A 144179-nucleotide genomic window follows, 5' to 3' on the forward strand; every position below is an offset into this window, starting at 1 on the left:
TGAGGTTTGATCTTGGGACCCTGAGATTATGACCTGAGCCAAAGGCAGACACTTAACCAACTGAGCCACCCGGACACACCGGAATGTAACAAATTTAGGACAACCCTTGAAAGATATAAAATGATTTTTCAAATAATATCACATCCGTGTCCATGGAAGATGCAACATTATAGTGTAAGGGCCTATTTAGCCAGAGCAATTCCATCCAGTTAAACGGTGATTTTGTTGTTTATGCAGTAAAACTTAAACTGACCCTGCCCACCCCCCCCACCCCCCCCCCACCCCCCCCCCACCCCCCCACCCCCCCCAAGGAAACTTACTTAAAAACAAGTCCGGGAAACCAGTCCCAAGTAACAAGGCCCAAATACAAGGGCAGATCAGGCCAGGTGGAGACATCCAATGAGTGGGGCATGCATACTGTCTCCCTAGCTACCAAGGAGTGTATTCTGACCAATGTGATAGGCTAGTTCAAATATCTACTAGAGTAAATTGTAATTCAATTGGCCACCCATGTGTGACCTAGCATGACTGTGCAGCTTTCTCTGTGTGTTGGAATCTCATTGGCCACCTATGTGTGGCCAGGCCCAACCACATGCTCTTTGCTTTATAAAGGTTAATCTGTAAGGCAGGGAGGGGTTGTCCTCTCTGTAAGAGGCAGCCCCCACCAGTCTGTTTGACGATTGGTTTGATTCTCAATGCTTGGCACGAAATAAAGCTTTGCTTGACCTTTGCTTTGTATCAGTCTCACTCCTTTGATTATGGACCTAACACATAGAAACTCTTCAGTACCCTACACACCACTTTTAGCACAAGGTAGAAGTCTACGGTGCACTGAAGGTAACAGAAGCTAACTAAGTAGCTTGACTCTTGCTCTTCCCTATACAATGACTGAACCAAAAAAAAAAAAAAAAAAAAAAAAAAGGTGTATCCATTTCTTATAATAAATTCCAATTACCTTGGTTTCTACTTTTCTGTATACAAATGAAAATGTGCCCTAAAAAAACAAGAGCAAAAATTGAAAAGGTAAAAGAGTAAACAGAGCCAGACCCAGAATGACACTTCTTTAAGGTATCTAGGACTTCAAAACAACTATGAATAAATCTAGGCAGCATGCACGAAACTATGTGTCACGTCAAAAGAGAGGTGGAAAGAAGCAAAATGAAAATGCAATATATAAAAACACAGCGTAAGATATAAAGAAACTATTTGATGGACTTACCAGTAAACTGAAATAGCTGAGGAGAGAGTCCCTAAAATTGAAAATAGGCCAATAAAAATTATTCAAACTAAAATAGGAAGAAAATATTTTAAAATAACAAACAAAAACCACTAGAACATCCAAGATCTGTGGGATAATATTCTAACTGTTAACATACAAGTAAGTGCACTTGCCATTAGGGGAAAGAGGATAAAGCAGAAGACATCTTTGAAGAAAAAGATGTCCAAGAATTTCCCAAAATTAATGAAAGACAAAAAAAAAAAAAATCATGGATGTAAGGAACACAGAAAACCTCAAGAGTGATAAATAATAAGAATATGAAAAAAAATCCCTAGATACATCGTAAACTGCCAAAAAAAAAAGGGGGGGGAGAGAGAAAATCCTGCAGGCACACAATGAAAAAGAGACATTACGTACAGAGCAATAAATATCAAAGTTACAGCAGAATTCTCATCAGCAGCGATATAATCCCAAAGAGAATTGAATGACACGTTTCCTGGACTGAAAAAGGAAATAAATATTTCAACCCAGAAATCCATGCTTTTCTAAGAAATAGGAAAAAAAAAAAAACCTGTATGGTAGTGATATAGAAAAGATGTTGGGGTTCAAAGCTGACAGCCAAGAAATAATTATTGACATGTCCTTGGTGCAAAAAGGTGGTTTCATTAAAACACAAGGATAGGACATGTGGGCAGAAAAAGGAGTCTTGAGGAGTGGCCCCTTAATATACTTTCAAGTTGGGAGGGGTTAGGGATAGTGTAAATCTCTAACTAATTTTGGAAGCAAGGTTTCTAGGACCTTGAGGGGGCTGGGTATTGTTGGGAAAAGGTCATTTCTTACTGTCTAATAAAACCTTAGTCTTGAGACCCTTCACATGTATATCAGTGGATTTTATGTTTGGGGATGACTGCCAACATGTGTCTTGGGGGATAGAGATAAAAGACATTTCTAAAGGAATTTTATATGGTAAAGTAAACTTTCAGGATCTTTATAGGCTAAGATTGCCTTTTGTTCTTAGCAGAGTATTAATACTGAGGCAGCTGAGCTCCTAGAGTCCCGTTTCAAGGACTTGTCAATGGACTGACTGTAAGAGGTGAGGAAATTTGATTTTTCTTTTGCTTTTGTTTCCCACATCACTAGAAAGGCAAATAGATTAGAATTTTGAAATATATATATGTGAAATATACCTTAAAGATACACAATAATTAATACTGATTGTCTCTCCAGAGGAGACTTCAATATTTGGGAGCAAATGGGAGACACATTTCACTCTACAGACTTTTGTCCCCTTTTATTTTTATTTATTTATTAATTTGTTTATTTACTTATTTTTAAGATTTTTATTCATTTGAGAGACAGAGAGCGAGTGCACACACCTGCTCCAGACAGAGAGCACAATGGGGGGGGGGGGTGGCAGAGGGAGAGGGAGAAGCAGACTTTACGCTGAGCAGGGAGTCCAATACGGGGCTTGATCCCAGGATCCTGGGACCAGGACCTGAGCTGAAGGCAGATGCTTAACCAACTGGGCTACCCTGGTGCCCATCCCTTTTATTTTTTAATTATGTGGACAAAAAGTAATAACATTTTGATCCTTGGAAGGGGCTAAATGATGTTTCTTTTGTAATATGACAAATCATTTTGAATTTTGTATACAAGAATTAATAGATAAGAAGAGGCAAGTAGTCTTTGATAACAATGAAGGAGAAGGTAGACATGCAATGTCATAATGCTACTCTTGTTCAAACAACTAGTTCATGAATAGTTATTCCACAAAATGAAAGTCAATGAACAACTTATGATTACTTGTAAAATCAGTTTATGACAAAAGTGATATTTTGATCAAGTAGAGACTATATTACTATTGTACTTTAGTAAATTTGCTAAATTGTCAAGAAATAAGTTGTTTTTCTAATACCACATACCAAGCACATCCTAGTGGAATTTTAACAACTAAAGTTAAAAATTAAAATAAGAAGAGAACAAGAACATGGGCATATATACCTGTTTACCAATAGATTTAACTTAAAAGTTGACATCTGTTGGAGCACCTGGGTGGCTCAGTTGCTTAAGCGTCTGCCTTTGGCTCCAGTCGTGATCTCAGCGTCCTGGGATCCAGCCCCACATTGGGCTCCCTGCTCAATGGGTAGTCTGCTCCTCCCCCTCTCTCTCTGCCCCTCCCCTGCTTGTGCTCTCTCACTCAAAAAATAAATAATATCTTTAAAAAATTGTCATATGTCAAAAAATGTAAGAAAAAATTAGATTGATCATAATTGAGATAATATAAAAAAAAACTGACAAAGGTCCCTCTTTGACCAAACTCTACACAAGTTTCTCTGAATTCTATTTAATCCTTCATTTGGGGGCTTCCATGTTTGTCTCTGGAATGCCCAATTTTAGCAAGAACCCTGCTAAGTCAGTTTAGCTAGAAATCCCCTAACCTCCATATCTGATCAGATTCCTCATTCCTCACCACCCCCCACGTGATGTCTGACCACCCTGCCTTCAGCAATGAATCCTGTTGGGCCAGTTACACCAAATCTCCTTTCGCCCCTGCTGTTTCCTCTGGGTAATTTTCCATCCACGGAGCCCTACAAGACTCCTTGGCGCTAATTCTTACTTTTCCTTGCTGTGTTTGCAGTAGAACCTCATCTCTCTCACCAGCACAAAACCTGATTGCAGGGGTCCCTACACTTCTTGCTATGGTCCCCTGAATAAAGGCTGCCTCACTATTCTTTATTAGCTGAATCATATTTTTTCTTTAACACATGTATGACAAAGTATTCATGTTTTTAGAACACAAAGCTTATTTATAAACAATTATTAAAATTTGGGTGTTGCAATAAAAAAATTAAAATGACATAAGCAGGGGTACCTGGGTGACTCAGAGGGTTAAACCTCTGCCTTCAGCTCAGGTCATGATCCTGGGGTCCTGGGATCCAGTCCCGCATTGGGTTCTCTGCTCAGTGGGAAGCCTGCTTCCCCTTTTCTTTCTGTCTACCTCTCTGCCTACTTGTGCGCTGTCAAATAAATAAATAACATCTTTAAAAAAAAAAATGACATAAGCAATTCACCGAAGAAACATAATTGACCTCAGAATAAATATCAAGAAACCCTTTATTAATAACCAAATAAATTTAAATTAAATCTCAAATTACATTCCCGTACTGAAGACAGTATGAAGAAACTGGCACTCTTCGGAGTAGCAAAACGTGCATAACATTTTGGAGGTCAATTCGGAAAAGTGCCACAAATGTTTTCCACATGTTCTTCACCTTTAGCTGGGAAATATTCCATTTTTATTTATGTAATTTAAAGAGATACCTACAAGTATGCTAAAGCATTTATATATATATATATATATATATTTTTACCAATCATGAAAAATCAAAATGTATTCCAATATAAGCAATTTTATTTTTACTTTATTTTATTTTTTAAGATTTTAAAATTATTTTAAGTAATATAATTAGATGAAGTAATTAAAAAATTATTTTTAGATATACCCAATGTGGGGCTCAAGCTCACAACCTCAAGATAAAAAAGTCACAATCTCCACTGACTGAGCCAGCCAGGCATCCCAATAAAAGTACTTTTAAATAAATTAGAATAGTGATATATGAATTTGTGCTATGTAGCATTAAAATATTGTGGAAAAAATCTTAAAGATCTGGCAAATTTTTATGGTACCTTTTTTAAAAGATTTTATTTACTTATTTACGTATTTACTAATTTATTTTTTCAAGAGAGTGTGATTTGGGGAGAGGGCAGTGAGAGAGAGAGAGAGCGAATCTCAAGCAGACTCCACACTGAGCATGGAGCCCAATGTGGTGGTCAACCCCAAGATCATGACCTGAGTTGAAATTAAGAGTCAGATGCTAAACCAGCTGAGCCACCCAGATGTCCCTTTCATGGTATCTTTTTTAAGCTAATAAAAAGTTTACAAAACATTGTGAAGTGTGTGTGTTTTATACTGTATACTTTAAAAAATTATGTAAACATGCATATAAGAAACTTTATATATAAATATCGGTCTATCCATCCATCTATAGATATGTATAGGTAGATAGGATATATATATATATGTGTGTGTGTGTGTATGTAGATATACATATATATATATAAAACTTCTAATGGGTGTGTGTATGCGTGTGTATGTGTGTATAAAATCAATTTTCTAGGTGATAAAATGATATACTTCCATTATAATGATAAGTAAATGTTACAGAAATACATAGAAAAATCTATAGAAAATGCAAAACCAAAAACAAAGAAATACAATAAAGAATGAAGGGAAAACCACATAGGCATGTCCCACATATTCCTTCCTCCGTAAATTTCCTAATTAACATACCTGTTTTACAAAAGTGTTTTGCTCCTTTGCTGCTTAAAACAATGCTTCCTACTCATGTGGCAGATAAAATTCACATTCCTTCCCATGACCCATGGCAATGCGTACAATCTCATCTCTCACAGGCCTCCTTGCCATTTGAATCCAAGGTAAACACTATTTGTAGTTTCCTGCACACACAATGCTGCTTTCTATCTCTGTACCTTTCTCTGTTCTATTTGACGCTCCTGAATTCCCAAACACCCTCTAGCCTCTTCTGAGCTGGAGAATTTTTGTTTACTTTCAATATGCTTCTATGACGACTCCATGGTGAAAAAATGCAGGATGATGCCAGTTCCTCCCCCACATCCAAAAAGACACACTGAGGTAATAACAAGCACCCTTCTTCTATTTTTGTTACTGTATCCATAGTTCTTTTGTTACTCTTTATATGTATCCAATTCTCCCACTGGAGGGTAAAGTCCTTTCCCTGCAACTAACTAACTTTCTTTCTTTCTTTCTTTCTTTCTTTCTTTCTTTCTTTCTTTCTTTAAAATTATAGACAGCCAACAAATGTTTCTTTCAGGTGAACTGAACTGAAAACTATTAAGACTAATATACAAATGATGCTTGCCCATGATGGGAGGCAAAGAGGGGGATATTTTAAATGAATTCTTTTATGATGAGGGAATTACTTGGGGCCAGATTTTTAAATGTTTTCCTTGATCTTTCACAATTTAAAACAACAGTTGTTAAGTTACTGTTCAATTGTTATAGACAAGAGCTCTTTACTTTTTTTATTTTTGAATTGTTGGTCTGTTCTTTTTTTTTTTTTTAAGTTTTTATTTAAACTGCCGTTGTGAACATACAGGGTAATATTAGTTTCAGGTGTTCAATATAGTGATTCAACATTTCCATACAACACCCAGTGCCTATCTCAGGTATGTTCCTCAATCCTCATCACCTATTTTTCCCTATCCCCAGCTCCCCCCTGGTGACCCTCAATTTTGACAAGACCTTTCTAATACAAGAGTTAATAACTGAGAGTTGGTGTGTCAATTTATAATATAGGATTTAAATGTGAACAGGATTTTATTTCTATTTCAGTCAGTGTTATGAACTAGATTGCCTTAAGACCCCTTCTGCTGAAAACAACTAAAGAGAGATGGAGGAAATATTAAAAATAAAATCTTTATGAATGCAACTGTGAATAGTTAAGAAAGTAAGGAATTCTTAGAAGTCAGGGAATGAACAGAGGAAAACAAACCCCTGTATCAGTTCCCCTTAAAGGAGCTTTCTGTATGGATAAAGTTTGTTTTCTGCAACTGTTTCGAAGTGGGCAACACAGCTAAACCCTAAGTATATACAAGATGGGATGCTCACAGGGAACTGCATCTCTATACACCATACCGTCACCTATTGAAAGAGGACAAGAAAATTAATTCCTTGAACTTTGATACTGTATGGAGAGGAATAAAATCTTTCTTTTCTACTTAGTAACCACAGCCAACTGACTTTAGTTTTACTGACTGAATTCATACTTCCTGGGTGGCCTCAATGTTGAACATACAAATATTCAGTGTACAGTGGTCCCCGATTAGCGTGGCTTTGGGACTGGTGGGACAAAAGCCTTCTCTCATTAAAAAACAAAAAACAAAAACATTTCAACTCAGGGCTCAAATAACATCTTCAGTAATATGAGCTCACAGTAAAAATAAAAACAATGCAAAGCAAAACAAAATAAAACAAACTAAGCAAACCATGTTAAGTGAGAACCAGCAGGGGAAAAAAAAAAACACAAAAAAACAAATCAAAACTAAAACAAAAACCAGACAAACAAATTACAGCATCAAACCTGCAAAAACATTAGATATTGGAATTAATAGATACAAAATACAAGTAAGGGTCCATAGAAATGCACATAAAATTTAAATAAAATGAGTTTATCAGTTTATTAGACAAAGATGAAGAGCAAATCTGTGAACTGGAGAGAAATAATGGGGAAATTTCCATGAATGTACGAAAGCCCATAGGGTAGAAAACAGAAGAATACAGCTTCAGAAGATCAGAAGATATAGTTTAAAAACCTCTGCCAGCAGGATAGACAGTAACCTTTAGAGTTAACCACAATTATTCTGAGACGATTTATTAACAGCAACAGTGAAAGAAAGTACAATAATATATTTAATATACTGAGAAAATGCAATAATGCATTAAATATACTGAAAAAAAAAAGCTATCAGTGCAGAATAGTGTACTAGATATATGACAAGAATGAGGCAAAATAGTGGCATTTTAAGATAAAACCTAAAAGAATTTGCCTGCAATAAACTCTAAGGAAAATCTAAAATATGTACATGAAAAAAGGCACATCATTCCAAATGGAATTTTTTTCTGGGGAGAGGGCACTGGGAGGCTCATCAACAACTTAAATGTGATTTGAGTATATACTAAGAGACAACATTCCAGCTCATTAAATAAGAATAGCGTATGTTTTAGACCAAAAGAGTGAATGAGGAAGATTTCAGGCTATCTTTCTGTGACAATGATGCAAAAATGTTTAGCCAAAATTAGCGAACCTGACTGAGCAATGTATAAAAAATAAGATAAATACTGTTTGCCCTGGTGTCCAAGTGCAATAGAAGTTTAATACAAGAAAACTAGTGAATGCAATTTACTACCATTAACAATTTGAAGGGGGAAGATGTGACAATTGTATTAAAAGATACAGGAAAATAGTGAGTATAACTTAGCATCAATTCACTGTAAATAAATTCATAGGAAACCAAGGATAGAAGGAAATTTTATGACCTAACCAAAGGTTTCTATAAAAATTCTATAGTAACAATTATACTTAATTCAGAAGATTTGGAAATATTACACATATGAACTGCTATAGCCATTTTTAATAAACATTCTTTTTGGAGAGTAAGAAAGATATCTTTACTCATAAATTATGTGATGGTCATTATAGAAGATCTAATAAAAATAATTTGTAGGCAATTGGATTTAACTAGAAAATATATAAAATTTTTGCATATAAGGTTAATATACAACACTAATTTGCATTTTGATACTAATAAACAGAATGAAATCAAATAAAATAAGCCATTTATAATTATATTGGAAACAAAATGTATGTAGGAGTAAATTTCATAAGAGATTCACAAGTCTGGGGACACCTGGATGCTCAGTCAGTTAAAGCAACCATCTCTTGGTTTCTGCTAGGGTCATGATCTAAAGGTCATAGGACCGAGCCCTTCATAAGGCTCTGTGCTACATGCTCAGCACAGATTTGTCTTGTACCTCTCTCTCTGTTCCTCCCCCTGCTTGCAATCTCTCTACCCCAATAAGTAAACAAACAAACAAACAAACAATTCTCCTACAAATATAAAATTTTAATGAAAGATGTTAAAGAAGACAAATGGACAGATATAATACATTTATGGATTGAAAAACATTATTTAAAGAAAATAATTGGCACTTGAATTGATCAATAAATGAAATGCAATTAAAATAAAAACCTCAAAAGTTTACTATTGGATTTGACAAACTGATTCTAAAATTTACAAGAAAGAAGAGAGGGACACATCACATGCCTGCAAAGGAAAATCTTATCTGATAAGAAAAATTAATATGGAGAGTTTCTGATGAGATACAGAAGGTAAGAGAAGACCATTGTTTCCATTGTACTAACCACAGAAACTGGATAAAAATTAAAATAAAATATTTTTTGAAACACATCTCCATGTTTTTATGCCTTAATTAAGAAGCATAAAATATATATGGATTGAAAATGAAGATCGGAAAAAGATACGTAATGAAAATTTTAAAAATATATACATACGTGTTAGGAATGTCTAGATGTCTAAGTCAGTTTAGCATTTGCCTTCAGCTCAGGTCATGATCCCAGGGTCCTGGGATAGAGTCCCGTATTGGATAGAGTCCCTTGCTCAACGGGGAGCCTGTTTCTTCCTCTGCCTGCCGCTCCCCTTACTTGTGCTCTCTCCCTCTCTCTCTGACAAATAAATAAATACAATCTTTAAAAAGCAATATATGTTTTATAAGTATCTTGTCCCAATCTGTTGGTAAATCTTTTGAAGTTCTAAATGGTGTCTTTAGAAAAATAGAAATTATAATTTGTTTAAAAGATTGTATGTATTTATTTGACAGAGAGGGAGCATGTACATGAGTACATGGGGGAGAGACAGAGAGAGAGAGAAGCAGACTCCTTGATGGGCAGAGAACAGAAGGGACTCAATCCCAAGACCCTGGGATCATGATCTGAGCTAAAGGCAGATGCTTAACTAGCTGAGCCACCCAAGCACTCATAATTTTATTGAAGTACTATTTATCAACTTTTGCTTTTATGTTTAGTGTTTTCTGAATCTTGTTTAAGAAATTTTGTCTAATCCTAGGTCATAAAGATTTTCTCCAACATTTTACTTACATGTTTTCTAACTTTGCCTTTTACGTTTAGAGTCATAATCCATTTCAAAATAATGTTTGAATATGTAAAATGAAATAGGAGACAACTTTTACATTTTTCCCCCTAAAACCTTTTTGGATCAGGAATTCTGGGAGGCCTTGGTAAGGTGGTTCATTTGTGATTTCTGTTATTAGCCAAGGCACCAGAGCTAAAGGATTTATTTCTAAAATGGCTTCTTTGCTCAAATGTGTGGTGATCAGTCTCCTTGACCGTTCTCTCTTGCTCTCTACCTCACATGGTGGCTCATCCTCAATGAGGGCTTCTTAATGTGCCTTGGGATTCTCATTGTCTCATTCTCATTCTCAGAGTTGTTGGCCTTCTTACATGGTAGCTCATGGCATCAAGAGAACAAGGTGAAAACTGCTAGCCCACTTAGGTCGAAGAATCGGTATAGTGTCAATTCCTTCAGACTCTTTTGGGGAGAAAAGTCACAAGAAGCTCAGATTCAAGGGAAGGGAGACGGACTGTCTCAGGGGAAGGGATATCTACAAATTTGTGGCCATCCTTTCTCCACCACGACATCACACTGATAAGAGCATTCTTCTCCCCATTGGATTACATTAACACCGTGTGAATAATTTAAATGAATATCACTGAACTCTTTATTCTTATAAATTTAAACATATACGTACCACATAACTCAACAATCTTTTTCCTCAGTATTTTCACATGATAAATAAAAGCCTATAGTAATAAAAACCTTCCCATGAATGTGGACAACAGCTTATTCTTTATTGCTCAAAACTAAAAACAACTCTGCTGTCCTTTAACCAATGAATGAAGACACTGTTGTGCAATCATAAAATAGAATATTTATTTAGCAATATAAGGGAAAGAGCTATCAATCTATTCAATATACATAAATCTTACATGTATTTTGCTAAGTAGAAGAAGCCAACTGCAAAAGACTATGTATTGCTTGATTCCATTTACATACTATTACGGAAAAAGCAAAATGATAGGGCTGGAAAACAGATCCATAGTTGCTAGGGTAAGAAGTGAAGGGAGATGTTCACAATAATCCTCTCAGAGGATTTGGGGTGAGTTGAAACTGTTTGGTGTCACAATGATAATGGTGGATACATGACTTTTTGCATTTTTTAAAAATCAATAGAACTATACACCACAAAAAATAAGTAGACAATCGAAATACAAAAAGAAATACAAATACAAAAAAATTACAAAATACAAAAAAAAGAGCATTACACAAATAATGCATTGTAGTGAGTAAATTTGTTTCTCATAGGGGTATGGGTTAGTAATTATGAAACCACTTTATGTAGTATGATTTATATTATGATTGAATAGATAAATATATTGTAGAAAATGGGAGCCCATTTTTTTTCTTATTGTCTGAGGAAAACCTTACAAACAGGCAAAGGGGAAAGGCAAGAGGGAACCCTGTGGTGTTGGATAGGAATTGGAAATATCTGTATCAACTTGTGATATATATATATTTGAATAAGCTTAATATTTTCAGTATTCTCAATGTGTATACTTACATCTCATCTTCTATCAAATTTTTACTTATGTTTTCAATACACAAATAAGTAGATACAAAAATAAATAGAATGTGTATGTATGCATGGGTTAGTACACATAAACATATCTTTGCATTTTATGTGCTAAGCAGGTCTAAAAGTAATGACAACCCACTAGAAATAAGCACACTTGGAGCCCAGATCTTGATTCCTAAATATTATTTTGCAATAGAAGAAACCAGGGATCCTTGTGAAGTGGTTGGCTAGGAAAGGGAAATATAAGATGTGCTTAGAATACCTTATGGTGGCAGAAAATATGATTGTCATAAAGAAAAAAGAAAAAACAAACAAAAAACCCCAAAAAGCCAAAACCTAAAACCCCACCATAAGATGGATTAGTTTATATAAATATAATTTCAATCAAACAAATATATTGTGGAATATATACAATATCATATATTGTGGAATATTGTGGATATTGTGGGATATCCCACAATATCCACAATATTGTGGAATATATACAGTATCATTCTATTTGTATGAAGTTTAGAAACACCCAGAAGTGGGCATATTGTTAAAGGATGGAAGCGTTGAGTGGTGGCAATCTAAAGAAAATCAAGGACATGGTAAACATGCTATTCTGCTAAAATTGCTATTTCACTTTATTTACTAAGACCAAAACACTGTTGAACTTTCAACAGTTTAATAACTTCCACAATCAGAAAGAGTTATTCTTTTATTATCTCACATACATCTTTCCATTGTTACAATTAATTCCATCTGTTATGGGTGAATTGGATGTAGTAATTGCGTCCTTTGGGTAGTAGCCAAGCTTCAAACTGAAGATTGATTTTAGCTTTCTTTCTTAAGAGTAAATAATTTCACGTCATAAAGATCGTGTTTTCTAATCATTTAACTGTATTTGCATGATTCCTCTGGTTTTTGAGTTTTTCTAAACTTTTTGGCTTGAAAACCTTGTTCGGTATAATTGACAACTCCTGAGTGCAATGGATTAATGACCTCATGATTCCTGCATGCTATACCCACTATGACATCAGTTACAAGTCCATAGGTAGTGGTTCTGAAAGACCCCTGCCCTGGAAAGTCCCCTCCCTTAAGAGATAGATAGGAGAACTAACCGCTTGTTTGCTTTTCTGTGAACCGCTGGCTTTTAGGTATAAGGTTAGATTATGAATTGTGTGATGAATTATATAATTAACTGCTCTTTTGCCTTTCTGTAACCGCTTGGCTTTTAGGGTGTGACACTTGTCGCCTGTTCAAACAAGATACCTTCTGCTAAGAGGCATAGTCACGTAGGCAGGGGGCCACATAGTCAAGTAGGCAAGATATTTTCCTGCTGAGTAATGAGGCCCAACCCCCCTCCTTGCTCCCCCTTCGCGCGCACAAGCTTTTTCAAATGTACTCCCCCTTCGCGCGCGCGGGCCCCGAAACCAATCCACTAACACCGAGGGTGCCTCTTTCAAAAGTTCAAATTGTCAGCCAATCAGCTCTACCCCACCCAAAACCTGTTTGTGCCAATCTATAAAAACCCCGCTTTCCCCTCGGTTGGTGTGCTCGGTTAGCTGGAGCTGCCGACCACCCGCCGGTACCTGCGTCCCAATAAACCTCTTGCTGTTTGCATCCAGTGGCAGTGTTGGATTCTTGGGTAAGGGGATCCGCGGGTCTTTCAGTTCCAGATTCAATTTCCAGAAAGTCTTTGTAAGAGCTCTCTATTCACAATTCCTTAGATATAGCCAAGCTATATGGCTAAGGTCTTTCTCTCTCTCCCTCTTTTTCTCTCTCCACTTTCTCAGATATGTCATCTACAATCTCTGTGTAAATCGTCCTTTTCCTAACCCAGATAGTTTGTGGTCATGGAAACCCATCTTTATTTCTTTAAATTTAATTTTATTTAAATACAATTAATTAACATATAATGTATTATTAGTTTCACAGGTAGAGTTCAGTGATGGATCAGCTGTAACACCCAGTGCGCATTCCATCATTTGCCCTCCTTAATGCCCATCACCCAGTTACCCTATCTTACTGCCTCCTTCTATATAGTGTGCAAATAACACCATAATAAACACGTGAAAATAAAAATTCCACTTTTTCAGAGCTTGTGAAATTATTATTTCAATATTTTTATATAATTTTATGCTTCTACAATAGACTCATGTAAATTAATAAAAACTGAGAGCAAATGAAAATAATAATTATACTAGAGGTACCAAAAGGACTAAAATCAGAGACATATTTTCAATTTTTTCTAAGTTTTATAAAACCTATTGGAGCCTGCTTAAGATTTGCCCCCTGCCTCTCCCTTTTCCCCTCCCCACTCTGTCCCTCACTCTCTAAAAACAAAACAAAACAAAAAAAAATCAAAAAACACTTAGAAATTTAGTTTCTAGGTACGTCATTTAATATTTAGGCTTTTATAGATTAGTGGTAGTTTTTAGTATTTTTCTATCATGTAAGCTTATTATATGTGGTATACAATAATGAATATAATGTTTAGTTTTAAACTAATATTTTAAACTGTGTTTCCTGAATATTGGATTGCATTTCATGTAATTTTATAATTAGAAGTCATATAACATAAATGTTCCTTATTTGAGCAATATAAAACATATAGTAGCCTATAGAAGATATAAATCCACATTAGAAAACATTTCTTTTAGATGAGTCCAGGTATAAATTTCAGATAAAGATCTCTAAGTTTCAACCAGATCTTCTGCTGGGAGTCAAATGGGCAGAACAGATAACTGTGGACATTCCTTAGGGTTTTAACATATACATATATAAAACACAAAAGCAACATTAAATTCATAAATTTCCTAGAGTTCAATGAGAAAGTCAGATTTGAATAAACTTGGTAAAAATCAAGTAATTTCTGAGGCTATATTTCCAGTTTGTAAAGAGGAACAATCAACATATTGAAATTCTAAAATATGAAGACACATCTATGGGTTGTGTGTAAACGTTATATGAGGATTCTACTTAAGTAAACAACAAACCAGCTGATTTGTAGAATCTATAAATAGAAGAGGAAATATTCCTTTATCACAGATGTTGTATTTCTTTCCTACTATTAGAAGCAATCGTTTCTTGATGTACTAATAAAGAGAAGACAATGAGATTTGCACGGGCTAATGTGTTTATTTATTTATTTTAAATATTTTATTTGGGGGTGCCTCGGTGGCTCAGTTGGTAAAGTGTCTGCCTTCAGCTAAGCTTATGATGGTCCTAGAATCAAGTCCCTTGTCAGTCTCCCTGCTCAGTGGGGAGCCTGCTTCTCCCTTTCCTCCCCACCATGCTCTCTCACTATCTCTGGCTCTTTCTCAAATAAATAAATTAAATCTTTAAAAAATAAAAAAAATCAAAAAATGGGCAGAAGATATGAACAGACACTTCTCCAATTAAGACATACAAACAGCTATAAGACACATGAAAAAATGTGCATCATCACTAGCCCTCAGGGAGATTCAAATTAAAAGCACATTGAGATATCACCTTACACCAGTTAGAATGGCCAGAATTAACAAGACAGGAAACAACATGTGTTGGAGGGGATGTGGAGAAAGGGGACCCTCTTACACTGTTGGTGGGAATGCAAGTTGGTGCAGCCACTTTGGAAAACAGTGTGTAGATTCCTCAAGAAATTAAAAATAGAACTTCCCTATGACCCTGCAATTGCACCCCTGGGTATTTACCCCAAAGATACAGATGTCGTGAAAAGAAGGGCCATCTGTACCCCAATGTTTATAGCAGCAATGGCCATGGTCGCCAAACTATGGAAAGAACCAAGATGCTCTTCAACGGATGAATGGATAAGGAAAATGTGGTTCATATACACTGTGGAGTATTATGCCTCCCTCAGAAAGGATGAATACCCAACTTTTGTAGCAACATGGACAGGACTGGAAGAGATTATGCTGAGTGAAATAAGTCAAGCAGAGAAAGTCAATTATCATATGGTTTCACTTATTTGTGGAGCATAACAAATAGCATGGAGGACAAGGGGAGTTAGAGAGGAGAAGGGAGTTGGGGTAAATTGGAAGGGGAGGTGAACCATGAGAGACTATGGACTCTGAAAAACAATCTGAGGGGTTTGAAGTGGTGGGGGGGTGGGAGGTCGGGGTACCAGGTGATGGGTATTATAGAGGGCACTGATTGCATGGAGCACCAGGTGTGGTGAAAAAATAATGAATACTGTTATGCTGAAAATAAATAAATTAATTTTAAAAATTCCTAAAAAAAAATTTATTTATTTATTTGAAAGAGGGGAGAGAGCACGAGCAAGGGGAGCAGCAGGCAGAGGGAGAGGGAGAAGCAGGCTCCCCTCTGAGCAGGGAGCCTGACCTGGGGCTTGATCCCAGGACCCTGAGATCCTGACCTCACTTAATGAACTGAGCCACCCAGGCACTCCTAATGTGTTTACTTTTAAATACTACACTGAATTTAAAGCAAATAAGAATCTGAAAAGTTGGGGCACCTGGGTGGCTTAGTGGGTTAAAGCCTCTGCATTCGGCTCAAGTCATAATCCCGGGGTCCTGGGATCAAACCCTCCTCTCTCTCTTTGCCTGCCTCTCTGCCTTCTTGTGATTTCTGTCTCTCCAATAAATTTAAAAATTCTTTAAAAAAAGAATCTGAAAATTTGTTTTTCCTATGTTTGTGGACACTTACATGGATTCCTAAACAATGTTCTTGTCCACTCTAGAGTATAGCACATAGTTGATTGGTTTTAATTTTGGTCAATGCACAAACCCAAAGTGGGCAAACTATGCTTCCTGAAGACAACGACTTCGAAGCAAATTTGTGCCTCATCATGCCCTGTGACATATGGAAACTAGATCCAAAGTTTAGAAAAACCAGTGAACATGATGCCATTCTGTACTCTTTCTTGCATCGATTATATTCATTTATACAATTCATTGATTTGTATTGTTCCTTTAACTTATTCCTCACTTCTCACACGGAGGCAGTGTTTTTTCAGAAGGGATGGGTCCAGGAGGGAAGCACTGGACCCTTTCTCAAGTGTTACCTCGACCTCTGCAGTTCATCATGAAGTAAACACTCGACTACCACGGTGTTGCTTCTGCTACGACACCCTGACTTCTCATTGGTAATTGAACTCTTGCTAACCCAGCTTTTTGTTCAGACTCAGGGGGCTTCATAAGCCTTCTCTTAAAAATCTTTAGCTCGGTTTAAACAGATTGCTAGTCTTTTTGCCTATCATCCCACTGTGTTGGGTGCATACCTCTCAGGTCCTTGCTTGCACTTGCTGTCATTTTCTTTCGGTTTACCTCTCCCTGGGCCATGATTATCCATGGCCTCAGCTAAGACCCACGAAGTCTAGGAAGGCTCAGGAGCGGCTGGCTCTTCCATGCTTCTCCTAAATGATGTTAAGCTCTGGTAACAACAACCTCCTTGCTGGAGTTGGATTCCTGAATTAACTCCTTCATTTTGGCACTTGAGTTACATCCGACAAGATTTAAGACAATTTCTAAAAGTAAACTTAGCATAAGGTAGAACAATTGGGAATGAAAACAAAACAGAACAAAGGTCAATGGCAAAGAGTGGAAAAGTACTTGAGACTATTTAGTTACCATAATCGGGCACAAAGTTTCATTCGCCTGGAGGCAAAGAGGTTTAGGCTAATTTTGTTTTAAAGTCATAATAATTTAAATGATACAAACTCACTTGCAACCGTTTTTTTTTTTTCCCCCCCAGGAGTCAAATGTAAAAGAAGTACTTGTATAAAGAATGTTAGACTTAAGTGGCAAACCACTATGGTTTTACAACACACTCTAAAATCACGTGTAAAGAGATCATGTTTTTACTGACCTGAAGGCTGTGAAAATCATATTATAAATCTGTGAAATATTTTCTAAGTCAACTAAGTTAACATTTTTTAGGGTTCTTATTTTTCAATGATCTAATTTGTCATAGGAGAGGACTCTGGGAGTCTAGATGAATGGGTGGTAATACAGCAAACAGACTCTTCCATGAACGACTTCGGGGAGTCAGTGGAAGGTACGGTTGGGTTGGTCAACAATGTTTCCCATTTCCAACTTAGAGCAAAGCAGTCTTTGTCATTGGCCAGATTCAGAACCGTAAAAATACCAGACGTCATCCAGCATTTCTGTTATTTGGTTTATGGAATTTTGAGAACAGTCTTCTCACCTTTCTTGGAGTTCAACCCACTCCACCAGGACAGGAGTACCAGAGGATGCATGTTAGAGTCATTATTTTCTTTGAAGTGGGTGAATGTGATGCATAGAAGTACAGTGATGGCCTTGGGTTTGATTTTATCTCCACCACCTGCAAATCATGAGGCACTAGAAAAGTCACTGAGTTTTTTCTGCCTCTGTCTGTCAATTGATGACACAGTGTTCCTCAGTGTCCACGGTTGTCCACTGAATTTTAAGTTTCCTACAGGGGGAAGAGTAGACATGGCTTGGATCAGAGTTTATATGGATGTAAGTGCTCGGGTTTGTTTTCAGGGATGGATGGGAATTGAACCCTTTCAGTCAGAAGGCTCTAAGGAAACCTTTCAGTTCCTGTTTCATTGCAGAATATAACGGAGCAGATATTCATTAAACTGCATATCTGCTTATACTGATAAACTGTACAGTTAATGGGAAAAAAAAGCGTAAACTTCATATGATAGAGTTTAATTAACACACGAATTTCTAGTTTTTTGATTTTGATGTTATGTAATAACAACCCCCCCCAAAAGGTGGCACTAAAAAACAGATAGTCATTACGTGACCTTCCAGTAAATGTAATTTAATGAGAGGGGAACAAAGAGAGAGATATGGTTGACAAACTTCAGTTATTTTTGTGTTTCAATGTATACGTTATCGTCTTAGCAGCTTGTAGACTGTACATACTAAAGAAATGACTTCTATTTTTAATCCAGCATGAGACATTGGAAGTTGATTTGAATTGTAGCTGTTTAATATCTTTTAAGACCAGTGGTTTTTTTTTTTTCTTTTTCCATCAGAAAACATTGACATTTGTTGGCTAATTTGATTTTCTCTGAAGTTTTGCTTCTACCATAAACTTCGAGTGAACATGCTCTTACCTGAATCCAAATGAATACATTATTACATGTCTATGGGTTATAGAAAATGCCAGTAAAAAATGTTATGTTAAAGTTGATTTATATTATTTGCTTCTCTTTTTTGTCTCTATATAAATAACCAAGTTATGATACAAGTAGATTAAGAATATAATGCGTGTATATTATAAATTAAATTTGCAAATATTTATTTCAAATATTATTCAATACTCAATGACAAATTTCTATGAAAAATTTATGGTAGCTGAACATTCTAATAACTGAAAAAGATGTGTCAGTATCGCTGAATGCTAAAGTAGTAGTTGTAGTATGTTAACAGTAGAAAAAAAACCTACTATAAATGTTTATGACAAATGTATTTAAGTAAATAATATAAAGCAATATGCTACCTTTAGAGGTTATTTGGGGGATGTAACAAATTTTAGCTTCCTTCCCACTTAAAGTCTTTATCGATTAATAAAAACAATAAATATAATACATGAGCCAACATATAGAGAACAAAAATATCATCCTTATTAAAGTTCAAACTGAAACTGGAGAATGTTGGGTTTTTTTGCATCCAAGAGGATGCAGGCTTCTGCTTATGGAGCTATATAGAGTTATATGTAGCCTTACTCACCTTACTCATGGGCATGCGTGATTGGGTACCACCTCCAAAAATATAGCTGACCCACAGAGAAGTAAAGTAGAACATACAACAGAAGAAGAGAAGATGCTGGTTTCACTAGCCTGGGCTCCTTTTCTGAAGTCCCCAGTTAGATAAGCTGTGTGGAAAGGAGTGTAAGTCAGGGGAGCTGGGAGTATTCTAACCATGGAAGCCTCTCCATACAGAAGAAGTAAAGAAACCTTTCTTGCCCCTCCTCAAGCGGTCTTTCTAATGGAGTGGTTCTTGTCCACTATGAAGCAGCCTTGAGTACTTCTTGATAATAGGGTACTGAAGCACAAGGTGGAATTTATCTTGAGAAATTCCTATGATCACAGAATTCTCTCTAAATACAGAGAATACATAGACACTTGAAACAGTAAAACAAAACAATTGCTAACTCCTATCTTTCATATATTTCTGGAAGTTGGAGGCCATTTGGCTGTATTACATCAGATATGCTCAAGACCATCTTTATTGGTCAGCATAACTCAACATCAGTAAGTGGCAGTCTTTTGTAAAGAGCTGCTTTGGCTAGGGAACTACTAACGTGCCTAGGCTGTTGGGTTTAAGATTTTAAGATTATGCTCCTACCCATGCTGCTTTCCATTTGGTCCCTGACAGCAGGAAACATACAGGGTCTGCTGGGAGAGGCAGTCATAGTCTTCAATTATTTTCCTGTAGATAGTAACGTTCCAATGTAAAATGTTGTGATGGTTGGGTTGAGACCTTCCCTTTTTACACAAGCTAAGCTGGTATTATTATTATTTTTTTTTTTAAAGATTTTATTTATTTGAGAGAGAGAGAGAGAGATCACAAGTAGGCAGAGAGGCAGGCAGAGAGAGAAAGGGGAGGAAGCAGGCTCCCTGCAGAGCAGAGAGCCCGATGCGGGGCTCGATCCCAGGATCCCGGGATCACAACCCGAGCCGAAGGCAGAGGCTTTAACCCACTGAGCCACCCAGGCACCCTAAGCTGGTATTATTAATATAAACATATTGGGACAGAAATAGCAGGGCTCACTAAGTATTCTGTTGTTCCTCTACATTTCATGGCCCACTTGAAGTTTGGTGACACCATGTGAGCTGAAATGAATTATGCCACTTCTGATCAGAGGCAAAGAAAATCCTCTACATCATTCTCTGGTTTCCTTCTTCCCTGCCATGGCAACTGAGGATATTAGAGTCTCTATTTGCTGGGATACCTGAGTGATCACACAGTAGAGCTTTCTGATGACTCACGTGGGATATACAGCATAAATAAGAAATAAACTTTTGTTAAGTTGCTGAAATTCAGGGATTTTTTTTTTTTGTTAGTACAGCATAAATGAGTTTATCTTGCCCAATAGAGTTATCCAAAACTTTATGTATAAGAATCCAAGTTAGTTTGCGTGGGTCACTGGAGGTACTATTATATTATCAGAAAGGATTTAATGGTGAACTTGTGCAAATCTTCATAAATTTGAGATTAGAGCAATTTTTTAAGAATTTTTTATTTGTTTTTTAAATATTTTATTTATTTATTTGACAGACAGAGATCACAAGTAGGCAGAGAGGCAGGCAGAGACAGAGGGAAGCAGGCTCCCTGCTGAGCAGAGAGCCCGATGCGGGGCTCAATCCCAGGATCCTGAGGTTATGACCTGAGCCAATGGCAGAGGCTTAACCCACTGAGCCACCAAGGCACCCCAAGCTTTTAGAAGACAGGTAGAATTGGGGATAAGTTGAGAGAGACATGGAGGTCTATTGAGAAAGGGAGTCTGACCAAAGGTGGGAAAGGAAATGTTTGTGATATAGTAAAATTGGCTTAGATAGAAGAAAAAGTTTATTTCTTAAAAAAGATTTTATTTATTTGAGAGAGAGAAAGCACAAGTAGGGGGGAGTGGGGCAGGGAAAAATAGTGTCCCAGCTGAGCAGGGAACCCAATGTGGGACTCAATCCCAGCACCTTGAGATCATGACTTGAGCCAAAAGCAGACACTTAACCAATGGAGCCACCCAGGTGACCCAAAGAAAGAATTTAAATTCTAACACTATACAAGATTAATTTCCATGGGTATGATGAATCTAGAGTTAGAAGACAGAGAAACCATAGAATGTCTTTGAGAAAGATGAGTGGAAGTGTAAAGAGGAAAGCAGTAGACAATTGTTCAGGGGCATTACTTTGTCAGTGAGACGATATGTAGATAAGATGATATTCCACTGAATTCTCTAGTATCAGAAAAATCTGGCATATAAGGGATATTTTACAACCACACAAATTGATTTTCTGGAGCATTCTATGATGGCAGCAGAGACAGAGACAGACACAGAGACACACACACAGAGGGAGAGAGAGGTCTGATACAAAGGAAGAAAAAGGAGTTGAGAATGGTATGGTATTGGAAGATTGGCAGTATCTTCAGAAATAGGTGATGGAATGAAGTGCTGACATTAGGTAAAAGATGACTGAATAAATTTTATTTGTGATAAGGGCCAACTTATCTGATAGTGGCATATAAAGGAAAGCTGTATATAAAATTGAATTAGAAGCTAGAGAAGGAATTACAAATTTGGGATTAATGCTGAGTGGTGGTCATTAACAGCTCAAGAGAGTAATTATAAGAAGAGAAAATCATCTTTGTGAAGGATGGGGCTGATGATGGAGACCTGTTCATGGTAGAAGAAGGAGGACAAGCTCTTTTTTTTTTTTTTTAAGATTTTATTTATTTGACAGAGATCACAAGGAGGCAGAGAGAGAGAGAGGAGGAAGCAGGCTCCCTGCCAAGCAGAGAGTCCAATGTAGGACTCGATCCCAGGACCCTGAGATCATGACCCGAGCTGAAGGCAGAGGCTTAACCCACTGAACCACCCAGGTGCCCCCAAAGGAGGACAAGCTCTTAAAGGACCGTAACAACTATCTTTTGTGACCAGTATACCTACATAGCCACATTTTACCATATGCATGTTGCCTTTATTTTTTATTGTTACAAATGCCTCTGAAACCATGTTTATGTTTTGTAGCTTTTAAAAAAAAAAAGATTTTCTTTATTTATTTGATAGAGAGAGAGCATAAGTAGGCAGAGAGGCAAGCAGAGAGAGAGAAGAAAGCAGGCTCCCTGCCAAGCAGAGAGCGCGATGCAGGACATGATCCCAGGACCCTGAGATCATGACCTGAGCTGAAAGCAGAGGCTTAACGCACTGAGCCACCCAGGCGCCCTGTTTTGTACCTTTTTTGACTTTATGCTAGGTGAGTATCTATCATAATAACAACTTTCTTGTTTCTTGTTTCTTGTGTAGCTCTCCACTCCATTTGTCTTGACTCATTTAATCAGAGAATATTGTCCAAAAAATTTTGCATATTTCCTCTTTGGCTGTAACAGATTGGCTAAGTTCATCCTTTTTCTTCTATAAAGCCAATCCTGCTGGACTGGCTTATACTTCCAAGTATGCGTGATGCATCAATGTATGAAATATTAAACCACAAAATCCAAAGCTTTATGAAAATTTATAGTTTTTAAAGATGTTTTTATAAGAGCTCAGGGAGCACTCAGTCTATGGGAAATTTGCATGAATCTAGAAAATTTATTTGTTTGTTGAGGTAATACATTTGTTATGATTCAGGGTTGGCATTTTTAGAGCGTCCTAAAAAAAAAATCTAGGTATTAGGATGTTTCCTGGGTTTATAAAGAGAATGCCTGAAAATGTATTCTATCCAGGTCTTCTCTGTTATGTGGGTTTATAAAAAAGGTTCTGCAGGCATTATTTCTGAAAACATCTTATGTGTATCTACTCAGTCAATGAAACATTTATTGAATGCTTTCACGTGTTAGATGTTCTATTAAGCACAGAGAATACAAAGATGAATCTGACAGTGTTTCCAAACTTGTAGAATAGAATCTGCCTTCTAAACGGAAAGGCATACAAAGGAATAGAACATAGTAATATAGAGCGCTAGTGTGTATATTATGATATAGGGAGCTGCGGTGTGTGGGAGGTGTCACAGAGTGACAAAGGGGGTAATGAAGGAAGGGTAGCTCTCCTAGGCTCAGAGGGTGGGAGAGTGGGAGTCAGTTAGGTGACATGAGGGCAGGGAGCAGGAAGGGCACTGCAGGTAGAGGAGTCGCAGGTGTTCAAGCCAGGAGATGACATGACTGTTCTGGGAAGACCTGTAAGTAGCTCCACATGCCTGTGGAACGGAGGGATAAGGGAGGAAGCTAGAAGGACAAGCAGAGCCAACGTCACGATAACCTTGCCTTTTCAATTGTTCAGTTCTAACTCCCTTTGTTCCAGGAGAGTTTTCAAGTGCCTTGAAGGGCTGTGAACAGCATACGAAGACGTTTGGAGCTTTTCCTAAGATGCTGGTAAGCTTTAGGAGAGCAACCTGATAAGATTTGCCCTTTAGGAAGAAAATGCTGTCTTTTTGGAAGAGAAGGAGCCGTAAAGAGAAAAGACAGAGATCAGAGGTGCTAGTTTGACAGTTGCTGGAGTTGGGTGAGAAACGCATCGTGAGGCGTTGAATTAAAGCAGAGGCTTTGTCCGTGGAAAGAAGTAGGAGACATCAAATCAGCACAGTCCGCATGGTTTGCTAATAAATATTTTCTCACTGAGTGAATTGTGACTAATTAGATGTGTGGGGTGAGGAGGAGGGAGAAGTCAAGGATGAGTTACAGGTTTAGGCTTGTGAAACTAAGTGGGTGACAAGAAAAGTCATTGCTCGGAACATGAACACATTCCTCCCGAGGTCTCTGTGCACCTGGGAACAGTAACTGTTGCATGGGGAGTAATCTTAACTCTATAGCAACCCCCCTCAGAATAAGTCAGCCTTCCTTTTCTTTTGCAGTTTTTCCAACACCAAGAACAGTACTGATTACACATAGCCCCGTGAATCCAGTATTTGTATTATCCATCTAAGAATGAGGGATAGGTCTTAACTGAGTGTTACTTGGGATTCACTGGTTACGGGCAGTGGAAACTGACTCTAATGTAAACCAGGAAAGAAGAAAAGCAGATGCAGAAAACCAAGCAAGGACCCCAGGAAGTGTTCTATAACATGAGGATCTAGTCAGGAAGCCAAGGTAGAAATAGATAAACTACAACTTTCTTTCTTTCTTTTTTTTTTTTTTTTAAAGATTTTATTTATTTGACAGAGATCACAAGCAGGCAGAGAGGCAGGCAGAGAGAAAGAGGGAAGCAGGCTCCCTGCTGAGCAGAGAGCCTGATTCGGGGCTTGATCCCAGGACCCTGGGACCATGACCTGAGCCAAAGGCAGAGACTTTAACCCACTGAGCACCCAGGTGCCCCTGAACTACAGCTTTCTGTTCCTATGTCTCTGTGTTCAAGATTCCAGTTCCAGAGGGCTCTAAATTATTGCCCACCTTGAGGAACATCTCCATTCCTTAACTACAAGAGGTTTGGGGCCCTAATTAGAATCCCACAAGAGAAGAAGTGGGGGATTCCTCTAACATTTGGGAATCCTGGTGTTCTTACGAAGAGAAGAAGGTGGCTAGCCAGGAAAATACAGACAATGCTGATTTTTGCCTTTATCGTCTTCTGTTTCAAAAATAAAAAAAAAAATTAAAAACAAAAATGAAGCTTGTGCAGTATGGGCATGAGTAATTCGTCTTCTGGCTAAGAGAGACTTGGATCTTTTTCAGTGTGGCCACGCTCTTTGACAAACAATTTAATCTCTTATTTCGTCTGTGGAAAGTAAAATGAACATTTAGAAAATAAAATACAAGCACTAAACTCATGAGACACAATAGGACATTCTGGACTTCAAAGGAAATGTATAGATTTTGCAGGAGAAAATTGAAATAGGGAGGGAGTTGCGGGGGAGTAGAAAACATGCAAGGGAAGGGAAGAACACCCACAGAAGAAAAAATCCAGCCTGATTTGGACTAACTTCAGAACAACATTCAAACCAAATCTCTAACTCTTGAGTGTCTGGAGGAAACACCCGCCACTAATTACAGGACGCAGATATGGAAGAAGCCACTTCAGGCTTGCGGGGACCCGAACCATCAATCTGATGGCAGCTTTTAAGATGCCACTGTGGTTGTTTGTTTGGTGGTAGGAGAGAGTTTAAATTTGCTTCCACTGGCCTTGGGAGATGTTGATATTTCTTCCATCTCTAATCTCACTCCAGAACTAGGGAGATACCTGTGCCAACTATGACTTTGTTTGGGATGCCAGACGGTCCTGGTGCTGCCATTGAACCACCATGAAGGATGTTTATATAAAAGTGGGAAGCGAGACCATAGTCCTATTGGAAGTTTTGCTTGGAGATACGACAAAGTGCCTTACCCCATCTCTTTTGTTGATAGAGCTGCTTTTAGGGTTGATTCCAAAAACTGTGGAAGGACTTTAAGTTGGTCTGTATTTGAAACCACAATTTTGGTGATGTTTGTATTTTCTTTCATTTCTAATACATTCTTTTATTTATTTATTTTTAAAAAGATTTTATTTATTTATTTGACAGAGAGACATAGCGAGAAGGAACACAAGCAGGGAGAGTGGGGAGTGGGATAAGGAGAAGAAGTTGCCAGCAGGGAGCCTGATGCGGAGATTGATCCCAGGACCCCAGGATCATGACCTGAGCTGAAGGCAGGTACTTAATGACTGAGCCACCCAGGCGCCCCATCTAATCCATCCTTTTAGATATCAACAATTGTTCTCTTTCTGCAAAAGGAATGCTCTCAACCTTGAGAAAGCCTGAATTCCTTTATGGGGTAAAATGGAGAAGACACATGATTCATAATGTGCAAAAAATAATTTTGAAAACCTAATTAGCATTTTCTGGGACAAATGTGGTTGTATTAGACATGATATATAGATGGACTTAACTCATCTGCCCAGTTAATGTTATAACTCACTCTAACACTTTTCAGTTTTTTTCCCCCCACCAAGATACAGAGATGTCTTAGAAAATATATAATGAATGATAGTTCATTGACTTACATTTATTATTTCACTACTCATGTATGTGAGTTTTCCTTTCTTTCTTTTTTTTTAAAAAAGATTTTGTTTATTTGACAGAAAGAGATCACATAGGCAGAGAAGCAGGCAGAGAGAGAGGGGGAAGCAGGCTCCCTGCTGAGCAGAGAGCCCGAATGGGGCTCCATCCCAGGACCCTGGGATCATGACCTGAGCTGAAGGCAGAGGCTTAACCCACTGAGCCACCAGGTGCCCCTTTTCCTTTCTTTAAAAAAAAAAAATGATTATGGAACAGCAGATGGGAGGGATAATTCTTCAAAATTTGTAAATCAGAGAACAGAACTGCCTAAGGAATAGCTAGATTATTTTAATTTGTCACACAGGGGAAAAAGAAAAAAGGACTTTGACATACCCCTTCTGCTTCAGAAATGTTTTCCTATCCCTACTGCTAGGAGAATTATTAATACGCTGTCAGGGATGATATTGAACACATTAAACATTGATTTGTGAGTTGGACAAGGGAGACTCTTAAATTCCAAAGATGAATATTTATGTTGCTCTTGTGGTCAAGGATGTGATCCAGACTGCTTAGATCTGAATATCAGCTCTCAACTATGGAGTCAGATGCCATCCGTGAGTTACAAACACATGGTCTTTTGTAGAGCTCGAAGTATACATATTAGCTGATCCAAAAAAGTCCTGGAACTTTCACTTTATCAGTTGCTTTCAAATTTGATTGTTCTAGAGAGAGTTACGTAAGTGTGTGCCTGTGTGTTTTTGTTTACATACATATATGTATGATGATAAATGATGTATATATATGCATGTATGTGTACATATAAATATGTATTTAATGAATTTTATGTGTCACTGATAAAGAGCTGAGAGCTCTGATGAAGACAGCTCTTGATACCATCAAGCAATCCTAAGAGGGATACTTGACTGATCATTTTTTTTAAAGATTTTATTTATTGATATGACAGAGAGAGAGAGAGAGAGAGCGCACAAGGATGGAGAGAGAGAGAGAGGGGGGAGAAGTGGGCTCCACACTGAACAGGGAGCCCAATGAGGGGCTCAATCCTAGGACCCTGGGATCATGATCTGAACTGAAGGCAGAAGCTTAACCAACTTAGCCACCAATGACTGATTATTGTAATACTGCTTTTCCAACCCATTTCATGTGGAATAGGGTTATAGCAGGGTTAAATCCCTTGGCACTAGTTCCTTTGTCTAGCGCACTCTACTTTTTTATAATACAGGTGAGACAAGAAGGTAGGTGGAGATCAAACATAATTCAAGATAGATCCTTCTCCTTTTCAATCTGGAAGGGAGAGTATGATTGATGTGAATGTTCAAATATTGTCCCATAGGTGGCAATCAAGATAGCTTCTGATATGGAATATGGAGGGGCATGTTGGGGATGAAAACCCAGTAAATCTTGGTCAAATTTTTCCCAGAATTTCCTTGGTCATCTCTACATTCTTTTCAGGTCATCATTTATTGAGAGTGATGAAACATGTATGACAATTTGGAGAAATTCCTTGAAGTAAATTAATTTAGGCTACCATTGACGACAAAATTGTGAAACTGTTCACTGGGGGATTCTTTCAAGAGAGGTTTGAAATGGAAGTTACGGAGCAAAAGGCATTTTGAACTATCTATCAAAATAAAAAAAATTGTATTCCCTGAGAAATGTCTACAAAAATTACATTGTATTCATAATTATATTTCCTCATCATTTTTCATGGGTAGGGGGTGTGCTTGATTTTATAAGAATAAATTCCCAATTTGGAGTTTTCAAATCCAGTTGTGTTCCAGTGTGTAGTAAGTTGACTTTGCTTGATTCTCTCCTCCCTACCCTGGGAGTGGGAGAAGGAATGAGAGGGGAAGTGGGAGGAAGATCATAATAAGTTGTTATAAGAGAGTTTGGGGGGGTGACTGGGTGGCTCAGTCCGTTGAGTGTCCTACCTTTGGTTTCATCTCAGGTCATGATCTCATGGTTCATAAGATCCATCCCTGCCCTGTGTTGTGCTCCATGTTCAATGAGGGAGTCTGAATCTTTTCCTCTGCCTGTCCCCCTCCTCCATAAATAAATCTTTGGAAAAAAAGAGAAAGTTTTAATAGTTGGCCTTATTTTTAGAATGTATATTTCCTGTGTTGCTGTGTCTTGATTTGGGTAAGATAGTACTGACAATATTTATTTGGAGTCTGAGAAGCTTACATCAAAATTTTCAGTGATACTTACATCAGAACTATTTAGAATGCTACATTCCTCTCATGGGTTGATCACAGTGAGCACATGACCACTATACGGCAACACATTTGGAAACTGAGTGGAAAGACCAAGTTGAAGTCATGGATCATTTCAGAGAGCCCCAAGTTATAAATAAAAGCACATTTAACTCAGAATGCTCTTCAGTAAGTGATGATTGTTTTGGCTTTTATAGTAGCCTCACTGATAATCTGCCATTAAGAAGCTTTCAATAAGTTAATTTTCTAAAAATTTGCCCTCCTGAAAGAAGAGTAAGAATTTCACTGATATAAACAATAGATAAAATCATTAAATGCAGTGTTTTTCAGATAGTCTCAGATTGTCATTATATTTGTTTCTAGTCTGCTTTGTCCAATGTAATAGCTATTAGCTATAGTTAATCATTGAATACTTGAAATATAGCTAGTGAGATTTGAATTTTCAATTCAGTTGAATTGTTAAATTTCTTTAAATTTAAAAACTGAATATAAAATATGTCATTAATATTTTTATATTGCCTATGTGTAAAGATGGTAACCTTTTCATATATTGGGTTAAATACAGTATATTATGTATATTATTAATAATAATGTTACCCATTGCTTCATACTTTATTGTTAATGCAATTACCAAAAAAATTAAAATTACTTTATGACTTGCATTATATTTCTATTGGAGAGCACTTGTATTCGGTAGTGGCTCAAAGATGTCTAAATTACTTAATCTCACCCCCTGTTGTCCCCCGTAAAAAAGACAGCTATATATCTCTTTTTCATTAATTGATTGAATAACTGGTTTAGGGAGAAATGACTCTGATTCTTCCATGCAATTTCCCAGTTCCGTGGAGAGTAGCTTGTCTTTTTTTTCTGAGCACTGTTAACAGATAGGCAAAGTTACCTTTCTTCCTTGAGCCCCTTAATTCTCCAGGCTAACTTATGCCAACAGCCATGAACATGGCATTAAAAATATTTTGTGCTAATATTTTGGATTTGGGAATGCTTTCAGGTTCTCTTAATTCTATGTGCTTCAGTCCTGATAATGTGTTGATTCCTACAGATTTCGGAACTTGGCCTTAAACCTCTGCTCTCTCTCCTTGTCACATCCTAGAGGCACTTGTTAATCCTGATCTAAATGACTTCACTTGGCCTTCCTCAGAATGCTGCTTCCTAAGTAATATCTACCTACTTCCACACCCCAACTCTAGGGGCCCAGATCAGTGCCAGGCTGGGGACAAAAGGCATTGTTGCTGTTTTGCACCCTGCTCGGTATTGATACAGAACTGTTTGGGATGACCTGGTTTCTGACCTCCTGTGACCCACAGTCTAATGGGAGAGGCATAAAAACAAACACTTGTGGGTTTTGGGCCAGGCTGCTCGAACCCGCCTTGCCTGCAAGCACAGAGAGGGGAAATGCCTGCGAATTTTGTTTTCCTTAGAAACAGCTCTTAGCCATTGGCTGATGCATGAGGGAATATAAATACTCTGTCCCCTAAGGGGCCTACTCTGAGGTGAGACCTACAAGGAGGGCAGGGTGTCTTTGAATTCTTGAACTTAAGTTGTACTCTGTGGGGCTTTGCTGCTACCCCACTGTTTTTTGTCCTTCCTTTTCTGGTCTCACATCCTTACCCTTTTACTTACTTGCTAGACATATTTGAAATGCATCTCTTTCTCAAATATCCTTTTCTCAGTATTTGCTTCTGGGGAGTCCAACCCTCTGCCAGTAATCCTAGGTATGAAAGTGGTTCTAGGAAGCTGACTCAGAATGAGAGTCAAGAATTGGATCATGCAATGGCCAGATGGCAACAGAGTTCCTTGTTGTTCCAAACAACAGAGTTGTTTGTGATAAAGTGAAGGGGTGATAACCTCTGGCCTGCTGGTGAATTTTGTTGATGCTTTTATCTGTGGTGAATTGGGATGGGAAACAAATAGAAAGGGGTATACTGGATTGTATGAAATCTGTATAATTTGATAATTTGGATAATGAAAAGAAAGAAGGAGCTGTTTGGTTGCTGAGAATTGATGTACTATGGAAAGGAAATAGTATACCTTAGCCAATTACTGTTTTGTGGGAGAGAAGATTGAGGATTCTGTTTTCTGTTTTATAGATGTTGAGTGTGTATCCAAGGGACATTTCAAGGAGGTGTTAATGTGTCTGTAAATGAAATCAGAGCTAGACATATACAATTTCAAGTCATCATTATATACATGGTATTTGACACAATTTGTATTAATCAGAATTCTTAGTAGCAAACAAAAATGAACACTGACCATCTCAAGAAGAAAAGAATATTGAATGGCTGTCGGGTAACTCAACGGAATTCCCAGAAAGGCTAAGAACAAGGCACAGGAAATTGTCATGAGCAAAGGAAGCTGGGAGACAGCCGTAACAGCACAGACACGGATAGTGGCATAGAGGGTGTCTCAGCTTATACAGCCTCCACTTGCAGATCAGATTTTATAGGCACTACTTCTACTGGGGTCTAGAAAATATATGTGGTTGCAGCCAACATTACAAGGGATTCCCTACCATCTCTGTTTCTCTATCTTACAAGCTGCAAAACTGATGATTGGTGGATTTTTCTGAGCAGACAAGTGTAGGCTATATGTCCCTGTGTCATGCTCCAGTCACCAGTATGGTTTGTACCTTCTGAAACTTAGGAGAATATTTTTGACACTCAACGGTGTTGTTGTGTGCATCATATAAGTTCATTGCTTTCTGTTGCTGAGTCCATTGTATAGGTAAACAACAATTTGTTTCTATCTTAAAACATCCTTGTCTTCATCAAGTTTCTTAAAGGCTTTTTCCCAAGTTTTCCTTTGAAAGGTTGTAGTTTCAGATTTTACATTTAGGTTGATGATCCATTTCGAAATTGTCTCCATAGTTTTAAGTGTTGACATTCTTTTTTGCCACATAGATATCCAGTCGTTCTACCACCATTTGTTGAACGAACTCCTCTCCCCATTGTATTTCCTTAGCATAATACATTGAAAATCAAGTGATCATAGATGTGGGAAACTATTTCTAAGACTTTTATCATATTCCCTTGAGTGATTTATGCAAATGCATTTATGCATTTGGAAATACCACTTGATTTGGAAATACTGTCTTGATTACTACAGTTTTATGGAGAAATTGGCCATTATTTCTTTTCTTTTTTTTTTATTTTGCACTTTAATTTCTTTTTCTTTTTTCTGACAGTTAAGTTGTTCCACAGATAATGGAGGTTCTATTTATTTATTTTCAAGCTTTTTCTCCTTAGTACTTCTTTTGCATTCCCACTGCTATGTCTTCAAGTTCATTAATCTTTCACTGTCTAGTCTCTAATTTGCTATTAAGCCCATCCTGTTAATTTTTCCTCCCAGATATGCTTGTCAACTCCATAAATCACATTTAAAAAAAAATCTTCCCCATCTTTTGTCATTATGTTTTTATTTTCATTTAAATCTTTGAGAATATTTATGATAAATGTTTTAATATGCTTGTCTGCTAATTCCATCATCTGTCACTTCTCAGTTTATTTCTATTAATCAACTTTTCTTCTGATTATGAGTTATATTTTCCTGCTTCTTTTCCTGTTCAGTATTTTTTTTTAATTTTATTTATTTATTTGACAGAGTGAAAGAGCACAAGCAGCCTTCTTATTGAGCAGGGAACCCAACACAGGGCCTCCATCCCAGAATCTTGGGATCATGACTGAGCTGAAGGCAGATGCATAACTATCTGAGCCACCCCGATACCCACTGTTCAGTACTTTTTTTTTAATAATTATAGACATGACATGTGTTATGGTGATAGGTGTATGGGTTTTGCAGTCTTCAGTTCAAGAGTTTTGAAGTCTATTTTGGCAGGAAATGTAGATACCTATGGATTATTTTGAGCTTATATTTCAACTTGTTTGGGGTAGCATGGAGTAGCCCTGCCATAAAGACATTTTTCTGGGGTGTCTATTGAATGCCTCAGGCACTCAATAAACTTTCTCCAGATGGAGTGGTCAGACAAAATAGTCTCCCATCCCTGTGTGAGTTTGGGATTTATTCAGTTTATACTTCCTTTGTGTATTTTTATCTCTGCCAGTTTTATTGTGTTTTACTGTGCACCATGTTTAGTTTTACCCTCTGCACACATTACTTACTGTTCAGTTAAGGTCTCAAGGGGTCCCATACAGATTTCTAGAGCTATTTCTCTGAGCTTCCTCATCATCAGTACTCTGCCTTCACAATCACCTGCCTTCATCTCCAAATTCTAGTTCTAATCTAATCAACTCAAGGGACTGCCACACATTGCTTGGACTCCCCTTCCCTGTTTTGAAATTGAGCAAGTGCTTCCAGGAGGAAAGTTGCAGTGATCACATGGCTCACCTCATGTGTTTCCCTTCTCTCCATTAACATGATCCTAGACTGCCAGCTGTCTAATACCTGAAAATAGGTGTTTTGCATACTTTTTTCAGTTTTCTTGTTATTTATAATGGGAGGGTGACTCCAGTTCCTATGACTGGGTTACAGGCAGAAGAGACAGTCCTTTGTTAAAATTGTAATTTTTTTTTTTTAATTTTCATCTGTGTCAAAAAAATAATTTGTGATTGTATACTTTCAAAATCCACATTTGTCATACACACTTGTCTTAAGTGGAAGTAGTATTAGAAGATTTTATTATGGAATTTCTTAGATATTTCTGTCTGAATCATATGACTTAAATTTTGATGACAACATCCAAGACCAAAACCTTTTAACAAACCAATCCCCCAAAGCAGCAAAATGTGTTTGTTTCTTTCACTTTTGCATTTACAAGTTTCAAAGTAAAATTCATGTTTAGAATAAATTAGTGCTGCTGTAAGATTTTCATTCCTTTATCTTATTTTGCATATTAGAATCATATTCTTGCATTAATTTACAAAGCAAAGAAATAAAAAGACAAGAAAAAAAATTAGAATATCAGCATACACACACATAAAACCATGTATTGAACACAAACTTCTTTTTTCTTGTATCATTTTGCCATGCAAATAAACACTTCCAAAAGAGACAAGAAAACATTAGTAACCCCTGGAATATAATATATAAAGATGAGCTTTAGTGTTTCTCTTTGGAAGTTTAAATAGTATTCTGCCCCCAAACAGGACTTTAAAGAGACTCCTTTCTGTTCACAATCATGTCTACCCAATGCTTCCAACTCTGGTTACAATCTCACTTTGATCCCCTTATCTACTCTCCCTTCTTACATTCTGTCTGCTCTTGTTCTAAATCAGACTGACACATCACAGAGGCAGGATTTTAAGTGGGAGAACTCCAGATTCCTAGTGAGGACCAGAAGTCCTATGTACTTTCTGAATCCCTGAAGCTCAAAGAGATGTTGGTTTGGGTCAGTGTGGTAGAGCAGGGAACAATGAGAAAGCTTGGGCATGATACCATGCTTGCCACAGAAGAGCATCCTGATGTGACATGGAAATGTGAGGTGTTTGAGGACATGAATATGGACCTGATCCTTTTGAGACAGTAGATGAAAGGATGTTATTAAAAGTGTTGGCAGGTTATTTGAGTTCTAGTCATGAATTATTGATCTTTTCTGTAAAAATGCAAAAGGGCAAGTGACCACACATTTTCTAATTAGTTTTGGCATCATCAGCTTCTAGTCATCTCTCTGTGTACGTGTTTTCTTTCACAGGTAAATAAACTAACTCCAGCTGCACTGCTGTGTCAGCTCTTCCAATGAGGTTGGCCCCTAGCTCTGAGTTGGCTGTATACAAACCTAGTTCTGTCTCTAACCTAATATTTGCTTTGACTTTTCATTCCCAGGTCCATAATACTCTTGAATTCCTCTCACGATTTCTATATATTTTAATCCAATGAAACAAGCATTGAGTCAGCACCCATCTGGAATCAAAGTATGATGCAATATTTGGAAAGCAATTATAAAACAATACACAGTACCATCTTATGTATGAGGAATTATTATTATTTATCTAATAGCTGGAGGTTTTAGAAGGATCTTGGGGTATTTAGAAAGTGTTAGGTGTTAGCATGACTTAAGGTAAGGATGTAGATGTTGATGATCACCTTGGGTCTTCTCAGATCCTTGAAACAAATTTCAGTGAAATTAACAATACATGTTGTAGGTTGAGTCAAGATATGGAACTGTGATTTAAAGGATGGAAATGTGACCATTTTCAAGGTTTTCCACTTACAAGATGTTATTTCTTTGGTAGCTCTTTTTTTTTTCCTTCTCATTTTCCCATTGGTTTTAAATTATTCATCTTAGTTTGAAGCTGTACTTTGGTACATTTTGAAAGGTAATAAGAAAGTTGCGGAGAAATCAAATGAAAAAAAAAATAAATGAAAGTGTTTAACGTGGTACCCAATACTAAGGCAGTGAATATAGTTGTGGGGTGGAAACTTTTCAGACATAAGGAAGTTTAGATCCAGCTCCCCACCATTTTGTTTGATGTTCACGTGACTCTCTACTCACCTAGATTATGTCTCGTTAGTACTTAAAGTCAGTTAATTGTGATCTCATGCTCATTTTGTGACTTTTAACATTTACATTATCAGTAGGTTTATCAGTATTTTTATGTCATAGTCACAGAATAGATCTACATGAGAAGAAAATAAGGGTTTAGCTACTTAAATTAGTTCTCTCGGACATGTACATATTCATATTAAATGTAGGAAAAACTATATTTTTTTAAGTTTTTGTTACAGGAGTCCAGAGTGAGCATTCATTCTCTCTCCCAACTTTTCCTTCTCATATTCTTTCTCTTTCACTCAGTGTCTCTCTGCCTTTCTCTATTTTTACTCGTGGCTTGATTTTATTGGTATATCCAGTCTGTCATTCATTCATTAAATGTGACTGGAAGCAAAGTTCCAATAGAAGTCTAGCACAAACATGACTGGTTTATTTCAGTGTAAGCCCATCAACCAAAGGTGGAAAAAATTCCAAAAAACTCTATTTGCTGGAAAATTTGCTAATAAGCTTTTGGTTACTCAAAGGCTTGCTCACAATGTGGGAGCTGAGGGTGGGGGAGGGCTGGGTGGAGAGAAGACAAAATATAATAAACACAACAGAAATTCACTGGCATCAAACTGATTGGAGTGCTTTAGGAAAACAAGTTAAGAGAGAACTATGAAAACCGGCTTTGTACTTTGGAAAAGTGGACCGTTTCAGAGATGCCGATTAAAAAGATTGAAACTAATAGCAGTGCCCCAAAGCAAGGTTTCTGTTTCAGGCCTGTGTATGCACATTTTATTCTCCATTCATGAAGAAACCTTAGTTTGCAAACAGAATGTATACCAGACCCCGCAAGGATCTAAGAGTTTCATCTACATTGAGAATTAATGTAAACACAAACTCATCTTTTAGAGTGACAAAAAGTTAAGCTAAAGTGAAACAAATGGAGGTTTTTTTTTTTTTTTTTTCAGGCGTATTTGTTTTCTATTCCATTTGTTGACTCTACCATGAATTTAAATAAATTCTCGGTGTGTTCTTGGTTTATTTGACTTGATTTTAAAAGGCAAAGGGTGAATTTCAGTCTCTAAATTTGAAAGAATGCATTTGGAGTGAGGTTCTCCTAGCTTCCTGGAGGAAGTGGCAGTTAAATTGGCCCTTAGAAAAAGAGTACAATTTCAGCAACAAAATGATGGGGTCTTTGAATGTTAGGACAGGGTGAAGGACCAACTCTTATTAGATGAGTGAGAGTGACCTTATGGTGCAGGACAAAGGCAAATGGGGGGGGGGTGGAATTAGGCTTGCATTTGCCATAGACTGCCAGCACTAGGAGTTCTGTTTGAATAATTGATATTTGGAAGACACTGACGATTTTAAGAGGAGCCCCATGAAGTTAAAGTGCGTATGCTAGGAAGGAGAAATGAAGAACGACCGATGTTTATGGAGCTATTCCTCTGTGTTATGCATTACATAAGCATGCTAAATACTCCATTAGACGGATTGGGCAAGTAGGGCTGAGAGGTTGAAAACTTGCCTAGCACTGTAGATTTAATATTCAGAACCAGGTTTGTTGAATGAACAAAGCCTAAGCTTCCACAGGGACAAGGTGGAAAAATGCTTCAGGAGCAGAGATCTGGGCATAAGGCAAAGACACCAGGGTTAGAGGTCCTAGAAATTCACAGAGAGTTCCTAAATGGGTATGTAACGTTACACAATGTAGACCAAACACCAGAATTCTAGATTCATTTTTTTTTTCTGATTTTTAAAGTTTTAAAGATTTCTGGATTCGCACACTAGGCATGCTTAATAATATAGCTCTTTCCAACTTCCCATTCAAATATACATAATGATATACAGAGTAGCATGATCAGATATGAGAGTCAGATGTGTGGCTGGAAAAGTTGGTTGGGATTTAAATGCTCTGAGTACCCACCATCCATCATTTACTAGATTCCAGAGCCAGACCCTCTAGGGTGAAGAATGGACCTGTAAATACTCTTCAAAGTGTGGAATCCCCACGGATGAGAACCCACTGTGTTTCTGAATGCAACAGCACTATGGAAGTTTGTAGCTCTATCCTGGTAAATGTAGCCAAAAAGATTTAGTTAAATATCCAGGAAAACATGCTGCTTTCAGTATTTGGCTTTGAATTGACAAAGGGAATTAGTCACCCCCTGTATATCACATGCACAGTGACTCAGAAGCAAGGTAATATGTTTTCAGAGATGGTTCTCAGTTTTGATGACTTGTGTGAGCATACCAGTCGCTGTGTGTCAGGTTTCGAATTGAGCCAAGATGGGCCTTTATGACTGAAAGTCATTTCTGTGAGAGAGAAAGCACATCAAAGTGCAATCATTTTTCAAGTGGTACACTCGCTTCTAGAGATGTAGCGTCCTTGGCCTTGACTTGAAAGCTGTGGTGTTGAGTCTTTTAGGAGGTGGAAGGTAATGGTTTTAGACAGCAGAAATAAACGAGAACCTCAGGAATCCTTCTGGTTTGGCTGATGGAATCCAGTGGCAAGTACACTGTATACATCTGGAAATGAATAATAGCCTCATGAAAATGTAAGCAGAATTTCATAGTGTGTCCGCCCCTGATCCCCTGATCTTACCTGCTCTTTAACCACAATGCCTGTGACAGTCTCTGCCCCACCCCACTCTGTCTCACGTTTTTCTTCGTCTTCAAGAGACTGTGTTTGTGGCTTCTTTTTGGTTTTGACCAAATTTCCCGCTTTTGTACTGCTGGTGATTTCCTTTCAAAATTGTGGTTTAAAAAAAAAAAAAAGAGAAAAATAAAACAAAACCCCACTTTCTCCCCTCTTTAGTCAATTATAATAGCATTAGGGCTATTCTAAACAGTCAAGTTTGAGAATATATATTTTGGCATAAATCTTCCTATGCAAGTCTTTATACAACTGTCATTCTTAAAAAAGATTCTCAAAGAAAAAACAAAAACCTAATATCTAGGGGCTCCTCGGTGGCTCAGTCTGTGAAGCATCTGCCTTCAGCTTAGGTCATGATCCCAGGGTGCTGGGATGGAGCCCCAAGTTGGGCTCTCTGCTCAGTGGGAAGCCTGCTTCTCCCTCTTCCTCTGCCTGTCCCTCTCTCTGCTTGTTTGGTGTGTGCTCTCTCTTTCTGTCAAACAAATAAATAAAATCTTGAAAACAAACAAGCAAGCAAACAAACAAACAAAAGACCCCAATATTTATAATTAGTGGTTTACATTGAAAACTGACTCGGGATTGTCTGTTGTAGTATTGTATGTTTGTATTTTCTAAAGTTTTCATGTTTCAAACACTCCCTAGAAACTAAAAATGCTCATTTATAGCCCATACTATTCAAAAATAAATACTATTTGCACCTAAAATAAAATAGTGTGTTAAAGTGCCCCTGAAGGAACAAAACTTTCTTTATTCTCAATTCTTTTCACTTGGCTATATGGAAAATATTCCGCTTAGCTCATTCAGAAAAATGTGCAAACCTGGCTTTGGGCACAAGACTAATTTTCTAAAATGGACAGGCCAGGGCTGGTTTCTATACATTTCTTACAATCAGTTGCCTGTGGCTAGAAGTAAGACGAACAGTGATTTATACCAATTGCCTGTCATCAGTCTATGCCATGTTCACCTGCATAATCCAATGATTGTCCTGGCGATGCCCAGGCTCCTAACCTACCTGAGATTATTTGGTTCTTAATTCGACAAAATACACACCCAGTGCCAATGTTCCAAGAATGAAGCACGGGCCCCCAGGCCCTGCTGCTCCAACTTCCTAACAGGGAGGAGAAAACAGTCCCAGACATGTTGACTCACATCTTGTTAGAAGGTAAGAAGTAGGGGCGCCTGGGTGGCCCAGTGGGTTAAAGCCTCTGCCTTCAGCTCAGGTCATGATCCCAGGGTCCTGGGATTGAGCCCCACATTGGGCTTTCTGCTCAGCAGGGAGCCTGCTTCCTCCTCTCTCTCTCTGCCTGCCTTTCTGACTACTTGTGATCTCTGTCTATCAAATAAATAAAAAATCTTAAAAAAAAAAAAAAAAAAAAAAAGAAGGTAAGAAGTAGTCCCCCGAGAGTGTGGATCACACAGGCCGAGTAAGACAGGGGTGGTCCTTTAAAGCAGTGTGGTTTTTTGTTTGTTTTACATATTTTATTTATTTGAGAGAGAGCATGTCAGTGAGAGAAGCACACTTTCCTCTGAGCAGAGAGACTGATGCAGGACTCGATCCTGGAGTTCCCTGAGCTGGAGGCAGTCACTTAACCAACTGAGCCACCCAGTTGCCCCTAAAGTAGTGTTTTTCAACCTCAATACTACTGACATTTGGATGGGGTAATTCTTTGTCATGGGAGGAGCTATCCTGTGCATTGCAACATCCCTTGATTTTATTCATTAGAAGCCAATAACATCTCCCCTCCCTCTATTGTAACAATCAAAAATATCTCTAAACATTTTCAAATGTTGGGGAGTTCAATATTTGGCGGGGTAGGTCAAATGTCCCCTGAATGAGAACCACTGTGCTTGGGAAAAAGTAAAACTAAGCTTTCACAATGGGCAGTACTGCCTAATGAATGAATGCAAGAAGTATACAGCAATCTATAAGATGAAAGAGATTAAGACAAATATTTATTAAATATACTTAAAAATAATACACCCACACAGCATCCATTGACACTTTTGGAAAACTATTATGGGGGGATGGGAGGGGTAAAAATGAGCCTTCACAGTTATGATACTTTTGACTCAACTGTGTTTGCAAGAAAAATTAGGGTGTAAGAATAATAGAGATGTTTTTCTACACCGGCCCTTATTTCGACCAACTCACTGGTTTAAAATCTACCCTTCTGGTTATATAAAATAATCATAATTTTTCCTCCTCATGATTAGCCTGTCAACTATTTGAAAACATATGCTATGCTGTTCTGAAGTTTCTTTCCAACTTTTTTCATCATACAAAATAGAACATAGTTTTAAGTTCCTACATCTTTCTCACTTCTTTTCTATAATGGAGTTTCAGTCTGCTGATATAATTCCTAAAGTAAGGTTTCCAGGATTAGAATGAAAACTCGAATCAAGTAAAAATGCTTTTGTCTGCAAGAAAAAGAAAATCTAGTAAGGACTTAAAACCTTTAAAAAGTTCCCACTGAACAAGAATTTCATAGACGGTTGACTGTTGGCATTGGTTAAACTGCTCAAGCACCCAGTATCTCCCTGACCATCTGCCCCACCATGGTTCATATGGACATAGGAAGGAGGGGGGAATGGATGTTAGCATTAGCAGTGTTTGTAACATGCAAAAGAGGAAGAAGATCACTGTGTTGAGTTCTATCAATGCACTTCAAAAGTCTAGATCCTTTCTTGATGACACTTCCTTTTTCAGATTTTATTTATTTATTTGACAGAGAGAGAGCACAAGCAGGTAGAGAGCAGGCAGAGGGAGAAGCAGGCTCCCTGCTGAGCAAGGAGCCTGATGCAGGGTTCCATCCCAGGATGCTGGGATCATGACCTGAGCTGAAGGGAGATGCTTAGCTCCTAAGCCACTCAGGAGTCCCAAATGACATTGTTTTTAAGTGTAGTATAGAAACGATTCTACTACAATATAATTTCTTTGTCACCTATGTATGCTTTCTTCCCGGCTTTACATCTTTGAATCCTGGAACTCTGTGTTGTTTGTTATCATACTCCAAAATTATTACAGGCCACATTACACAAATGATCAGTACATTAGTTTTTAAAAATTGCCAGTGTGTACTAAATATGCTCTACACATAAGTGAAATTTTCATTTGCAAGCTGTTTCTTAGAAAATTGTCATTTAGAACATGTTTAGTTTTCCTTTTGTTACATTGGAATTACTTGTTTAGCTTCTGAAAGTCCATGAATTCTCTAGATATGATATATAATATTTTGTGTGCATTGCATTTATTAAGCGAACCTCAGATTTAATCAGCTTATTAAAGTGTTATTTAGTTCAAGAAATTTGAGTTTCTCATACAATATAGATTTGTCCAAAAAAAGGATAAATGGAAGATCAAAGGAAATGTACTTTGAGAAGATTATTTTCAGGAAAATAGGACAACCAGAAAGGAATCTTTGTTGGAGATTTCCGTTTCTTCCTATGATCCTAAAGTTACAAACAAACAAAGAAAAACACCTTCAGTGACAGGCCTGGGTTTCATGTCAAATTCTGTCATGAGCTCACACACTGGACACTAGTCAGTGGTGGAATTAAAACAACAACAGCAGCAACAACAACAAACAAGAATTTTAGGAATCTATCTTTATTGGATTATAGACCCAAAATAATGGGCTCCAAAAACACTTTACTCCAATATTAAAATGGTTTTGTTCTTTCGCTAAGAAAAAGATGTGATACATGAGAGTCCTTTCTAAAAGCTCAACAGTGCACACCTTTTAAAATTTGTGCTCATGGGTTTATATATCTGACTGGCCCTCTGTAGGACCAATGGTGGAAGAATTGGTGGGATTAGAAGCGAGGTCCATCACTTTAAAGGATTTGGAACCTGACCATTACATTAAATAGAGTTGTATTAGGTGCTGTTTGTATCACTTAAACGACACATCTACTGAGTCCTCATCGTTTTAAGGTAGAGGGTTTTTACTTGTTCGTGAAATGACTTGTAGGTGATTGAACAATTTATTATGTTATTATATACACCTGGCTTAATATATTCTAGAAAATACAGATTTATTATGTGTTCAACTCCACATTGACAATTGATATCAAAGTCTTTCTTTACAACATTAAATTTGGTGACTTCTTAAGTGAGGCACTTGTGGTCCACAGAATGGCAACAATTTTTAGACATGTTGAAATATTATTTTAGGGAAAGGCATGTGGATTGTGAAAACAAAATCAAAACAAAAAACAATAAAAATCAATTCATCTTCCCCACCCAACCAGGGAGATTCCCCAGAGTCAGGGCCAGTACAACAATTTGATTACAAGACTGTGTGACTTATTATCTGTAGCTTGCTTGCTTTATACAAAAATAAATATAAAGAGTAATGATTTCCACTTAATTGTTAACTATTATGCCTTTGCAATTCTAAACAGTGTCATTTCTGAAATGAAAGCCTCCATTTTTATGTGTGTAGAAATGACGTTAGTGAGAAAAATTAACTTTAAAAGTTTGATTAACCAAACTAGAAAAAGTGGTATATTGTATGATATCAACTTTTGGAAGAACCAAGAAAAGACCTTTGAGTGTGGCCAGTTCACACATGATGGAATTTTTAATTCATTGTGTCAAAACAGAATGTTCTGAGACTTCCAGATCTCAGCCATGAGGAACCCTGTAGATTCCACTGGTTCTCTAGAAACACCTGCTCTTGGAACCCAGGACCACCTTGTAAGACAACTGACTATAACTTGGTGAAGATAGCACTGGAGAAAGGCCCGAGATTACATAAAAAGGGAAAGGAGGGGCTGACCCTGACCCTCTGACTGTCCCTGCCAAGACACTAGGCATGTGAGTGAACCAATCTTGGCCCCTCCACTCCAGGCAGCCACCAGATGCTTCTCACCAAATGACCCCGGGTGACCTGTGGAGCAGACATGTTGTTCAACGGAGCCCTGACTCACAGAATCACGAGGTTCAATAAACCATTGTTTTAAGCCACTAAGTTTTGGGATGACTTGTTAATAGCAATATAGAATCAAAACATCCCTGTTAAATCTTTAACTTATTTGACAAAAACCTCTCTTCAGTATATACTGCAACAAATGATTTGTTAGCTGCATTTTGGAACACATTGTTGCAGGTGACAGATTTTCCCATCCATCAGCTGTCTCTTCTCATCCTGTTTTGGCTTGTTCTCATCACTGTGACTCTCACTCCACAGCCAGCTTCTCACTAACCGAGTCCCCAAGTACATATGGATCTCTCATCCAGCAGCCCCCGTGACTCCATATCAAAGTTAGCTTAAATGGGGGTCTCATCTCATGCCTTCATGCTAGTTCTACTAACTCAGATACTGTGTTTGTGTCTTGTGTTTCTCCTTTGTATTGTAGCCCCAGTAGTATTGTAGTATTAACTGGGCCTTACCTCTGTCATTCTGCTTAAGGGTCTAATCAGCTCATCTTTCTGATGCTCCGTTCTAGGTTGGGATCCCTCCTCGTTTTCACTTGCATTTCCATTTTCTGTAGGCACCGTAAGAATCGGCACATATTCAGCAGCTTAAAACAACACCAATTTATCATCTCCCAGTTTTATAGATGTGGAGGCTCATCATGGCTTTGGTGAGTCTCTGCTCTGGGTATTACCAGGTTGGAATTACAGTATCACAGCAGTATATCCCTTTCCGGGGGCTCTGGGGACAAAGGCGATTTCAAGTTTCTTCATGTTGTTGCTCGAATCTCATGTCCCGCCGTTGTAGGACTGAGGTCCCTGTGTCCTCCCTGGCTGTCAGCTGGGGGCATTCTCAGCTTCTAGATTCTGCATTTCCTTGACTGGTTGATACCTTTCTCCATCTTCAAAGCCAGCAATGGCACAGGGAATCTTTCACATCCTTGGAATTTCTCTGACTTCCCCTTCGGCCATTCTCTTCTGTGTGTAATTCATGTGATTACAGCAGTTTCCCCGTGAACCCAGAATAATCACCCGATTTGAAGGTTTGTGAATTGGTAACATTAATTTTGTCTGCAAAATACTTCACATCAGTCTCTGCATTAGTGTTTGATTGAATAAATGAGCGATGGGAGTTATAGAGGGATAACTTTAGTATTCTTCCCTCTACAACCTATCATCTCAGGAATTGAATAAAGATCGGTCTTGTAATCAAGGAACTGAGTTCTTGCTACCACCCTACTACCTTGGCTTCTCTGCTCCCCCAGCCCAAACTGGCCTGCCTTTTGTCCACAATGTCAGCATGACCTGTTTAAAATATTCCCTTTACCATATGGTACCCACTTCCTTCATCTCCACTGATGGTTTCCCACACCCCCCGACGATGAGTATTTGCCTGGATTGCCATCTCTTCATTCATCCGTTCTTTTTCATCCATTCAGCAAGGACTAATTGAGCACTTATTGAATGCCAGGCATCTTCCTAGAAGCTGGTGATATGGCAGTGAAAAGAACAAAAAGAGTCCTCGAACGCGTACATTATGTACACATATAAATGATACCAGACATGTATACGCAATGATTATGTAATGTGATTTCAAGCACTGATAAAGGTCATGAGGAAAAATGAAGGAGAAATGGTTCTATTTGATTTAGGGTGGTTAGGGATCACCTGTCTGAGAGGTAATATTTAAGCAGAGGCCTGAAGGGAGGGAAGAAACAAGGGTCTCTCTGGGGCAGAATGTTCTAGGCAAAAGGCTCTGGACAGGGTTCATGCTTGGAGGGGAGTGCCAGGGTGAGGGAACTAAGAGGGAAAGTCAGGTAGAAGGCAGGAACCGCATCCCTGCAGACTTTGAAGGCCATGAAAATATGACTGTTTCCTACTTTGGTTAAGATAGGAAGGTGTTGGAGAATTTTTAGCAAAGGAGCTAACTGATCTGACTCATGGCTTTCTGTGATCAGCCTAGCTGCGACATAGGAAACAGGAGGCATTTGCTGTTGCTCAGGGTAGAAAAGGTGGTGGCTTGGACAAAGAGGATAGCAGCAGAGCAACTATCAAGGAGCTGTTCTTAGTAAAACCTGGAGGAAAGGGACATTTCTTGATTGTTCCTGGGCACTAATATCTCATCTGGCATGCCAATTGCAGTCACAACTCCAGACACTGCCTGCAGGTTCCACTTGTGTAGACCCTTGTGTCTTATCTTCTGCCCAGTCTTACTCAGCTCTAAAGTCTGAGCTTTCATCTTGAAACTGACTAAAACAGTACAATGAAGATTCAAGGAGGGAAAGAAAGCAAACACCTTTGAAGAAGCAAAGAGATAGTAAAGAGGCTCAAGAGAAAAGAAACAATGTAGGTACATTCCTACAATGCCTGGTAGGTACCAGACTTATCTAAAAGATGAGTGGGTTAACAGCCCCCAACACTTTTGTAGATGAAGAATTCATTTAACCTAAAACTAGTTCAGCCCCTGTTTTTGGAATGAGTCTACTTCCAAGTGATTAAGGCATGCACTTTCCTGCCCTCCAGGATTGAGATGCTTTCAGTAATGAATAACAACAACAAAATGTCTTTAACTCCAATTCAAGGCAAACCCTGAGAAGACTTAAAATAGGGAGACAAGGTACTGTGGGCAGCTAGAAGTGAAAAAAGAATTAAATATTACAGCAAAGTCTATTAATTCATGTCAAATGAGGTCCTGGGACTGCTTCATAGCTTTCTCCATTTCCAGAAATAGCCCAGGTAGTTGATCGTCCTGAGATTTTATTCTTTTCACCCGTGACATGGGCATGGTGGGGGGAACAGAGAAAGAGAAGTTACACCCTTTGCTTGTGTCTGCATTTAGACACAGGTGATCATTCATTCTGTGGGAAAACATGAGTTTAGTTGAACAGCTGAAACAATAAGACATCAAGAAAGATTCCCACGAAATCTAGGAATCATAGATGATTTGGACCTTTCCAGTGTCTGGAGTGCCATTTCTAACCATTTTGCTGACTCTACTCCAAATCTCAAAGCTCCCCTCAGGACCATTTTTTATGTCTTTAACCTTGTCTGAACCAGCTCATTATGAGCTGTGAAGGAGTTTGCAAGGTTAAATACCATTTTTTTTTTTTTTTGAATTCTTCCCAGCAATTTGCTAGTTTTCAAAATCAAATTCCCTCTTCTCTCTCCTTAAACAACAGTCCTTTGTACACTCTGAGCACTTGCCTCTGTTCTTGCTGCTTTTCTGACTCTCCATAGTTTCCTTGCTGTTTTTACTGGAATTTCAGGACTTCTCTTGCATTTACTCAAGGGGCCCACTGCGTATTGGGCCATGGAAACACTCCCCGAATTTCTCCCATCTCTCATAGTCTTCCATTCACCACAGAGTCGCTCCCTCAGACTCACAATCCATGCAGATTGAAGACTCTCAGAAGTGCCTCAAGAAGCTAGAAATTGCTAAGAAATATCGATCATGCTTATCCCAGTACCTGGCACTTGGTAACCGCTGGATCACCATTTACAGTTACTACAACATGATCGTCATCAGCAGTACCACGATCTTCAGACCAACCTCATACCGGTCATGGGGAGAAACACATGGGGGAAAGTTTGTGAGATGTTTAGCACAGGGTGTGACCCAAAGATATGGCCAACTGATCTTAGCAGTATTATGATGCTGATTGAGTTTCTGCACCATCTTTTAAACGTTTAGGTGTTTAGAACTACTTTTTAAAAGTCTATAGATCCTACTAAGAAGGGAATTGAAGGTACCAGAATTCTGAAATATTATTTGATATAAGGGAGAAATTCAGTGTTTGCAGCATACTAATAGTAATGATTTCAGGTTTAGAAGGAACCAATGTCCTTAGGAACCTTAATGCCATAAACTTGTTAGCAAACCAGGATTTCCCTAGTGAATGAATGCCAGTTCTCTTTGAATTTCCATGCATGCATTAGTACTGACTCTTTTGTTTTCTTTGTGGCATAAGTTTATCTTTAAAAAAGTAAAAACAAAACAGGTAGATTAGGGTGCTTGCTGTTCCTAACATAACACCAGAATTTCAACACTAGAAATACTTTAGGGGGTGACAGTCTGGTAAGAAGAACTTAAAACAATTAAGTCCAAAGTCCTATAACCAATGTAGAAGTATGAATTGTCTATGCCAAATGGGAGAAGAATGGTAGAAATTACAGAGAGCCTAGGGCTTCCTTAAGACCTGGCTTAAGACCTACTGTTGTTACGAGAAAATTAAAAATAAATGGACAATAGTTTCCAATTCTAAAACATATTATATGCAGTACATACTTTAACCTAGTTTACAATTAACATTTATTATGCCCACTGAAACCACAAAGCCAATGTTTAATTTTACAGTTTAAAGTCACACATAGGGAAATGCTTTACAAAATAGGATATTGTTCCTCAATGAAAAATATTACAGTATAGGTCCCAAATGACTCAGTTCAAGTGGTTTACCTGAATAACAGAGCTGTTGTGGAATGCAGGCTACAAGACACAGTAATGCTTTCAATAGTTGATTAAGGTTCAAAATTTGCCAAAGCTGAAGAGACATTTTAAACAAGACCCGTCTTAGTTTTCCAAGATTTTTGGTTTTTCAACTACATTACATTTATGGAAAAACACCATCACTTTTGAAAAAATTGAAGATAGTAAGCAGCTGACATTTTACCATTTATATACAACAATATGTCAATCTTTAATATTTTACTCTACCTTGAAAGCATGTTTCATGATTTAAAAAATGTCAGTTGTACCCACTTAGGTAGATCACCTGTCTTTACTCCCAGACTCTAATACAGAAATCAAATATTTGTGCCAGTGGTTACATCAAATTAAGTACATTTCTGCAATCTGTTAATTACCTGTGGTCTATTTAAAAAGCATGTATATGATTTCTGCTCATACATCATACTAAAATGTAATCAGTATTTGTCAACTCCTTACATGTAAGTCCATGCCTGAGCGTGTAATTCAATAACACCATCCAGACACAATGTAGTTTTCTTAATCAAAAATCTAGTCTTACAAAGTCACACCCAACATAATCTCCTATTCTATTCTCCTATACTCAGTCTGGGTTGAAGGGCTTCTAATATGTTGTGCATTGCTGAATGAAAGACTCAGAAGTTGTAGCCAAGTGTTTACCATGGACATAAAATATCACAAAGCTAAAAAATTCAGGCTAAAACACAAGTTTGTGTATAGGAAGCAAATTTGTTTGTTTGAAAGGCAGGTTTGACAGGAACACCAATGGCTTAGTAAGTGATGTTAACATGACTCTTCTGAAGGTCTGTTCCTCTAGCCTGACACTCTTCAAGTTTTGACGTCACCTTAAACATCCTTGATGTACCTGTAGTTTATGTCACTGAACCCTGCTGATCAGACTGACCCTCAGATGCAATTTCCCAAACACTGAGTATCAAGTTGTGCTTTGCCTTGACCCAAGACTTAGAGTTCTCTTTTGCAAATTGAAAAATCATGTAGAATAAAATAGTAACTCAGATAAACCACACCTGACAGTTGATCGCTGAAGATATTAGCACCTTGATAAAAATTACAATTGTTCGTTGGATGTGCTAAAAGAAAATGAAAAAAAAAATAAAAAGAATGCTTCTTTATTTACAAATCACAGTTCTCCTCACAGTGTTAGACTTTGGATCACTCTGATGTGGCCAAGTCTTAGACGATGGGCCATTTGGTTTTTCATTTGACCTCTGGCAGTCCACATGGACCAGTTGGTGGAGCTCCAGGATCAGAACCACAGGTAGCCAACTTATTGCTAAAGTGCTACTAGATTAGGAAGGTGCAACTAACTGGGTTAACTAATATGTACATTTCAGTCTTAATCTCTGTTAAAATCAACAGCTTCTAATAACATATGCTTTTATTTTTTCCCACAAAATCTGCATTGAGAATTATGGTATCATTGTTCCAGAAAGACATTTGGCAGATCGGATACTTTTGTGATCTGAACATAACGTATATTTCCATTTTTGTCTCACTAATGCAATAAATTCTTATTTCAATATGTTCCCATATGTTAAAGGACTAGATGATTATACATTATAGACTGATATGTTTCGTGATCATATAACTTCAGAAGTTATTTCTTTAGTTAGTGCTGGCAGAAAGACTATTAGGAAGATTGGTTTTTCAGTGCACTAATTAGCTAACTTGATCTACCTGTTTGACAGTCTAAAACTACAGGTTGTTGGCAAATAAGAAAAATGATAGAGAAAATATACCAGTTCCTTGTTTATGTGTCTAAGTGATAGATCACCTGGACCCTGACCTTGGTTCTATGATAACTTCTGTACTCTTGGTTATTCTTAACTTCGAAATGTTAAAAAATATCACGGATTTTTATTGCCTCAAGTTTAATTATAAATAGATTAGTAATATTCACCAATCCTCAGCCATAAACTATTAATAAAATTTGGCCATTATTAAATTCAATTTTATTTCACAAAAGAAGTGAACTCTAAGTCATACACAAGTTCTGGACTTCACTGGATCTGGTTGCCATGCTCACCTGAACTATTACGATGACCTTGTTACTAAGGAAGGAGTCAAGGGGGAAAACGTTGGAACCAGAGATTGAGCTAGTCAGCTGTATATCCAAGGGTGTTTTGCTTTATTGCTGTGACCAGACTGAAATCCTAGTCAGAGGCAAGCTGATGTGATCAAAGGTGACCTTCCTTGCCCAAGTCCTATTTGCACTCCATGAGATTTATTAGTAGTAGTACAAAGTCACACTCTATCAGTGGAGACCCCATATTTGTAGAAATATCCATGACTACTAATATTTGAAAAACTTAAATTCAATTTGTTTACTCTTACTATCAAATCTTACCAATACTAGAGACCAGATGATTTTCACTTTTAAGGAGTGTTTTGGAAGCAGCAAAGGATAAAATTTGGTTTAATTATCATCCATGTCTCTCAGAGGTTGTGTGTACACAAATTTTATGGAATAACTCAACAGCTCCTTGTCCAAGTTTATCAGTAGGAAATGAATGGACCTGGTTCTCATTTGTGTCTTGGCTTCTGTGGAAGCTTCCAGGATATCTATACCTCAAGTTTAGAACTGAGACCTTAGTTGGTTGAATAAGATTTTTCTTATCTGTGACTTGAAAAAAAATTAGTATTAACGAAACCCAAAAGAACTATTAATGTCACTACAAGTAATGAACATTACTAGTCAAGAAAGATTAAATTTAAAACTTCCTTAGAGAGGAAAACTAGAATATTAGAATAAGGATACGTGGGGAATATATACATATATGCCTGTTTCACGCAGAAAGCCTTCTGTAAAAAAATACAAAAGCAACCAGTGCTGTATATTATGTAAACTCACAAAGTGTACTTTATACACAAACATGAAGCATAAATTAAAAGTAGGACAACAGCAAAACATTTTAAATATAGAATTTGCACATATTTTTGTTAAATAAGAATAAATACTCTTGTCACACAAATTCACATACCAGTCGCAAAAACAATAAATTACTTTTTTTTTTCAGTGCTGCAACTTTATTTTTGTTTGTGATTAATCCTTTAATTCTTAGTTTAGTGGGATAAAACTGTTTCCACAGGAAGGCAAAGGAAGTTGAATTGAGTGACTCGATTAAAATAACGCCCTTAAACTTTTAACAAGGCAGGGCTTAATTTGGCCTTTTCTGTTCTGGAAGAAAGAAATGCGGTTTTCTTCTGTGCTCCCTTTATTCAGTGAAACTTAATCTGAAGTGTTTAGTTTTGTGGGATTAGATTCTTACTAACCTGAGCATTTTCAGACAAACTTTTTCTTCCCCGCCAAGGAAGGAGCCTCAGCCTCACAAATCGCAGACTCCTTTTTCACGATGCAAGTTTGGAAAGGTGAAATGCATAGTCCAGCATCCAACTGGTCTGAACTAGATTTCATGACGGAGGATTTTCCCTTACCATTCCTTATATCTACTGAACACTTCATTTTTCTGAATTTCAGTCTCCAGTCTGTATCGTTTTTCTCAGGAGTTTAGATAGACATACATTCCTCAGTCAATCTAGTGATACTCATATGAAAAAACTAAAGGAAACTCCTTAAAAGCATAGAATAGTGGTTTATTCCTTTTAAGCTCTCTTGGATCATTTCATTGAGAAGTATAAAACTTCATTATATGGGGGAAAAATAAGTGTGAATACAGTATAGAGAAGCAGAGTAGGAGACAAGCATGTTTGCCCTTCTATTACTTCTTAATGTTGCCATGAACATAACCACAAAAGATAAAAATAAACTTTGTCAGGATTGAGTTAATTGATTAAAATTATTTTGAAATTGGGAAAAAGTAATGTTGGCCTTTTACTAATTCTCTCGCAATAGTCAAGTGGTGTGATATAAACATTTTTTTTCTGACTGATTTGGAGAGCTTTGTTACCGCTCCCTGATATCTGCTGAACTCCATCAAATGTTTGGAGGCCAAAAGTTCTATATGGGCCTCGCTTTTCTAATTAATAATTTATGAAGAAGAAATGACCAAGTCTAAAGCAAAGAGAGTCTATGAAAAGCCAAAGGATGATTATCAGTTTTGTAAAACAATTATTTGTTTTACCAAATAATTTCCCAAGAAAATATTTAAAACAGTGAGACATCCATTCTTCACACCCACTGAAATGAATGTGATATAGCTAGATCAATTACATAATTCTTTTATATTAAAAATATCTTCTAATAAAAATAAACTCTTGTGAGCTTAAGGGAACTCAAACAATGGTCCCTTAACACCTTTATATGCAAACCTTTAATAGTAGGCACATTTGGTATGATTATTATAAAATTTTATAACAAACAATTGGCTTTGTAATATTTCATAAAGAAAAAGAAATCCCAATGAAATTGAACACTTTGGATTTTCTGAATTATGAGGTGCAGGGGTGCAGTTTACTGTTTAAAAAATATATTTTTATGCATATGATTGTAAAACTTTTCCATATCTAACATCCAAACTAACAACCTACCTAGACAGACTATGGAAATAGAAGCAACAAACTTCTCAAAAATCATCACATTTCATCACTCAAACACTTATGGGTACAACCAAATGCTTTCCAATTGGGAAGAATCTTAAGTATGGTATTGCTATACTCAGATTTAAAAAGAAAATGCAAGGAATTATTGCCTGTATGGTGTGGAAACAGTCTTATTAATATTAACCACTTTTTTTTTTTTTTTTTTAAGCAAGAGCCACATTAATGATCACCACTTCTAGATGTGGCTAACTACAAAGTGATTTTTAATACTCCTCTCAAACTAAGTCAGCAAGAAGTACAAAACACTGAAGGTCTTACAGAACCCTTGAACAAACAGACAAGCGAAAACAAACGCATTTTAAAGGCTTGCTGGTAAGAGGTATACCAGTGTTGAAGGTGTCGGATGTGAACAGAAAATTCTGCAGTATGTTTTGCATGAATATTACACAATATAAGGTATCAGATGAAAGCTTCTGAATGAGGAAAGTGGTGTGAAAATACAAATTACTATGGTGAAATATGCTTTTTTTTCCTTTTAAATTCTAACACAAGAAAACTAGTTTTTAGAGTGAGAAACTAGTTTTCAGACTCTTCATAACACACACACACACAAAAACACTATTACTACCTCCTAGTTATGCATCAGTTTGGCTGCTGCCTGGAAAAATGCAGGCAGTCGAAAGTTTAAGGAAATGGACCCGTGTATGTATTTAAATGACTAGATACACTGAGATCCTTTTTCTGTTTAGAATTTTTCAGAAGATGCTTGCTGTCAAAATGGTTTTTGACTAAAATTTGATCTCCTGTAGTCTGAAAGTATGTGAAATCTTATTAAAAACAGCAGCAAGTTCTTAATTTCCAGTAAAACATCCACAGCTCTTTCTGGAAACTAGGAGTTGAAATAGCTGCAGACCTACTTTGGTCAAACATTTTTTATAGAAATATATATATGTATGTGTGTGGGGGGGTACACACACACACACACATTTTTTTTTATAGAACCAAGTGATATAAAGTGACATACCAAGGGAGAATGTATTTACAAACAGTAAAAATTAGCTATGGTGTATTGTGGATGATAATGATTATGATGCCTTTGAAGACATTCTAGAAGAGGTAGGTGACAAGGGGGAGACTGTTGTTCCACCATCTTCAAATGTCCCCTGACTCTACATTCATCAGTGTTTTTCTCATTCTTGTAGCCCAGGGGACGTTCAATAACTCCCAAGTGTTTCTAGTTTCCAAGGTCACCACTGTTCACACGAAACAGTGCACATCTTCCTTTGGTCACCAAGAGCAGATTCTGCCCATAATTAGACTCCTGTTGACAATGCCATCGAAGGTGACTTTCTGTGCGTTAGGTAGACCTCTTTTCACCACGACTGATCACCACCATTGGCCAGGACTGATCCGTGATGAAACATCCAGTTATCTCTGCGGAAGATCATCACCACAGGCTAACATTTCTTGAGCAAACATTGCTTAAATGCGGAAGGCCTCTGAGAGAGAAGACATCCCTTCGCTAACTTGCGGTTTGCATCCTGGCACTGCACTGTTCTGGTGTGCCAGCCCGTGTCACAGGTTCTAGAACAGGCGAGCCACGGGCCCGTCACCCACTGCAGTTGTGGAGTGGGCGAGCCCACTTTATTGCTCCCGTGGCTGGTGACAGAGTTGACTTTTTGGGTGGACTTCTTGGGAACAAAAAAACTGTAACGGACATCTAATGCTTTAGTTGGGTCCGTTGCAAGAATCTGCACTATGAGAATTTCCTTCGTAGCTGAGTAGCCCATCCCGTGCAAAAAGTCATCCCTGTGGCTCCAACCGCTGTAGTTCATGACGGTTCCATTGATGTCAATGATCGTTTCTGAGGTGGAGATCATGTACTTCCCATTGATAAGGTACTCACCGTTTTTCTTCTTCAGGGCTAAGTAGGCAGTGAATCGAGTCTGGTCTTTGGCTTTGAACTGTCGGACTTTTATGTGGGTTGCCCCTTCTGGGATCCTCACCACGTCAGTGTAACCCTTACTGGAAGCAGAATGTTCCCAGAGGAGAGAGGGAGAGAGAAAGAGAGCGGAAAGAGGGAGAGGGAGAAAAGGAAAAACGTAAGTAAACACTTAATAAATCGACAAACAAATCAAAGTTCTCTAAAAATCTTACCTTAACACAAAGTTTTAATGTAGTTAAGAGATTCATTTAAAATTGGCTCCAAAGATTAGCTTTCTTATAACAAAATAAAATTAAAATTAGACTATGAAATTGTATACATTTTTATTATGATATTCAAAATTAGGGTTATGTTAGCAACCTTTTTTTAAAATGTATACCGACTTCATTTAAAGATTTACAAAAACATTATACATCTGCCCTCACTCTCACAGAAAGCTTTAAATTAATGTGTCTCAAACTCATTTGCATATTAAAATCATGTGGAGAGCTTTTAAACATTTTAAGCCCCAGACCCCAGGCCAATTAAACCCCATCTGTTGGGATGGGCATAGGCAGCAGGACTTTGGGAGTCCTTCCAAATGAGCAGAGCAGTTGGGGAACCACGGGTTTCACTGTTGAACTAGAGACAGAGTAGAAGCTCTGCTTCTCTTTCAACTAGAATAGCGGATTTCTTGAGTAGAAAACAAATGAAATATAAAATTCTCTAAGTGCGTAACCATAACTTACCAATATCATCAAAAGAAAAAAATAACTTTTAATGCCATAGCAAATTTCCTCTGATACTTTTGTGTCCATGAACACTATGATAGATTGAGTGAGGTTTTATGATGGGTGACAAATAAAGTAGGTCTCTAATGAGCTATCATCTGTTCAGGAAAATGGACAAAGGCATCAATATCTCTAGTATCCGTAGCTTAGGACAGAAATGCCAATTAAGTGCCAAGGGACTATACCAGTAAGGAGTCATTTGTAAAACCCTTTGCCTCTATAAGTAATTTTATAATAAGGTCACCCCATGTTTCGCTTTCTTAGTTATTTGAATATAAAGAAATAAATTGTCTGTGAAGTTTGATGTGTGTGAAATTTAATTAACTATTACTAAATTCTTATTCAGGTTTGGAGGTGATAGGGCAATTGATTCATACCCTGAAAATCCAAGTGTATTTCCCCTGCCCAGGCATTCCCTCTGAATTAGAGGGGAGGCTCCTCCAGAGGGAAGCCTGCTGTCTACTGGGCATCTGATGGACAGGGACTGATGGCTACACAGGGGTCAGAGTTTCCTACTGCTGGGAAGAGAGAAAATACAATACTGAGGTTGCTTATCCATTCAGCGTGACTCATTATTTTTAGTTTTGTAATACAGTTTAGATTTGTTACAGGACTTATTTATTTATTTATTTGAAATATCTAACAGCAAGAGATCATATGCAAACCTACAGTGGCTTCGAACAAAACCAGGAGGGATGTTGGAGAGAATATCTCATCTTACATAGAAAACATACAAAGTGTAGGTATATATATTAAACATATAAAGTGTTTGAACAAGTGCACTCTAAAACCAATGGCAGTGTTAGGCTCTAAAGCCATGACCCTTTACTCATAGTTTACTCCTTTCCTGAAATCTTCCCCACCCCCACCTCTGCCAATCATACTTTCTAACAGTCATGTGAAAATATGCTCTGGTTGTATTCAGAGTTTAAATGATACCTATCAGAGTGTAAAGAAAATAAAGAATGCAGGGTAAGGGAAACTGGTAGGAGAGCATTTTTTTAATGCTTATTCCTGAGAGCCTGTCTCAGATTCATGAGAAACAGTTGGGACTGGCAGCACTTCCGGGGTCTTCAGACGGAGCTTCACAAGGCCACGGCCAGTGGGAGGACTGGTGCCTTGATCTCTTAGCGCCTTAGTAAAATATGATTCTCTTATTCTCCTGGTACTGAGCAACAGAAGGACTGAGTTGCCATTTACTGAGATGAAGAACATTGAGAGAGGGGTGAATTGAGGTTACGGTCATATTTGTGAAGTGGCTTTAGCTTGATGAAATATTTTAATATGCATGATCTCATTGGATCCTCACAGCAATATGAACTTGCAAGAACGTTACTATTAATTCCATTTGACTCTCAAGAATTCTGATAGTAAAAAAAATAATAATAATAAAAAAATAAAAAATAAAAATGAAGTGACTCTCGAGAGATCACACAGTCTTTGTAAATCACCGAACCAGAGCTTGATTACAAAGATTTCAGCTCCAAGATCAATGTCCTTCTTTATACACTACACTAGGCCAAGGTAATTTATCTGGAAACGTTAAACAGACCATTTGTACCACATAATATAATCTTGGTCAAATCAATTTGCAAGCTGTCAGGTTGCCCACCACTTATTGCTCTCATGAATTTCTTCATCTTTTCATGGGACAACAAATGTGCAGACACTGGTTGCCAATACAAAAAACAAAATGCCAAATTTACTATTTAGAAAAAGTGGCTTCTAAGTTTATGTAGGAACACTACATAGTACCTAGTATATAAGGTATTTTTTTTTAAAGATTTTATTTATTTATTTGACAGACAAAGATCACAAGTAGGCAGAGTGGCAGGCAGAGAGAGAGGGTGAAGCAGACTTCCCACTGACCAGAGAGCCCGATGTGGGGGTCGATCCCAGGACCTTGAGATCATGACCTCAGCCGAAGGCAGAGGCTTAACCCACTGAACCACCCAGGTGCCCCTACATAAGGTATTTTATTTCCTACTTGATTCCTGAATTTCTTCTTCTTCCTTCCTTCTTTCCTTTTTTTCTGCCCTAAGATATAGACTTTGCTTTGACATTCATCAGCCATGCAAAATGAGATGAGCCTTAAACTTTCAGATTCCCAGTTTCCTAGACTTCATCATTTCTAATGTGTCTTGCACCTTTGCAATATATTAAACTGCAGTACATGGTAGACATGTGGGATATTTTATAAATAGAATTCAATAGAATTGGATGAATAATTACTAACTCACTAGCAAATAGGATTAGTAATGCATATTTAAAGTCAGAATAAATTCTTTAGCCATGCTATTTTTTTTATTGTATCAAAGATAATTTCCAGTTTTCCATAATAACATGGCACGTGATTGTTTTAATAAATCCTTATGGCTACTAGGTTTACATATTACCCTCCAGCTAAAAAGAACACAGCACACCCATCAAGAAAAATACAGGTGCACTGGACCAATACCACTCAGCCTAAGAGTGGTTTGGTGAAGAAGAAAGACAATCCTGCATTCCAGCAGACCCTTTAGCCGTTCCCTGATCCTCACAGATAACATAATATTTAACGGAGGGATGCCTGGGTGGCTCGGTCACTTAAGTGACCAATTCTTGGTTTCGGCTCAGGGCATGATCTCATGGGTCACAGGGTTGAGCCCCTCGTAGAGCGCAGGATCAGGTCAGTGGGGAGTCTGCTCGAACATTCTCTCCCTTTGCCCCTCTCCCCACGTGTGTGTGTGCATGTGCCCACTCTTTCTAAAATAAGTAAATAAACCTTAAAAAATATTTAATTCCAGAAATTGGTACTTTATAAACTTGCATATTTAAAATGAAAGCATAATCAAAGACCATAAGAGGAAGCAGACATTATTGCACGTTCTTTATAGAGTAGATATAAACCAGGAGAGCTCACTATAAATGACACTGTTGCCTCCATTCCTGCAGTTAACTGACGTTTGCAATGGGACATGTCTTCTCAAGAAAAATACAGCTTAGTGAAAATGTGTCTGTAAAATGAAATAATTATGATGGAAACCAGCCGTCCTTCCCTAAATGCGGTTTCAGGAATAACAGATCTGCCAGAAATCGCTAGTGGGGATTTCACAGCCTTTTTGTTTTTGCTGCTCGCATGCTGTAAGATCTTGACCTCAGTTTCTCTGCTTCCAGAAGCAGCGGGAGTTTGCACTCTGCAACCAGAGCTTTCTCACGCCCTCTTTGGTTGTCATACGTAGGATATATTACTAGGGCCATGCTGGACCTCCTCCCAGAGACACCTTACGATGTAACACAAGTCCCCTTTTCTCAGTGGTGCAAGTCTAAAGCCTCGCTTGATGCCTGTCAGGGCAATGATTCTCTCACCTTACCTTTTTTTATTGAAAGTTCCAATCACCTTTGTGCAGCTGGAGTTGTCTCCCCCACACACGGCACACTTGTCATACTGCAGCTTTGAGCCGATGATGCCATCACAGCCGGTGCGTACACACTTGCCCCGGACACAGACGGAGTTACTATACGGCCTGCATTCGGTCCCATCTGTCACCTGAATAACAAGGACCCCGTTAGCAATGGGAAGGTACCTGTGCACAGGTACTTGGTTTCCATGGTAAAACAGCAAGTTTCAATTTGTGGAGTTTTGTGTTTGACAGGGATAGTGCATCGAAAAATAACCAACCAACCCCAAACCCTAGTGGCCTGAAAAATCCTGATGTCTTGCCAGAAAGCAGATCTGGGATAAATCTGGGTTATGCCCTTTTTCTCTTGAGCTTAATTCCAAATATGCCAGGAGACCTAAGGTACCCATTTCCCTTGCTGCTGTGTGAAGCACAGTCCCCAGGACGATTTCCCTTAGCCTGGGGGACTTGTCACTTGTATGGAGAGCAGAAAATGAACATGCTCCAGATTGTGGAGATCCTTCTTTGTGGCGTGATTGTTACTATAGAAATAGATTTGAAAATCTGAAATTGACATTCAAAACCTTGTTAATGGCTGGAAAGCATTCCCTATCATGCGCTGAACTGTCAGATGCTGAAATCGAGACGAACAAATTAGCGTAGAAAGAGTCTGGGGAAGTCAGAGGAAAGTACTTGATGGGAGACTATGACTGTATGTTGAGTAAAGGAATCAGTATGTTCTTAAAAAGCAGTTATGGGGGCGCCTGGGTTGCTCAGATGGTGAAGCACCTGCCTTGGGCTCAAGTCATCATCCCAGAGTCCTGGGATGGACCCCGCGTCGGGCTCTCTGCTCAGCAAGAAACCTGCTTCTCCCTGTTGCTCCTCCTACTGGTGCTCTCAGTCTCTCTCTGTCAATTAAATAAATAAAATCTTAAAAAAAAAAAAAAAAAAAGCTAGTTGCAAAATAGTCATATATGGACTCTCTGGTTTGTACATGTGAGTATATATAAGAAATATATACGGTCTTGTATGTAAATAAACAGATGTGCTTTGTACTTGTGTATATACAACTCTTTTCATGTGCGTGTATGTGCGTGTGTGTATGTGTGTGAACCGAAGCAGGACACACGTCAACAGGCTCACAGCTCTCCGGCTGGTGGCAATGCCAGCTGATATTTCTGCTCTTATTCTTTGTCCTATCTTTTAAGTGAAAATATATTATCTTGCAATAAAAAGACAAAGTATTTTAAAATTACTTAAGTTGGATGTTAACTTATTTTTCAGTCATATTTCACACATATCTGGAGGCCAGATTCAGATTTTAAATGTAGCACCTGTTTATAAATTAGAAAAAACATTATTTTATGTTGCTTCGTAACACCAATTGCGAGAAATAAAACTTAGTAATTTAGAAAATGCTGTCCTGTGAAAAATAAGGGATAATTTCACATGCATATATTACAATGTCAATACCTATAAGGACATTGGTTCATATTAAGGGTGCAAGACGTTTAAAGGTCTGGGTCAGAGATGATGATCTTGAAACCTATTTTCATAAGTCACCAAATAAATTCTTAATTAAATGATAGAAAAGTAGAAAGCTTTCTTGCTTTCAGTTTCCTATACCAACGTAATGAGGAAATTCAGGTTGTTTTCATGGCAGTTTTGAAGTGAAAGTCACACCTTACCTTCCCTGACAGTTACAACTTTTCCAAAATAGCTTTTAAAACATTAACTTGTTTTGTTTACAGGATATTTTTTGTTCTTTGTATAAGTTTTGCAAATACAGACACTACAGAGATGAAAATAAAACCCTCCAAATATAGACACTACAGAGATGAAAAAAACCCCTCCAAAACCTAGTCATCCAATAAATAATGACGGTTGATATTTGGTATCTCTAGGCTTTATTCTACCAAATAATTTCTGGCGAGGATGCTTGCTGTTTCTGGACAGTCGGTGTGCAGTTACCTTTGGAGAAAACACCACGTAGTAACCAGTGCCCTTGGCTCTGCAAGTCAGTTTGCACACGTCTCCCAGCAGGACGCCTGCATATTTGGGGACCCACTCCACAAACGTTTTGACTCCTTTTGCATCAGACTGATACCCATTTTTGGCTTCACACTGCTCGTGACGAAAAGATTTACCTAAAAAACAAACAAGTCACGTTATTAACTTTGTTTCTTCTGAAACTCAGGCATAGTCATGTGCATTTGAGTAATTTTAACATGAAGATGAGAACTTTCTTTTCAGAGCTTCTTTACATACCAGTGCTGGGTTTTATCTGTATACGGGAGTTGAAAGCAACAATTATTTTCTTCCTACCCTCTAAATATCTGATTTTTTTTATTAGTAGTTTAAAAAATCGCTCATGTATTTGTTATTGATTCTCACACTGGTGGAACTGTGGAGTTCTCCAGGTGATTTCTCCAGCCCTCTCTATCTGCTACTGCTAGAATACAAATTACACGTGGCACATGGTGGTTGCCGACACCTGGGAGCAGCGTACCGTTAGGTGGGCAGGGCATGACATTACAGGAGCGGTAGATGGCCCTCTTCCCCGTGCAGTAGCGGCCACTGTTTCTGGGTGCGGGATTATTGCAGTGCCGGTAGGCAAACTGTACTCCTCCCCCACATGAGCGAGAACACTGGCCCCAAGGCCCCCAGGACCCCCAGTTGCCATGGCTTGATGTCTAAAATAGAAAATAGAAGACATTTTAATGCAGAAAGGAGAAAAAAAAATTCAAAACATACATTTAGAAATCACTTGCATCCGATGACATAGTGGAAACCCCGTCACAGGTATAAATTTTCATGGACTTGAACATGGCCACAGATATTGGACATTCTGGAATTGTAGTGCAAATCCAATTCTAAGCAAGTCATTGCTTCTGCTCCCTGCCTCCCCCTGGCACTAGGATCTGGATGTTTCCCTGGCAGAACAGAGCATGCTACAACAGAGTCCCGGGTTTCTCTGTGCCTTCTGATATGGTGCATTGCTGTTAATAACCACTTGAACCATAGCTAACTTTCTGTCAACTCTGATCCTGCATCTTGGACAAAATATATGATGCTAAAGATTATGCATGATGCCTGGAATGGTTGGTTGCATTTACATTTTTTCTCCCTGTTTAGCATTGATATTCTGCATTCCCTTGTTGATACCACACATCCCATCAGAGACAGACCCTCTGTCACACGCATAATGCATTTGACCTGAGTTCGGCTTCAGTCTCATTAGACTAGAGTCCTTCTCTGTAGAGACATTGAAATGCACCCACCCCCTATGCACACGCCACCTGCGCCCACACCACAGGGGAGTTGTAGACTCCGGGTCTATCATTCTGCAGGGTCTATCATTCTGTAGCAGGAAGCAGAGACACTTCTAGAGGGAAGACTATTATAAACCCCTTTGCTTAGGACTGGGTGATGAATTTCTTCTGGCTGCTGTCAGAGTATCTAAGAATGCACAGTTGTAGGACAGTCTTAGAAGACAGAAGCACTGTGCCTTCTGTTAGTGCTCTCCTCGGGACTTCGAAACTCAGAGATGAGCCCACAAATGCTCTGCTTGGGCATCTCAAGGAAAATATTTTAACTGGGGAAGAAAGCCTTCTTATGACAGTGCCCACACATGTCACAGGAATGGACTTCAGATCCTGTGTCCCCAGGCATTGCGTGACAAGCAAATCACTTACTGAATAATATTTTTTCTTGGTTTTGTCCACACACTTGCCCTGCAGGCAGATCCTCCCTTTCCCACATGGTGTCCCCTCCACGGCTGGCAGCTTCTTGGTGAGACACACCATCTGGCCTTGGCGCACCACGGCGCACCAGAGGCGGGCGCAGACATCCATGCCGGGGCACACGGAGTACTCGGGCCCAAAAGTCAGGTTGCACTGCTGCGTGGCATCGTACGTCTGTCCGGGGAGTTCTTCCGGGCCCAGGATCTGCTGGCGGGGTAGATCTAGCAAACAGTTACCTAAAAGAATAACCAAGATTGACCACTGCTCTGTGTTTGGGTTTGAAGCTACTAAAATCCTGCATCTGAAAATTCAGTGCTCACAGATCTACAGGCTGAAGTCCTGGAGGAGGGCCTCCTTCGGGGCCGGTAGAGTGCACCTCTTTGTATTCCCGAACCCCCTCCAGGATTTTCCGTGGGCTAGCTATGTGCTCTGGGACATCTCTAATAATGGCAGTGGGATGACCAAATAAAATTATTTTGTAAAAATTAGTTGTGAAAATAGCCATTGTGCTGAGGGAGTAGGAGAAATTGTCACAGACCTATAGGAAATAATATAATGGATATAACAGCAATGACAATAGTCATAGTAAATAAGCATTTACAACTCTGAGAAAGAGTTTATCCATGTTGTCTATACTTTTGTCTACTTTTAGCTTTTCTCTTCCTCATGTGCCCACCCAAGTCTCCTCCCCATTAATTGCATAAACAATAAAAAAAGTGAGACCTGATTCATTCTTGCCCTCAACAAGCATTTGGTCAGCACCTACAATGTTCTGGCATACTAGACATAGTATGATATTGGGATACTAGATATTGGGAAATACTAGATATTGGGAAATACATACTAGATATTGGGAAAACACACCAAAAAAACCAGATCCACCCCCTCCACCCCTGCAGTCTCCCACTAAGGTGGAGAAAGCAGAAAAAATCAAGTATTTCTTCTGGACGTATGTGAATTTTAATAAAGAATTCAAGAGTCACAGAATCAAGGAGCAGTGGGCAAAGACAAGACATTATCTTTGATAATTTGGAATGAAACCCATCTTTTAATTCTTCTTCTTTGTCACCGTTTGGGTCTGTTCTTTAACGCAACTAGTAGTTGTTGGGTACTCGAAGCATGTTGCACAAAGTTGGTGCTCTCCTTACATAATATGGGGGATATAAGGGAGTAAGTTTGGGGGAATCAATAGAAGTGGCCACATACTCGGGCAAAACAAATTCAGAAGCTGATACCTTCTTCCTCTCCCCTCAGAAGCTTCCCTAAGACTCCGTGACCTGTGGTTAACACCATGAATTGTCTCTGGGCCTACGGGATCATGCACATCGCCCTTCAGTTTCTGCCCACTTTTGTCTACTTAGGATTTTGGGATTTTTCTCATCAACTATTCATAGTACTAAAAATAAAAAAATATATATTTGTTACACATTTACACCATTCTCCCTTTCTTTTCTTTTTTTTTTTTTTTTAAGATTTTATTTAATTATTTGACAGACAGAGATCACAGGTTGGCAGAGAGAGAGAGAGGGAAGCAGCTCCCCACCAAGCAGAGAACCTGATGCGGGGGCCTGATTCCAGGGACCCCGAGATCATGACCTGTGCCGAAAGCAGAGGCTTAACCCACTGAGCCACCCAGGCACCCCACCATTCTCCCTTTTTAAAATATATTCACTTGTTGGGGCACCTGGGTGGCTCAGTGGGTTAAGCCTCTGCCTTCAGCTCAGGTCATGATCTCAGGGTCCTGGGATCAAGCCCTGCATTGGGCTCTCTGCTCAGCGGGGAGCCTGCTTCCTCCTCTCTCTCTCTGCCTGCCTCTCTGCCTATGTGTGGTCTCTGTCTGTCAAATAAGTAAGTACAATCTTTAAAAAATATGTATTCACTTGTTTAATCCTCATAAGAACTCCACAGAGCAGATTCTAGTATTTTCCTTTTCTTACAGATAAGGAAATTGAGAAATGGAAAAATTGGTCACTGAGCCAAGGTCACATAGCTATTAGGGGTTTATGCTCAGAATCTGCCTTCTTCATCGCGTATCATCTTGCCTCTGCATGTGGATAGATTTCCTGTTTTACTGTGGACCTGGCAGGTGTGTGGAGGAATCCTTCAAATAACAGATACTGTGTCTAACGGTGGAAACACCCAGTCTAAAGTCTAATTCTGAAGTCTAATTCTGAAGTCTAATTCTGGCCAAACACCAAGTGGCTGAGTGTTCTTGACCAAGCTAATTAATATCTCCTTAACGGATTTTCAAGTTCTGCGAAATGTCTCTCTTCTCACTGTGACTAACAGATAGAAAGGGTGACCAGAAAAATACAAAGCAATGACAGTTGATACTATGCTCAACGTATTTAACAATTTTAGATATATTCGAGTCATTCTTTTTACTTAACAAAAGAAAATCTCATTTCAATCCTACTTTCCACTGAGACATGGAAGAGTCAGCATGTTTTAAGTATACTGCAAATATTTTTGTTCAAGTTTCTTCAAAGGGAATACCTTAGAATTTGCCAATCTGTGATGGAAGCATTATATGAAAATGAATACGGAGCAGAGTTCCTATTTAATTTCCGAGCCAGAACGTTTGAAGAGGTAAAGCTTCTGAAGGCAAGCCAGAAAAAGCATTAAAAATCAGTAACCCGCCAAAGAGAACTTTGGGAGAAAAACATCCAGTTAAAAGAAAAACATCAACACCGAGTCAATAGGAAAGAATGATAGTAAACCCTCAATAAACCTTCTTTAGTAAGATTAGGTATCGACAACTCCAAGAGAAGCGTTATCTTCATTGTTACATTAAAAAGAAAAAAAAAAAGGGACGCCTGAGTGACTCAGTTGGTTAAGCAGCTGCCTTGGGCTCAGGTCATGATCTCAGTATCCTGGGATCGAGTACCGCATCGGGCTTCTTGCCCAGCAGGTAGCCTGCTTCTCCCTCTGCCTCTGCTGCCACTCTGCCTGCCTGTGTGCTCTCTCTCTCTCTCTGACAAATAAATAAATAAAATCTTAAAAAAAAGAAAAAAGAAAGAAAAGAAGAAGATTGTGTAAACCAGGGAATGCTCCACAGATTGCTGATGTTAAGACTGTCAACAAATTTCTGAGACAGCGAGAATGCTCTCCAATTCTTCCAAAGTGCTGTTTTAAGAAACTCTTATTTTACTAAAAAGCACAGAACCGTTAAGACTGCACCACTAAGGATTAGCTGGGAAGTCTTCAACATGTGTGGGGACACGCGGCATGGATCCACCTTGTTCGTCTCAAGCCAACATAACTCACCACCTCTTTGTGGACTTGTAGTCACTGACCTTTTTCTACCTCCGTAGGACATGATATGAGCAGAAAGAAATGTAGAATTCAATTTGAAATCAACTTATAACAAGTAGACTTCAAGATGTGGCCATCTCTTTAAAAAGCTTAATGCCACAGTAGAAGTTTTGTTCTGTTTTTGTTGATTTGAGTATAGCTGACAGATAATGGTACATTAGTTTCAGGTCCAAAGTATAAGTTTTAAAAAATGAATCACACTTTTGCTTTGCTACGAAAGATACTGTATCTCAGCTCTATGGTTTTCCCTTAGAGAAAAGGAACTGGGGTGGAGTTCCTGCTTATAATCAAATGATTTATTTCAGAATTGCCATTAATTTATTATTCCAATGTTCTCATCAGGATGTGTTGCTGCCTTAGTTTCTGTTTACCCTATACATTGAATTTTGACCATTTGCAATAAAATAGGTATAGACCTCTTTCGCAAATGGAATAGTTTCATTGTTGTACTATGGAACAACAACAAAAAGTAATCTAGAGCCTGATTCTGAATCTCGTGGTATGAAATATTTAAAATCTAATGCTGGATTATTGTCCATTAAAAAAAAATGTTACAGTTTGGGGGAAGAATGAAAGAGATCATCTGTCAATCTTCCAGTATCATTTGCATTGAGCTCTAAAAGTAGCCAATCTACTGCTGACTTTCCTGAATCTGCTTGACTTTTATTCTCAACCACTCCTTCCTACTAGTTCACAAATATTTCCCTTTATCCCAGTTTAAAATTCTATCTGGGCTTTGTTGCCAACATTTTGCCTGTTTGTTCTTTTCCACACATTGCCAACTTTTTTTTTTTCTTTTCCTCCCTGCATCCTTCTTTTCTTTTGTTTTAAGGTTTCCTATGTATAAAAATGGATAGCTTCCAAAAGAAAGACAATACAAATGTGTCCATATTGCACTTTTTTTTTTTTTTTTTTTTTTTTTGCCATCCGTGTTCAGTTAAATGCTTAAAGGTAAAAAAGTTAAGAAGTAAGAGGCAGTGATTTGTGATGGATAAACAAAGGAAAGAAAGTGGAAGTCTCTCCGTGGCCACAGAGTATACTACGGGTGATGGAAGGTGTGCCAGACCGCTGGGAAACAGAGCAGAAAAATCGTGGCTTTTTTGTACCTGACAGCCAGCACTGTTTGTCCTTCATTTTAATGATTAATGAAAATTATCAGCTCCAAGTTAGCTCTTCTCTAGTCTTTTCATATTTTCTTCTCTGTTTTTAACGCTATGGTTATTTCTGTCCTCTCTTCCTTTCTAATACACAGGCATGAAAATAGGCATCAGCCCAGATATCCACGGCATATCAGAAATCAATATTCCTAATGAAACTCATCCATTGCAGATTGTCCCCTTTTACTTCCAAGCGCAACTCCCTGGCCTGGCAACTCGAAGTTCTTTTAGGTCTTTATTTGAATGGCTAACATGAAAGAGAAACTGGTGTATTATGGGCATCAGTGGCAGATGAAAGGTGGCAGAGAACACTTAAAGGCACTGAAATGTACAGACCATGGTTGCTGATCAAAAGTGATCCTGGGAGTCTGTTTGTGAAACTGTCACAAGCTTTAACGGCTCTGTTTAGCAAAGGTGATGCCAAGGAAATTAGATGGAAAAGTGTCCTTGTTAAAGAATGAAGCATATCTGTGTTGTTGTTGTTGTTGTTTAACACAGGTCACCGTGTCCTTACAATATATGTCTTACGTGCAGACTCTTTCAAAGAACATATTTATTGTGAAAATTGAGATCCTATCATGACAGACCTTGAAAGGTATGAGTACTACCTTAAAAACTGAACATTAAGATCTTATTTAATACTAGACTATAGTCTCCATGGACAAAGAATTCACAGAATTGGGAGAACCAGGTTTCTAATACCCTTTTATCTCCAAAGTTCTGTGTTTAGTGGATGCTGTGAACTTAGCTCTTCAAACATGCTGCATTTTACTATTTCACAGTTCTCTCTAGATTTTCCTTTGCAGTCTGTTGTCAAGAGGGTTCCTGAGCTGTGCCTGTTTGGGAGGTGGCCTTTTTCATCACCTGGCACCGTGGACTTAGGGAGGGAGCAGAGGCGGCTATCTTTCTTGGCTTCAAGGTTATAGGATTTGAGAAAGGAAATTCAATAGCCTGCTTTCACTGCACAATTTCCTTGCCAGTGCTTACCTTTATTTCTGAGGCCTTGCCAGCTTGCCTAGAGCTAACTTGTATAAACACTGCAGAATGTCTATAAGGATCTTGGCAAAGGTGGTTGGGGAGGGGGTTCCCCTGAGACATGGCTTCTCCTTTTCTGAATCACAAATCTGCAGGCACAGTTATTTTAGCGTGTGCATGTAGATTTTTCAACCATAACCAAATTGCTACATAGTTCTTGGAACTAAATCAGGAAACACTCAGGATTAATGAATTTAAATTTGGCAGTGGGAGAGTGCTACACATGTCCAGCTACTTATGGCTAATAATTTTAAAAACAAATCAAATGATTTGAACTTAGTTGTGCTTTAAGACCTCATTTCTCTAGAGCCACTGGAGGTGAGAGGGAGAGATGGGTTGTTATCTATAAATGGGTTTTCCAGAAAAAGAACTCTTTAGGTCCCATTGAAAAATTCTGTAAGTCTTGGAAGAATATGTCCTTCAACATAGCAATGGTTTTGCAGCCTCTATATTAGTGTCACAATTCAGTTTTCCTCAGTAATTGCAAATCACTTTTTTTCTGAGTATCAATAATGGTATCATGTGAAATATGGAGATACCTTCGGGGATCATGGTGGTGTGATACTGTTTTTGACCCTTTGGGAAAAGGAGCCAGATCTCTGAACTGTCAATGATTCAGGGCTATACTTTACAGCTTTTCTGGTTTCTCCCTTATCACCAAATGATACTCCTTTTCACTCTCAGTCTGTCTGAAGTGCACCCCCGGACCCCCTACCATAACTATTTCATTGCTTAAAATTGTTATGGCCTATAAAATTAGTGCAGAAAAAGAGTAGAACTATTTCTATTAACTCTAAATGAATGGCTTGGGATGGAAGTCTGAGTCATTTCCTATGAGCAATGTAAAACAATTTTACTATATGGTTTTTTGGTATCAGTGGAGTCTTCTAAGAAAGATGTGTTTATTTTCCTTTCCTCTAGGACTTTGATGCTCTCCCTGGTTCTCTCATAAGCTCTGAAGTTGAAATGTCAGAGCCTCAAACATCTCAAAATTGTGCTTATTAGTTTCTATCATCACACTTTCACTTTAACTTCAGTCAGTTTTCTGGTGACGGGGTAAAAGTTACTAAATTATTTGAATTCATGTTTAAATGACAGTGCTTAGAGCATACCACTGTTTCAATATCTGTGAGAACTGTTTTCAAATGAGCATAGTTGAGCTTGGCTAACCCTAACCATGGTACCATTGCCTTCTTCGGCTTTCCATATTCTGAAATGACTTCATTCATTACAGGCTACTGATAAAAATCAGTGTGTGTGCGCGTGTGCGTGTGCGTGTGTGTGTTTTGGTTGTAACACAGGACTGCCTAAACAATATATTAAAAAATGAGAGTCTAAGCTTGATGAAATGAGTTAATAAGTAGGCTTATCAGGTATTTATTGTTCCAAGAATTTTGCTAATTTAATCAGTTTATTCAACATATCCATGTGAAATTCAGAAAAGATTGTATCAGTGCCAGTAAACAAAATCCACCTCTACTAGATGTATGTTCCTTGGTTGTTATCTACCATGAGGATCTCTGGAATGAACACAGTGAGCTGTATAAAATATGTCATTTGTTGGAAAACTTTTAAAAAGCTGAGTGTGGAGACTTAAATACAGAAGTAATGTTAAGAAATGAAGACAATACTGAAAGCATATTTACTGCACAGAACGTAAGATCATGAATTCCACAAACATGAAATAAACGAATCATTCCAAAATTATGGCAAGAAGGAACAAAATTCTGCACAGCATTGTAATTAGCTGACCTAATACTTGCACAGGAAAAAAAGAATTGGTCCCATTTTAGCCATAACTATTTGCTGCCTTAGCAACTAAATCCGTTCATTTAGGGATTCAAACTTTAGCTCAAACTTTTGGAATGTGTAATGTGTGATTCTGAAATAAAATATTAATGTTATTTCATTTTCAGAAAACCTGAAATAAAAGGCAGCGAAAGCAATATTAAAAGTGGAGACTAGGGTTCCACCCAAGAGGGACTTTATTAGATCCTGACTTGGTCAGTGTGGACAGGGAGATAATTATGTAAACATTCACTGCAGGACTTTATCAGCATTAAATCAGCATTGTAAACTGAGCTACACAGAAAATTATCACTTAGTATTAGTCTAAAGGAAAAGCCTAATACATTGATTCCTAGTATTTTTTTTCCTAAATCTTTGCATTATTGGGATGTCCTTTTAATGAGCAGAGAACAGACTGTATTGTGGGAAATTTTAAACTAGGCTAGGCATGTGAATTGTTTTTAGGAATAGGATATTTTAAAAAGTTTAAAGTAACTAAAACATTACTGGTTCACCACTATTGCAGCAAAACTGAGTTAATGGACAGATTTTTCCTCCGAGAGACTGAAGAACTGTGTGGCAGAATTCCTTTTTGTCTAAAAGAGTTGAATTCATCAATTGTTTTGACATTACACAGCCAAAGTTCAAAGTGGTCAGTGTGCTATAATATCTTAGTATTATGAAATAGGCCATAAACTTTGTGGAACCAGGAAAAACAACTATCTGAGACTCTCCTTAGCTAATTCTGAACCACACATCATGAGATAATTTTATGGACAGTTATTATGATCAAAAAATTTCTGTCATATTAAGTCCATACTCAGTCTTTTGGAAAGAGACAAATTTTAAGAGAAAAAAAGAAGGAATGAGAATAAGTCCATTTTTATAACATGAGAAACTTGAACTACATTGGCGTCTGTAGTTGAATCACTTGACTCGAACGCATCTATCCTCCTGTGCCTCTAGTAGTTTCAAGTCCAAGGGATGTTAGGAAATTAGCAACAGCTTGTTTTGAAGACTACTTAAGGGTCAGAATTTATTATTTCTAAAAACCTCTAGTTCTTTGGTATTTTTATGTAATTTAAAGGACCAATCCCCGATTTGCAGAATTTAATAAAATAGATTATGCTCTTGAACTGTATCTAGCGGGTAACAGTCAAAGATTTTCTTTTGAAGTTCTTAAAGTGTTTTCCCGCCATTCAAATTGATTCTTCTCTTTCTGTTCTGCAGTTTTCACTCTACTTCCCGGAGAATCTGCTGTCAGGATGAAGCCAGATTCTTCCAGTGAATGCAAATCTAAAGAGCTTCCTTTTTGGTTTTCTGTTGCCATAAAGAGGATCCGACAGAATTGTCACCTACGTCTTAACCACACCCCTATAATAGGCACGTAACAAATAATTCTGAGAGTCATATTAATAGCAGGGAAACAAGATGTCTGCCAACATTCTCACAGGAAGCTAGTGGTGAAAGACGGAATAAAAGCCAGGCTTTCAGGGCACTGGCGAGGCATTCTGTGTGGTCTCCCACACTGCTTCTCTTTTGAACTTTTCAATTCCAAAGCAAAAATACCATAGCTACAATGCCACCAAGGACGTTGGCATTATACACCAACAGACCATCCCTCTGCTCCTTTCCTGACCCTATCTAAACAACCATTGTCTCAGGAGGCATGGTGGGCTTCATGAGGATGTCATAAAGTAACACTGGTAATAATCTCCCCTAAGTGTTGTTATTGAGCCCGTGTTTTCTTAAATGATACATACCATGGCCATCATCCAGGAATTCTGTGATGGTGGCTGAGGTGCACTTGGACCAGGGTTTGGATGCATCAATGCTCGTTAGGATAGAAGACATTAAGCGCTTATCTTCTGTGGAACCAAAGTTTTCTTCACAGAACTTGGAATCATCATGGGAGAGGCCAAGGAGATGTCCTAAAGCAGAGAAGAGAAGGAATGCAATAATGGATGATTTTGTATTTCCACTTTTCTATGACAATTACACGAGCACTTGGTTTCCCACCTCCCAGCACCACCCCCTCCAAATGTACATGAGTTCATTTTAACTGCCTTCTCATGCACAGGCTGGACCCCCAGGGAAATTAAAGCTGTGTGTAGTCAGAGCAGTCACTTTGGATGAACATTTAGGGGAAAACTGAAAAATTACATTAAGGAGTGGATGCTCCCATAATCCATCTGGATCACACATGCTCAATGACATGTAGAAACGGGCCTTATTTAGAATCCAGAATTGGCAACTGTGGGATTATGTCATAGCCCTCACTACATATTATTCTGATTACTTGTCTAATTTTCTGCCTTCTCTGATCAATTACGAGCCCCACGAGATCAGAGAGCATCTCCTCCATCTACTGTTGAAATCCTGTATTTAACTCAATGTTCTGCAAGTTGCAAGCACTTAATAGATGGTTTTTGAATATCAGTAACTTCTATTTTCTTGGCCAAGTTAATAGGTAGCTAACAATCTGAGAGATGATTCCCCCCAGATGACTGAGCCCCAGTCATCTGGGAGGAAAAGAAAGAGAAATTATGAACTTGCCGATTCCAGGCAAAGATAAGCTTGCTTTCACCCTTCCAATTCTTTCAGTTCTTTCATTTGCAAAGTTCTGCATGTTTACTAATCCCACAAAGGAATGATATATTTTGAAAACACACCCATTTACATTGTAGAAATGTCTAAAATACCAAGATGTCCATCATGGAGTGTTAAAGCTTAAAGAGAAAACAAATACTAGAAAGATAAGTCATTGTCCAAATTTATCAGTTTATCATTCTGCCTCGGTCCACCACACATGGTCTCTGCAATCCCACACTGCATTTCCAGTCTATCAAGCTAGGTATCCTAACCACATTCTTATCATCAAAATTGTTTTCTTATTATATAATATTAATTTTCACATCATCTAAGGATAAAATGACACTCACCAGTAAATCTAAAATACTGTTTTAAAAAAAATTCCAAGGCAGTCGTTTGTATAGACTCTAAAAAAGCAGACAAGTAGACCTCAGTTGCTTTTCTTTTTTAGTAAAGCTTTATAGAACTGTACACATAGCATTAAAAAGGGTGTATAAAATACTACAGAAAAGTGATTAATGCATTCTTTTTGGGCTCCTGTATGCCAAAGGCAGGGACTTTTGGCCATGCTGCCAAAAAAAAAAAAAAAAAAGGTCCAGCATGCAACAGTAAAACCCAACAGAGATGAAATCTTTCATGCCACATTCCAAGTACTTTTGGCCAACTTGTTAAATCACCAACACCTCGTAACAAAATTGTCCACTGAAGCAGCTGCTTGCTGCTGTGGCTGAAGTTAAGTAGCTAGGGCTCGGTGACCTTCCAAAGCTCCACATTTTATGGTATTTATGCAGTTATTTACTTCAATAGCATTTGCCAACCTAGCAAGTTTTCGGTGGGAAACCCTCCTGCTCTCACGTTTTATTTGCTCAGTAGCACGAATGCGCATCAGAGTCTGTGAAGTATGGCCCAAGTCATATGCAACAGACTGGCAGGGCTTTGTCCAAGTTTTGGGTGGTGTGTTGATTTCTTTTTCCTGCAACCCACAGGTCAGAAAAAACCCGAACATTTCATCATGCCCGGCTCAAAATGACTTGAAGTTACTTGGTACATCTAATACTTAGAAGAGGCACTCTGAGAAGGCACTCTGTGCTTCTTGAACTTTTCCATCGTAGAATCTTTATCAGCTAACATTGTGGGATTTGTGTGGAAGTTTCACACCTGGGTTTTTTCCCCTGGCATAGAAAAGAAAGAGGGAAAGTGGCCTAAGGTGACCTCTGCCACATAACATTTATTTGAATCCAGGTTTTATATTTTAGAAAAGCATGTGACTTCTTTTTTTTTTTTTTTTTTTTTTTTTTTTTTAGAAAGCATATCTTGTTTTTATCCAATCTGATGCCCTGTGTCTTTTTTTTTTTTTTTTTTTTATTTCCAGCATAACAGTATTCATTATTTTTGCACCACACCCCGTGCTCCATGCAATCTGTGCCCTCTATAATACCCACCACCTGGTACCCCAACCTCCCACCCCCCGTCCCTTCAAAACCCTCAGATTGTTTTTCAGAGTCCATAGTCTCTCATGGTTCACCTCCCCTTCCAATTTCCCCCAACTCCCTTCTCCACTCTAAGTCCCCATGTCCTCCATGCTATTTGTTATGCTCCACAAATAAGTGAAACCATATGATAATTGACTCTCTCTGCTTGACTTATTTCACTCAGCATAATCTCTTCCAGTCCCGTCCATGTTGCTACAAAAGTTGGGTATTCATCCTTTCTGATGGAGGCATAATACTCTATCCCCAGGGGTACAGGTATTTACCCTAAGGATACAAACGTAGTGATCCAAAGGGGCACATGCACCCGAATGTTTATAGCAGCAATGTCCACAATAGCCAAACTATGGAAAGAACCTAGATGTCCATCAACAGATGAATGGATCAAGAAGATGTGGTATATATACACAATGGAATACTATGCAGCCATCAAAAGAAATGAAATCTTGCCATTTGCGACAACATGGATGGAACTAGAGCGTATCATGCTTAGCGAAATAAGTCAAGCAGAGAAAGACAACTATCATATGATCTCCCTGATATGAGGAAGTGGTGATGCAACATGGGGGCTTAAGTGGGTAGGAGAAGAATAAATGAAACAAGATGGGATTGGGAGGGAGACAAACCATAAGTGACTTTTAATCTCACAAAACAAACTGAGGGTTGCTGGGGGGAGGGGGTTTGGGAGAAGGGGATGGGATTATGGACATTGGGGAGGGTATGTGCTTTGGTGAGTGCTGTGAAGTGTGTAAGCATGTGACTTCTAATTCTAGTTCATAAGATCGCCATATTTACTTAACAAAGCAATAGTCTTTTCCTCCATATATATGTAAATAATTAGCACTTTCTAGATGAATATTTTTAGGATTTTATTTGAGAGAGAGAGAGAGAAAATATGAGCAGGAGGAGGTACAGAAACAGAGGGAGAAGCAGACTTCCCTCAGAGCAGGAAGCCTGACATGGGGCTGGGATTATGACCTGAGCTGAAGGCAGATGCTTAACCAACTGAACCATCAAGTGCCCCTAGATGAATTTTTATTATAGCATCCAAGTGATTTTCACTTCCTTTGTAATAAGTTTCAGATTTCTGGTTTAAAATACAGGCCATGTATGGGCGCCTGGATGGCTCAGTGGGTTAAGCCTCTGCCTTCAGCTCAGGTCATGATCTCAGGGTCCTAGGATCGAGTCCTGCATCGGGCTCTCTGCTTGGCAGGGAGCCTGCTTCTTCCCTCTCTCTCTCTGCCTCCCTCTCCACCTACTTGTGATCTCTGTCAAATAAATAAATAAAATTTTTAAAAATAAATAAATAAATAAATAAAATACAGGCCATGTCACAAACACCAAATTCTCTTTGAGAAATCCGGCAGAGTACCTCAAATTTTTCTTTCATACAGAAAGGAGAGGCATCTAATTTTATAAAGATTTCAATTATATAAGGAAAGCCGTTTATTTAAAAATATTTTGGTACAGTTTTATGAATCTTTTGGCATGTGACTTGGCATAATATTGTGAATTTTATGCTCCCTAAATTTGCCAATTTATCAATGTAACTTAATTGCTGCCAAAGATACATATAAGGTATTTTTATATGGACAACCAAAAAGATTGCCATTCTGAGCATGAACAAACCTTAGTTCCACTTCAACAAGAACTAAAAGAAGATGTGAATTTTGTCAGTTCTGCAAAGTGAGTCAGGAATGGGCTGCTTGAAGGTCAACCGAGAGACAGACTCTTTGGAGGAATGTTTGGTCTTCCATGAAGAAAGTCTGTCAGCTTGCTGGGAGAGGCATGCTCTCTCAAGGACACCAGGAGTCATGGTCAACGTGAAGAACATTTAAGCACCCATGGAAACAGGCAGCTAGTTCCAGTAACTGCAACCAGGACACAGTGAGAGAGGCCCATGTGACTTCCCTTCAGGAGCTGGACAGGAATTAAAATGGAAGATCAATGGGAGGGACGTTTGGATGCTCTTCAGGAGAAACGTGACAGCCATACTAAGGGCCGGGAACAGCAAAAGAGGTGGTTATTTTCAAATGGGATCCCCCAATCAAGATGCTAAGACATCTAATGTTGGTCTGAAATTTGCTCATATCTTTGAGCAAGAAATGGCAAGATATATACAAAGGCACAAGCTGTTTTAAAAGGACATTCACATTAGAGAAAACACACCATGGTGCTAAAAGATTATGAACAGAAAATCCAGAAATCCAAGAAATTTAAACTATAATGTTGTAGCTGACAATAATACAGTTCAAGCCGGTGTTGTGAAAGGCTTAATCAGAATGCATCATGATGTCACCAATCTCCTAGGACATCTGCCTTTTGCAGTGAGAGTTTGTTCATCAATCACCCACAGAGATGTTTAAAATCACAGGTGTGGGTTGGAGACTAAGCATTTTTCCACTAAGCAGCCTCTAGCAGGATTAGCACAGCTGGGATTTACAAAATATGTCCCAGAGAATAAGACAGCATGGGAAGAATATAAAGAATTGTTGGAGAGAATGTTTACAACCCCTAAATTAACTGGTTGTTTTATCGAGCTGTATCTCATGATGAGTTTTTGGAACAACACAGAGCAGAGTTAGTTGAGACGTGAGGTCCTTGGAGGAGGCAGGGTGACAGGGCCAAGAAACCCACAAAGAAAGGCAATATAGATATTTCTTTCTTGAGTCCATGTAGAAAAGAGGAGTGAAGAGAAGTCAGAGCAATTCTGAAGGTAAGAGTTTTGAAGAAACTCAACCAAGCTCAGGCAGTAGAACCATCCTGAGAAGCAACAATGCAGGTACTAAATTTAAGAAGGCAGTTCCCTGTCAGGGTTTCAAGTAGAGGCCCCAAGGTCTTGCTCTAAGGACGAATTAGTATTTGTATTTTTATTCGTATTTTTATTTGGAGGTATTATTATTTTGTGATTAGTAGACATGCAAAAGATTGAAGACCAGTTTGTCGGCTTAAAGTAATCTCGCTCATGATGCTGTCTTTCTTAGTCAATCATTAGTTCTTGATTGGTGTAATTGGTAACCTCTCATCTCAAATCCTGAGGAGATGAAGGAACAAACACACTTGAGTAGTGGATGCACTAGTTAATAGCATTTGTATTTATATACAAAAGAAGGAAATAAAAGGTATTACAGGAGTCAGAGGGAAACTCAGAGAATAATGCAACCGTGTAATCTAATATTTTCCCACATGATGCAGACCTCAGAACTCTATCTTGCTTTTTGAAATCATTTGTAAAAATCAAGATGTAAGTTGAAAATGCTTTTGGAGAAAATACTGATCTATTCTTAATAGATATTAAATCATATCGCAAATACAACAATCTTGCTAACGAATGTCCATCACACAAAGTGACATCAGGAACGAGTTTATTTGGATGACTTTAAGGAAAGGAATTTCACAGTAAATTATGTCAAAGCAAGGTCTCTAGGATAAGAGTCTGAATTATATTGTTATCTCAGGATTAGCCAATAATTAGTCAATGATAATTTCTCTAGTATGATAATTATCTTTTTAAAGGCAAATGGCAACATTAAATTAAACTAAAGGCAACATTTCATTAAATGCATTTCATCACTGATATTCACAATATAGACTTAAAAAGTATTTTGCCTCCTTAAATTCACAAATGAATCTGATGTTAGAAAATCTGAGATCATGTACACTGGGTGAAGACACGTAACGAGAAAGGAAAATATTGGTCCAGCTTTTTATTCAGCTCAGGTGTTACTGTACCACAAGGGCTGACTTATCACATTAACCTCAGGAAGGAAATCTGTTTGTTTTTCTAAACTTTGGTCTGAAAATTAAACAGAATTTCAAACTTTTGTCTCTTGACCCCAACTGACCAATGAACAAGGGGACACAGAACCACATCCTAAAAAAAAAAAAAAGTCACAAGCTCTGTAATGTGTTTACTTAAGAAAGCACTGCTCAGATGAAGCATCTGTTTCTTAATGAGGTCATGTTTTTATTTTGCCTAATTTTCCAGCTGGGATTATTGAGGTGTAAGAAGATCTTGCCAGGGGTTGAAGAGTGAGCCAACAACTCACATGGGATCAGAATCCAGAATCCTTGAAGAAGAGATTCGGGAGCTCTAATAATTGGATTATACACGTCTATTCAAATGCAAATCTTTATATAGAAGTGATAAAATTCCCAAAGTCCCGTTTCAAAACATTAAACATACATGGTAAGTACATGTTGTATCAATTATTTAATTTGGAAGGAAGAAAACTCAATTTTTTCACCTTATAGCAAGCTGTGTCCATCTCCTTTTGAATCAAATTCAGGTTTACCTCCTGAAAAATGAACACTAACAGACCATTATAGGAAAGCAGCAAAACCCTGGCTTTAGAGCCAGGTGAATTGGGTTCAGATCTGACCCTTGTTGTATACTAGTTGTTGGCCTCAGACAGGTCTGGAAACTTCTTAAAATCACTTGTATCTCTGTGTGTCAGTTTTTACTTACTTGATAAATTTTGATATTACTAGACACTTCTGATTTAGGAGAGAAGGGGGAAATTGACTACTCATTAGAGGAAAAAAAAAATCACGCATTACGTTTGTGATGTATTTACTTTTTATGCGACCTTCAACTTGGATTTCCACTCCTGTGACGGACAATCTCTAGGCCTCCCCAAGAGGAAGGGAAATTGGGATAGGATTTTAAAAAATACAGAACTGACACTAAACACTCAATCTCTCATTGCTGCTGGACATATTAGTATAGACCCATTCCCACCCTTCATCTGGGGGCTGAGAAAGACACAGTGTGGTCTTGCTCCAGGCTGGACAGAAAAAAAAAAAAAAAAAAAGGCTCAGTTCATGTTGATTAAAGCTGTAGGTTTGGGGGGTAAATACCAAGTTTAATCCAGTTTTCTTTCACTTCACATCTCACAGTCAGTCTTGACATCTGATTCTGGGAATTGGCTTCGGTCTACGGTATTTCTAGGGCCTCTGCAGCTTTTCAAAACCCAGCCTTGTTTAATCTAATCATCCATGGGAGCTCAGTCACACGCAGATCAGCACAACCAGAGAACTCCGTCTAACCACAGCAAAACATGGGCAGCCATGCTGTTGCCTCAGCCACTTCCTCAGCCTCCAGCTGAATGTTTGGCTCTGACTTTTTTTAAAAAAGATTTTATGTATTTATTTTAGAGAAAGAGAAAACACAAGTGAGAGAGCAAGTAGCGGGGGTGGTGGCTTAAGGGGGGAAGGGGCAGAAGGCAAGAGAGAAGCAGACTTCCCACTGAGCGGGGAGTGCAATATAGGTCTCCATCTCCGGACCCTGAGATCATGACCTTGAGCCAAAGTCACTTAACTGACTGAGCCACCCAGGCGCCCTTGGCTTTGATTTTCTAAGTTGACTGACTTTGGCTTAGGAAACATTTGGCGTCTTTCATGGTGGAGAGATTCACTTAGCACATTTTATAACGAACTACTATAAAGCCAAGCTTCAGCAAGTTCACAAATTATGGATTTCATTAGCCTAAATAAAATCAGATTGTTCCCCCTAGCATATTAGAAGCTGGCACAACATCAATAAAATTATTATTCTGAAGAACCATGTGGGCAGCAGGTGAAATCTTTAGTCTTACAAGCCAATAATAAAAGTTTGACAAGTTAAAAATATAAACTCAAAATGTAAACTTACATTCATTTGAAAACTTTCTACAGTTCACACTTGGGTTGTAAAATGGCCATAACCACATTCTTGCCTCCAGTCAAGGCACAGGGGTGGGGACTGTGTTCTTGATGCTTTAAAGCAACTTTTTAAATTGTCCTGATGATTTAAGTTAATGTTTACATATACATAAGAGCCATGAGGAAGACAAATTATTACTGCCTCTGTAGAGTCTATCCATATCAAAATCTGTTTTCCAGAAGCCTGTGCTGGCATCATTTGATGATATAACTCCAGAGTCCAGCTTTTTAATAATTTTTAATTTTTTTAAGATTTTATTTATTTATTTGACAGAGAAAGAGAGCAAGCATAAGCAGGGGGAGTGACAGGGGGAGAAGCAGACTCCCCGTTGAGAAGGGAGACAACATGGGTCTCAATCCTGGGACCCTGATGACCTGAGCCGAAAGCAGATGCTTAACCGACTGAGCCACCGAGGCACCTCATCTTTTTAAAGAAACAATTAGCAGGAAAAGAGATGTATCCACATTAACATGTGATCCAGGAAGAGTCACTTTTCAGAATTGTTCATTGAAACCATCCTGACTTTTACATGATGGGTAGAAAAGGTGTAAGATAGGTATTTCAGACTTGCCGCTATTTATCTTCCATGTTCATTTCCAAGTTAGGACATTTTTCAGGGAGAGGGCATAAAAGGCCAAAGGAAAATTTTGATTCAGATAGAACGACTTTGTATTTTCAACCACTATCTGCTTGAGGAAGCAGCGGTAGAGCATTGCATGAGAAACTGTAAGTCGATTGATGAAAGCCTTATTCTTTTTTTTTTTTTAAGCTTTTTATTTTATTTGTTTATTTGCCAGAGAGAGACACAGTAAGAGAAGGAACACAAGCAGGGAGAGTGGGTAAAGGAGAAAAAGGCTTCCTGCTGAGCAGGAGCCCGATGTAGGGCTTGATCCCAGGACTCCAAGACCATGACCTGAGCTGAAGGCAGATACTCAATGACTGAGCCACCAAGATATCTCATTAAAGCCTTAATCTTAACCAAATATATCCTTCTGCTCCGTATAGGAGAAATAAAGTAGAAAAATTACGGGAATAGTCTGGAAACTTTCTCCATTGCTTATGCTTTGAGCGCAGTCATGTATTTACACTGGGTACACGACGCGGATTGCGCATTTGGGAATGGGCTCAAGAAGATTCAAAGCACTTGGGCAAAACGGAAGTCACTTTGTCACCATCCATGATCTGTACATATAACCTCCCAATCTGGAAAGTGTTTACATATACATAAGTGTCTAATAAAAGGGGAGGGAGGAAATGACATAAGAATGGAGTGGAAGGGCAAGGGGGAAAGACGTGAGCATGGTTAGCTCAGACCCATATTTTCACGCAACGATCTAAAAATCAAGCACTGGGAACAGATCTGCCAGCAGCGTTACCAAAGATCACACTGGCTGCGGAGGCAAGACTGTAATTACAGACAGATGATTAGGAAATATTTTGTGAGGTTATCATCTCTAATTTCTTTAAGGCTTGTACTTTGTAACACATGCTCACCATATTTAGGCAAAAAGTGAAATTAAAGAATAATAAAGCAATTAGAAAATAGAGCAAATGAAAGCCAGATCCCCTTATGAAAGGGAAATTAAGTCCATAGCCCTCCTCCCCAGATCTTAAATTTCTCCGATTTGGCTATATGTAATGCAGAAAGACAAATTAAATAGGCAGTGTTTGACTGAAGGACGGATCATAGAGAATTCTAAAGAAGGAAACAGAGCCGGCTCAACCAAGACATTAAAGGGAAGCCAGGGCATAGTCATGCAGCAAAGATTCAGGTTTGATTTTTCACATAGAAGCCTACATTTCAGGGCACCTGGGTGGCTCAGTGGGTTAAGCCTCTGCCTTCGGCTCAGGTCATGATCCCAGGATTCTAGGATCAAGCCCCACATCGGGCTCTCTGCTCAGTAGGGAGCCTGGTTCCTCCTCTCTCTCTCCCTGTCTGCCTCTCTGCCTACTTATAATCTCGGTCTGTCAAATAAATAAATAAATGAATCTTTAAAAAAAATAAAAAAGAAGCCTACATTTCTCCTTCACCATTCCCTTGTAAAACTGTATCCAATCTTGCACTGTTAAGAAAAATTCTTACCGTACATGTACAGTTTTAATAAAACATTTGTTCTCATAAGCACCTGTCTTCCTACCTCTCACACTTTCAGGTCGGCCGGTGTCCACCCTTGGTTTAGGAATTTAGGAGGGCCAGGAAAGGTAATGCTGGAAGGTTCTACATTCCAGCCCAGTTGCCTTGAGAGTCAGTGCAGCCCCAAAGAAGTTGCATTTACTGCCACGGTGATACTCTTACAGAGAAACCTCCCCAATGCTATCAACCTGTGAGAGTGGTTCACTGCAGGACTGAAGGAAGAAACAGCCCTTCCCTCAAGAACTCCGTAATCCCTTCCTGAGAAGATCAGGATTTAGGGCTCGTAATCTTATGGACAGATGATGATCAGGGTGTTGCTTCCCCAGTCCAAAATGAACCAGCCTTTGCCTACCAAGGGATTGAGAACAGTTTCTTTTGGAAGTTCCATCACTCTGAATAATGGTGACTGATTACTGCTTTTGAAATCATCCCTGCCCAAATCCTCTTAAGGATTTGGTCCAATTCTTCTTAGCTTCCACTGTACATTCTGAATGTTGCTTTGGGCAGCTTTTGTGTTTCTCCCACTGCCCCCCCCCCCCCCCCCCCCCCGTGCACTGATAGAGATAGGTAAGAAATACTGATCAAAGATCTATATTCGGCTGGTTATTATCAGTTTAATAGGTACGAATGAGAGATAGGTGAAAACATACTCCCAGGGGCCAGAAGCTCAGTTGGCGTACGTGTTTTTAAAAGTTTTTCGGATATACCGGGTCTTCTAGAGAAGCACACCAGAGAGTCACACCTTATTGTTCGCCTGCCTTACATACAAGAGATGGAGACTGAGGATGTGAATCTCTTGCATGAGACAAAACAGAGACCCCTGAGGCAGAGAAGGGACTCCATCTTGAAGCTAAAGAAGTCTAATTAATAACGTGTAAATTATTATCAGTGATGCCGTTGGATGGTTATTCATGTTAAAGGTTTATGTTTTTGTGTCTTTTTTTTTTCTCCTTAGAGGGTAAGAAGAGTGTCAGTTAAGAAAATTAAGGTCACAATTAATACTTAGGAATTGAAATTTAACTACTGATTTCTATTTTCACTGCTGTAATATATTGACTTATACAATGACATCTTTGCTTTGAAGTTACTTTAACTTTCCAAAGAAAACATAGCAGCTAGAAATCTACCCCTTGTGAAATGTTCTCTGCCTACTACTAGGAATGTGAAAAAGAAGCTTTAGTTTCTCTTTAAAAATTATGGTTTTAGGTTAAAAGTTAAATCCGTTTAATAAAAATACAGCAAAAAAAAGTATCAAACCATACTTTCCTCCCAAAAGGATGATGCTAAAGGTGATACACACTTTTAAAGCGAAACGAACTAGTTAACTAAAAAGCAAAAACAGAAGTGTACGTGGGTGTAAATAACAGCTGGTATCTGTAACCTACCCAATCTGGTCCCTGAAATAATCCCATGAAATCGGCACCCTTGTTCCTGTATTTCAGATATGAAAAAAAGTTTCAAGAGTTTAAATAATAAGACCAATAATAAGACTGATAGAAAGTACTCTAGCAAGAATTGAGCCCAGATGTGTCTGATTCCAACATCTAATTCTAAAGTACTGAACTACTCATATACCTAGGAACCCGGGTCATCACCTGGAAAACACATATCCTAACTGGCGGGATATTTTTCAACAATGAGCCTGGTCCGAAAATTCTAATTTTAAGATTTAGGTGTGTTTCTTATGACACACAAATCGGGTGACATATGAAGACAAACCCTGTTGATTGCCGGTCTTGGTTTCTCTGTCTTTGCTATTAAAAAGGAGATAGGACTGTTTATCGTGAGCTATTGTTCCCCTTTGACAGGAGCTCTGATCACTCACAATGGAATAAACATGACAAATTTCTGTGCAAACTGATTAGCCCTGGATGAGTCGGTAGAGCCTCAGTAGCTTTTAAGAGGGGGCATTCCTGCATACCATAATCAACTGTGACAAATTCCATCTAAGAGTCATTGCCGGAAGCTTAAGAAGACAGGAGCAGTAGCAAATTTCTCTTAAACTCTTCAATGACACTGTCAAAAAGGAAACGTCTCCTGGGTGCCTGATTGGCCATCCTCCTCCTTAACTAGTTAACCCTGAGAGTGCAAATATCAACAAATGCAATCCCCAACAGAGCGTCTGAACCTGGAGAAATCTGGGATTAATTGCCAAGTATTTGGGTTCCTGTTGCAGCTGTTTCGCGTGTTTGATTTGGCGAGGGAAGGGAAAAGGCGCTGCATACCAATTTCGTGAGCCACGGTGAATGCCGCATGGAGGCCATCATCTTCAATCACAGCACAGCTGCGCTCCGGAGAACATATGGTCCCGACGTCTGCCATTCCCAGGGTGTCACATGAATGATGCCCACATAAATCCTGCCCCGGAGAAAGAAAGAAATCATTAAAATCAATTGCCATCCAGAAGGAGCCACCTTGTAGAGCCTCTTGCTCACTCCAGACAGCAAGAGTGGATATGTTTATGGTATCACCTGTTCAGCTCTGGAAATGTTCCAATGACAAACGAACGGCATTAGTTCTTCCCAGCTTCTCTGGGCCCCAGAGGCACAGAAGGATGATGGGACTCAATTACATTTAAAAAGATGTCCTAAGATTGTGCTTTGTCCCTTACAACAGCCGCGGTAGCTTTCCCAAAGCTCTGGAGCATATATTCAGGCCCATTTGTCTGGGATCACTTTCACATAGAGTCAGGCTTACTAAAGCCCTACTCTTCAGGCTTAAATTCATGCTAAATTTATCAGAAGACTGGCCTAATAATTTATCTTCTATCACTGGGGCAAACTGCAACCACCTATTTGTGACAAAACGTCAGTGTGTCCGTAATTCAAATGGGAAACTAAATTGTAATCCAAGAGCATAATTCCTCGGAAGAGCATCTCCTGATTTCCAAATGGAGGTGGGTTGTGTCTCCAAAAATGTATACAGTCGTACTCATAGCATTTCATGTAGATTGAAGATGTAGATTTCATGTAGATTTCTCAATCTGATCAATCTTCAGAAAATGTATGTAATATATTGTTTTTATACAAGTGAGTGTGTGCATTTTTTTCCTAGTGAGAAGCTGTATAGCTCTTAAGAGATTCTCAAAGGAAAACATGATCATACCCCCTTAAAATGATCATTAAAAATGATCAATTTGATTGAAAGAGACATCAGAAGACAACTTTAAGAGAAAATATAAACCAAAATTGTTGACATGATAGATCTGTAATAAGCTTTCATTTAAATGCTATTTGAGCTTTAAAAGATATTAGAACTTCTAGTGCTTGACTACTGTTTTCAATGAAAATTAATTAACATCATGTACATTTACATCCACAAGAGCAAGACAATATCCTAGTAAGCCATGAGTGAATAATCATAGAAGGAAAGGATTTTTTTTTAAATCAACTATTATGAAAGATGACTATTTACCAATTGCAATAATAAGTATTGTTTCTATTACAGCTACCATGTTTGCATCCCCAACTATCATCACGTCTGGCTTATGCTACAAACTCGACCAACATTTGCTTAATTGAGGTGAATTGTGACATACAGTCAGATGCAATGCAGAGCTCACACACTTTGATATGCAACACGCTAGCAAGATCTCAACAGATTCCTGGAAGTCAGTGTAAGATATTATTACTACATAACCAAAGTCACCTACTCAATGTCAATATACTCTTCTAAATCTTCCCTATGTTCCTGCACACAAATCCAGCCAAGGTAAAGAATATCTAAAAGATATACCCTATTATCTTCTTTTTAGTACATTTTCAGGTCCTTATTGTGTTCCATATATTATGAGATCCCAGCTGTGATGAATTACATTGCTGTCACCATATTATTATAGCTTCAGACAGTGGAAATTTAGACCAAGTAGGCTTGGTGAATCAAGTCCCCAAACCAGCGATAGCCTCCCCAACTTTCCTGTGTATCCTCATATGTCATCCCGTGGGATCTCAAATTACAGCTGTTGAGAACAAATTAGTAGTTTTTAAAATTGAAATTGGAATACACTTTTGCATAATAATCAGTCTTTGAGATAATAATATAGTACAATACATTTTTAATCCTGTTTTTCTCCAATCATTTTGGTAACGTTAAGACGACAGACTTAGTTGTCATTGCTAGACACCATGGGTTATTTCTGCACACATTTTAAAAAAAATAAGACTTATGTTCATTTTTACAAATTGAAGTTCATTATATCTAGATAATAAAATGCAAGAATCGTTTTCCCTTCTTATTCCACATGTCAAGAACAAGCTCAGATGAAGAGCCACAGCGAATGGAAACGGCCCTCGTCAATAGAGTTTAAACTGGATTCTTCATATCTCTCTTTGCTGTAGCAATTGCTCGTTAGAAGCTATCAACTCTCCTTGTTATCCTTGAATTGCATTAAGTGCATTTGGCCCTTTGCCATAGAAATGGGTGCCTCTGACAAAATTATCAACAGAAACAATTTTTTTTTTTTTAAACCACATTGATTAAACCTCTTGATGACACGGCCATACTCTATATATTTTTGTAACTATAATTATGTAAACTAGTAACCTCTCAATCTCATTCACACAATTTCAAACCTTGATACCCCCTTACGGTTTTATTTCCAAGACTGGCAATGAATGCCTGTGTTTTTTTGCTATCCAATGTTCATTGCAATGTATTAAACCTCAGCTTGTGCATCAAATTTATTAAGAATACAGCACATCACACTGATGTCTATTTACTGGTGGAGATTTATAACAACATTTTCAGTTGCAAACCTTATTTGAAGTTTGTAGGATTTTTTTTTTTTTTTTTTTTATTCAGAACAGGAGTAAGGATACTAAAGGGGCAATAGCATCTCTCTATTTATCTATCTATCCATCTACCATCCATCCATCCATCTTATGGATATGGAGGCAGGGAATACTGGAAAAATGTGAATCACATACACTGTCCCCCTAAAAGGTAATTAAATTACAAGTGCTGACCAGAGTTTTTCTGCTTGGTCAGTTTAGATCTGAAGGTAAGCTACCTCTTTGTTATGCTAAAGGTGGTTCTTTTCATACAAGAGCAATTTCTTAACACTATGGTGTAGATAGCAATGCAAAGAAAGATTTAGTGAAATGAAAGGGTTGCTAAAGTATGCGGAGGCTTACTAGGTGGGCTTGTGATGTTGGCCAGGAAATACTACTGGAACATTGTTTGCAACTCAAAAATACAGCAGAGGTGGTCAGCAAGACCAATGAAGACTTGACAAGAACATCTCTGACATGGTGGCCTTTCACCAGGTGTGGCCATTTAGAGGACTAAGAATATGTCAATATCTTTGATTCATTCTGGAATTTAGAAGGCCTCGTAGCATCCTTTGGATGGAGAAGGGGGCAGGGGCAGGGATCCAGTGAAGTATGCTACCTTGAGAAGCAGATGTCCAGAAGATAGTACAATTTAACAAATCCCAATGGTTGGTACTAGGTTGGGAAAATGGACCAAACAGACATGAGAATGCACAAAGTGGAATGAGTAAGAGAAGCTACAGCATTTCTAGCCTTGACTGGGAGGCTGGTCTTTCAAGCAGCATAAACATGCTGAGGGAAAGAGCCAAAAGAAACACAAGGGGAGAAAAGCAGATGTCATCTTAATTGCAGCAAATGGAAGCCCAAATTAACCAAGAATACTTATACAATGAAATCTGGAGTTAAATAATAGCAACTTCTTTTTCTATAGATATTATGATCTTGTAAGCATGGTAAAGCATGGAGCTCAAGAGAAGGACACAGAAGAGGGTTTAACTAGCTTTAGATGTCTGTCTCTCGTCTTAATTCCTATGAAGAGGGATTAGTAATAGAGTTAATCTGGTGTGGTACATATTTAAGTTACATGTATTATACAAACATAGAGTGGCTCAGTTGGTTAAGCATCTGCCTTCTGCCCAGGTCATGATCCTGGAGTCCCGGGACTGAGCCACGGACTCGGCTCCCTGCTCAGCTGGCAGTCTACTTCTTCCCCCGCCCCTCACTCTGCTCCTGCTCTCTCTCTCTCTCTCTCTCTCTCTGTCTCAAATAAGTAAATAAAATCTTTTTAAAAAATTGGGATTGCATAAAAATATTAAAGACAAACAAAAAGTACATACATTTACATGCCATAATTTACATTTATACTGTGCATCCAATTCTTGAGGTGACATCTGTCTTTTGGGCTACCTACACAGCAACCCCCAATAGTAGAGGTTTTGATTTAGACCTCAAGAGAAACTACATTAATTGGGCCTGGTAGTTAGTCTGACTATTATAAGGACCCATGTTACACAATCTCTATCGCTTATGGGTACAACTAGGTAATATCAAACATAGAGAGCCCAACTGGATTAGGGACCAAGGGGTCCAGATTCACTTATCCCTAACACAATTACCATGTGCCCACAACCTGCTGACACTGTGATAAATAAATATGATCTGATCTTGACCTTAAGACACATCACGGTCTAGTGAGCAGAACAGACATGCCAAGAGGAAAGCAGATTATGACATGCGATGATGAACAGATTTTTGAGGGGATGCAGAAGGGAACTGACATGCTCTCCTGGAGTGAATCAATAAAAGTGTCTCACAAGAGTAACTAGATATTGAGGGAGGAACAGAAGTCTGACAGTCTTAAAGGAAGGGTATCCTAGGGAGGAAAGACTGGTCAATACATCAGGGGATGGTAAAAGGCAGGCTCTATTTGGCGAAATGACAGGACGTATGTCATGACTGGAGAATTGGGTGGAAGCCAATCAGGGGAAGCTGGAGAGACAGTCTGGGCCCAGAGATCCAACATGGGACATTTTGTCTATAAATGTGAAGGAAGACGAAAGGAAGAGGGAAGCAGCAAGTTTTGGACTGCGGGGCGGAGATGCTTGGAAGAGTCATTTTGGAGAATGGGAATGGAAGCTGATTAAACACAGTGAATACAAAGTAGATCACTTTTGTTTTGTTTTGTTTTGTTTTGTTTTTAAAGTAGATCACTTTTCAATTCTAATGCTATTAGTAAGACTCCTTACCTAAGATGTTTATATACTTTGAGACAAAGTCCCTTCATCATTAACATAAGGAATTTGGACCAGGTGTTCTCTACATCTTTCTAGTTCTCCCTGTGTTGGTATTAAATGAAAACACTCCAATTTACAGGTGGAGAAATAAGAGCTCAGGGCTTGCAAAGCTCCAAAGTTGCAAACTTGAGACTGCTGAAGTCAAAATTCAAACCTACAGCTTAACATCCCAATTCCTGAACCACCTTCACTAGGTTACTGGTAAATCATCACGCATGTTTTTCTGGACATTACTGTTATCTTTTACATTTATAATCTGTGCCTGGTAAGTAAATTCTTTTCCTGTGACAAATACCACGGCATGGTCTTTCTATCTATGGTATATTCCTTAAGACTCAATTTAGAAGCCTACTGAATTTACAAAATGTGCTGAGAAAGATATTCCAAAGAAGAAGAAGATGGAGTGTTGGGTACGAAACCTGGACATCTTTTCTTTGTCCTTCTCTCTCTCTCCTGCCACATCTGATGTGTAAGTCCTGATTCCATCTACCAAATGCTTCAGGTAACTGCCTACTCCTTCTAGTTTCCTTCCATTCTTCCTTCCTGCCTGCACTGTCATCTGGGGCTTCTAAGTGGTCCCTTTGTCTCCTGTAACATCCCTGCCTGTATGCTGCAGTCAGTTACCTTCTAGAGCCCAGATCTGATTAGGCTGCACCATGCAGTCCACCTTCCACAACACAACCCAGGCTTCCTGTCAGCCTCCACTGCACTGTTATTACCCCTCTTGTCCACAGTTTCCTACATATCTTATCAATTCTTCGGTGCCAAACCTTAGCCCAAACATTCCTTTTGCTAGAAAGGCTTAATGAACTTGCATTCACCTCATTTTAAAATTTCTTGATTTGGCCCCTGCTTCTTAATTTCTAAGGCCAATGCTTTAATTTTGGTTATCTCAAGGCTCCTCCTGCAGGTTACTGAAATCGCCTGCAAAAGGCTCCCCCTGGGCTGAGTTCAACTACTCATGTTGGAAGGCTCATACCGGAACATACTTCTGGTCACTGCTGTTTCCTTTCCATAGATTCCCACTGGATTTAATTTACAATTTAAACTCTTAAATGTGGCGCTCTGGACTGACTTGCATCTCCCTCCCCAAACCCAAATTTATATATTAAAATCTTAATCCCCAGTGTGACTGTATTTGGAGAGAGAGCCCTTAAGAAGCTAATTAAGGTTAAATGAGATCATAAGGATGGGGTCCCAATCCAATAGAATTAGTTAATGTCCTTAAATGAAGAGAACTTGAGATCTCTCTCTCTGTCTCTCTCTCTGGACACATAATTTCTTCTCTAATCTAGTTGTTACCATCTTCTCTACACCCTGTCACCCTTCTGTTCTTATATTGTCTATCATATCCCTTCTAACCCCCTACATTTCATATGTTGCCCCTGGGCCATTGCACAAGATACTGGGCACGTCTGCAATGCTTATCTCCTCCTTATAGCTAACTCCTAGGCCTTCTTCCAAATTGAACTCAGATGGGTTAGGAAACCTTCTAATGTATTTCCAAGATATCTAATGACCACATGTACCATAAAAACGATCATGCTATATAACAATTACCCATTTCCCTGTCTGTTTCCTGGAATAGACTCTTAGGAAAGGGGTCACATTCAAATTTTCTGAATCCCTCTCTGCTTATTAGGAACACACCGACTGAATAAATTAGTTACAATATCTTGTTTAGAGAGCACTAGACAAGGCTAGCTTCTCTACCTGCCGTTTGGCAGTTATTAGTCTTAGAAGACTATCAATTTTCATGAATGACCCTAGCTGTCCAATTACGATGATAGTATGGGTGCAGATTATAGAATTAATTGTAAAATGGCTTATGATGATGGATAGTACCTAAGAAATTCTCAATAAATCTGGCTGAATCCAAATAAAATGTATCCATCCTTTGAGTTTTAACTCAATCATACATCTGTATCAAAGTCTATATAAAGATCCACAGGTAGAATTGATCACTTCTCCCCTCTCTTTTTACAGCCTTTGTTATAACTCAGGTCACATTTACCCAAGTTAGTTCCCAACACTAGAGAGATTCATGTATGCACCCGCTTCCTTTCCCCTGGTGATAAGCCCAGGTGGGTAGGGAGCAGGTATATCCCATCTTGCTGCCTTCAGCTGCATAAATGCATGCCTCACACATGGAAGGCACTTCTAGATATGCACCAAAAGTGAGAGAGAAAGACAAAGATGACATACGTCCTGTGTGTTGTGGTATATTGTCTGTAATGAACATTAGATTCCTTGGCATATTTTCCTTCCTTCCTTTCTTTCTTTCTTTCTTTCTTTCTTTCTTTCTTTCTTTCTTTCTTTCTTTCTTTCTTTCTCCATTGAGATATAATTGACTTCTTATATTAGTTTTAGGTACAACATGATGATTTGATACATGTCTATGTTGTGAAACGATTGCCACAATAGGTCTATTTAAAATCCATCGCTATGCATAGTTACATTTTGTATTTTTCTCATGATGACAGCCTTTAAGATCTATTCTCTTAGGAACTTGCAATTCACATGTGTTTTTAAAATGTCAGCTGGAGCTGTTTAATCTGCTCCCAATCTTCCCATTTCTGAGTTATTTGGATTTTTGTTGATTGGAATTGATCTATAGGCTGGGAACCCTGGACTGGAGTTCACTGCAGACTTCAAATGGGATTTGAACTCATATATGCAACTGAATTAGTCAATCCCATCAGCAAGGAAATAAGAAAAGGTACATCCATCTTCTTCTTCCTAGCTTCTGGCCTCCCCCTTCAGGGCTCCCTATTGTCACAACCTAACAAGGGGCTGGCTGGTAGAGGAGAGCACTGCAGGGCACAACAACATAAAGAGAGACAATTGCCTATTAATCGGCACAGTCATAGTTAACGAAAGTAAATGGACCTTGTATATTGCAAAGTCTGTAGCTGGTTCATTTTCAGTCCAATGCTTTTGATCCATGTGAGGTATGGGATGGGGGGACCTTAAACAATCTCTGATTTTGTCATTCACCAGGTAGGGTTTTTGTTTCTAGAGAAGAATACGTGAAATCCCAAGTGGGTTTTAAAGAACCTATTTAAATATAAAAGAGGAAGCCAGGGACAAGGAAAGGATTCTGGAAAGCAAAATTAAATCCTGGGGAGATCAGATTTCTACTGTTTGATGGCAGAAGTGGTGTGAATTCCAGCATGAGTGCTATTCCAGAATGAAAACGGCTCCTATGCCAGAGAATTGCCTGGTGCAAAGGTTCTCTAATTACAGTGCCGGGGTTCAGTGAAGTGTGCTAGTTTGATAAAAGAATTACTAGCACTATTCTGTTGACTCCTGGACACAACGTTCAAGGTGGCCTGGGCTAGTAAACAGGAGTGGAAAACATATCCTCACACATTTGCTTCAAGCCCGAAAAACAAGCAATTTAAGAGAAGACATCTGGACACAAAATTTGAACAGTGCTCAGAGCCCATCAAAACATGGATTTGATGGCTTGGCGTCTGGCTGCTAAGCAACGCACTTCTTACATTCAAAACAGAGTTGTAAAAGTTGGATCCCGGTGCCAACTGAGGGCATTTCTCATTGAAAAAAAAAATAGTCACGGACATTTTTTTTAGGTCGTAAGATATCTGATTTCTATGGTAGAAGAGCTCAGATTATTTCGGCTCTAGTTCTCTCATTTTCCATATTCTGAAGTATTAGATGGAGCTTAATTTTACATTTTGAAGTACTCTTAATGAATGCCGCAAAAGGGTCTTGTAATATTTTTCTCAGTCCCCGAATTAACAGCATTCTTTCAAATTGAAGTATGTATATTCACTATACACATGCTTTTTCAAATATTTGGTTCCCCTCAAGTTAGATGTATATACCAGAGGGCCAACCGCAAGCTAAATGAGATTTGCTTCACCAAAAGTATGCTTCTGCTTGGCAGGGAGGCCAGGGAGGGCCCATGTATAATATTTTCCATGTGCAGACTAGTTTGGAAAATGTATGTTATTATAATACTTATTAACATTAAGATAGACTGCTAATTTCTCTCTCCCTTGCTTCTATCTACTTAAAATGTTTCTGATACGTTTCAGAGCTTGGAACATAGGAATTGCTAACTTCCCAAATAAAACACAAATCCAGAAAAAGCAACAGACAGATCATTCAGAACCATGGACTAGTTTTCTTTCTTTCTTTCTTTCTTTCTTTCTTTCTTTCTTTCTTTCTTTCTTTCTGGGAAGCAGTTAGGAAAATGATGGGGCAGGAGGTAGGGAGGAATAGGGTTTTCTATTAATTTTTATTTGTCTTAAAAGTTGTGGAATGTGCATTTGTATTAAAAATTGAAACTGAACTATTAAAATGACCTAGTCTTTGGAGTAGTGTGCCTACAAAAGTATTTTTTTCCTGTCTTTAGAGAACTTCCTTCCACAAACTCTCTGAAGCCTTCTTCTTGGCAGCTTCTTGTGATGCAGCAAAGCAAGAAATCCAGACGTGGAAAATTGCTTGCAAAAAAAAAAAAAAAAAGGGGGGGGGGCTTAGAAACCAAATAAGAAAGGGCTAGTTTTTACAGGAGAACTCCACTTCATATGGAAGCCTACAAAACAAATGTTCTTCCGTGTCAAAGATTTATGTAGCGCAGAGAAATTAAAGGATGGTTTTACATCACTTAATGAGAAGGCAGATTTTCCGTGGTGCATAGCATTGTGGCTGCCAGGTTCTTCCTAAGCTGTTGCCCTCTGGCACCCTTGTTTACATGTGGTTTACATTTGTGCCCACCCCACGGACCACAAGTGTTTCTCCATTCCAAATTTATCAACACTTTTCCTTCATACCAGCGGTGCCTCAGCAAAAACAGAGAATTAGGTAGTGGAGCTGTGTGATTCCAAAACTTCCTGCAAGCCATCATCAGTGCATTTCCTATCCTAGCTGGGATGCCCCATTTCATAACAAGCTTTTGCATGATATTTCCAAATTTCGAATCCTTCAGCTACCCTGGGTGGATCCCAAACACTTAAAGAATGAGCTTTAAAAGGCAGTTTCTATCAGGCATCCGAGAGGCATGACTTAAAAGCTGCCAATCAGAGGAGAGTCATGAAGTAGACTCAGAGCTCTGATCAAGCCAGGCTCCAAAACAGCCCAGACTCTGTGTCTGAAAGTCACACTTCACATGGTGATGGAATGATTGAGCAAATAGATACTGTGTGCGCCCCAGAACTTTTGGACCTATAAAGATCACTTTCTTTCCCTTTCTGTAACCATCTTCCTTAAAAGAGGGAAATCCTGCGCAAACATTCCTTCCTCATGTCTTGACTCTTTGCCCAGATCTTTCCACACTGGGGCTTCAGAAACATATTCATCCAAATCCCAAACATGCAAGTTGGATGTGACCCTTCCCTGGAAGCTCTGCAGGGACAGGCGGTGCTTGTGGGGCATTGGAGGACTCGGGAGGGGAGTTGCTGAGGAACCTGACAGCATTAGGTTTCTGTATTTTCCCTGCCTCCCTGCACTCCTGAATTCCTTCCTTCCCAGAAACTGAAATTCCACCGGGTGGACATGTAAGAACTCCATTAAACAGCCAGATTAGGAGGGAGGGAAGAGTCTTTCCTCTGGAGAGTCTTTCCTCAACTTATGTCACAGAAGTGGTTCAATGAAGAAGGTATGGACCTTTACAAAGAAAGGGTGTGGATAAAAGTGACTACAATGGATGAACCAATAAAACCCTTCCCATTAGGTTGGACAAAGTTTATACTGAGGTTCACTGGGAAGGAGAGGCTCTCCCCCACCAAAACAAGAAAGAAGGGAAGGTGGGGAGAGAGAGAGAGAGAGAGAAATATCTTGCATTCCAAAGACAAACTTTCTTTCCGCCTCTTTCCATTTAGCTATGCACATTTTCCCCATGCATTCCAGTCCCTTCTTATCCTACTTACGCATCTAGGACACCATGTCTCCGACTAGACACATTCCGCCTGACTGATGGATGGTGGATGCACGTTTACTCATTTAAGGCAGCGCCTGCTGCTGGGGAGCCCCTGACTGCAGGAGCAAAGCTGAAGGCTGACTGGGTTTCTTGCGAGGAGCCGTTAAGCACATCTGCAGTGGCAGGAGGTTTGTGGGAGAAACGAGGCCCTTGGCAAGGCTGAACCTCCACCTACCTCTTTCCACCAGCGCTTGGACCACCCGCACAGGGTGAACTTACCTCTCGCGTAAATAGGATGGCCGCGTCGTAGTGCTCCTCATGGTCATCCCCCAGCTGGTTGTGCTGGTGCTGCCACTTGCAAAAGTTCTTGAGCGTGGTGGCCGCGTTCTTGCTCACCTCCAGGCTCTTGTCCTTGTCACCCAGCACTACCACCTTCACCACGGCCAGGCGGATGTGGTTCTCGATGCTGGCATGGCTGTACAGCCTGTTGGCGATGGAGGCCAGGGTCAGCAGGTAATGCTGCAGGCCCCGGCCATACATGCGCGCCATGGACGCGTCAGCCACCAGGAGAAGCTCCACCTGGCGCGCCCGGGAGATGGAGCGGCGCCGCCGCCGCCACCACGTTTGGGGTTCCTGGGCCCCATCGGAAGAGGGAGCCGACTGGTCCAGGAACTGCGGGGCCAGCGCCCAGCGTCGGTCTGGGCTGCTGTGCGCCGGGGGGCGCTCGCGAGGCCCTGGCGGGGACCCGGGAGTCTCGCAGCTGGTGCGCGGCGGCAAGGCCTCAAAGCTGAAGCCCTCGCGGGTATAGACGTGCAGGATCCGCGAGGACCCAACCCCGTACACTCGCCCGGCCTCGGCCTCGGCCCAGGGCCCGCGCAACAGCGGCTTCAGGGTGTAGCGCGCGTGCTTAACTGCGAAGAAGCCGTCGAGACCGCCACAGAGGTCAAAGACAGCCAGGGAGCGGGGGCTGCCGTCCACCGTACCGCGGTAGAAGCAGTGGTCCCGGTGGTGCCGGGTCGCACTCAGCCCGCTTCCTGCAGGCACAAAGCCAGCGGCGCCCACGGAACCATCCCGCTCCAGGTCCAGGAGGAACCTCCGGCCGCCCGCGTAGACGAGGTAGCCCACCTTGCCGCCGCCGGAGTAGATCTGGTCGATGTTCTGCACCAGCCCGCTGCTCCTGCGCTGCGGCGGCGCCAGGGGGTGCGGGTGGCCCGGAGGCTCGGCCCGCTCCTGCGCCTCCTCCCCCTGCCGCCGGCGGGGCTGGGCGGCCTCTGCAGCAGCCCAAGGCTGCCCGGCTTTATCCTGGGCAGGTGCCGCGGCGGGGCTGACCGCGACCAGGGGCAGGCGGAGCGCGCACAGCAGCAGGGACGCCCACCCGAGCAGCATAGTGCGCTGCCCGCAGGGAGGGGCTGCGCGACGGGCACTTTATGGGTATTTGTTATTCGCTATGGAAGTTACCGGGGCGGGAGATGGGGGCACACACACACTTGCTTGCAAGGTTGAGTCAAGTGTCGGAAGGAGGGGGACCGGCGTCAGCGCCAGCCTGTCCCGGCTTCAGTGCCAGCGTGCGAACTTTTCTTTGTTGGTTTGGAAAATGTTTGGATTCGTGCTCCGGAAAAAAAGGGGAAAAAATTAAGAAGCGAAAAGCCGGATTGTGGAGGTTCCGCAAATACGAGGAGAGGGGGGAAAAAACAACAAACAAAACACCCCCCAAACTAACCCAAATTCAACCCCCAAGCGCAGCCACTCTCGCCGCACGAAGAAAAGTAAGGATGGTGCCGCGCACCAGGCGGGCAACTGGTGCGCGCTGCCTCCCGCCCCCTTGCTGCTCGGTACCCGCCGGCGGCGGGGGTTCCAAGCTCCGGAGCCCACTTCCTTTATTTTGTGGGTTTCCTTGACTCTACTAGAACCAGGAGGAAAGGAAAAAAGAGAGAGAAAAAGCCATAAAAATTAAAACAAAAAAATGCAAGGGGCGGCCTGCGGGGAGCCCGTGAAGCGGCGCGTCCGTGTCCCTTCGGATGCAGTGTCTTCCCGCCGGCCGTCATCCCCAGTCGGCCGCTGCGAGCGCGGAGAGCAGCGCGAGCGCTGTGAAGATGCGAGGAGGTGGAACAATGAATTTATAGCGGCATGCCATCCTGCAATGGCAATTTCAACAATTCGTCACTGCAAGCTGCCTCTTAAAGGGAGAGCTTCCCCCACCCCTCCCACCCTTCCCGGTCCGCGCCTAATCAGATGGGGGAGGGCGGGAGGGGGGGGTGATCGAGGAAAGGGAGACCGCGAAGGACCCAGCGAGGTGGAAGGAGGGACGAGGGAGGGAGCAAGGGCGAGGGGGAAAAAGTATTGGGGTAAGAAAAACAGATTTCCTTGGCCTCATTTAAAGCCACAGTGGCTCCGGGTTTGTCTGATATTTCACAACCAATCGGGGTTGGCTAACCCCGGCTTACCTCATCTCCTGAAAGGGGTGTTTTGCTGTGTTTTTAAAGTTACTGAGACATTTCAAGTCTCTCCCTGCCTCCCTCTCTCCTGCTTCTTTTTTATCCCCCCCCCCCGCCCCCCGCCTCGGTAGGAAGTTCCTGCCGCAAGTTTTTCCTCCTCGCACGCCCGTGCGCTCCGGTTTCGAAGACCTTGCAAGTCCGTCCAGCAGCCTAGGGCTTTGGTCTTCCCGTGCGCCCCTCGCCCCGCGCTCTTCTCGCCTCCTCCCAGCCGCCCCGGGTACTGGGTTTCCTCCCTCCTCATTCCCCGGCCTCTCCGCGCTGGGACGCTGGTCGGGTTCGGGCTCCGGGTGACTAACTTCTCCCAGCCACCAGCAGAGGGGCCGGGCAGCCGGGGAGCCTCAGGCGGTTCCTGGCGCGTCGCTGCGCCCTGAGTGCTGCCGTGCCCCGGGCAGGGCCGCCCGCCGCCTGGGAACGCCGGCTCCTTTGTGTGCGAGCCCAGGGCTCTTCCTTGCTCCGCGCGCCTTTCAACGAAGCCCGCAATCTGGTTCCTTAATTCCGGGTGACTGGAACTTCCTCCGCTTTGCTTTAAGAAGGCAAGGCGAGCAAGTGTTAACCGTGGCATAAAATTGGGCTGTTTTTCCTTTTTTTTTTTTTTCTTTTCTTCCTAAGATTTTAAAAAAAATTGTGTCCACATTTCCTCTTCTTTCTCCTGCTTAAATAAAAATTAGATACCCTGATTTGTATTTATCTGCCCGAAAACAAGCACTCATCACTCCAGGGCTTGACTTACTGTCATTCTCAGAAATTCCTGTTGGGGTGGGGGGGGAAGTGGGGCACAAGGGATTGCAGGTAGGTGAGTGGCATTTTCACAGGAACTAGGTTTCCCCTTCCTTCCCTCTAATTATTGACTCTAACCAGGAATTTCTAGCCCCTTATCCGGTAGTGGTTAGAAGATCTACTGAAAGGACAGGAGCCCCGCCCACCCCCCTTCATTCTTCAGGGCTCATTACTGAATACATCAGTAAAATTGAATCTGTAAGGATTAGCGCAGTTCTTTCCTACCTTTAATTTACAGAGAAGCGGAGGAGAGCAAGGATGCTTCTGTGGACCCCAAGCTGCAGGTGGTCTCCCCAGATCCTTGCTGAGACACCTGGTCACTTTTTTCAGGGAACGCAGCAGAGGATCCTGGGGTGATTTGAGGTTCTAAGAGTAGCAGCCAGCTCCAGGTGGGAATCTCAGAATTGCCCAGCAATCAAGTCCTTTGGCCAGTGCCTAGAGAACGCTCTGGAGTCAGTCACCCCGGAGGCAGAGAGAAGCAAATCCTGAGAATTAGTTCACTTGAATAAATGAAATGATTGTTGAGACCTGGGACCACCCAACAACCCCTAGTAGACTCTGAACTACCTCCAGACTTGGCAGGGGATTGCTGTTGCTTAAGGCCATCATCCACTTCTCATTCCACCATTCCGCAGTCTCCAAGTGGTCCATTGCCCAAAGCCAGTTCTACTAGTTGAATGTTGGGAGGAACCAGAGATGTTCAGGATCAGGATTTAAAGAAAGAGAACCTGGATTCCAGTAGTCTTCTCTGTCCTTCCTTAAAGGCTTGTGTTCCTTGTGTCTATGGAGAGCAAACTTCATCATCATCATTATTAGTTCTAGCAAGTTCACTGAAAAGTAGTTCAATATTTGGCACTAAACACCTTTTCTAAAGCAACTGTGATTTAATAATTTTAGCCACATTGTTAAGTCATTATTGTTAATCTCAGAGGATCATTCGGAGGGGAAAGCATTTTGGATGACAGTGGCTTAAACTTATTAATTATGATTATTTGTATTCATAGACAGGAGGTGTCTTTAGCACTTATGGGAATTCCAGGTGAATTTTCTGCTAAGTGAAAGTTTTTCTCCTTTTTCAAAAACACTCTATTTCTCAGTGAATCATGCCTCTGAATTTTATGCTTATAAATTTAATTACATAATGTCATTTGTACTCAGATTATTTGAATATTTAGAAATATGTTGGAGAACAAGGCAGAAGCAGATAAAGCTCTAAACTTGAGTATCAGGTACTAAGTATTAGAATCACATACTCACTAAGAAAGGCACTCATACAGCATATAAATATAATGAGTAAATTCTTACACAACCAGAAAATTTCTAGTTGGGTATAATTTTTATTTTTCTGTGAAAGTAACTTGGATACTTTAGGAAGTTCATTTGGTAATACTTTTCAAATATTACCCTAGTGGATTAGGATGAAGTGCTATGTTCCAGAACAATGAATGTCTCGTCAGTCCAAGGAAGTAATTTGCACTGGATGAGAGTCGTCCAAGTTTTTTTTTTTTCTTTTTACAGTAGAAAGCTAAAATACATTAGCAATCATGTTTAGGTGATTGCCACTTCAGTCTTTCATTATTCCAAAAAGCAGTTTTATTTGAGCATTTTTCCTGAGAACTTCCTCCTGCATTTATGGAATATGTGATCACACCTGATACATAGTCTCACATTTCCCAAAAGGAAGTGAGACTTTCTACGCCAGACGGTTACAGTTGGAAGTTATCTCGGAGATCATGTAAGGCAACTTCCTCCATCTACCAACGCGAAACTGAGAATAGAGACCAAAGTGACTGCCTGTGGATAAAAAGTCCACTCGTGGCCAGCTCCCCTGGATCCTAAAGTCTTTACTCCCTTCATTGGTGTTCATATTACCACCCCTCTTAAAATCTATCCAGTCTAACAAATATTTGTTGAGGGCTGGCTGCCAACTGCTGTGTCAGGGTCTCTGGAGGCACATAGACATGAATAAGCTGTGATTAACATTGAGAGCAGATCACAGTTCCGAGATGGAACCAATCATACCAGAAGATACTCCGGAGTAAAAGCTGGAAAATGCAAATGGGGAGGGAAGAGAGGGAGAGAAGACCTCCTCCTGGGGCTGCCAGCCATGTATTTCCAGGACAACTTTCGTCCACAGGATTTGGGTCTCTTCCTAAGCAGTATTTTCTCAAATTTCCATTTGCTAAAGTGTCATTTCCTCCCCCTCCCCATCTATGATTTTACTGGGAAGGGTGAGGAAGTAAGACAATCAAATAGTCCCCTCTAGCCAAGCACCTGCTCCTTACCTCCCATGGAGGAGAATCACAGCCTCTCAATTCGGTGCAGTAATTTTCCTTTCCTGCTTCAAGATCCCTACCCCAGGCCTTGCTGAATTCTGAGCTTCCTTAGTATTCTCTCTTTTGGCGGCCTGATGGTGGGTGCAGGGAGCACCTCCCCCTGGCCCTTCCGGAATGCCTTCTAGACTCCTCAGGCACCACTCTGCAGACTTGCTTCAAAACTAGAGGTTATTTCAGTCACCTTGTACAGTGCAGTTACGCAGGGCTGGTCCTTTTGTGACGGGCTTATTTCTCTTAGCAGAATGTTCTCCACGTTCAGCCATGTTAATCGCTTATAAAATAGTCAAACTCACAGAAGTGGAGAGGGGAGGGGTGGCTGCCAGGGCCCAAGGAGCTACTATTCAAAGGGTACAGAGTTTCAGTTCGGCCCATGGATAAGTTCCAGAGATCTGTTCTCCACCACCCACTGTATCATACACTTAAAAATGTATTGAGGGGGGACGCCTGGGTGGCTCAGTTGGTTAAGCAGCTGCCTTCGGCTCAGGTCATGATCCCAGCGTCCTGGGATCGAGTCCCGCATCGGGCTCCTTGCTGGGCAGGGAGCCTGCTTCTCCCTCTGCCTCTGCCTGCCATTCTGTCTGCCTGTGCTCGCTCTCTCCCCCTCTCTCTCTCTCTGATAAATAAATAAAATCTTAAAAAAAAAAATGTATTGAGGGTACGTTTTGTGTTAAATGTTCTTACCACAAAGCAAAATAAAACCAAAGAGTATACTTTGGGAATATGGAAAGGAGTGTATTTACTATGCTAGCTTCTATATGAATCCTAAATTTTAGAGGATGAAACTCTACCTGATCAGTCCTTCTCTCTTTTCCCAATCCTTTTCCCCCTTCTCCAAATCCCCTTGTATCCCGCAATGGTCTTACATGCGTCTGGACACGCCAATCTGCATGCACAATCTCGCACACATTGGACACACAACACACATCAGCATATGCATGCACGCACACGCCGTCACCCCTAACTCAGTTTCCCCTCTAGGCTGCACTGACCTGTGCACAGAAAGTCCTGAGAATAGAGCTGCAATAATAAGAGGGTTTCACACCAATTTCTCTTCACCCTTTGCAAAGAAAACTTTCTTGAGACAGACATAGTAGAATTTTTTTTTTTTTTTTTTTAGTGAAACTTACTGGAATTCCTGATAAAACATAAAACTATTGCCTCTGCTATCTGCCTAAGATGTATTACACAACATTCTATCTGTTGTGATGGATAGCATATACTTCAGAGTTAATTTTACTTAATATTATGGAAACTAAATTTTTGAAAAGATAGATTTTTATTTCTCTTATACACAGAAATTTTATACTGTATAAAAGTCTTCAAATGAATAATGTACATGTGTATTATTTAAGACATACAGGTGCTATCTGTAAAGTAAAACCAACAAGTCAGTTTTTATGCTGACCAGCTGTGAAATGTTGTTTTAGCTTTTCTCACACAATTATGCGCATATTACTTGCTTTTATGAGTTACCCAGTTTCTTTTTTTTTTTTCTCCTTTATTTTCCGGAAATCATCTCAAAATCAAACCTTACTGGAAACACATGGAAAATCAGGAATTTCCAGCCTAAAGTAATTTGAAACACTTGAGGTTTTTATTTTTTCCTTCATGATGGCAAATTTAAGCAAAGGTTTCAAATTCTGTAATGAGTAGTAATTGCAATAGGTAGAAGTTGTTTCATAGCAACAATTAATTTTTTTTTTTTTTTAAGGTTAAGGTTTCATGGAAACAATACCTTACGCAAGCTCCTGAGTATCACAGTCTTTGTTGACACACTTCAATCTCTCTGTTAAATGTTTTTGTCTTACTCTGGTCAGTGAAATAAGATGCTGACCTGTTAATCTAAACAAAATTGATAAACACCAATCAGTTACTGCCTCCCTCCCCACTGGGCAGGCAGGAAATAGAAACAGGAACCATGTAGTCAATTGGCCTACCTCCCATCCACAATGCTGGGGTCACTGCAAGTCCCTTCGATGGTTTAAGAAAGATACCCGGTATCATTTTTTCATGACTGTCCATGGATTAATACGTATCTCTCTAACACACATCTTTCCCAGTTAGGCACTAACAGATGGAAGAACAGATGATTCTCCATGAAGACAGCGGTTCAGGTAAAGGCTTTGAGGTTTTTACCTACTTCTTTTACTCAGGAGGTGTCCTTCTTCCTACACCCCTCTTCTCGTTCCCAGGATCATTTTGGAAACGCCAAGGGAGAATGCCACCATTACTATTGCCTGAACGAAGATGCGATTCTATGTCTCAGGGAGGACCCTTTTTCCATGTCAATCACCATCAACTCTCTCCCTTTTCTCTTCCCAGCCAATCAGACTTGAGTCTGTGGGAAACTTCCTATCCCCAGTAGCTGGAACACTCCAGAGTCCCAACATGATTGCTGTCTCTGATCTTTGAAACTAGGAGTAGATGAGCTTGAGGCAGCAGAAAGAGACAGAGAAGTAAAGTTTGATTGATTTCTAGTTCAGGGAACTTATCTTTGATGGCATTTTCCTGCATTCTTCCCCAAAGCCAGACTCTTGCTTTGTTTCTCTCTTTTCCTCATTTTGGGATCTTCTTCCAATCTATCCACACCCTTTCCAGTCCGGGTACATGATAAAACCAAGATTCCTCTTGACCCTCACACATGCAAGACATCAAATTTTTCAAGAACAGATCTGGGTAAGAAAGGATAGACTTGTCACTCATAAGACTCAAATCTGTGTTCAGAATCATCCATAGGGAGTCCTCACTGATGTAAGAAAGATGTTAAGGTTTGAAGCCAACAGCCAAAAAGAATTATTGAGACATCTTTGGTGGACAAAGGTGATTTTATTAAAAGGGACAGGACACATGGGTAGAAAGAGCTGTACTGGGATCACAAGGAGTGGCCCTTATATACTTCCAAATTGGGAGGAGGTTAGAGACAGCTTAAGTCTCTAAGGAGTTTTGGAAGCAATTTTCCAGGACCTTGATTGGTCTAGCTATTGTTGGGAAAATGTCACTTATTACTGTCTAATAAGACCTTAGTCTTAAGACACATCTGATGTATATTGGTAAGTCACATGCTTGGGGGATGATTACCAACACGTATCTTGGGGAAAGGGAGTCGAGAAAAAGAAGTTTCCAAAGGAATTTTTATATGTTAAAGTAGATTTACAGGGTCCTGGGGGTTGGTCTAAGGACTGCCTTTTGCCCTTAGCTAAGTATTAACATCAAGGCAACTGAGTTTCTAGAGGAAGATCACTCTGCCTGTTTCAGGGACTTGTCAATGGGCTAGCCATAAGTGGTAAGGAAATTTAATTTTTCTTTTGCCTCTGTTTCCCACATCACTCACCAGATCTGCCCAGAAAGGTTATCAGGTCTTTGATGGCCCATGTCAGTTTAAGTCCAAAACTTTTAGGTGACTCTGTTGAATGGTACCTGAAAGGGTTCTTTTGATGCATAACTTTAGAATTGATTACAGTAGTTAGATGTGAATTACTAAACACATATTTACAGGTAATTATATAAACTTTAGCATTGTTTTCTGCATTTCACATTTTCGTTTATTTCTGCCAAAGCATTAATCGCATTGTCATTATTTCATTTGGCATCATTTCATTTCGTCCTTTAACTGATAAAGTGGCTTTCTTTCAGATAATAGTGTAGATTAAGACTAAAGGTGGAGGCATTCACAGAGGGAAACTGTCATGTATTGCAGAGAGAAAGTCTCTCCCCTATATTTCACAGATGAACCCTAGAGAACTTTCAGAAAACAACCACAGTATCTTCTTATTGGTGTCCTCCTGTGTTGATACTCCTGACAGTATGAAAGCTGTTAATGGGCTTGTCTTTTTGTCCCTCCTGACATCACAGAGCGTGAGGACTGCTACCCTCATCTACACATACCTCCGGCACCACCAAAACAGACCTGGGCTTAACTGATTTCAGTTAAATCCCACAAGATTTAAGTGAGGCGAGACAAAGCAAAATAATAATAGTAATAATAATAATAACAATAATAATTATTATTATTGCTTATTCTTTATCATCTTGGCCTGAATTGAAGGAAAAGAAAAAGAATTACAGGTCATGAAAAGAACCATGACTCTAACTTAGTTTAATTGATGCTTTTGGATTCTAGACCCTTACATCCAGAAGAGAATTCAGGCAGTTGTCGGTACTTAAGGAAAGACTCAGTGATCCTTGTCTTCCCCACCACACAATGTAATATATCAGACCCTTAGGATTAACGGATATGGTATTCACATGTCCAGTCACTGGGTGGTTCCTTGAAGAACTTATGTATATAGTACACAGCGATTCATGACTTGAAATGTGGTCAGCCTAGCAACTGTCTGGCATTCCTGGTTCTGGGTTTTGTTTATTTCATTTTGAATACTCATTATCACGTAACAAGCAAATAACGTAAAGAGATTGAGCAAAAACTAAAACCACAACTCTGTTTCTTCCAAAGAAACCTCCTAAAGCCTCACAATGTGACCTTATCCGGAAATTGGGTTGTTGCAGATATAATTAATAAGGTGAGGTCATACTGGGATCAGGCGAGCCTTTAAATCCAATAACTGGTGTTCTAAAAAATCACAGATACTGACACACACACACACAGAGGGAAGATGGTCATGTGGAGATGATATAGAGGCTGGAGAGACACAGCAGCTCAAGGCAAGGAAGGCCAAGGATTGTTGGGAACCTTCTGGAAGAGGCAAGGAAGGATTCTCCTCTAGTGCCTCCAGAGAGAGTGTGGCCTGGCTGGCCCTTTGATCTTGGACTTCTAGCTTCCAGAAGGTAAAAGAACACATTTCTGTTGCTTGAAGTCAAAACCAACGAAACACACTTACAGCTTTTTGTTCAAAGGAGGTTAACTGCTATTGGTGGTGGTGGGAGTGACAAGAACATAAATAAGCCTGTGCTTTAAGATAGAAAAGAAGATGGAAACAGTTGAAAGGAGAATCCAGTGGTGGCTTAGATCTACCACATGAACATTTTCACCTCTTAAAGGATAAGGAAAGGAGGTAGATGGGATGGAACCTCGAGGTGGTTAGTGCAATGCAGTTTACTCACCAGGGAGAAGAACATTTGAAGAAAGTTGCAAGATGGCAAAATGCATTGTTATGCACAGGAAGTACACCACAGTGAATCGCCAATAAAGTCAGGTTGAAAGGTGAGAGAGTACAAAGTTTTCTACAAAGCTGAAGATGGCGAAGACAAGACACAGGCAACTGGGTAAAGCATGCCTGGAGTAAAATATTGGTTGGAAACTTCCAGAATCATTATATTTTTTGCCACATGTGAAGTCAACAAATGCATTATTTCACTCATTGCCCCACAGATGTTTTGAAGAGAAGCTTGTAAGAAGAAATAATATGTCCAATAAGGAAAATGCCTTCCCAAATGCTCATCCATGAGATGGGTAAGAAAACATGGGAATTTAAAGAGGCCAAGGATAAAATGACTCATCTACTTTTGTGGCAATGTAACATATTTTGGGATTAAGACTCACTTGTTTTCCTGTTCTGTCATTTCCCAACCTTAAGGGACTTGAATAAGAACTCCTTGAATGTTTATTGACATTCCATTCAAAAGAGTATAAGCCATGGCCAATTTTTTTTAATTTTTTCCTTCAAAAATGTCCACAAGTACTTTGTGCTAAGGTAGGATTTTAAAATGTGTGGGTTCTCAATGTTTTCTTCGTAGGACGGAGTGGGATGCTTTCTCTTTCTTAATTTTTCTGCTGAAACAGGGAAAATAAATTTCCAACCTCTGTAAAGCAGGAATCTCATCTATTTTGGAGTCTTCTATCCCTTTAAAAGTTACTGAGAACCTCTAAAAATTTGGTTTATGAGCAGTCCTCTATATGTGGTTATATCTACTAATAGTTACGATAATAGAAATGAGACCTTAAAAATAAATATTTGTTGATTTGTTTGCTAGTAACAACAATAAACCTATTCAATGCTAATTTAGGTAATATATTGTTTTTGAAAAACAACCAAATTCTCCAAAATGAAAAACATTTAGTAAAGTGAGTGGTATTGTTTTATATTTTTGCAAATCTCTAATTTGGATTCTTATACCTGCTTCTGTATTTGATCACTGTGACATCATAAGTCACATACCTTCCAGTGTGATGTCTTTATATTATTATAAAAATTACCTTGATCGGGACACCTGGGTGGCTCAGTGGGTTAAAGCCTCTGCCTTCGGCTCAGGTCGTGATCCCAGAGTCCTGGGATCAAGCCCCACATCAGGCTCTTAGCTCCGCAGGGAGCCTGCTTCCTCCTCTCTCTCTGTCTGCCTCTCTGCCTACTTGTGATCTCTCTCTGTCAAATAAATAAATAAAATCTTAAAAAAAAATATTTTGATCTTAGGGATCTCCTGAAAAGGTTTGAAAAACACTCTGCTCTAGGAACTTGGTACTTGAAACCAGTGTCTTCATGCCTTGGGAGCTTATAGAAATCCAGAATCTCAGGCCTTGCCCCACATCCACTGGACCTGCATTTTCAGAAGCTCTCCACATATGTCACACACTCATTAAAGTGAGTGTGTGCTGTTCTAGGATACAAATCAAAGGACACTGTTGCTTGCTTTGCATCTCTTACTGACGTCTCCCTAGATGAAAAGTGAGGATCAGCTAATAAGTAAATGAAAAAGAAAACTGGCTTGACCAATTTGGATTGGTCAGAGTTCCCCATTGGGAATAATTAATGGTAAATATCAGTATGCTTAGATGAACCATTTTGTTTGTTTGTTTGGTGGGGTGAGTTCTCTGTGCTCAAAGTTGTATGGAGCAAGGTTGGTAAATACCTGGTTTATAATTCTTCCTAAAAGTAGGTCCAAAAGACTAAACAAGGAAGTCAAAAGGAAGGAGAATCGTGTGTGTGTGTGTGTGTGTGTGTGTGTGTGTGTACAGACACAAAGTAAATATGTATCTAATATATATTTAAGATTTATTTATTCAAGAGAGAGTGTGTTTGTGAGCAGGAGGGGCAGAGAGAGAGGGAGAGAGAATCCCAAGGAGACCTCGCACTGAGTGCAAAGCCCAACCTGGGACTTGACCTCATGACACTGAGATCATGAAATGAGCTAGAACCCAGAGTCAGATACTTTACAGACTGCCCCACACAGGTGTCCCATGTGACAGTTATATTTCGATCCTTACCAGGGTCTATGGCTTATTTCTCAGTTTGCTCAGAAGGGGATGTTTGTGATAAGTTATTACCCTCTTATGTCTTTATTACCCTCCCATGTCTGTAAACCCACCAGATGTTGAGTCTGCTGTCCAAAGCTTAGTCCAGTATGTGAGCCCAGTATTTATGCTATTGTTATTGGAGATGAAGTGATAGTCCAGAACTTAATATTTGCTCAATTATGCTTTTTTTTGACAACAATATGCTGTATTCTTATTGACTTAGAGGGTGTTATTTTTAACAAGGTGTTGAGACTTATGATAAAAAACTCACAAAGCTTATGTGAGTTACATGTTGAGTACATAAACTTATACTAAGTTTATACTTAGACATGTTTACATCCCTCTGCTCAAAAATGTAACAGAGATGGATAAAGTAAAATAGAAAAATAGGAATAGGTGTTTTGTAAAGGGTGTTTCTTTGGACCAGAAACAAATTCAGAGTCATAAAGGCATAGGTTTTCTGGACTCTGGGGCAGGTGGACAGTGGCACTAGGACTCCAGTTCTATAAGGGACTAGGGGTAAAACTATGGTGCTCAATAATACATGGAGGTCTGTGAATAAATAGTTTTTACTTGAAAGAATAGGATATTATAAAACAGCATGAAGGTATAATAAAAAAAGAACAAGAGGGGAGTGTAAAAAGGAACACATTAGAAATATGGGAAATAAAAATACATTTTAAAAATATAAAACTAATATTCTGTACCTGGAGCTGACTGAGGATACTGAGAGGTCCATGCCACTGGAAAAAGGTTAGCAATCCAGTTGCCCCGGGAATGACAGGCACAGCTTGCCTCACAGGGGTGGCCTGGGGGAACACCATGTGCTGGTCAGGACCCAGAAGCAGGAGATGGCAAGCACTGAGACCTTTACTGGTGTTTCCACAGCAAGGCAAGGCAAGGCAAGGCAGGGTAAAGAGTTTAGGATTATCTAATGAGGATCATTTCATCAGGTTTTGAGCCATAGGTGTGGTCCCTGGTGGCCTGATTCATGGCCATGGGATAATTAAGGCAGAGGAATACTGTTCTCTGTAGTACATGAGCAAGATAGAGGAGGTATAGCTCTGGATTGGTCGACTTGCATATCAAAGCCTAGTCCTGGGATGGACAGTGCCCAGTGCCTCCCTAGTCAGAAAGGTTTTTTTTTTTTTTTTTTTTTTTGGTTTGTTTGTTTGTTTGTTTTAGGATGTCAGATCATAACAATACACAGAGAGTAAAGCTATATACAATACACCCATATACTCTGCATGCAGCTGAAGATGGTGACTTGGAAGAAGGCATTGAACATTGAAGATGTAATCCACCTAGTGTGTCTCTGTGTTAGTGCGTTTCAGCTGCTATGACAAAAAATACCACAGGCTGGGCGTCTTATAAACAACAAATCCTTATTTCTCACAATTCTGGAAACGATGTCCAAGATCAGGGTGCCCATATGGTGGTCTAGGGGTCCTCTATTCAGTCACTGAAAAGAAGGGGAGTTTATAAGAAGTGCAGAAGGCTTTTTAGTGAAATAGAAATTAAGTATAAATAAACGAGAGAGGAAAAAAAAGGAAGGCTAATTCAGGCTCAGATGGAGATAGAATTAGTGAGCTTTAATAGTGAGGAGAGAAGAAAGAGAAAATTACCAGCTAATGTGTGGCAATATCCAAGCAGGATTTAGCTTTAACGTTAACAAGCAAAAAATTTTCTATTGGGGGGTATTGAAGGAAAATGGGCAACAGGTACAAACTTTTCTTTATAAAATAACTAAGTACTAGGGATGTCGGGTACAGCATGAGGATCTTAGCTAACTCTGTTGTATGACATACAGGGAAGATGTTAAGAGATTAAATCCTAAAAGTTCTCGTCACAAGGAGAATTTTTTTTTTCTTTTTATTGCATCTATACAAGACGATGACTGGTAACAAAACCTGTTATAGTTATCATTTCACAGTATCCGTAAATCAGACCATCATGCTGTATAACTTAAACTTTAGGAGTGAGGTACATCAGTTATTTCTCAATAAAACTGGAGTGGCGGAGGGGGAGAGAGAGAGAGAGAGAGAGAGACAGAGGAGAGAGAGAAGGAGAGAGAGATTTCCCTTAGCTAAGCTGAAGGGAAAGAGAAAAATAAACAGGTTTTTGGATGGTGATGGTGTTTGGTTTAGGAAACTGAATTAAAATTTGAATGCCTATATGTGGGACAGCACTCAGGCTAAGTATGTAGGATAGGGCTTTCTAGTATAGTTTATACATGAAACTGAAGAGAAACACTTCCTGTTTAATTTTGTAGAGTGATCCACAAGAAGGCAGAGGCTAGGGAAAGGGTTGCCATAGGAAGCCTTAGCCCCCACTTCCCAGTCCTCTCCAAAGAGGAAGCTTAGAAGAGATGCTTTGACCAGATACAGGTGTGGCAAAGGGGATTCTTAGAAACAGAGGGGAGGACTGTGCCCTTTACCTCAGAGATCTCACTTTTTCCCTGAGTTTTCTCATGCTCTAACAAGTTCAATGGGGCACTTGTTTTAAACAACAGGTTGTTCCTCACTTACATTGATTGGACTGATGATAAGTCTCATGCTCAGTGTTCCGCCAACTACTCAGAGTTCTGGCAGGAGGCCACGCATGGTTATGTAATTGAGAATGTCTGTTTTCTGACGCGAACCAATACTTAAGACTTCAGATGGCCTCCTCACGCCTATACAGTTCCCTCTGCCCAGGTTCTTCTTGACTCCTGGCCTTAAGTCTTCCTTACCAACAATTAATAAAAATCATGGAGGACACATGATAAAAAGCTTTACTACTTACCTTTGCGAACATATTCTTTCATTTTTTAACCAAGTGGTACCAACAGCCAAATATTTACTGTGCACTTTCCATGTGACAGTCACGATAGCGTCATTTTATTTAGATGAATGTATTTAATCTTTTAAGAAATTTAGGAGAGGGACATTATAAATTCTATTTTGCTTACAGGTATGTTAAAACTTGAAAATGATGTGTGACTTGGGCAAAGACAAAGAGTGGTATGTGGCAGAGGGGAGACTAATCCAAGTTTCTTGACTCCAGATCTTGATCCTTAAGAGACAATATTGTTATTCCCTCAGAGGTCCTTGGTTGCTTACTTTTATCTACAAAGTATTTCTATGAATTATACCTTCAGTAAACTAAGTATTTTTGTGTGTCTGGTTAGTGCTTTACTCAAGTATATTAATGTCTCTATACTGCTCAACTTCTATACTGTGCAGTATAGAAATTTATGATTTAATGAGAAACAGTTTTAATAGAGAAACTGATCATTTTATGAAAAAAAATTGAGCATCAGGATATTGATTAGAAAATATCCTCTTATTACAACATGGCATCCATGGGAAAACAAAGGGGAACTGGAATAATTTCATTTACAACCCATGTGGTTAGCTATACATTTAACGAGTATCTTATAACAATTGAGGAAAAAGATTGAGTAGAAGGCGAAGTCTTTGAAAGAGAAATTTCATCTTCGTTTTTTCAATCATCTTTATTTTTTTGATTCTTTGGTATAGATGATGTGATATTGACCTAAAATCAGAGATTCAGAAATCTAACCAGTTCCTTATGCCTTGACATCATCCTTGTCAAGAACAATTCTTGTTGATGTTTCTGATGGTTTGTATATCATTCTGAGGTGTGAATGGACTGTCTTCTGAAACCAGCTTACTATCTACCAAGAAACCTTGGGAGATTCTTACTGCCTTCGTGAATTTTCCTGGTCTAAGACTGGATCATTAGCTTTGCAGATAAGAGACTGGATCTTTCATTTTCCTGGCACACTCACTTTTAGGACCTGGAAACCCTCCTTGATATGTAATTTCTTTGGCATATTACATTTACTGATAAAGCCAGCAGCTCTGTTAATCATGGAAAATGTTTCTTTCCCCTCTCATCATGTGTTCTGTCCAATAATGGGCCCACAAGAGAATAATCTCTTATCCTGGCTACAGGAGTATGATTTAATATATACCAACAAATTTATGTACTCTCTCCTCTTCTACTACTGAGTTAGTTCTTTTGCAAATGCTTAAAATGTTTCCTAAAATAGAATAAAAAACAGAATTTATTTGGTATAAGGAATTGTTGGAAAATTTTATGAATTATATAGCATTTAGAAATATTGAGAAAAACATGGTAAAATTATCATCCAGAATAACATCTTAATAGTAAGGCAACTATAATTTTTGTATTTTATTCCAGCCTTTAATTTTACAATTTTATCAATTTTATTTTTTAGTATGTAGATTTTTAAGTGAATACTAGAGGGCTTAGAGTTAAAAAAGAGTATTCCCATGTCTCCACACCTAATAGTTCTGCCTTTCAGAAGCAACTATTTTAAAATGTTTAGTTATTTCTTTTGATACTGGTGTCCATATTGATTGGTGGTAGGCTAATAATGATTTATCACTTTTGATAATCACACAATGACTTCTTATAGTAGCGAAAGATTGATCTCTTAAATAGCCTTCCTATCCATACCTAAGAGTTAAATAAAAGCCTGGATACGATCAGTAGTTTGTGCAAAGTCCCATTTTCTTAATTTGCAGGAAGCAAGTTTTTTGGCTGAGCGAAGAAAGAGAGAGGTGTCAGAGGTTGGAGGAGAGAGGAATCTATGAGGCAGGAAAGTAGGAGAATAAATTGCTTAGTCTTTTTATTTTAGTGTATTCTTGAGAAGGTAAGGGAGAGGCTGTAAATACATGTGGTCAATCTTGCATGGTTGAAGAACAACAATAATAATTTTTAAATGAAAGCATTATCTAAAAAACGCATCTAACTTACTATACTGTGAGTTTTATTTAGATGAAGTATGGTAGTAATTTGTATATTTTGGATGTGGAGAAAGGGGAACCCTTTTACACTGTTGGTGGGAATGTAATTGGTGCAGTCACTTTGGAAAAGAATATGGAGATTCCTCAAAAAAATTAAAAATAGAGCTACCCTATGACTTGGCAATTGCACCACTGGGTGTTTAACCCAAAGACACAGATGTAGTGAAAAGAACGGACATATGCACCCCAATGTTTATAGCTGCAATGTCCACAATAGCCAAACTGTGGGAAAAGCCAAGATGCCCTTCAACAGACACATGGATAAAGAAGATGTAACCTATCCATGCAAAGGAATATTACTCAGCCATCAGAAAGGATGAATACCTAACTTTAGCATCAACATGGATAGGACTGAAAGTGATCATGCTGAGTGAAATAAGTCAAGCAGAGAGAGTCAATTGTCATATGGTTTCATTTACTTGTAGAACATAAGGAATAACATGGAGGACATTAGAAGGGCGGGAAAAGTGAAGCGGGGATCAGAAGGGGAGACGAACCACAAGAGACCGGACTTTGAGAAACAAACTGAGGGTTTTAGAAGGGAGGGTGATGAGGAGATGGGTGAGCCTGGTGGTGGGTATTTGGAGAACATGTATTGCATGGAGCACTAGGTGTTATACGTAAATAATGAATCATGGAACACTACACCAAATACTAATGATGTACTGTATGGTGACTAACATAACATAAAACAAAATCAATAAATTGATACATTTTTGAATTCCAAAGATATAGCATCTGTAGTTGAAATGAACATGATTTCTACTTACGTCCTTTAAACAAACTAAAAGGAACATCCATAAATATGCTGAAGTTTGTTTGTCATAGAAAAATTGTATTTTTTCTCAAAGAACAAAATCTGGGTCAAACACACCCCAAAATATGTGCTTTAATTATTTGATTATTTTAAATAGTGTGTTTATGAAGTAGTTTGCTGTGCTAGGAATAGCTTGGCATTGGGGTTGAAGAATCACGTGTTTCGTTTGAAAGTCCATTCTACCAGGTAAATTTCCTCATCTATTAAAATGTCCAAAATAACATTTTCTTCATCCATTAAAATGAGAAAATTACCAGTTTCCATAACTATTATACTAACATTTCTCTTCAGCAATGTTGGGTGAAATAGAAGTTATTTTTATAGATACTTTGGAGCCTTTAATAATTAGAAATTGCTCAGGTCATGATCTCAGTCAGGGTCCTGGGTTGGGGGCCCCTGCCAGGCTTGTGCTGGGTGTGGACTGCTTGGGATTTTCTCCCTTCCCCTCTGTGCCCCCACTCTATTTGTATGCTCCCTCTCCCTCTTTCCAAAAAAAAAAAAAAAAAAAAAAAGAAAAGAAAAAAAAATAAGAAAAGAAAAGAAAAAGAAAAAGAAAAAATTTCTCTGTTGCAAAATTATAGAAAACAATGCTGTGGAGTACCTCCCAAAAGGATATGATAAAGTTAGAACTCAGCTCAGGATATGAATGGGACCGTTTTTACAGTCATGAAAAGGAACCATTCACCAAACAAAAAAGGATGCCAAGTCCATGTACATAATTCTTGCTATGGAAAGTTTCTCTATTATTTCAATTTACTTCCTTTTGAACAAAGACATCAAACCTGTGAGATGTTTGTATGTGGTCATTAGCCTGTGAAGCTTTGGACACTGATTGATTATCAATAGAAAAGAATTACCAAGCCCATAAACAAAGAATGACCCTGCCTTTCAAGCAAAAAAGAAAATAAGAAAATAATCATTGTTTATTTTTGTGATCCTGTATCATTGCATCATGGGTGGGGAAAAAGAGAGGAATATTCTGGTTTATTTCCTAGACTGCTACATTTTTTTAAGTGTGTTTGGACCGCATATAAATATGATAAGTATCTCACTATATATAAATGTGTATCATTTTATATATACCATTTTGCTGTGTAAGAATTACTAAATTACAAATGCAGTTTTATTTGAACTTCTTTGTTAAGTTTGCTCCTGGAATTTTAATGAAGCTCAATGCTGAGTGTGCCTCATTATCTAGTTGATGTTCACATCCTCGGATGTCCATATCCATAGATCACTGTACATTGTTATATAGTGCTACAGTCTAAGAAATTCATACAAAAGGAGGAGTAGACTCATATGGAATGCCATGTATATTTAAAGCCAAAACATTTCAAAGTCAATCAATCATTAAAAAGTTACTACGTTGCATTTGTGCTCAAGGAGATAGAACATTTTTACTGACAACCAATTCACCTCTTGTTTGAGCAAACTTTCACCTTCTTAATGGCACATTTACCACCTCCCCTGTCTAATCTACAACCTCTTCACCTACTATCTTTTACTTTCCACACTGCCAACCCACTCAAAATCCAAAGTGAAATAAAACAAACACAAAAAATTAAACATTGCCTGAGTGACTTGTTTCCTTCCTCACTCCTCTTGTGCTGCTTGACCTTCTTAAGGTCCTGGAATCACCCCAAGCTGAACGTCACCAGCCCAGAGCCTGGACAAAGTAGGTGGACAGTAAATATTTATTAAATGAATGAATGAGTTGAGTAAACAGTCTGCAAGCTCCCCCATCTTTCCTTTTTCTGTTCATAACATTGGCATCCATCCAATCCATGGCAGAAAAAAGGCAAGACAAAGCAAAACAAAACAAAACCTTGGATTCCTCCTCATTCCTGACATTTAATTTGGTCAGAAAGTCCAGGTAATCTGCACTCTAAAAAATAATGCAATTTATCTCTTCCTCTCTGTCACCTTTGTCATATTATCTCAGCTGGTGTGTTGCATTTGTTTTTTAAGTGATCTCATCTGTCAGCCCTCACTGTAGCTTCTTCTCTGTATAGCTTCTAGGGAGAACACAGATATATCTGTACAGATATAGATATATCTATATCTATATCTATCTATCTATATATATATATATATATATATATATATCATCTGTCAGCCCTCACTGTAGTTTCTTCTCTGTATAGCTTCTAGGGAGAACACAGAATAGATATATCTGTACAGATATAGATATATCTGTGTGTGTATATATATATATATATATATAATAAACTCCTATTGACTAACTGTGTCAGAGTTTTTTACAAGAGTAGGTCTAAAATCTTCAGTACCAAATCAAAGACCATCAACTATAAGCCCCCAGATTGCCTCTGATACTCATCGCTGGCTTTCCTTATATTCATTTCACATTTTGGTTGAATAGGATCGCTTTCTGCTTTTCAAACACCTCATAGACTTTCATTTCCCCTACGCCCTTTTACTTCTTATTTCTGCTACGTTAATGACTTCCTTTCTCTTATTTATCTGGAGAAGATGCATATAACCTGTAATTACAGCTAAAAGCATTGCTATGATCTGCTCCTTTGCCCAAGGAGAAACCTCTTTTGTGCACCTGACCTTGTTGCAAGGGCTTGACATGTGTCTGGCTCCATAAAACCATGATAATCGCTGTGGAAGAAATCTTCTCTACTTTTGTTTGTACCTGTAGTAGTAGTTTCCTGTGGCTTCATCAACAAATGATCACAACTTGGTGTCTTTAACAACAGAAATTTGTTTTCTCATTGTTCTGAAGGCCAGAAGTCCAAAATCAGGATCAGGAGACCAAAATCAAAGTGACAGTGGGATGTGCTTTCTTGGTGGGTTTTAGAGGGGGATCTGTTCTGTGTCTCTGCCAGCTTTCAGCATTTTTTGCCTTGTAGCCCCACCATCCAATCTGTTGCCTTTCTGGTCACTTTTCCGTTTCTTGTTTGTGTCAGATCTCTTTGACTCCCTCTTATAAGGACACGTGTAATAGGATTTTGGGGCCTGTCCACATAATCCTAGATAATCTCCTCATCTCAAAATTCTTAATTTGATCACATCTGCAAGTAACTTTTTTTTTTTCTTTTCTAAATAATGTAACACTTACTGGTTCTAGGGATTAAGGGACCACTATTCAATTCACTATGTCTGCTCTGGTCCCAAAGTGTCGTGTCCATCTTGACACAAAACACGGTCACATCATGCCCTCATTTCCAGAAGTCTCACCTCATTACAGCATCAACTCAAGCCCAAAAATCTTATTCAAATATCATCAGATTAAAAGTCCCAAATGTCATCACCCAAATCATCTAAATCAGGAATAGATGAGACTCTGGGTATGATCCAACTTGATCCTCTCTACTGTCAACTGTGAAGCCAGAAAAGAAGTGACCTGTTCACCAAATATGATGGTGGGCCAGACTTAGTATGGTAGATAGAAAACTTCCTATCCCTAAATGGAGAAAAAGAAAGGAAGACAGGGGTTGCTGGTCTCATGCAATTATGAAAACCAACGGCATGTTCCCTTGGCTTTCAAGGCCTGGGAATAATCCCCTGTGGATTTGGAGTCTCTGGCCTCCGGGTCTATGGCTCCAATCCCTGGGTTTATGGTTCCAGCCTCTGTGCCCATTGTTCCAGTCTTTCCAACTGTGGCTGTAGCTTCTGGGACAGAGGCTATGCTTTTGGAGTTGTATTTTATTTTTCTTGAATGGTAGCACATGTCTGCAACTGAATCATATTATCAGCCCATTTCCTGCTTCTAGAATTTTGGGAGTCTGGCAACCCTCCTTCATTCTGTCCGGACAGTTTGTTGTTGTTATTGTTTTTCTGATATAACATTCTTCCTCCTCCTCTTCCTCCCCTTTCCTCCTCCTCCTCCTCCTTTTTCTTCTCCTTCTCCTTCTTATTCTTCTTCCTCAGGATTTTATTTACTTATTTGACAGAGAGAGAGAGAAAGAGAGAGAGAGAGAGTGCACATAAGGAGGAGGAGCTGCAGAGGGAGAGGGAGGAGCAGACTCTCCACTGAGCAGGGAGCCCAATGTGGAGCTCAATTTCAGGACCCCTGGATCATGACCTGAGCTGAAGGCAGATGTCTAAACAACTGAGCCACTCAGGCACCCCTGAAATAACATTCTTAAGAAATGTTGTGGCTCTCTGGTGTATGTCATGTGGATTCACTCCTTTATGCAAAATAGTCCTCCAGATATCTTACCTGTGCAATCCAATCTTTTTCCCTATGTTCTCCTGAGAAGGCTAAGGAGATCCGTGAGTCCTATGCCTCATCCCTTTGCACGAGCAGAAAGTTGTCCGGCCACACTTGTGCCTTCTCTTCGGAGCACAGTTTCCTAACAATGAACCTGCTAATTAAAACCTATAATCTTATAGGCTAAGAATGCCCTCAATGATCAAGTACTGGTTTAGTTTTTGTTTAATGATTTTTTCCCTCAAATTACCTCTTTTCACTCATATATTACTAGAAGTAGAAAGGAGAAACCAAGATGCATCTTCAACATTTTGCTTGAAATCTCCTCAGGTAAATAGCAAAGTGCATGGCTTACAAGTTCTGCTTTCTGCAGAACTATAGGGCACATTTGAGCTGTATTTATTGCCATCACATAGCAAGAATTAAATTTTCTCCAATTTCCAATAACATGCTCCTTATTTCCTTCTGAGTTTTACCAGAAGTGCTTTAACACCTATTACCAGCAGTTTGGTTAAGGCAGTCTAGGCTTTTTCTAGTAAGTGTCTCAAAATTCTTCCACATTATATTCAATTACCCAATTGCCAAGCCACTTCCATAGATTTACTTATTTGTTACAGCAATATCTTACTTTCTGGAACTAAAATCTGTATCAGTTAACCTTGCCCCAGAGAAACAGAATGAATAGGATATATACGTTGAGACGTTTATTGCCAAGGAACCAGCTTGTCCAATTCTGGTGGCTGGCTCTATCACTCTAAAAATCCTTAATGCAGGCTTTTAGAAGTCAGGCTGGACTTTTCAAGCACCCTCTGAAGTGAAGTCCAAAGTTTGTGTGCTTCAGAAATGCCTCAGTTCTATTCTTCAGGCCCCTCAACTAATTGAATCAGGCCCAACAGATTACCAAAGATGATCTCCTTTACTTAGAGTCAATGATTATAGAAGTTAATCACTTATATAAAATACCTTCACAGAAATACCTAGATCGCTCTTTGAAGAATGGAGGAATATAGCCTAGTGAACACATAAAACTAAGAATTAGAGTACTCTAGTAGTTAGGATGGGTTCTAACATACAGTAGGCTCTCATTTTCCTTATGCTGAATAAACAAATGCATGATGTCTCACTCTAGGAGTTATACTTCTGGTATACTTGACTTTCTGTAGAGCTTGAATTTTATGGTTTGTTTCATAAATAATGTCATCACATTATTTTTATTTTTTGATCATTAAAATTTTATTTGAATTTCATAGCATTTTATTTGAAATTAGTTTATTTTTATCAATTACTATTCTACATCTCTTTCCATATCTATTTCTTCTCTTCTAAACTCCCTCCTAGAACCGTGAATCAGAGACATTATCTAGTGATTGTTACTTCCTACACATTAGAAAACTTCCAATATGTCAAACTGAAGTTGAATCTTTAAATTTCTCAAGATGGGAACTATTCTTGAGCTAATATTCTAAGGTATTGCAAGTACGTCCTATAAGTTTACCAGTTTATCAATGCTGAAATCCTCACTCTGAATTCTCAAGCAGTTTGGAAATGAAAATAAACATATTATTCTCTGTCAGTTCTCCTCTTTCCCATGAATTACCAAAGGTTACTTATGGGGACTTGACTTTTCTTCTTGTAGTTTTGCTCAGGTCCTTACGACACAATTTACCAGGCTTAGACACTGTAACATGTCGAAAAGCTAATGTCCCTTGCTATCTATCTATCTACCTATCTATCTATCTATCCACCATGCATATATATATATATATATATATATGCCATATATTATATATATGCCATGCATATAATATATATAATATATGGCATATATATAATATATGGCATATATATAAATATACATATTTAATTTTTTTGCTAATTTGAGGCTCAAATTTTAATGAAATGAATTCACATGAGTATGATAATTACTTCCTCTGATAGGGAAAATGAAAACAATATATATGATGGTAGTTTATTCTACCCTGTGATCTCAGTTCTGAAATTTACACAAATTTGTTCTGTATCTCATCTGTTTGGTTTTTACTTGGAGTATAAATAGTTGTTGAGGGAATGATACATTTTTATGATTCTTAGCTTTTCTCAAAAGAGAAATTTTTGTGCTCCGTCTCTTCATTAATTTTTTCCATTATAATTTTTTTCCTAGTAACCAGCATGCTCCCTTCTATGTTTCTGCTTGGCAAATACTCAGGTAACCAAGGGCTCTCTGTCCAGATTTGTGAAATGCCTTGGGGACATCATTCCTTTTTTCTCCATGGACAGAATTTTTAATTACTTCTGATGTATCACCTGGCCTCTCAGTTCTTCCTTCCCTGCAGAGAGCCTGTTCGTGTGGTCATTCATATACTTTTCCTTGAGCTTTTTGAAATCATAATCACTAAGTCTCGTAGTGTACTGTTGAAAGAGTAGGACGCCAGGTGATGTGAGTATACCAAGCTGTTAACACTTGTAATTTCAAATTAGGTCAACCACCTGGGAAATTCTCGATCTTGTTTGATATAAAAGTTTGAGTCAGGTACTGTGGAATATTTTAATCTGGGTTCCCATTAAATTGGCTGGACAAATGCCAAACTGTGTGTTGTTCGTGATTTGTTTTTCCATCCTACCTCCTCCACTGTTACCCACATTCATCTGACCGTAAAAGGCCTTCTAACTAGGGCAAACTCATCCATGTTTGGGTTCCTCAAATGTTTCAAGCTATTTTTCCAACTGTTGGGGTTTGGCAAACTCTTGTCAGCTTTTTGCCAAAGTGGTTATTTTTTTCTTTTTAATTTTCAAATCCAACTGTATTTCCAGGGAAATGCAGGCCATATGTTTCTTATTTATTTATTTATTTATTTATTTATTTATTTATTTATACACAACTCATAAAATAGTTTCTAATAATTATTTTATAGCCACAATATCTGTATGCTACTCTACACCAATACCTTGGTCAATACAGAACTATTTCCCCTTTTGTACTTGAACTTAGATGAAAAATTTTGAACCACATTTGACACTCATATCGGCCAAGGGGTTGGAACGTTGGCAAAATGTAGTTTTCATTTGTCTTATTACCCTTAATAGAAATGAATGTTGCCTCTTTTGCCTAATTCAACAAAATAGTCCATTCCAATAACAAGTAACACATGAAAATAGTATGTTAGAAATCAGTGGAGAATAAATTCTTTATATTGGGTCCTTAATTGCTAGACCCATTTGTTTTGGAATTCACTTCCCTTTCCACTCCCCAAGAGAAACTTTTTTCCAGGAAAGAACATAATACCAGCCCTTCAAGTAGCATTCATTGAGATTCATTTCATTTTTTTCCACATAAAATAAAAGCTTTTATTTGAAGTTCAATCTTGAGGTCTAGGATCACTAGTTCTTGTACTAAGTATTGACTTTTTTCCCCTTTCATCTTAATTTGTCCTATCACCATTTAAAGTAATTTTTGTCCAGTGTGTTTTCCTGTATGTACCCCTATCACCATCACCGCACTGTGACCACATTCCTAAGCGTCACTCAGTGGGTCTCTTTCAACATGGTCTTATGTCCATCTCCTCCAACCTCTCCCCCAGCCAGCCATGGCACTAAAAATTGTGTTGGGCTCTTTATACAGACCTCAGTTAAATTATCTCAATTCCAAAGACAGATACATAGATTTAAATCCCCACAAGATTAGGAAAATAATTGGTATCCAGAAATCATTGCTCAATTTTAGCTTGCATAGATATTAAAATTTCTAATGAATGAAATCCAATCCACTTAACTATGACAATATATAAATATAATCCTAAAACCCTGAGCTCAGGGAGAAACTTCAGCTATGTTAAAAATTCCATAGAAAGTGCACATGGTACTAGTTATCAATCAGGCCAGGCAGCCTGAAATAAATGATGCATTTTAATGGTGATCATTCCAGGAAGCTTTAGTAAGGGACTGTTTGCAAATGAATGGGAAAGATGTGAGGAATCAAAAGATAGGGAGTGGTAATGGCATAATGACACTGGTAACTGTTGAGCCTGCATGTGCAGAAAAGAGGTGAGATCAGTTTCTAGAACCTGGGGATGAAAGAGCCTATAGACAGGGTTATCCAGCAGAAAGGAGCCATGAGCTTTGCCCTTTGGTTGAGGAATGCAGCCAGTCTGAGGCAACCATACAGAAGATAGCTGTGGAGGTAAATATCTTACCTCCTCTTGTTGACCGAATCCAACAAAAGCCAGAAGGCAACGATGCCTACTAATATAGTCCATACAGGTTAGCCTCCAAAGATAGAGAGTCGAGAGAAAAAGATTGAGAAATAGATTTGGAAGGGTAATCAGGAAATAATCTGGGACATACTGAAAGGGCCATCAAAGTCTCCTGTTCAGTGTAGATACAAAGAATGTTGACTAGAATTCCTACGCTGAATGGTTCTAGGTAACTTCAACACCTAGGCAATTCATTTACTTGTGCTGTTTCTCAGGTCTTATTGGTTGACATGTACTGTACATGGGCAATGGGCCTGTGTAATACCAGGGTGATGTCAGGTCTCTAATCAGGAACGGGGAACATAATGTTCAGTATGAATATAAGGCTGAGAAGGACTATCTGGCTGGAGGTCATGGCCATGGAAGAATATACTCGGGTTTTACACTGGGTTGCATCAATTTCTTTGGATCGTGGTCCTCAGTTCTGATTCTTAAAGGCATCCCTCACCCCCTGATCCTGCACATCCCTTAAGAGAACCTCTTCTGATGGAAAGAGCATTGTCATTTTTTTTTTCTGTAGTATCTTTTCTTCTTTTCTTATTTGACAGAGAGAAAGAAAGAGCACAAGCAGAGGGAGTGGCAGGCAGAGGGAGAAGCAGACTCCCGGGTGAGCAGGAACCCGATGTGGGGCTCGATCCCAGGACGCTGAGATCATGAGCTGAGCCGAAGGCAGATGCTTAACTGACTGAGCCACCCAGGTGTCCTTTTCTGTAGCATCTTTATAAAAATTTAAATGTCTAATAAATGTAACATTGATTAAATAAGCTTTACTATTATACTGTTTTTGAACAAAAAGGTTTAATACATACTTGGTAAGGGAAACAACAACAACAACAACAATAACTAAAAACACGTCTTCTATATTTATGACCAGAGAAAAAATACTAAGGGCACTTATTCTATGGATGATTGGATCATCCCTTAATTTCCTTAATTTCTCTTGTGAAATAACAGGTATTCTAATAACCTCTCATTATGACATTTGGTAGTGATCGTTGATTTTTGTTATAGGTAAAGTATACCGATTTAGACTTTAAATGATTCAACTTTGAAACAGGGACTTTTTACTAGAAGTTTTTTCAAGATTTTGAGTTAGTTAAAGAGTGTACTGGGATTACAAAGCGAGTCACTAAAAACTGGTGTCATTACAACTGCTTATTTGTGTGGGTCCATATTTTCTCAAAAGCACTCTGGAAAAATAAATAAAATACTTCGGTTCATATGAGATAGAAACAAACATGCATAACCCACACTTTTTTTTTTTTTTCTTTAGTTAACACCATTCCATTTTCTTATTGATTAACTCTGCCATAAGTTTTTTGTTTTTTTTTTTTAAGATTTTATTTATTTATTTGACAGAGGGACATCACAAGTAGGCAGAGAGAGAGGAGGAAGCAGACTCCCTGCCAAGCAGAGAGCCTGGTGAGGGGCTCGATCCTAGGACCCTGAGATCGTGACCTGAGCGGAAGGCAGAGGCTTAACCCACTGAGCCACCCAGGTGCCCATAACTCTGCCATAAGTTTTAACTTAGCAGATAAATTCACACCAATATTATTTTTTGCTGATTGAGAATTTCAGTGAGTGTATGAGTGTGATTTTATTTAGGAGGCAATTCTCCTTGCTAAAAAACAACATTTTTCCTAACTATAGATCTTATAGATTTGTGTCCATGGAGAAAGCATTGTTTAATAGGTCAAAAAAGGATAAACGTATATGAGGAATTGGCTGGTTATGCCTTGGTGGCCACAATTGCATCTTTCTCTTTTAAAATAAATTCTCTATTTTTTTTTTTTTTTCATTTCTGTCTCAGTCTTCCTGGCTTCTAACCTGTTTTATTTAACATGTTTATTTTATTTAAAAAATTTAGAAGATTTTATTTATTTGAGGGAAAGAGAGAGAGGGAGAAGGAATGTGCTTGTGGGAGGTGGTGGGTGGGGTCAGGGACGGAAGGCGAGGAAGAGGGAAGGAATCCCAAGCACACACTGTGCTAAGAGTTGAGATCCTCAAGGAGCTGATTTCACAACACTGAGATCATAACCTGAACCAAAACCAAGAGTCTGGTGCTTAACCCACTGAGTCACCCAGGCATCCCAATTCCAGGTGTTTAGAAAGAGAACTGAGATGGAGATTCCTGTATGAGTGGCTTACTGATGGAGTGGTCTCAGGAAGAACTTTGAAGGGAATGAGGAAAATGGGACGGATGAAGGAAGAAACTAGGCAAGCATGTTGTTCCACAAAAGTCTGGACTGACCCACAGGACACTCTGGAGCATGAATCACATTACAGAGGTTTCTCTGCCCAGAGGCAAGGGAGACTGGATTATTAGACCCCTGTTCTATTTGTCATTGGCTCTGGAGCAGCCCTATGCATCTCCAGATGAGACTGCTCCCATTCTCTAATGGTGTTCTTCTGGAGAAGGTGTTGGTGTGAACTGTTAACAGAGAACTTCTCCAGATTCTGAAGGGTAAATACAGTGCCTCAGTAAAAGGAATCTGGGTAGGACACCAAAAACTTATGTTACATATATTCTGGGAAATTTCTGGATATTCATAAATTGGATATCCACTGGATAAATTTCACTCCATAATAGGAATGTGATATTTGAGAAAGATAGGTGATGGGCAGAAACCAAAATATACCTGTCATTTAACAAAGCAGTTGAAATTTGGGCTCCCAGATGAGGAAAAACATCAGCTTCTCATGTTTAGTTACCTTCTAAACACATTACAATCTATATAAAATGTAGCCAGTACTATATCTTCCTCATAAAATTATATAGCTACAACACCAAGATGATTCAAGTGTCCAGAGCTATGGCTATATTTGACTATCTAACTGATGAGCTCTACCATTACTCCATTACACACAGTAACATCAATGTGTAATTACTGGGATTTATCACCAGGTCCCAAATGTGGGACCTACATGACTATTATCAGCCACCATAATAATTAGAGAGTAATGGAGTCACCATGGCAAACTTCCCATTGTTACAGTTTCTGAAATAACACAAGTTCTAAAAGTGGCAAGGGGTTTTGGTATCTCTTCTCACATTTTAAATGCAAGTGTCCAGGTGCATACAATAGTAGACACTGAGAATTCTTTGGGAATTGTTGGCTTTTTGATGACTCTACAGGCTTTATCAATATATTTGAAGACCTTCTAAATTCATCGTTGTGCTATTTTCCCATTATCAGACAAAGGCCTCATAATTTAAGGGCCGTAGAACTAGGGCTTCATTAGACTTTGATTACCAGGCCTAGGATCCCCTTAGGTAGGCATCACCCACAGGGGAAAAAGAGCTCCTAAGTGGGGCGTTGGTTACCAACTATAGGAAAAACTGACCAGAAAGCTAATGTTGCCCCCCTTACTCAAACAAATCACATTATGGAGTTGTTTCTAAATCCTACATATTGACCCAAATCAATAGTCTAAAAGCTATCATAACTGGGATACTAGAACACATTTCAGTGAGAGCTTTACAAGCTTTTACTATGACCTGACTATCTAACTAAAACTTCATCCTGACTGAAGTACAAGGGGAAAATGTTACCAGGTTCCAAGCACTGCTAAGGCACCACAAATTCTTGCCTCTGGAGCAGCATACTAGGGAAATTAACCAAATTGTCTAAGCTGCATCATACTGGGCCAAGATACACTATTGGACCAAGGTGTCACTGAGACCAAACCACAGTTCTTTAGTATCGACTATGACATTTCTATGCCAAACTGGCCACAAACAGAAGTCACAGGGCTCACCAGTTGTTAAACAACACTAGATTCCATGAACCTTCAATAAATGCACAAGGGGAATAAGTCCATTCTGACCACCACACCCAACCCACAAGTCTTTATTGTTGCAATAGATGAAAAAGATTCCTCTTCATCTTTGCCTGATGACTGACCTTTAGATTAAATGAACGCACTTAGCCTTGCCATGATGTGTGCACTGCCTTCCCCTCAAACCAGCTCAGCTTAAGGTTTGGCAAGTAAGCTAAGACCTTTAACCAATTTCTTCTTGCCAAGTCCATGTCCATGGAAACTCTGCTTCTTGTCTCTTGAAGAGAGTTAAAAATCCTAGAATCCTACTTTCCCTAATGATAATGGTTTTCTTTCTAAGGACTTCAAGTTGGATTCACTGTTTTCACAAATTATGATATCGTAAGTCTCAGATCAGAGGAAAAACATATCTGGTACATGGGATTTTCACTCTGTTCTTTCTTTGGCAAGAAGTTTTGGAATATCACATGCTTGGCAAGAATCTCAAATTATCTTTTCAGGGCTGTTGATAACAGGTTCTGCAAGAAGTTAGTCTCTGAAAACTTCACTAACTCTAAATTCCCAGAACACAATAGCATAGAAGTTCCAGGTATGTGCCACACATACTTGGGGGATAAAACAGTGAATCCACAATGGGTCTTGTCTATAATGTGCCCATAGTTATATGGAGGGATAGGAAAGACATATAAATTAACATGCCTCACAGAGCAATCATGGTGATGATTGGGTTGAGCATCCAATACAATAGAAAATGAAGGGAAAAATGATTGCTTTCAGCTGGCAAAATCAGGAAAGTCTTTATAAGAAAATATGTCAAAATTTTTTTAGAAAGAGTTTTGGTTTAGTTCTCTGTTTCTTATGAACACCAAAAATTTCCCTTAGAACAATTTTCATTAAAGAGTTAGCCATCCCTAAGACCGAAAGAATGAGGGAGACCAGATGTAGGACTTGGCTCTAGGTATCCCCACTACCTGATAGTGACCAAGCAAGGAGGCTGGTCTGGCTGGAGAACTTAGCTGTGTGATCAGTTAATACTTTTTCCTTTGTGGACAGAGCTTCCCTGTGATGTCCCTAAAACCTGGTATCTGAGACGCCTTTCTTTGCACACTGTCCTGGATAGCTAGTTCCTTGGCAGATGGCTTGATTTAAGCCATTATAAACAGTTTGCTAAATACTTTAAGTAATATTTCCAATGGGAGTCCGACACTCCAGGAAACTCCAGGCCACAATTCTTCCTCAAGAGTGTCCTTAATCAGCTTAACATTTGCAGACAAAGAAGCTCATCAACAGACTCTGTTTCTCAAACACAGACTGGGTCATTTACCACAAAAAGAGCTGAGGTAACATTGGGTAGCTCAGTTGGTTGGACGACTGCCTTCGGCTCAGGTCATGATCCTGGAGTCCCGGGATCGAGTCCCGCATCGGGCTCCCAGCTCCGTGGGGAGTCTGCTTCTCCCTCTGACCTTCTCCTCGCTCATGCTCTCTCTCACTGTCTCTCTCTCAAATAAATAAATAAATAAATCTTTAAAAAAAAAATGTAGCTCCATCCAGGAATCTGAATCTCTAGGGTGGCACCTGGGAATCTGAATTTTAATAGATCTCCTATTAAATTTTAGTCACACCAGACGTTTGAGAACTTCTACCCTATTTTATCAACCAAATGGTGATAAAATCTTAGGTAAGTCAAATGATCAACCTAAGTTTGATGTTTAATTTGTCACAAGGGGTCATTCTGGCTCTATCTGCTTTACAGGATGGCCATGAGGAAACACCTGGAAAGCATAATGGGATGCCAGTGAAAGCTATAATGATTGATAAAAATCAACATCTATCTGTTATGCTGACCTAATTTCCCCTCAGCCCTGACACACACACCAGTCTCTCTGTTGTAAACCAAACACACATAATTGTTCACACCTATTGTCAGCTCACCCTACCTGTCACCTATATGACTTTTTTTCTTTTTCTTTTTTCTTTTTAGGTAGAGCTCTTACTTTGTTTCCTAATTTTCTGGTGATTTGCACATAGTAAGCCCTGGCAGGCTATTATGAGAGCTGTTTTGGACGTTAAGAGACTTTTTGCACTTTGACCATGACCAAGGCTGGCACCTCCACCAACAGCTTCCCAGAGAAGGTGAGAACCCTATAAAAGCTATCTTATACAGAAGATGAATGGGATCACTGGTATCAATCAGCTCATGGCCATCTAAGGAGAATGAAAGCTTTGTAATCAGATTAACCAGATTTGGGTCTTGGCCCTACATTTGTGATATTGGAAAAATGGATCTCTTTTGTCTCTGAAAATAATCAGTTTCTCCTTTTAAAAATGAGAATAGTCATACTTATCTTACAGATTGTTCTAAGGATTAAATGAGGTGCTTAGAACAGTTTCTGGTACATAGAAAAAACTTGAAATGGTAAGAATTTTTGTTCTTACCCCACAAAAAAATTATTCACAGAAATTATATCAACCAGACTCCCACAAGTTCATGAACTTTATAATAGACTCACTAGGAAAACAAAGTAGAACAAACAAAACAATAGACTCATTAGTAATAATTTTTTTTGGAGAATAACTTAATATATATGCAAATTTGTCTAGTATTGTGATATCATAATCAGATATCCATAATTTGTGCATAAATGGCTTATGAAAAAATTCCTGCTAGGTTATCCCTTCATGAAATAGTAAATTACTTATTTATTCTTTTGGTGACAATGCTACTTCCAAATAGAAATTTTAAAAAGCAAAAAAAAAATCATTTCTTTTCCATTGTCTCCCTTCTTTGGACTGTCTAGTTATTAAAAAATAAAAAAGTGCTGTTTAGATGCTGAACATGGGTATTTTATAGAATAGAGGCATACTTTTATGATGTTGAATTTATCCACAATATAAAATCCTCTTTGTGTGTATTTCCATTTTCACTTAGCTCTCAGATTATACAAAAAAAAAAAAAAAAAAATCTGATTCCAGAATCATGTAGAATTCCAGTACCGCTTACACTCACATCCAAGTAGTCAATGATATTGTTCTGGTTTTATCCAAAATGCCACTACAGAGTAGAAGTTGAAAGGGCTTAGCAAGAACATGTTTTCCAAAATTATTTTATTTTATTTTATTTGTTTCATCATGATAAGCATACTCTTTAATCCCCTTCACTTATTTAACTTGCCTCCCCTGTGGTAACCATCAGTTTTTTTCTCTATAGTTAAGACTCTGTTTCTTGGTTTGTCTCACTCTCTTTTTTCCTTTGTCTCACTTCTCCTTTTTCCTTTGCTTGTTTGTTTTATTTCTTAAATTCCACATATCAGTGAGATTATGTGGTATTTGTCTTTCCCTGACTGACTTATTTTGTTTAGCATTATACTCTCTAGCACTGTCCATGTTGTTGGAAATGACAAGATTTCATTCTTTCTTATTGTATATTAATATTCTCATATATACATTTTATAAAGATAAAGATAAAAAATATATTTTTAATATATTATTTACATGTATTTATATATAAAGTATATATATTAGTATATATTATAAAGATAAAGAAGATGTGATATATATACATACATACACACACACACACACACACACACACATCAGATGTGGGATATATCCCACATCTTCTTTATCCATTCAACTATCAGTGGACACTTGGGCTCCTTTCATAGTTTGCCTGTTGTAAATAATGCTGAAATAAACATCGAAGTGCATGTATCCCTTTGACTTAATGTTTTTGGGTTTTTTTGGTAAATACCCAGTAGTGGTATTACTGGATTATAGGGTAGTTGAGAAACCTCCATACTCTTTTCCACAGGAGCTGCACCGGTTTGCAATCCCACCAACAACGTAAGAAGGTTCCTTTTTCTCCACATCCACACCAACATTTGTTGTTTCTTGTGTTTTTTATTTTAGCCATTCTGACAGATGTGAGGGCAAAGGACATACTTTTAATCACTGAGAAAAAGTTCCACAAAGCAACAATGGGAGGCACATGGGTGGTTCAGTTGGATAAGGGTCTGTCTTCAGCTCTGGTCATGATTTCAGGGTCCTGGGATGGAGTTCCTTGTCTGGTCCCCTGCTCAGTGGGGATCCTGTTTGTCCCTCTCCCTCTGCCCCCCCACCCCCAAATAAATAGATAAAATCTCTAAAAAATAAAAAAACAGAGCAACGTCGGCAATCAGTTTCTGTTATGTTCACTTCAAATTTATAAATACTAAATAATGGAATGTTAAACTATAGTTATGAAAAAGAGCCAAAATTATGACAATACAGATCACATTCTGACATTTACTTGAAGAAGCAAATGGGTGAATGCTTTGGCTATTAATTTTAATTTATTAAGCACCTACTATCCTCCAGAAACTTCATATGCATTGAAACATTAAACTGTTACAATATCCTTAAGACATAAATATTCTTTCTTTTATTATGCAGTTAATCCAACCAATGATTAGAAAGGTTTTATCATTTGTCCCTAGTCCTGTTTGTAATCAACACTTGAATTGCTGTTGGAATCCAGTTCTTTCTGATGCTAATACAGGATTCTTTTCCACCACCCTGCGGCCCCTAGCTCAGTGAAATGGAGTCACTTAGGAGAATGTTTTCAGAAAGTGGTTTCTTGGAAGGTTCCTACTCCAAATAGTCTTTCACCAATGATTATGATGCTTGAAATTTTTCCAAAGGATATTTATTTCTGTGAGTCTTAAAGGATTTTAATTCATTTAGAATCTCACATTAAAATCCAATTGCACTTAAGGTTAAAATAAATTTTATTAGCTGACATCTTGACAATTATTGGTGAATGGCTGGCCAGAGCTTTTGTGAAGCAGAAGAAAGAATTATGCTGAATGACTTAATGAGAGCAACAATGAGAATTTGTTACTTTTGCTATTTAGAAATTATGCCTTTTGGGTTGTTGTTTCTGCCCTTGCTATGTGACTTTTCAAACATGAATTTGAAGAGCAAAATATTTTGCTAGAGTGGAATGATTTGTAACATTCACATTTCAGAATGGTAGTTGGATATTCCCTTTGATGGAGTGTCTTAAAAGCGGTGGGAAGTGGCCTCAGGAAATGTTTTACGGGTAAACAGATGGCACTGGCTTGTAAACACCACACACGAGTTTGGGAAGCTGCTCTTTCTTTAACTCATCCACAAACACATTAGCGTTCTGGTGGTTTACCTTAAAGGCCGGAATTATTTTGAAAGGAATGGTCTTATTTTAATTGTAGGGGTTATGGATGTATATGAATGTGTGTATTCATGTGTGTGTGTCTGTGTGTGTTTGGAATCTGAATAAAATGATTTTATTTACAAATTTTCTGGATACACTGACAAATAGAAGGGCAGCAGAAACAAATTATTTCGATGGTTCTAGTAAAGTGATGAGCACTGGGTGTTATACGTAACTAATGAATCATTGAATACTACCTCAAAACTAATGATGTACTATATCCTGGCTAACTGAACATAATACAAATTTTAAAAAAATAAAGTGGCACTTTTACTTCAAACACACAGCTCTTTAAAGATAAAGAGGCAATTGCTTTAGTTCCAAATTCTTTCATATGTAGATATTCCTAATACATAAACTCAATTGTAGTTCAAGTGAATTATTAGCCTCCATGATGGATGGTGATATAACCTCTCACCAGTAGCCAAACATTTTGAAAGAGAATTAGACTTTAAAGCTAAACTACTTTAATAATAGTGCTCTATGCTTTTAGATTGAAAGAATTTCCTATTGACAGATTTAATAAAAACTTTCATAGATAGGGCTATTTTGAAAATATCTTGATTTGATTAAAAATAATAACAATCATTTTTATTTTTATTTATTTTTTATTGACATATAATCAAAATACAATGTTATATTACTTTTAGATACACAACATATTCGACAATTTTCTACATTTGACAATTCTGTACATCATTCACGCTTACTATAATCCACATGTTCACCATCTGTAACCGTACGATGTTATCATGATCTTATCAACTATATTCCCTATGCCATACTTTTCATCGCTGTGACTTATTTATTTTATAACTGAAAGTTTGTATCTCCTTCACCTATTTTGCCCATCCCCCCATTCAATTCCTCTCTGACAACCACCAGTTTATTCTCTGTATTTAAGGGTCTGTTTTTTGTTTGCTGCTTTGATTGTTCATTTGTTTTGTTTCCAGATTCCACATATAAGTGAAATCATATGGGTTTAGCTTTTTCTGTCTGACTTATTTCACCTCACCTAATACCCTCTAGGTCCATGCATCTTGTCACAAAGTGCAAGATCTCCTTCTTTTTATGGCTGAGTATTATTCCGATTGTATATACATACCACATCTTCTGTATCCATTCATTTTTCGATGGACACTTGGGCTGCTTCCATAGTTTGGCTGGTGTAAACAATACTGGAATAAACATTAGGGTGCATTTATCTTTTTGAATAAGTGTTGTTTTTTTTTTTTTTTTTTCCTTGGGTAAACACCCAGTAGTAAAATGACTGGAGCATATGGTATTTCTAATTTTAAGATTTTGAGGAAACTCCATACTGTGTTTCACAGTAGTTGCACCAATTTATTATTATTTTTTAAATATATTTTATTTCTTTATTTGAGAGAGAAACAGCAGATATAGCAAATATAGAGCTAGGGGGGATGGAGGGACAGAGGGAGAGGACAAAACCTCTCATTGAGCAGGGAGCCTGATGTAGGGCTCCATTCCAGTGGGATCATGACCTGAGCCAAAGGCAGATGCATAACTGACTGAGCCAACCCAGGTGCCCCCACATTTCTACAAACAGTGCACAAAGGTATCCTTTTCTTGACATCCTCACCAATACTTGTTATTATTTTTTTTAGTTTATTTTTTATTTTTTATAAACATATATTTTTATCCCCAGGGTATAGGTCTGTGAATCGCCAGGTTTACACACTTCACAGCACTCACCATAGCACATACCCTCCCCAATGTCCATAACCCCACCACAATACTTGTTATTTTTTGTCTTTGATACTAGTCAGTTTAACAGGTGTGAGGTGATATTTCTTTTTGGTCTTCATTTGCATTTCCCTAATGATTAGTGATGCTCAGCATCTTTTCATGTATCTTTTGGCCATTTGTATGTCTTCTTTGAAAAAATGTCTGTTCAGGTACTCTGCTAATTTTTTAATTGAATTGTGTTTTTTGGGGGTATTGAGTAGTATAGTTCTTTATATATTTTAGATATTAACCCTTACTGGATATATTATTTGAAAATATCTTCATCCGTTCAATAAATTATCTTTTTGTTTTGCTGGTAGTTTCCTTCCCTGTGCAAATAGTGATGACTTTTAGATATAACACCTATGGTATGATCTATGAAAGAAAGAATTGATGAGCTAGACTTCTATAAAATTTAAAATTTCTGCCCTTTGAAGGACACTGTCAAGAAAATGCAAAGACAAACCACTTACTGAGAAAAAATATTTTCAAAAGAAATAACTGATAAAGGACTATGTCCAAAATATGTGAAGAAGTGTTCAGACTCAGTAATAAGAAAACAGACAACCCCATAAAAAAATGGGCCAAGGACCTTAACAGACTCCTAGTCAAAGCAGATAAAGAGAAGGCAAATAAATATACAAAAAGATGTTCAACATCATATAACATCATGGATACACAGATTAAAATGACAATGACATTACAGCTACACACCAATCAGAATGGCCAAAACCCATAATACGGACAACACTAAATGCTGATGAGGATGTGGAACAACAGGAAATCACATTCACTGCTGGTGGAAATGCAAAAGGGTACAGCCACTTTGGAAGACAGTTTGGCAGTTTCTCATAGTGTGATACTAATACACAACTGGACTAAATCTGCAAATATTGCCATGGGATTTTTATAACCTTATTTATTATAGGGGAGAAAGTCCTACACTCAATCGTGTGTGTATGGAGGTGTCTAGGCGAGGGATTGTGTGCTCTATTCTCATTTCCTAATGGAAACATTTATTGGGAAGCTGACAAAACTTGGCTTTCAGAGCTTCCCTAGCAATGACACTTTCCAAATCTCTTTACCAAATTTCATATTCATGTGTGTCTTCTTATTTTTTTCAAGCAGACCCCCACAATGATATAAGCAAAAGACCTCCAAAACTTGGATCACTCTTTGGGTGGAACATATTAATATTTCTCAATTAAAAAAAATTCTCACCATAGAAATTGTGATACTAATTTTAACTCTTGGGATGTAGAAGGTGCAATCATAATGCTGTAGGGGCTGCCACGGACCAAGCCTTAAATCCCTGCAAGATTCTTGTGTCTTATTTTCATAGATTCTTCTGGTTGTCATAATGAATTATATCACAATGAATTAGATTACGAGGTCTGATGAGACTACATGAACTAAAATTTTATTGATCACAGAAAAGGAGTTATATATCTGACTTAGTTTCCTAAACATATAAACATATATTTTTATCCCCAGGGTATAGGTCTGTGAATGGCCAGGTTTACACACTTCACAGCACTCACCATAGCACATACCCTCCCCAATGCCCCAAATTTCAGGATGGTGAGGACTTTTGCTTTTCTCCACAGTTCCTATTAGAATGTGAAACACACATTTAATAAACACAAATAATCAATGATTATTTGTGAGATACATGAGTGATCTTGGAATTAAGTTTGTCCAGAACAAATAATATCATTTGTCTAGGATGCACTTTCTGTACATGGTTGAGTGTAAGAAAGAGTGGAAAAGAGCTCATTTCTTCCAAAATTGGATGAATGATTACTCTTTCTGGGAAAAATCTGGATTAATTTGCTTAGATAATGGGATGTTTCAATTTACTTAAACAATTATTGAGCCTGTTCTACCATGATCAAGTTACATATTACCAACTTTCATTGAGAAAGCAAACAGCCAAGCAAAGAATTTTTTTGTTTTGTTTTGCTTTAATTTAATTTAATTTTTTCAGTGTTCCAATATTCATTGTTTATGCACCACACCCATTGCTCCATGCAATATGTGCCCTCCTGAATACCCACCACCAGGCTCACCTATCCCCCACTCTACTCCCCTCCAAAACCCTCAGTTTGTTTCTCAGAATCCACAGTCTCTCATGTTTCATCTCCCCCCTCAGATTTCCCACAATTCACTTTTCCTTTCCTTCTCCTAATGTCCTCTGTGTTATTCCTTATGCTCTACAAGTAGGTGAAACTGTATGATAATTGACTCTCTCTGCTTGACTTATTTCACTCAGCATAATCTCCTCCAGTCCCGTCCATGTTGATACAAAAGTTGGGTATTCATCTTTTCTGATGGAGGCATAATATTCCATTGTATATATGGACCACATCTTCCTTATCTAATCGTCCATTGAAGGGCATCTTGGCTCTTTCCACAGTTTGGCAACTGTGGCCATAGCTGCTATGGACATTGGGGTACATATGGCCCTTCTGTTCACTACATCAGTATCTTTGGGGTAAATACCCAGTAGTGCGTTTGCAGGGTCATAGGGTAGCTCTATTTTTAATTTCTTAAGGTATCTCCACATTGTTTTCCAATGTGGCTACACCAACTACACCAACTTGCATTCCCACCAACAGTGTAAGAGGGTTCCCCTTTCACCACATCCCCTTCAACACTTGTTTCTAGTCTTGTTAATTTTGGCCATTCTAACTGGTGTAAAGTGGTATCTCAATGTGGTTTTGATATGAATCTCCCTGATGGCTAATGATGATGAACATTTTTTCATGTTTCTGTTAGCTATTTGTATGGCTAAGAAGTATGGCTTTGTATGGCTAAGAGCAAAGAAGTTTTGACGTAAGAAAAAGAAATTTAGGAAATCATTTGAATATAGATTAAATTAGCCCAAGAGTATATAAAAGGTAAGAATATATAATGCATGCCTCCAGAATAATACTCATTTAGGGTTCAATTCATTCTACTCTCACAAATTTAGATGTCTAAAGTAAGAAGGAAAATGATATCGTTTTCATTGAGCAAAGCATGTTATTTTAACCAGTACACTGCTTTACCTGAGAAAGAAAAAGCCAAATGAAAACTCAAGGAGTCCTAATTGCTAATAAAGGAACACCATCTGAAAATTACAGGCAGACTTTAGATGGGTTAATTTCATTGCTTACACCATGAAATGTTCATCTTGGCCCTTCAACGCAAGTCTGTGGCATAACTATAGGCTTTTGCAGTATAATCCAATGATGTTAAGCCTCTTCTTTGATGGAGCTGCCAGCATTCTGTCCTTGGATTTCAGGGAGTATTCAACACGAAATAAAGCCATGTTATTAAAAACTATTTACTGGCAGATTTTGTTTACTAAGCAGTGTTTCTTGGCACCTTTTCTCAGCTGAGAATCCTGTTGCTCTCTGAACCACGAATGAATTTATTAAGAATCTATATCTTATTTCTGGGCTTTCTCAAGAAATCTCATTTTGGGGTGTCTGTTGAATTGCCACACTGTTTATCAGGCCACAGGAATATCTCATCTCAGTTTCTAAAACATATCTGCACCAATTATTCACTAATGACCAGTGAATGTATGTGTTCCCGTGTGAGTGTGTATGTGTCTCTGTGTGTGTGCATGTTTCATGATACCAGAGATGACGTCTTTTCGCTTTTTGTATGTAGGTATGTGCCATACTCTAACAGAATCCTGCTTAAAGCAACACATAAGTAACAGTATGCACAAGAAATAACAGTCTCTTCATTTACCCCCATTGCCACTTACTTTCTGAGAGCAAATTATTTTTCAATATATTCTCTATCTGGCACACTTTATAACACATTTTTCCTTTTCTGCCTCAGTGGTAAGAATTACCAAGAGAGATTGCTTGTGGTAATTATCATACAAACATCTCATCTTTGTTAAATGTTATCGCATACCTCACTTGGCAGCCATACTTGAGAAGCAAATATCCAGAAATGAATGATCACTTACAGGCATTGGAAGGAACTTCTGTGAGATTACATATGCAGGCTCGATTTTAAAGTAATAGTGTCCCATGCTTCACTTGGAAACATAGTCCTGAAACACGACTTATTGGGAAGAACATGACATTACATTCATGGTAGCATGAACAATCCTGAATTCGACTTACATATCTGGCAATTGCTGGTTTTCTTTGATTCTGAGATAGCTACCTCAATTTTCTTTTTTATAAAAGTCTACAACATGGAATACATTTTTCAGTGATGAAATACAATGCTTTTTTTTTCAAAATATCTTTAGTATACCAAAATACACATAAATAAAGATACATTGCATCACCCAGGGATGTCATTATATGTTATTTCAGCTCAGAGGCCATGCCACGTGACTGTAGCTAGCAATATGTGAAAACTCACAATTAAACATCACTTTCCCTGGAGGAAATTGAAAAAAAAAATCTATGAAATTTTAGAGTGTTCCATTCAAGCTTTTTATGACCAAGATATGTGTCTTCTTTTTTTCTTTTTCAAGATATTATTTATTTATTTTAGTGATTGTGAGGGGGAGAGAGAGAGCAAGCAGGGGAGGGAGAGGAACAAGTGGACTCCATGCTTAGCACAGAGCCTGATGCAGGGCTCAATCCCACCATCTCAAGATCATGACCTGAGCCAAAATCAAGACTTGGATGCTTACCTAACTAAGCCACCCAGTCGCTCTGTCTTCTTTTATTGGCTTTTAGATAGTAGATCCTAGAGAAGAATTTCAGAACCTACCATCAAACCAAGGGGAAAAAAATATATAGGTGGAGAACAGCCAGAGCAGTCTAACACAGACTATGTTGCAAACAGGCTGGCGATGGATCTAAAACCTCAAAAATAGGGCGATAGTCTGCCACACTACATTATTCTTTTTAATAATGAACAGTGAATGATTGTAACTAAACATTAGAGTGGGGAAATTAGTTTTTGAAAGCTGTCATTGTGTTTACGTTTTAAAATATCTAAAGCCAAGATTTGATTTGAGAGATTTTGAGGACAAAGTATGGTAAATAGCCTCTTAGGTCAGAGCTTTGGAATACTATTTTCTTTGTGGGTAATATGAGGAAATAAGAAGAGAGAACATTAAATATGAGGTCCACTCACTGCTTGGATAATATTTCCTGTTTGTGTTAGTACATTTCAACCATAAAATAATTTGGCATTTGGATTTCACATCTTACCTATTTGTTTCTTTCATTTTGTAGAAACAAAATATTTTCATTATTGACGTGTACATATATGTATTATTTTTTCCCCACAGAGTATTTTGCAAATGCAGTGGGGGAATCAAGACAAATAATGAAATATTTATACCAAGAGTCTCAATATCTCAGTGACCTGAATTTCTGGGGTGGGGGGGGGGGGGAGTAAAAACCAATCCTGGCTCTGAAATCTTGGGAAATATCCCCAACACCTCTGCACCTTAGCATTTTCATGTGTAAAAGAGGAATATTAATAGTATCCACTTTGTGGGGTTTTGTTAGGATTTCCAAGAGGTACACTTATTAATTAAACTTGAGAAACCCTGCTCTAAGGTCCTGTGTTTCCCTTCTTATGAAACCGGGTTATCCAGTGATGATCTACACCCACTCTTGCTTCCTCAGTGCACACCATGCACCTGCATACTGTCAGCTACCAGCATCTGGGCCTAAGAGCTTTCTCCTGGTGCTGGAACTTCTTTTCTGCCCAGTGAAGTACAGGAATGCAGTCCTCAAACAATGATTTTTTTGTTTGGAAACACCCCAGGCCCCTTGAACTCATGTGTGATAACTGCAAAGCCTGTTCTGCATTGAATCCCAGAGTTTTCCCAATGGGGTTAAGCACTAGTCCCAACACAGGTAGCTACCCTTTGTTACCTGCCTTCTCTCTCTTACTTCCCAATTTTCCTACCAGGACTCTTTTACCTCCAAAAGTAAATGTCTTCTATATAAATTCTTATCACTCGTTTTGCTTCAAGCCCCCTAACTTTACCTCTTCCTAACGTGGTATAGAATAGTCAAGCAATTTTGGTGTTCAGCTAAGCTAGTTAACCCAGTATGAAAGGTTATCAACTCAGGTTGTTGTTTATACGGTGATCAAACTGTTTGTGTTAACCTGCCTTGTTCTAATTCTTATAGGCGGCACCGCCCACCACAAAAAGGAAAAGAAAAAACAAAAAAAACAGAGGAAGGAGATGAACTTGCTTACCAAATGAGATCCCCAAGTGGAAATACTTGAGTCAGTGATCACACTGCAAATATATGAGAACTTAGAATACAAGAATACAAGAAATCGAGAATACAAGAATACAAGAATACAAGAAATCAAGAATACAAGAATACAAGAAATCTGATTTTACAAATCAATGTTTAGAGGGCAGATTATTTAAATATATTGCATTGAGAAAACTACTTTTATGAAAGAAAATAAAACTTTAGACTGTTTAAATAAGTAAATATGAAAAGCAGAAAATTATAGTTATTAAAAGAAAAATAAGAATTCTTTTTTTTTAAGGAATTTATCTATTTGGCATAGAGATTAGAAAGGATTTCTTAAAACACTGATGGCAAAATAACAATTTGATGCTAAAAAAATTAAGGATTTTTTTTTTTCCCAAAAAGGACTGCACCTATAAAGTTAAAGACAAGTTACCCGAATGGAAGAAGATATTTGCAATGCCTAAAACTAAAAAGAGGTTAATAAAAAACATTAGAAAAACTCATGAAAATCAATGCTATGTAAAGAGAGCAATATAAAATGGGCAGTGTCAATGAATAGTAAAGCTGAAGAGGAAACACAAAAATCTCATAATCGTATAAGATACATAGAATATTTTGCATCTGAGAAATTCACATGAAAACAATAGGAATATACATTTATACATCCAAGACTGGAAAAAATTACAAATCCAGCTAATGTCAAGTATTGATATGGTTATGAAGTCGGTCTGTCTGGATGGACGAGTGGAAGGTATGAAGATCAATGACAGCAAAGAGTTGGTGGCTGATTCACTGAAGGTTTATTTATTGCTCATGCTACATGTATACTACAGAGTCAACAGCAGTCCTCTGCTCACTGAACTCAGAGACCCAGGCTGATATAGCACAGTCAAAATTGTTGGTCATGACAGTGGGAAAAGGAGATCCCTCTGGGCAGAGAGTGTGGGTAGGGATAGAGCTCGGATTCAGGGGGAGGTGGGCATTTGGTGGCAAGTAAGTTACATATGACATTTCTACCCTAATTATTGGTCAGAAGTAGCCATATGTTCCCAGTCACACGGAATCAAAGGAACCTTCATGCATTTCTGGTGGAAGTCAAGATAGTTGTATTCATTTTGCAGAATAACATGACAATATCTAGCCAAGTAAGCTGTAGCTCCATTCTCTTCCCAAGATTAGTGACTTTTTATTGTTTCTCCCTTTCAGACTGGAGACAAACATCTCTTAATTACTTTCAGCCTGAAATGCTGTAGGGTCTCAGTTTTGTAACCTAGTATACCCATCATTACATTAGACCCTTAGAAATTGAAAAATATATCCTTGCTTTAGAACTACCAATACCAATGAAGTGAGATACTTAAAACTTTTTTGATCTTAATTAAATAATAAAACTTTTTTTCTTTTTCAGTTGATTTTTTTAAGATTTCATTTTTTATCATAAACAAAATAATTCAAAATGACATTTTGAATTTGTCATATAGATATTTCCTAATAATACATGATAAATAGTGATATTAAGTCATAGATACAGATATTTCCTAATAATACATGACAAATTGTGATATTAACTTACCTACTCCTGGTTTCAGAATAGTATCTTCCTTCTTACCTTGAGGCCATAGTCACCATCAAGTCAGAGATTTCAGTCTTGCCTAGCTTCTCTGTATCCTTGTTGCTATTTTGGTACTTAATGAATTTTTCTCCATTTGCCTTATTTGCACAATTCCCATGGGCTCTGCGGTCCATTTGAATCTTATCCCAGTGTGCTTCTTGAAGAATGGCTTGCTTAAACTGCTTGTGGCAAAGAACAAAGCATAAAAGGGAAATCACTTCTAGAGTGAAACTTCTCTATTCACATTTTTGAACATTTGCTCATGGTTTTAAGAATATAATCCAAGGGACACCTGAGTGGTTCAGTGGTTAAGCGTCTGCCTTCAGCTCAGGTCATGATTCCGGGGTCCTGGGATGGAGCCTTGCATTGGGCTCCCTGCTCAGTGGGAGGCCTGCTGCTCCCTCTTCCACGTCCCTGCTTGTGTTCCCTCTCTCGCTGTGTCTCTCTCTATCAAATAATAAATAAAATCTTAAAAAAAAAAGAAAGAGAGAATATAATCCAAGCCAAAAAAAAAAAAAAAAAATCTTCCTGTGACTGCTGGACCACAGATGCTCAGTGAGCCCTCAAAAATACACTCTTGTAGAGTCTGTTTCGAACCATTCCCTTTGGAATGTCAGATTGTCCCCTAAACTGATGATTAAGAATGAAAAATTAAACATTGGGAAAGGCATGAAAATTTAAGTTCTTGACTTCTTTAGTGTTCTGTATGTAGAAGACAAATGTAGTTTCTTTAATATCTACAATTTCTCAATTACAAAATTCTCTATGCTTTTTTGACTTTCTAATTTGGACATCTATCGGAGCTGGAGGTGTTTCGTGGTTTTTTTACACATTGTCTCTTGTACCTAGAGATATTATAGGCTTGAAAAATATGTTTATTGAATAAATAAGTGACTGCTCTGGTTTCAAAGGGTAGATGAGAATGCATTGGAACCCTGTGTATTCCAAGCATAAATAAGTAACAGCAATGGAGAAACTTGAATTTAAGAGATTAGAAACAATATCAAATGATGAATTGAAGAGTTGTTATCTTAAGGACCTACCGGTCAGTTTCAGGTGTTGAATTTTTTCTCCTTTAAATTTATATGCTGAAATACTAACCTTTGGTATTTTACAGTGTGACCTTATTTGAAAATAGGTCATTGCAGATGTAATTATTATAGATAAGGCTATAGTCGAATGGGGTTGGCCCCTAGTACAAAATGACTGATGGCTTCATAAAAAAGGGAGAGTTTGTCACAGTCAGGCAGACAGGGAACATACCATATGAAGATTGGAGATAATCTGCGACAAACCAAAGAAGGCCAAAGATTTCTGGAAAATCATCAGGAACTAAGAGAAAGGCATTGAATGTATTCTTCATCATAGCCCTTGGAAGAAACCAATGGTGCTGGCATCTTGATTTTGAGTTTCTAGTCTCTAGAACTCTGAGGAATAACTTTCTGTTGTGTAAGTCATCTAGTTTGTGGTACTTGTTATGGTATGACAGCCCTAGAAAACCAGTAGTTAATACTAATCTGATCTTTAAAAGTTGGTAGAAGTTCTTGAGCCAAAGTCAGTAGCTCAGACAACATCTCTTCCCAGTAAGATTCCACTAAAACAGGGAAGAGATTTTGTTTTGACATCTGCAATTAGAAAGATCTGAGTGGCGGCTAGAACATTTGTTACTGAAACACAAGATGTGTGTGTGTGTGTGTGTGTGTGTGTGTGTGCCTATGTGCATGAGTGTAGTGGAAGTTTCTGGAAGAGACTGTATTCCTAAGAAAGCTGAGTTAATTCATGAAATGTTTCCATTTTGAAGGTACCAATTGCTGGAGCCTAATAGCTCCTATTCAAATGTTTCACATGATCAAGTTATGGGTGACAAGACACATTTTTATAGCCCTTATCTACTTCCCTAATATTAAAGTAAGGCTCTTAGTAATTTTAATGGAAAGCCAGAGACATTCAAACCCAACTTAAGAGTAGGGGTCCAAGAACTGTTAAAAAAAAAAAAAGTGGGGAACAGTTTAACCTGAAAGACTGAAAGACACAGGCTAGGGTCCCTGGGTGGCTCAGTCAGCTAAGGTCTGCCTTCAGGTCGGGTCATGATCCCACAGTCCTGGGATAAAGCCCTGCATCAGGCTACCTGTTCAGTGGCGACTCTGCTTCTCCCTTCACTCCCCCCGCCCATGCCTTTTCTGTCTCTCAAATAAATAAATAAATAAATAAATCTTTAAAAAATAAAAAAATAAAAAAATAAAAGACAGGATATATCAACTATTGGGAATACATACTGTCTTATTTTCATGCTTTTCTACGGCAGGCAACCATAAGATAGGATCGGAAACTCAAGACTGAGGAAATGTTCAGGAGACACACAGTCCAGCAGAAATGCCATCCCAACATACAAGCTAAAGATAAAGGGTAAAATAATTCTACAATGCTTCTACAGTGACTTTCTGGAACAGAATTTATCACCTTTGAAATGGGTCTTTGACTCCATTTCAGTAAAACATATAGAACAGCACAGCATGTGCCAAATCCTGAAGTGGTTGAGGGGGGAGTTTTCCCATAATTCCTTGAAAGGACCCCATTGATAGTCAGTTTTTCTTCTCTTCATCAAAGATTGGAAAGAAGCAGTGAGCCAAAGCTAGGTGGCATATTAAATTCGGTGAAGAGTGAAAGCTATTTACATGACTTTTTTTTTTTTTTTTTTACTGTTGCTTTCCCACTTCCTACTCTGACTCTTTTTAAACTTCACATTGGCCATTCAGAGTAAAGAGACATTTTAAGGGACATCTTAACCTGTTATGAAGGCAGCTGCCCTAGCATTTGGGGCTTGTGTGGGAAGGAATGTCTTAGCCACAAGCAATTCCTGTTGGCATTCATACTAAGACAGCATCTAAAGAGATCCTTCTACTCTTCAAAGTACAATAAAACACATATTTGGAAAACAGCATGGTCATTTGTGAGTACTTCGGGATAACCCTCCGCTTAACTTGTTCAGGAATATATTTGCAACCAATCTATTTTCATACTCATTTTTATTGAGACAGATATTAGACTAGCACCCACTAATTCTGTAACAGCATAATGGCAGAACAGTTCTTAAGTTATTAGCTAGATCTGTGAAAATAACAAATGTAGAAAAAATATGTACACGTGGAATCAAGAGTAAATAACAATGCCAAAGTGGAAACCATAGGAATGCAGAATCACTGGTTTTAGCCATTGACCAGAGATGAGACAGCCCATCCAAATGTACGGATTCAGTTAGTCTCCTTTTACAAAATTATGTGAACTTATTTTGCTTTGTCCAGTTCTAGAACCTGGAATTCCTTCTGTTTTTTTCCCCCTCCTCAAAAGAGAAATAGCACAGAGATAAAATATCAGTTGTTCTGAAGAGTCGCTGAAAATGTGTTAATAACCATACATTTACACAGACAACTTTATTTTTGTCATTCTGTTTGTCTAAATGAAAAAACAGACGTATCCAAACTGAATTTTTCCTTTGCTGTTATTAGTCATCCAAATATTTGCGTTCCCCTCGACTTAGGGTTTTAGTCTAAATAGCTTTCAATATGTTAAAATAAGTAACACACTATTAAGTACCGGTAGAGTTTTTAATTAAAAAATTGAATGTATCATACAGTGGTGTTCGTTTGATAGTTTATTCAAATCTATGCTAATTAAAATGTTTTTCCAACGGTTTTACATTTATTAAAATATTGAAATAGGTAACAGTGTGACCCCAAATTAAAATTGTATTACTATTTTCTTAGATTAAAAAGAATGAGAGCTTTAAAGACTCCTTCAAATGCAACACTAAACAAAGTAGAGTGGATTACTTCATTTTGCTAAAAATGGATTGAGCATCATTATCTGCCTTGGGCCTAAAAGACCAAATCTCATCACCCCTTTTATCTCTGAGATGTCAGGTTCCTCATTTTCCTGTGTCTCTAATCTCCCTTCAGAGCGAGCATTGCTACTCTGAGCCCACCTCCCACTCGCGACTACCATCCCTCCCACTCGGGATTATTTTCATCCTTTCCCCCGTTTTGATGACACAGCCAAATTCCTCATATCATTAATCGTTTTATGACGGTTTTCTTTGCCTTCTTGCTCTGAACCCTGGCTCACTGGCACACAATTTCTCCTGTGGTGTCCAGCGCAGCTGTGTTGTTCCAACAAAATGGGTCTCATGGGCCTAGAGATGAGTGGGCATGCTCTTTGCTTTCTGTGCTTCTTTGAGACAATTCTTCCTTCCTCCTCTCTAAATTACCCCAGTTTTAAATATTAAGTCTTCAGATTATAACATTATTAGTGTCAGCAAGTATCTCCTGTTCCCAAGATTTTAAAGGCATTAAAAGGCATTTTATCCTTTCAAATATATTTTTAATTCCCTGAAAATATTAGCCCCTTGTAAATACCACTTTCTCCAAAGTACTCTTTTCCTAGTTTTTTTGTGCTTGAAAACAACTGTGTGGACCTTTCCATAGATTATTCTCTCCGGTTTTGACTTCCTTTACAGTATTTTGCCCTCCACCTACTCGGCCGCTCAGCCGTGTAGGCATGATTTTACTGTTAACAGCAGCTGCAAACCTTCCCTACTATCAATTCCATACTATCTACTTCACCTCCCGCCTTTCTAACCCATGCCTTCCAGCACTCTGATTCCAACCGTCCCAAGGTCTTTTCCTTGCCCCGTGTCCCTTCAGGTTACAATGGCCCTATGTTCCAGTTTGCACAGGAAAGGGTTGGGTTAAACCTGCTAGTTATCTCAGCATAAGAATGCAAACCATCCTATTTTAAACAATAAGTCATATGGTCGCTTTACTGGATGTTCTCACTTTTCTTCTTACTCAGACTCAATTCTATAATCAACTAAGAGCTTTTCTTTGCATGTAATTTTCAACCGCCTTGTCCCTCTTTCCCATCATCGATACTTCGGCAAAATCCCAACCCTGGTTAAATCCAACTCTCCAAATACTTTACAGCTGCACCTTCATCTTGATGTGGCTGGAATCAAACACAAAACTGTTCTGTCTGATCTCCTACTAGGTTTACCACCCTGAACTTCAAGCTATTGAGTACTGCATCTGCTGGTCCGTTTACCTTTCTGCTTTCCCAGATGATCCTTTCATATCTCTTCTCTCCTTCGACTTCTAGAACTTCCTCACACATTTTCCCAGTGAACTGATGAACTTCCATTTGACTGAGAAAAGTGAAGCAATCAGAAAAGAACTTTAACCAACTTGCATCCCCAAGGGCAGACCTACCTAACACCAAACTCTCCACTCGTGCTCTAGACCGCACCC

The 144179-nt window shown here is 38.8% G+C and overlaps 2 protein-coding genes across 3 annotated transcripts; both read right to left on the reverse strand.

Annotated features, from left to right (window-relative positions):
* Nucleotides 1-47019: 47019 nt before the first annotated feature.
* Nucleotides 47020-95596, reverse strand: ADAMTS5 (ADAM metallopeptidase with thrombospondin type 1 motif 5). Of its 2 annotated transcripts, XM_032353308.1 has the most exons (9): nucleotides 93709-95596; nucleotides 82708-82840; nucleotides 70326-70493; nucleotides 61220-61503; nucleotides 60034-60217; nucleotides 59496-59671; nucleotides 57498-57673; nucleotides 53336-53454; nucleotides 47020-52839 (listed from the first exon to the last, which is right to left on the reverse strand). In XM_032353308.1, exons 1-9 carry the CDS (start codon nucleotides 94813-94815, stop codon nucleotides 52787-52789), a joined length of 2400 nt encoding a protein of 799 aa, XP_032209199.1. In that variant the 5' UTR covers nucleotides 94816-95596; the 3' UTR covers nucleotides 47020-52786. The 2 variants fall into 2 exon arrangements, with proteins under 2 accessions (XP_032209199.1, XP_032209189.1); XM_032353298.1 differs by having other exon boundaries at nucleotides 47020-53454; nucleotides 93709-95595.
* A 293-nt stretch (nucleotides 95597-95889) lies between these two features.
* LOC116592308 lies at nucleotides 95890-97352 on the reverse strand. Its single transcript, XM_032345579.1, has 3 exons — nucleotides 97269-97352; nucleotides 96927-97067; nucleotides 95890-96447 (listed from the first exon to the last, which is right to left on the reverse strand). The coding sequence occupies exons 1-3, from the start codon at nucleotides 97350-97352 to the stop codon at nucleotides 95926-95928; spliced, it is 747 nt and encodes a 248-aa protein (XP_032201470.1). The 3' UTR covers nucleotides 95890-95925.
* Nucleotides 97353-144179: the final 46827 nt, after the last annotated feature.

The sequence above is a fragment of the Mustela erminea genome, chromosome 1 (genome assembly GCF_009829155.1).
Source record: "Mustela erminea isolate mMusErm1 chromosome 1, mMusErm1.Pri, whole genome shotgun sequence".
In the NCBI taxonomy this organism is placed as follows: domain Eukaryota; kingdom Metazoa; phylum Chordata; class Mammalia; order Carnivora; family Mustelidae; genus Mustela; species Mustela erminea.

Coding starts and splice junctions, on each gene's coding strand:
- ADAMTS5 (XM_032353298.1), bottom strand. CDS start 94,815: ATGCTGCTCGGGTGGGCGTCCCTGCTGCTGTGCGCGCTCCGCCTGCCC. Junction 60,218..61,219: donor CCAAGAAAAAATATTATTCA/GTAAGTGATTTG, acceptor TTTCTATTTTAG/ACATCAAGCCATGGCAACTG. Junction 57,674..59,495: donor ACGTGGTGTTTTCTCCAAAG/GTAACTGCACAC, acceptor CTTGTTATTCAG/GTGACAGATGGGACCGAATG.
- LOC116592308 (XM_032345579.1), bottom strand. CDS start 97,352: ATGGACCACTTGGAGACTGCGGAATGGTGGAATGAGAAGTGGATGATG. Junction 97,068..97,268: donor ATCCCCTGCCAAGTCTGGAG/GTAGTTCAGAGT, acceptor TGCTACTCTTAG/AACCTCAAATCACCCCAGGA. Junction 96,448..96,926: donor CGCTTCTCTGTAAATTAAAG/GTAGGAAAGAAC, acceptor GCCTTCTTAAAG/CAAAGCGGAGGAAGTTCCAG.